This window comes from Hemiscyllium ocellatum, chromosome 28 (assembly GCF_020745735.1).
Source record: "Hemiscyllium ocellatum isolate sHemOce1 chromosome 28, sHemOce1.pat.X.cur, whole genome shotgun sequence".
In the NCBI taxonomy this organism is placed as follows: domain Eukaryota; kingdom Metazoa; phylum Chordata; class Chondrichthyes; order Orectolobiformes; family Hemiscylliidae; genus Hemiscyllium; species Hemiscyllium ocellatum.
Genome location: NC_083428.1, coordinates 4,262,879 through 4,397,831, shown reverse-complemented (window position 1 = coordinate 4,397,831; position 134,953 = coordinate 4,262,879). Strand labels below are relative to the sequence as shown.

The following is a 134,953-nucleotide window of genomic DNA, read 5'->3' as shown; positions in this document are numbered from 1 at the left end:
AGGGTGGGGGGGACCTTACACAAATGGTCACGGGATTCTTGCAGCATACTTAAGGCTAAGATTTTAACGAATATAGAAGGTTTTTTTAAGAAATAGTTTTAAGCTAAGAAATAACTTTGAAGTGTTGTAGCTGACCACAAAAGAAACAGTAGGGGCATTTCGCAATAAGCTTATGGTATGAAAAGGGGGGAACTGAATAAAATAACAAGAAAGCTCCATAACAAACAAGTACAAGGACAGCAGGATAGCAGATAAGGAAAAATTAGAGAAAAATAAATGAGGTAACTGGCTTATGATAGGATGAGACGAGACTAATGGGAAAAAGGGAGGCATGATTCCGTAACTTGCAAACTGAATAAAAATGCTGACATGCTTTGTAGTGCCTGCTTGCTTGCGCAGGCGCCCGTTCTTGCAAGACTGTACAGAATAAAATATTCTTATTTCCAAGGTTTTGTCTCAGACTGAATTATGAGTGAGTTTTGTTTCTCACAATACAAACGTCAACTCTACTGCTCCTCGGACGCTGCCTGACATTTGTGTGTTTTCCACTTGGTTTGCATAATTTATTTCCAATAAAATTCACAAGTCAAGTGCTGTCAACTTTTCTATTTCAGGCCACATGAGACAGGAGCAGAAGCTGCCCATTCAGTCAATTAAGGAAGAGAAGGCGAGGACTGCAGATGCAGAGTGGACTCGATGGGCCGAACGGCCTTACTTCCACTCCTATGTCTTATGGTCTAAGGAGATCAGAGTCGAGAGTGTGTTGCTGGTAAAGCACAGCCGGTCAGGCAGCATCTGAGGAGCAGGAGAATAGACGTTTTGGGCATAAACCCTTAATCAGGAACACACCTTTCCAGCAACACACTCCCGATTCAGTCCATCAAGTCTGCTATGTCATTCAGTGAGATCGTAGTTGATCTGATAATCCTCAACTGTAATTTCTTGATAACTCTTGATTCCCTTCCTGATTAAAAATCTGTCAATCACAGCCTTAAATATTCATAATGACCCAGTCTCAACAGCAGTCTGGGATAAAGGATTCACCACCTTCTGAGAGAAGAAATTCCTCCTCATCTCTGTCAAATTGGGCAACCCCTTATTGTGAGATTATGCCCACTCATTCCAGGCTGTTCCACAGGGGAAACAACTTCTCCAGATCTACCCGTTCAAACCCTGAATATTTTACATATTTCAATAAGGTGACCTCTGATTCATCTAAATACTGTGTAAAAGTCCAACATGCTCAAACTCTCCAAATAAAAACAAAGCCCCTCCACAGCTGAGTCGACTTTGTGAGCCTTGATTCAGAATTACAGATTTCTTCAATCAAACTGCTCAGAAATATTATGACACCGATGAAGCATATGGGCCTTGCCTTCTGGTCCAGAGGTTGCAATACTACCGCTGCAGCACAACAGCCCTCAAAAAGTGCTATGCACTGAATCACAGTTGATATCTTAAATAGGAATTATACAATGAAGTTATGAAAGCCATAATAGAATTTAAGATATTTGTCCCCATGTGGACAACGCACTCCAGCTTTCTGGAGCCCACCAGTCACGTGAACCTGTTGATGGAGCGTACTCCCTCCCAAGGGATCCTGGGACACAGACACAACAGAAGAGGGCAGTCTGTCATCCCAAGCAAGCTCTGCTGACCTTCATAATGCATTTCCTGTTCTTTCAGTCTCTGATTGTACAAAAGGACGAAGAAATCCATCAGTGCCGGAAGAGGAAGAATTTGTAATAATGTAAGTGAGGACTTCAGGAGGGATGTGCCTTGCAGCAAATTACATATTTCAAAAATATGTGATCATTGCTATAATGAAGGAAATTAGGGGCAGACAATTTGTGCAATATACGATCTCAGAAATTGCAAAGAGGTAAGTTGATTATTCTGTTTGTGCCATTGGTTAGGGGATAAATATTGTCCCAGGGAGAATTTTTTGAATAGTTTATATTCACTTGAGAAGGGAGACAAACTGTGTTTAACACTTCATTCAACGTGGGCGGCACGGTGGCACAGTGGTTAGCACTGCTGCCTCACAGCGCCTGAGACCCAGGTTCAGTTCCCGACTCAGGCGACTGACTGTGTGGAGTTTGCACGTTCTCCCTGTGTCTGCGTGGGTTTCCTCCGGGTGCTCCGGTTTTCTCCCACAGTCCAAAGATGTGCGGGTCAGGTGAATTGGCCATGCTAAATTGCCCGTAGTGTTAGGTAAGGGGTAAATGTAGGGGTATGGGTGGGTTTCGCTTCGGCGGGTCGGTGTGGACTTGTTGGGCCGAAGGGCCTGTTTCCACACTGTAAGTCTAATCTAATCAGTCAACGCAGCATGTTCTCAGTAATGGTTCAGAAGCAACAATGGAGGTTAGGGTGTCACAACAGTGGAGTGGGGCTGAATTCAGAAAAGATTGATGAGGGCAGAGTGGTAATGTTGTTTACTTGGGCTTTAGTAAAGCTTTGACAAGGTCTGCATGGCAGACTGATTAGTAAAATTAGATCACATGGGATTGAGGATGAGCTCCTCTAGCTTATCTCTCCACGCTTCAGGCTCACTGTCTTTATTCCTGATGAAGGGCTTTTGCCCGAAACGTCGATTTCGCTGCACATTGGATGCTGCCTGAACTGCTGTGCTCTTCCAGCACCACTAATCCAGAATCTGGTTTCCAGCATCTGCAGTCATTGTTTTTACCACCTTGAGGGTGAGCTTGCCAATTGAATACAAAATTGGCTTGATAGTAGGAAACAGAGAGTGATGGTGGGTTGTTTTTCAGACAAGTCTGTGACCAGAGGTGTTCCACAGGGATTGATGCTGGGTCCACTTTTGTTTGTCTTTTATAGAAACGATTTGGATGAGATATTAGGAAACATGGTTAGTAACTTTGTGAATGACACCAATATTAGTGGTATAATGAACAATGAAGAAAGGTTATCTAAGATTATAAAGTTGGGTCAATGGGCTGAGAAGTGGCAGATGGAGTTTAATTTGGATAAACACAAGGTGTTGCATTCTGGTGAAACAAACAGGGGCAGGACTTATATAGTTAATAGGAGACCTCAGGTAGTGTGGTAGAACAGAGAGATCGAGGGCTTCAGGTACATAATTCTTTGAAATTTGTGAACTAGGTAGACAGGGTGCTTAAAACGGTGTTTAGCACACTTGCCTTCATTGATCAGACCTTGGAGTATCGGACTTGGGACAACATGTTGAGGTTGTACAGGACATTGCTTAAACTTCTTCTGGAGTATTGTGTGCAGTTCTCTTTGCCTTGCAATAGGAAGATTATTATTAAATTGGAGAGAATTCAGAAAAGATTAACAGGATATTGCTGGAATTGGAGGGTTGTGTTATAGGATGGGGCTTTTTTGACTGGAGCATAGGAGGCTGAAGGGCGACCTTATGGAAGTTTATAAAATCATGAGAAGAAGAGTTACGGTGCATGGCAGGTGCCTTTTCTTATTCAAGACTAGGGGGCATATTTTAAGGTGAGAGGAGAAAAAGTTATAAAGGACATTTTTTCACACAGAGTGGTTCATGTGTGGAATGAACTGCCAGAGGAAGTGGTGGATGCGGGTGCAATTAGAAAATTTAAAAGGCATTTGAATAGGCATATGGATAGGAAAGATTTGGAGGGATATGGGCCAGGAGCAGGCAGGTGGGGCGTGTTTAGTTTGGCATTGTGGTCGGCATAGGCTGGTTGGACTGAAGGGTGTGTTTCTGTGCTGTATGTATGATTTGATGACGCTATTGAATACTCTTGGACGTTCAATTCCATGCATTCAAATATAGTGCCATTAAGTATATTCAGGGCTGAGATGGATAGGTATTTAATCTGTAAGGGGAATTGAGAGTTATAGGGAAAGGCAGGAAAGTTTATCAGATCAGCCATGATCTCATTGAACAGCAGACCAGACTCAAAGGACTGAATGGCTTTCATGCAAAAGTGAGGACTGCAGATGCTGGAAATCAGAGTCTAGATTAGAGTGGCGCTGGAAAAGCACAGCAGGTCAGGCAACATCTGAGCAGAAGGAAAATTGACATTTCAGGAAAAAGCACTTCATCAGGACTGAAGGCAGGGAGCCTCCAGGGTGGAGAGAGAAATGGGAGGGGGGTTGGGGCTGGGAGAAGGTAGCAAAGAGTACAATAGGTGGATGAAGGTGATAGGTCAGAGAGGAGGGTGGAGTGGGTAGGTGGGAAGGGAGATTGGCAGGTAGGACAGGTCATGAGGGCGGTGCTGAGCTGGAAGGTTGGAGCTGGGGAAAGGTGGGGGAGGGGGAAATGAGGAAACTGGTGAAGTCCACATCGATGCCCTGGGGTTGAAGTGTTCTGAGCCGGAAGATGAGGCGTTCTTCCTCCAGGCGTCGGGTGGTGAGGGAGCGGCGGTGAAGGACGCCCAGGACCTCCATGTCCTCAGCAGAGTGGGAGGGGGAGTTGAAATGTTGGGCCACGGGGCGGTGTGGTTGAATGGTGCAGGTGTCCCAGAGATGTTCCCTAAAGCGCTCTGTTAGGAGGCGTCCAGTCTCCCCAATGTAGAGGAGACCACATCGGGAGCAACAGATACAATAAATTACATTGGTGGATGTGCAGGTAAAACTTTGATGGATCTGGAAGGCTCCTTTGGGGCCTTGGATAGAGGTGAGGGAGGAGTTTTGGGCACAGGTTTTACAGTTCCTGCGGTGGCAGGGGAAAGTGCCAGGACGGGAGGGTGGGTTGTAGCGGGGGGCGTGATAGTCACGGAGGGAACGGTCTTTGCGGAAAGCGGAAAGGGGTGGGGAGGGAAATATATCCCTGGTGGTGGGGTCCATTTGGAGGTGGCAGAAATGTTGGCGGATGATACAGTTTATGCGAAGGTTGGTAGGGTGGAAGGTGAGGACCAGGGGCGTCTGTCCTTGTTACAGTTGGAGGGATGGGGTTTAAGGGTGGAGGCGTGGGATGTGGATGAGATGCATTGGAGGGAAATTGCAGTCTTTAAAGAAGGAGGCCATCTGGTGTGTTCTGTAGTGGATCTGGTCCTCCCGGGAGCAGATCCAGCGGAGGTGGAGGAATTGGGAATCTTCCGCTCCTATGTCTTATGGTCACTGTATGTTCCGTGGATGGATGTTTATATTCAGGATAGTTGTTTATGGTGTGTATTTCACAATAACCAGCCATTCATTTTGAGTGAAGTGAACAGTCAGTGTCATATTCACAGAGAGATCCACAACACCACCCTGTGTCAGTGGTGGGTCAGCTGATGGCATTCTCGCATCTGAACTTCAAAGCTTCAGGCTCAAGTGCCACTGCAACCCAACAATTGAGAGGGGCACTCCGGTACAGTACTGAGGGAATACTTCACTACCTGAGCGGCTGTCTTTGGGGATGAGACATTTAATGAGAACCTCATCTCTTGAAGAGATGGAAAGTAAAATGTCCTGCAGACTCTATTTTGAGGAAGAGCAAAGGGGTTCTCCTTGATATCCTGACCACTGAATACTTACAGTGCTGAAGGAGGCCATTCTACCCATCATGACTGTGCCAGCTTTTTAAATGAGCATCTCATTTAGTTCCAATCTTCTGCCTTCTATCCATACCCTCTGGTTATGAATGTTCTCTCTCACAATAAAGCTGACTCTCTCTGGTCACTATCATATGGCTTTTTGTGAGAGCTTGCTGTGTTAAAAGTTAAAAATCACACAACACCAGATTATAATACAGCAGGATTAATTGGAAGCACGCTAGCTTTCTGTGCGGCCCTCCATCAGGTGGTTGGAGGGAATCGGGGGCCTTGGATGGAGGTGAGGGGGGAGGTGTGGGCGCAGGTTTTGCAATTCCGGCGATGGCAGGGGAAGGTGCCAAGAGGGGAGGGTGGGTTGTTGGGGGGCGTGGACCTGACCAGGTAGTTACAGAGGGAACGGGGTGTGGAGGGAAATATATCCCTGGTGGTGGGGTCCGTTTGGAGGTGGTGGAAGTATTGGCGGATGATACGGTTTATGCGAAGTGAGCACCACCGTATCTGCTCCCAGGAGGACCAGTTTCATCACAGAACATACCAGATGGCCTCCTTCTTTAAAGACTGCAATTTCCCTTCTCATGTGGTAGATGATGTCCTCCAACCACCTGATGAAGGAACAATAACCAGCTAGTGTGCTTCCAATGAAACCTGTTAGACTATAACCTGGTGTTGTGTGATTTTTAACTTTGTGCACCCCAGTCCGACAGCGGCACCTCCAAATCATTGCTGTGTACAGGTTAGCTGTCATGTGACTGCATTTCAAAACGTACTTCACTTTCTGTAAGGCACTTTGAGACATCTCACAGTCGGGAAAATCTCCACACAAATGCAAGTCTTTCCTGTTCACATTTAGTTGAGAAAAGGAAGTTCTTTGTTATTTATTGGATGAGGGCATTGCTGGCTCGGTCAGCATTTGTTGCCCATCCCTAATTGCCCAGAGGGCAGTTGAGAGCAACCACATTGCTGTGGGTCTGGAAGCACATGTAGGCCAGACCAGGTAAAGATGGCAGCTTCCTTCTGTCAACAACATTAGTGAACCAGATGGGTTTTCCAATACTTGACAATGGATTCATAGTCACCATTAGACGCTTAGCTCCAGGTTTTTATTGAAGTCAATTTCCTCCTATGGTAGGGTTTGAACTCTGGATTAACAGTCCAGCAACAATAACACGAGGTCATCACTTCCCCTAAATGTTGCAAATTTTGTTAGTTTAAAATTGAAGAGGGTGTCTGAGTCAATAGCACTTCAGAAACAGAGAGTCTTCAGCTCAGGTTACAAAGTTTACATGAGAAACAGTATATTCAACCCAACCAGTTCCAGCATTTCTTCCCACTCCCCTCATCGATACACCACAAACCTTGTTTACTTTGTACAGTAGGGAGCAGTAAATTTTATTTCTGGTTTGCAAGTGCTGCTTGGGACTTGAGTGTTAGCAGCGTTCCGCAAGGACCACTCCCTTCGTGACTCCCTCGTCAGATCCACACCCCCCACCAACCCAACCTCCACCCCCGGCACCTTCCCCTGCGACCGCAGGAAATGTAAAACTTGCGCCCACACCTCCTCCCTCACTTCCCTCCAAGGCCCCAAGGGATCCTTCCATATCCGCCACAAGTTCACCTGTACCTCCACACACATCATCTATTGCATCCGCTGCACCCGATGTGGCCTCCTCTATATTGGGGAGACGGGCCGCTTACTTGCGGAACGCTTCAGAGAACACCTCTGGGCCGACCGGACCAACCAACCCAACCACCCCGTGGCTCAACACTTTAACTCTCCCTCCCACTCCACCGAGGACATGCAGGTCCTTGGACTCCTCCACCGGCAGAACATAACAACACGACGGCTGGAGGAGGAGCGCCTCATCTTCCGCCTGGGAACCCTCCAACCACAAGGGATGAACTCAGATTTCTCCAGTTTCCTCATTTCCCCTCCCCCCACCTTGTCTCAGTCGGTTCCCTCAACTCAGCACCGCCCTCCTAACCTGCAATCCTCTTCCTGACCTCTCCGCCCCCACCCCACTCCGGCCTATCACCCTCACCTTGACCTCCTTCCACCTATCCCATCTCCATCGCCCCTCCCCCAAGTCCCTCCTCCCTACCTTTTATCTTAGCCTGCTTGGCTATTCTCTCTCATTCCTGATGAAGGGCTTATGCTCGAAACGTCGAATTCTCTATTCCTGAGATGCTGCCTGGCCTGCTGTGCTTTGACCAGCAACACATTTTCAGCTGTGATCTCCAGCATCTGCAGACCTCATTTTTTACTCGAAGATTTCCTGAGTGAGCCACCAGCGAATTTATTCCACATGTATCACAATACGTTGAGGATTCAGTAACATTTCAGAATTTACAGGAACTCTCTGGGAATGTTTCACTAATTACAGAGCCTTTCTGGGAATGTGTTAATGTTTATAGGGAGTTTCAGCAATGATAGGGAATCCTTTGGAATAAGTCATTATTTATAGGGAGTCCAAGGAATATGTAAATAAATACAAGGAGTCCTGGGGATGTGCTAATATTTATAGGAGACCCTGGGATGTGTCAGTATTTACAGAGAGTCCCTGGGATGTGTCAATATTTACAGGGAGTCCATGGGATGTGTTAGCATTTATAGGAAGACCCTGAGATGTGCTAATATTCATAGGGAGGCCCTGGGATGTGTTAGTATTAACAGGGAATCCCTGGGATGTGTTCCTATTTACAGGAGTCCCTGGGATGTGTAAATATTTATAGGGAGTCCCTGGGAAGTGTAAATATTTATAGGGAGTCCCTGGGATGTGTTAATGTTTATAGGGAGTCCCTGGGATCTGCTAATATTTATAGAGAGTCCCTGAGATGTGTGTCCTATTTATAGGGAAACCCTGGGATGTGCTAATATTTATAGGGAGCCCCTGGGATATGCTAATATTTACAGAGAGTCCCTGGGATGTGTTCATATTTATAGGGAGTCCCTGGGATGTGTTAATATTTATAGAGAGTCCCTGGGAAGTGCTAATATTTATAGGGAGTCTCTGGGATGTGTGCCCTATTTATAGGGAGTCCCTGTGATGTGCTAATATTTATAGGGATCCCCGGGATGTGTGTTCTTATTTATAGGGAGTCCTTGTGATGTGCTAATATTTATAGAGAATCCCTGGGATGTGTAAATATTTATAGGGAGTCCCTGGGATGTGCTAATATTTATAGGGAGTCGCCGGGATGTGTAAATATTTATAGGGAGTCCCTGGCATGTGTTAATATTTATAGGAAGTGCCCGTGATGTGCTAATATTTATAGGGATCCCTGGGATGTGTAAATATTTATAGGGAGTCCCTGGGATGTGCTAATATTTATAGAGAATCCCTGGGATGTGTAAATATTTATAGGGAGTCCCTGGGATGTGCTAATGTTTATAGGGAGTTCCCGGGATGTGCTAATATTTATATGGAGTCCCTGGGATGTGCTAATATTTATAGGGAGTTTTTGTGATGTGCTAATATTTATAGGGAATCCCTGCGGTGTGCTAATGTTTATAGGGAGTCTCTGGGATGTGTTAATATTTATAGGGAGTCCCTGGGATGTATTAATATTTATAGGGCGTCCCAGAGATGTGTTAATATTTATAGGGAGTCCCTGGGATGTGATAATATTTATAGGGAATCCCTAGGATGTGCTAATATGTATAAGGAGTCCCCAGGATGTGCTAGTATTTATAGGGGGTCTCTGGGATGTGTTAATATTTATAGAGAGCCCTGAGGTGTGCTAATATTTATAGGGATTCTCTGGGATGTGATAATATTTATAGGGAGTCCCAGAGATGTGTTAATATTTATAGGGAGTCCCTGGGATGTGATAAAATTCATAGGGAATCCCTAGGATGTGCTAATATGAATAAGGAGTCCCCAGGATGTGCTAGTATTTATAGGGGGTCTCTGGGATGTGTTAATATTTATAGAGAGCCCTGAGGTGTGCTAATATTTATAGGGAATCCCTGGTATGTGTTAATATTTATAGGGCGTCCCTGGGATGTGTTAATATTTATAGGGAGTCGCTGGGATGTGCTAATATTTATAGGGAGCCCTGGGATGTGTTAATATTTATAGGACGTCCCTGGGATGTGCTAATATTTATTGGGTGTCCCCGGGATGTGCTAATATTTATAAAGTGTCCCCAGGATGTGCTAATATTTATAGGGAGCCCCTGGACGTGTTAATATTTATAGGGAGTCCCTGGGATGTGCTAATATTTATCGGGAGTCCCTGGGATGTGCTAATATTTATAGGGAGTCCCCGGGATGTGTTAATATTTATAGGGAGTCCCTGAGATGTGCTAATATTTCTAGAGAGTCCCTGGGATGTGCTAATATTTATAGGGAGTCCCAGGGATGTGCTAATATTTATCGGGAGTCCCTGGGGTGTGCTAATATTTATAGGTAGTCGCTGGGATGTGTTAATATTTATAGGGAGCCCTGAGATGTGCTAATATTTCTAGAGAGTCCCTGGGATGTGTTAATATTTATAGGGAGTCCCTGGGATGTGCTAATATTTACGAAGTGTCCCTGGGATGTGTTAATATTTATAGGGAGTCCCTGGGATGTGTTAATATTTATAGGGAGTCCCTGGGATGTGCTAATATTTACGAAGTGTCCCTGGGATGTGCTAATATGTATAGGGAGTCTCTGGGATGCGTGTCCTATTTACAGGGAGTCCCTGGGATCTGCTAATATTTATAGGGAGTCCCTGGGATGTGTTAATATTTATAGGGAGTCGCCGGGATGTGTAAATATTTATGGGGAATCCCTTGGATGAGTTAATATTTATAGGGAGTCCCCGGGATGTGTTAATATTTATAGGAAGTGACCGGGATGTGCTAATATTTATAGGGAGTCCCTGGGATGTGTGTTTTTATTTATAGGGAATTCCTGGGATATGCTAATGTTTATAGGGAGTCCCTGTGATGTGCTAATATTTATAGGGAGTCCCTGGGATGTGCTAATATTTATAGGGATTTCCTGGGATATGCTAATGTTTATAGGGAGTATCTGGGATGTGTGTCTTATTTATAGGGAGTCCCCGGGATGTGCTAATATTTATAGGGTGTCGCCGGGATGTGCTAATATTTATAGGGATCCCTGGGATGTGTTAATATTTATAGGGAGTCCCTGAGATGTGTGTCCTATTTATAGGGAATCCCTGGGATGTGCTAATATTTATAGAGAGTCCCTGGGATGTGTAATATTTATAGGGAGTCCCTGGGATGTGTTAATATTTATAGGGAGTCGCCGGGATTTGTAAATATTTATAGGGAGTCACTGGGATGTGTAATATTTATAGGGAGTCGCCTGGATTTGTAAATATTTATAGACAGTCCCAGGGATGTGTTAATATTTATAGGGAATCCCTGGGATGTGTGTTCTTTATTTATAGGGAATACCTGGGATGTGCTAATATTTATAGGGAATCCCTGGGATGTGCTAATATTTATAGAGAGTCCCTAGGATGTGCTAATATTTATAAGGAGCCCCCTTGATGTGCTAATATTTATAGGGAGTCGCCGGGGTGTGCTAATGTTTATATGGAGTCTCTGGGATGTGTTAATATTTATAGTGAGTCCCTGGAATGTGCTAATATTTATAGGGAGTCCCTGGAATGTGCGTTGTTATTTATAGGGATCCCTGGGATGTGTTAATATTTATAGAGAGTCCCTGGGATGTGCTAATATTTATAGAGAGTCCCTAGGATGTGCTAATATTTACAAAGAGTCCCAGGGATGTGCTAATATTTATAGGGAATCCCTGGGATGTGCTAATATTTATAAGGAGCCCCCGTGATTTGCTAATATTTATCGGGAGTCCCTGGGATGTGTTAATATTTCTAGGGAGTCCCCGGGATGTGCTAATATTTATAGGGTGTCGCCGGGATGTGCTAATATTTATAGGGTGTCCCCGGGGTGTGCTAATATTTATAGGGTGTCCCTGGGATGTCCTAATATTTATAAGGAATCCCCGGGATGTGTTAATATTTATCAGGATTCTGTGGGATGTGTTCATGTTCATAGGGAGTGCCTTGGATATGCTAATATTTATCGGGAGTCCCTGGGACGTGTTAATATTTATAGGGAGTCCCCGGATGTGCTAATATTTATAGGAAGTCCCTGGGATGTGTTATTATTTACAGGGAGTTCCCGGGTGTGTTGATATTTATAGGGAGTTCCTAGGATGTTCTAATATTTACAGGGATTCCCTGGGATGTGTTAATATTTATCGGGAGTCCCAGGGATGTGCTAATATTTATCGGGAGTCCCTGGGATGTGCTAATATTTATAGGGAATCCCTGTGATTTTTTCTTATTTGCAGAGAGTTCCCGGGATGTGTTGATATTTATAGGGAGTTCCTAGGATGTTCTAATATTTATAGGGAGTCCCTGGGATGTGATAAAATTCATAGGGAATCCCTAGGATGTGCTAATATGAATAAGGAGTCCCCAGGATGTGCTAGTATTTATAGGGGGTCTCTGGGATGTGTTAATATTTATAGAGAGCCCTGAGGTGTGCTAATATTTATAGGGAATCCCTGGTATGTGTTAATATTTATAGGGCGTCCCTGGGATGTGTTAATATTTATAGGGAGTCGCTGGGATGTGCTAATATTTATAGGGAGCCCTGGGATGTGTTAATATTTATAGGACGTCCCTGGGATGTGCTAATATTTATTGGGTGTCCCCGGGATGTGCTAATATTTATAAAGTGTCCCCAGGATGTGCTAATATTTATAGGGAGCCCCTGGACGTGTTAATATTTATAGGGAGTCCCTGGGATGTGCTAATATTTATCGGGAGTCCCTGGGATGTGCTAATATTTATAGGGAGTCCCCGGGATGTGTTAATATTTATAGGGAGTCCCTGAGATGTGCTAATATTTCTAGAGAGTCCCTGGGATGTGCTAATATTTATAGGGAGTCCCAGGGATGTGCTAATATTTATCGGGAGTCCCTGGGGTGTGCTAATATTTATAGGTAGTCGCTGGGATGTGTTAATATTTATAGGGAGCCCTGAGATGTGCTAATATTTCTAGAGAGTCCCTGGGATGTGTTAATATTTATAGGGAGTCCCTGGGATGTGCTAATATTTACGAAGTGTCCCTGGGATGTGTTAATATTTATAGGGAGTCCCTGGGATGTGTTAATATTTATAGGGAGTCCCTGGGATGTGCTAATATTTAAAAGTGTCCCTGGGATGTGCTAATATGTATAGGGAGTCTCTGGGATGCGTGTCCTATTTACAGGGAGTCCCTGGGATCTGCTAATATTTATAGGGAGTCCCTGGGATGTGTTAATATTTATAGGGAGTCGCCGGGATGTGTAAATATTTATGGGGAATCCCTTGGATGAGTTAATATTTATAGGGAGTCCCCGGGATGTGTTAATATTTATAGGAAGTGACCGGGATGTGCTAATATTTATAGGGAGTCCCTGGGATGTGTGTTTTTATTTATAGGGAATTCCTGGGATATGCTAATGTTTATAGGGAGTCCCTGTGATGTGCTAATATTTATAGGGAGTCCCTGGGATGTGCTAATATTTATAGGGATTTCCTGGGATATGCTAATGTTTATAGGGAGTATCTGGGATGTGTGTCTTATTTATAGGGAGTCCCCGGGATGTGCTAATATTTATAGGGTGTCGCCGGGATGTGCTAATATTTATAGGGATCCCTGGGATGTGTTAATATTTATAGGGAGTCCCTGAGATGTGTGTCCTATTTATAGGGAATCCCTGGGATGTGCTAATATTTATAGAGAGTCCCTGGGATGTGTAATATTTATAGGGAGTCCCTGGGATGTGTTAATATTTATAGGGAGTCGCCGGGATTTGTAAATATTTATAGGGAGTCACTGGGATGTGTAATATTTATAGGGAGTCGCCTGGATTTGTAAATATTTATAGACAGTCCCAGGGATGTGTTAATATTTATAGGGAATCCCTGGGATGTGTGTTCTTTATTTATAGGGAATACCTGGGATGTGCTAATATTTATAGGGAATCCCTGGGATGTGCTAATATTTATAGAGAGTCCCTAGGATGTGCTAATATTTATAAGGAGCCCCCTTGATGTGCTAATATTTATAGGGAGTCGCCGGGGTGTGCTAATGTTTATATGGAGTCTCTGGGATGTGTTAATATTTATAGGGAGTCCCTGGAATGTGCGTTGTTATTTATAGGGATCCCTGGGATGTGTTAATATTTATAGAGAGTCCCTGGGATGTGCTAATATTTATAGAGAGTCCCTAGGATGTGCTAATATTTACAAAGAGTCCCAGGGATGTGCTAATATTTATAGGGAATCCCTGGGATGTGCTAATATTTATAAGGAGCCCCCGTGATTTGCTAATATTTATCGGGAGTCCCTGGGATGTGTTAATATTTCTAGGGAGTCCCCGGGATGTGCTAATATTTATAGGGTGTCGCCGGGATGTGCTAATATTTATAGGGTGTCCCTGGGATGTCCTAATATTTATAAGGAATCCCCGGGATGTGTTAATATTTATCAGGATTCTGTGGGATGTGTTCATGTTCATAGGGAGTGCCTTGGATATGCTAATATTTATCGGGAGTCCCTGGGACGTGTTAATATTTATAGGGAGTCCCCGGATGTGCTAATATTTATAGGGAATCCCTGGGATGTGCTAATATTTATAAGGAGCCCCCGTGATTTGCTAATATTTATAGGGAGTCCCCGGATGTGCTAATATTTATAGGAAGTCCCTGGGATGTGTTATTATTTACAGGGAGTTCCCGGGTGTGTTGATATTTATAGGGAGTTCCTAGGATGTTCTAATATTTACAGGGATTCCCTGGGATGTGTTAATATTTATCGGGAGTCCCAGGGATGTGCTAATATTTATCGGGAGTCCCTGGGATGTGCTAATATTTATAGGGAATCCCTGTGATTTTTTCTTATTTGCAGAGAGTTCCCGGGATGTGTTGATATTTATAGGGAGTTCCTGGGATGTTCTAATATTTACAGGGATTCCCTGGGATGTGTTTATATCTATAAGGAGTCCCTGGGATGTGTTAATATTTATAGGGAGTCCCAGGGATGTGCTAATATTTATAGGGAGTCGCCGGGATGTGTAAATATTTATGGGGAATCCCTGGGATGAGTTAATATTTATAGGGAGTCCCCGGGATGTGTTAATATTTATAGGAAGTGACCGGGATGTGCTAATATTTATAGGGAGTCCCTGGGGCATGTGTCCTATTTATAGGGAGTCCCTGTGATGTGTGTTCTTATTTACAGGGAGTAGCTGGGATGTGCTAATATTTATAGGGAGTCCCTGGGATGTGCTAATGTTTATAGGGAGTCTCTGGGATGTGTTAATATTTATAAGGAGTCCCTGGGATGTGTGTTCTTATTTATAGGGAGTCCCTGGGATGTGCTAATATTTATAGGGAATTCCTGGGATATTCTAATGTTTATAGGGAGTCTCTGGGATGTGTGTCCTATTTATAGTGAGTCCCTGTGATGTGCTAATATTTATTGGGAGTCACTGGGATGTGTAATATTTATAGGGAGTCCCTGAGATGTGTGTCCTATTTATAGGGAATCCCTGGGATGTGCTAATATTTATAGGGAGTCTCTGTGATGTGCTAATATTTATAGGGAATCCCTGGGATGTGCTAATATTTATAGACAGTCCCTAGGATGTGCTAATATTTATAGGGAGTCCCTGGGATGTGTGTTCTTATTTATAGGGAGACCCTGGGATGTGTTAACATTTATAGGGAGTCGCCGGGATGTGCTAATATTTATAGGGAGTCCCTGGGATGTGCTAATATTTATAGGGAGCCCTGGGATGTGTTAATATTTATAGGACGTCCCTGGGATGTGCTAATATTTATTGGGTGTCCCCGGGATGTGCTAATATTTATAAAGTGTCCCCAGGATGTGCTAATATTTATAGGGAGCCCCTGGACGTGTTAATATTTATAGGGAGTCCCTGGGATGTGCTAATATTTATCGGGAGTCCCCGGGATGTGTTAATATTTATAGGGAGTCCCCGGGATGTGTTAATATTTATAGGGAGTCCCTGAGATGTGCTAATATTTCTAGAGAGTCCCTGGGATGTGCTAATATTTATAGGGAGTCCCAGGGATGTGCTAATATTTATCGGGAGTCCCTGGGGTGTGCTAATATTTATAGGTAGTCGCTGGGATGTGTTAATATTTATAGGGAGCCCTGAGATGTGCTAATATTTCTAGAGAGTCCCTGGGATGTGTTAATATTTATAGGGAGTCCCTGGGATGTGCTAATATTTACGAAGTGTCCCTGGGATGTGTTAATATTTATAGGGAGTCCCTGGGATGTGTTAATATTTATAGGGAGTCCCTGGGATGTGCTAATATTTACGAAGTGTCCCTGGGATGTGCTAATATGTATAGGGAGTCTCTGGGATGCGTGTCCTATTTACAGGGAGTCCCTGGGATCTGCTAATATTTATAGGGAGTCCCTGGGATGTGTTAATATTTATAGGGAGTCGCCGGGATGTGTAAATATTTATGGGGAATCCCTTGGATGAGTTAATATTTATAGGGAGTCCCCGGGATGTGTTAATATTTATAGGAAGTGACCGGGATGTGCTAATATTTATAGGGAGTCCCTGGGATGTGTGTTTTTATTTATAGGGAGTCCCTGGGATGTGTGTTTTTATTTATAGGGAATTCCTGGGATATGCTAATGTTTATAGGGAGTCCCTGTGATGTGCTAATATTTATAGGGAGTCCCTGGGATGTGCTAATATTTATAGGGATTTCCTGGGATATGCTAATGTTTATAGGGAGTATCTGGGATGTGTGTCTTATTTATAGGGAGTCCCCGGGATGTGCTAATATTTATAGGGTGTCGCCGGGATGTGCTAATATTTATAGGGATCCCTGGGATGTGTTAATATTTATAGGGAGTCCCTGAGATGTGTGTCCTATTTATAGGGAATCCCTGGGATGTGCTAATATTTATAGAGAGTCCCTGGGATGTGTAATATTTATAGGGAGTCCCTGGGATGTGTTAATATTTATAGGGAGTCGCCGGGATTTGTAAATATTTATAGGGAGTCACTGGGATGTGTAATATTTATAGGGAGTCGCCTGGATTTGTAAATATTTATAGACAGTCCCAGGGATGTGTTAATATTTATAGGGAATCCCTGGGATGTGTGTTCTTTATTTATAGGGAATACCTGGGATGTGCTAATATTTATAGGGAATCCCTGGGATGTGCTAATATTTATAGAGAGTCCCTAGGATGTGCTAATATTTATAAGGAGCCCCCTTGATGTGCTAATATTTATAGGGAGTCGCCGGGGTGTGCTAATGTTTATATGGAGTCTCTGGGATGTGTTAATATTTATAGTGAGTCCCTGGAATGTGCTAATATTTATAGGGAGTCCCTGGAATGTGCGTTGTTATTTATAGGGATCCCTGGGATGTGTTAATATTTATAGAGAGTCCCTGGGATGTGCTAATATTTATAGAGAGTCCCTAGGATGTGCTAATATTTACAAAGAGTCCCAGGGATGTGCTAATATTTATAGGGAATCCCTGGGATGTGCTAATATTTATAAGGAGCCCCCGTGATTTGCTAATATTTATCGGGAGTCCCTGGGATGTGTTAATATTTCTAGGGAGTCCCCGGGATGTGCTAATATTTATAGGGTGTCGCCGGGATGTGCTAATATTTATAGGGAGTCCCTGGGATGTGTTAATATTTATAGGGAGTCCCTGGGATGTGTTAATATTTATAGGGCGTCCCCGGGATGTGCTAATATTTATAGGGTGTCCCCGGGGTGTGCTAATATTTATAGGGTGTCCCTGAGATGTCCTAATATTTATAAGGAATCCCCGGGATGTGTTAATATTTATCAGGATTCTGTGGGATGTGTTCATGTTCATAGGGAGTGCCTTGGATATGCTAATATTTATCGGGAGTCCCTGGGACGTGTTAATATTTATAGGGAGTCCCCGGATGTGCTAATATTTATAGGGAGTCCCTGGGATGTGTTATTATTTACAGGGAGTTCCCGGGTGTGTTGATGTTTATAGGGAGTTCCTAGGATGTTCTAATATTTACAGGGATTCCCTGGGATGTGTTAATATTTATAGGGAGTCCCAGGGATGTGCTAATATTTATCGGGAGTACCTGGGATGTGCTAATATTTATAGGGAATCCCTGTGATTTTTTCTTATTTGCAGAGAGTTCCCGGGATGTGTTGATATTTATAGGGAGTTCCTAGGATGTTCTAATATTTACAGGGATTCCCTGGGATGTGTTAATATTTATCGGGAGTCCCAGGGATGTGCTAATATTTATCGGGAGTCCCTGGGATGTGCTAATATTTATAGGGAATCCCTGTGATTTTTTCTTATTTGCAGAGAGTTCCCGGGATGTGTTGATATTTATAGGGAGTTCCTAGGATGTTCTAATATTTACAGGGATTCCCTGGGATGTGTTTATATCTATAAGGAGTCCCTGGGATGTGTTAATATTTATAGGGAGTCCCAGGGATGTGCTAATATTTATAGGGAGTCGCCGGGATGTGTAAATATTTATGGGGAATCCCTGGGATGAGTTAATATTTATAGGGAGTCCCCGGGATGTGTTAATATTTATAGGAAGTGACCGGGATGTGCTAATATTTATAGGGAGTCCCTGGGGCATGTGTCCTATTTATAGGGAGTCCCTGTGATGTGTGTTCTTATTTACAGGGAGTAGCCGGGATGTGCTAATATTTATAGGGAGTCCCTGGGATGTGCTAATGTTTATAGGGAGTCTCTGGGATGTGTTAATATTTATAAGGAGTCCCTGGGATGTGTGTTCTTATTTATAGGGAGTCCCTGGGATGTGCTAATATTTATAGGGAATTCCTGGGATATTCTAATGTTTATAGGGAGTCTCTGGGATGTGTGTCCTATTTATAGTGAGTCCCTGTGATGTGCTAATATTTATTGGGAGTCACTGGGATGTGTAATATTTATAGGGAGTCCCTGAGATGTGTGTCCTATTTATAGGGAATCCCTGGGATGTGCTAATATTTATAGGGAGTCTCTGTGATGTGCTAATATTTATAGGGAATCCCTGGGATGTGCTAATATTTATAGACAGTCCCTAGGATGTGCTAATATTTATAGGGAGTCCCTGGGATGTGTTAACATTTATAGGGAGTCGCCGGGATGTGCTAATATTTATAGGGAGTCCCTGGGATGTGCTAATGTTTATATGGAGTCTCTGGGATGTGTTAATATTTATAGTGAGTCCCTGGAATGTGCTAATATTTATAGGGAATCCCTGGGATGTGCTAATATTTATAGGGAGTCCCCGGGATGTGCTAATATTTATAGGGAGTCCCTGAGATGTGTTAATATTTACAGGGAGTCGCTGGGATGTGCTAATATTTATAGGGAGCCCTGGGATGTGCTAATATTTATAGGGCGTCCCCGGGATGTGCTAATATTTATAGGGTGTCCCTGGGATGTCCTAATATTTATAAGGAATCCCCGGGATGTGTTAATATTTATCAGGATTCTGTGGGATGTGTTCATATTCATAGAGAGTGCCTTGGATATGCTAATATTTATCGGGGGTCCCTGGGACGTGTTAATATTTATAGGGAGTTCCCGGGATGTGCTAATATTTATAGGGAATCCCTGGGATGTGCTAATATTTATAGAGAGTCCCTAGGATGTGCTAATATTTATAAGGAGCCCCCTTGATGTGCTAATATTTATCGGGAGTCGCCGGGGTGTGCTAATGTTTATATGGAGTCTCTGGGATGTGTTAATATTTATAGTGAGTCCCTGGAATGTGCTAATATTTATAGGGAGTCCCTGGAATGTGCGTTGTTATTTATAGGGATCCCTGGGATGTGTTAATATTTATAGAGAGTCCCTGGGATGTGCTAATATTTATAGAGAGTCCCTAGGATATGCTAATATTTATAGGGAATACCTGGGATGTGCTAATATTTATAGACAGTCCCTAGGAGGTGCTAATATTTACAAAGAGTCCCAGGGATGTGCTAATATTTATAAGGAGCCCCCTTGATGTGCTAATATTTATCGGGAGTCGCCGGGGTGTGCTAATGTTTATATGGAGTCTCTGGGATGTGTTAATATTTATAGTGAGTCCCTGGAATGTGCTAATATTTATAGGGAGTCCCTGGAATGTGCGTTGTTATTTATAGGGATCCCTGGGATGTGTTAATATTTATAGAGAGTCCCTGGGATGTGCTAATATTTATAGAGAGTCCCTAGGATATGCTAATATTTATAGGGAATACCTGGGATGTGCTAATATTTATAGACAGTCCCTAGGAGGTGCTAATATTTACAAAGAGTCCCAGGGATGTGCTAATATTTATAAGGAGCCCCCGTGATTTGCTAATATTTATCGGGAGTCCCTGGGATGTGTTAATATTTCTAGGGAGTCCCCGGGATGTGCTAATATTTATAGGGTGTCGCCGGGATGTGCTAATATTTATAGGGAGTCCCTGGGATGTGTTAATATTTATAGGGAGTCCCTGGGATGTGTTAATATTTATAGGGCGTCCCCGGGATGTGCTAATATTTATAGGGTGTCCCCGGGGTGTGCTAATATTTATAGGGAATCCCTGGGATGTGTTATTATTTACAGGGAGTTCCCGGGTGTGTTGATGTTTATAGGGAGTTCCTAGGATGTTCTAATATTTACAGGGATTCCCTGGGATGTGTTAATATTTATAGGGAGTCCCAGGGATGTGCTAATATTTATAGGGAGTCCCAGGGATGTGCTAATATTTATCGGGAGTACCTGGGATGTGCTAATATTTATAGGGAATCCCTGTGATTTTTTCTTATTTGCAGAGAGTTCCCGGGATGTGTTGATATTTATAGGGAGTTCCTGGGATGTTCTAATATTTACAGGGATTCCCTGGGATGTGTTAATATTTATCGGGAGTCCCAGGGATGTGCTAATATTTATCGGGAGTCCCTGGGATGTGCTAATATTTATAGGGAATCCCTGTGATTTTTTCTTATTTGCAGAGAGTTCCCGGGATGTGTTGATATTTATAGGGAGTTCCTAGGATGTTCTAATATTTACAGGGATTCCCTGGGATGTGTTTATATCTATAAGGAGTCCCTGGGATGTGTTAATATTTATAGGGAGTCCCAGGGATGTGCTAATATTTATAGGGAGTCGCCGGGATGTGTAAATATTTATGGGGAATCCCTGGGATGAGTTAATATTTATAGGGAGTCCCCGGGATGTGTTAATATTTATAGGAAGTGACCGGGATGTGCTAATATTTATAGGGAGTCCCTGGGGCATGTGTCCTATTTATAGGGAGTCCCTGTGATGTGTGTTCTTATTTACAGGGAGTAGCCGGGATGTGCTAATATTTATAGGGAGTCCCTGGGATGTGCTAATGTTTATAGGGAGTCTCTGGGATGTGTTAATATTTATAAGGAGTCCCTGGGATGTGTGTTCTTATTTATAGGGAGTCCCTGGGATGTGCTAATATTTATAGGGAATTCCTGGGATATTCTAATGTTTATAGGGAGTCTCTGGGATGTGTGTCCTATTTATAGTGAGTCCCTGTGATGTGCTAATATTTATTGGGAGTCACTGGGATGTGTAATATTTATAGGGAGTCCCTGAGATGTGTGTCCTATTTATAGGGAATCCCTGGGATGTGCTAATATTTATAGGGAGTCTCTGTGATGTGCTAATATTTACAAAGAGTCCCAGGGATGTGTTAATATTTATAGGGAGTCCCTGGGCTGTGTGTTCTTTATTTATAGGGAATCCCTGGGATCTGCTAATATTTATAGGGAGTCGCTGGGATATTTGTTCTGATTTATTGGGAATCCCTGGGATGTGCTAATATTTATAGGAGTCCCTGGGATTTGTTAACATTTATAGGGAGTCCCTGGGATGTGCTAATATTTATAGAGAGTCGCTGGGATGTTTGTTCTGATTTATTGGGAATCCCTGGGATGTGTTAATATTTATAGGGAGTCCCTGGGATGAGTTAATATTTATAGGGAATCCCTGGGATGTGCTAATGTTTATAGGGAGTCTCTGGGATGTGTTAATATTTATAGGGAATCCCTGGGATATGCTAATGTTTATAGGGAGTCTCTGGGATGTGTGTCCTATTTATAGTGAGTCCCTGTGATGTGCTAATATTTATAGGGAGTCCCTGGGATGTACTAATATTTACAGTGAGTCCCTGGGATGTGTTAGTATTTATAGGGAATCCCTGGGATGTGTGTTCTTATTTATAGGGAGTCCCTGGGATGTGTTAATATTTATAGGGAGTCCCTGGGTTGTTTGGTCTGATTTATTGGGAATCCCTGGGATGTGTTAACATTTATAGGGAGTCCCTGGGATGTGCTAATATTTATAGGGAGTCGCTGGGATGTTTGTTCTGATTTATTGGGAATCCCTGGGATGTGTTAATATTAATAGGGAGTCCCAGTGATGTGCTAGTATTTATAGGGAGTCCCCGAGATGTGCTAATATTTATAGGGAGTCCCTGGGATTGTTAATATTTATAGGGAATCCCTGGGATGTGTGTTCTTTATTTATAGGGAATCCCTGGGATGTGCTAATATTTATAGGGAATCCCTGGGATGTGTAAATTTTCAACGGGAGTACCTGGGATGTGTATTTATTTACAGGGAGTCCCCGTGATGCCCGAATATTTATAGGGAGTCCCCTGAATGTGTTTATATTTATAGGGTGGCCCCAGGATGTGTTAATATTTATAGCGAGTCCCCGGGATGTGTTAGTATTTATAGGGAGTCCCTGGGATGAGTTAGTATTTATAGGGAGTCCCTGAGATGTGTTAATATTTATAGGGAGTGCCCAGAATGTGCTAATATTTACAAAGAGTCCCTAGGATGTGCTAATATTTGTAGGGAGTCCCCGGGATATGTTAAAATTTATAGTGAGTCCCCAGGTTGTGTTAATATTTATAGGGAGTGCCTGGGATGTGCTGATATTTATAGGGAGTCTCTGGGATGTGTGTCCTATTTATCGGGAGTCCCTGGGATGTGCTAATATTTATAGGGAGTCCCTGGGATGTGCTAATATTTACAGAGTCCCTGGGATGTGTTAATATTTATAGGGAGTCGCTGGGATGTGCTAATATTTATAGGGAGTCCCTGGGCTGTGTGTTCTTTATTTATAGGGAATCCCTGGGACCTGCTAATATTTATAGGGAGTCGCTGGGATATTTGTTCTGATTTATTGGGAATCCCTGGGATGTGCTAATATTTATAGGAGTCCCTGGGATTTGTTAACATTTATAGGGAGTCCCTGGGATGTGCTAATATTTATAGAGAGTCGCTGGGATGTTTGTTCTGATTTATTGGGAATCCCTGGGATGTGTTAATATTTATAGGGAGTCCCTGGGATGAGTTAATATTTATAGGGAATCCCTGGGATGTGCTAATGTTTATAGGGAGTCTCTGGGATGTGTTAATATTTATAGGGAATCCCTGGGATATGCTAATGTTTATCGGGAGTCTCTGGGATGTGTGTCCTATTTATAGTGAGTCCCTGTGATGTGCTAATATTTATAGGGAGTCCCTGGGATGTACTAATATTTACAGTGAGTCCCTGGGATGTGTTAGTATTTATAGGGAATCCCTGGGATGTGTGTTCTTATTTATAGGGAGTCCCTGGGATGTGTTAATATTTATAGGGAGTCCCTGGGTTGTTTGGTCTGATTTATTGGGAATCCCTGGGATGTGTTAACATTTATAGGGAGTCCCTGGGATGTGCTAATATTTATAGGGAGTCGCTGGGATGTTTGTTCTGATTTATTGGGAATCCCTGGGATGTGTTAATATTAATAGGGAGTCCCAGTGATGTGCTAGTATTTATAGGGAGTCCCCGAGATGTGCTAATATTTATAGGGAGTCCCTGGGATTGTTAATATTTATAGGGAATCCCTGGGATGTGTGTTCTTTATTTATAGGGAATCCCTGGGATGTGCTAATATTTATAGGGAATCCCTGGGATGTGTAAATTTTCAACGGGAGTACCTGGGATGTGTATTTATTTACAGGGAGTCCCCGTGATGCCCGAATATTTATAGGGAGTCCCCTGAATGTGTTTATATTTATAGGGTGGCCCCAGGATGTGTTAATATTTATAGCGAGTCCCCGGGATGTGTTAGTATTTATAGGGAGTCCCTGGGATGAGTTAGTATTTATAGGGAGTCCCTGAGATGTGTTAATATTTATAGGGAGTGCCCAGAATGTGCTAATATTTACAAAGAGTCCCTAGGATGTGCTAATATTTGTAGGGAGTCCCCGGGATATGTTAAAATTTATAGTGAGTCCCCAGGTTGTGTTAATATTTATAGGGAGTGCCTGGGATGTGCTAATATTTATAGGGAGTCTCTGGGATGTGTGTCCTATTTATCGGGAGTCCCTGGGATGTGCTAATATTTATAGGGAGTCCCTGGGATGTGCTAATATTTACAGAGTCCCTGGGATGTGCTAATATTTATAGGGAGTCGCTGGGATGTGTGTTCTTATTTATAGGGAATGCCCGCGATGTGCTAATATTTATAGGGAGTCCCTGAGATGTGTTCTTATTTATAGGGAGATCCCGGGATGTGTTAATATTTATAGGGAGTCCCTGGGATGTGTAACTATTTATAGGGAGTCCCTGGGATGAGTTAGAATTTATAGGGAATCCCTGGGATGTGTGTTCTTTTTTGATGGGAATCCCTGGGATGTGTTAATATTTATAGGGAGTCCCAGGGATGTGTTAATATTTATAGGGAGCCGTGGGGTGTGTTAATATTTATAGGGAATCCCTGGCATGTGTGTTCTTATTCATAGGGAATCCCCGGGATGTGTTAATGTTTATAGGGAGTCCCCGGGATGTGTTAATATTTATCGGGAGTCCCTGGGATGTATTAATATTTATATGGTGTCCCCAGGATGTGTTCATATTCATAGGGAGTTCCTGGGATGTGTTAATATTTATAGGGAGTCCCTGGGATTTGTTAACATTTATTCAGGAGTCCCTGGGATGTGCTAATATTTATAGGGAGTCGCTGGGATGTTTGTTCTGATTTATTGGGAATTCCTGGGATGTGCTAATATTTATAGGGAATCCCTGGGCTGTGTGTTCTTTATTTATAGGGAATCTCTGGGATGTGCTAATATTTATAGGGAGTCGCTGGGATATTTGTTCTGATTTATTGGGAATCCCTGGGATGTGCTAATATTTATAGGAGTCCCTGGGATTTGTTAACATTTATAGGGAGTCCCTGGGATGTGCTAATATTTATAGGGAGTCGCTGGGATGTTTGTTCTGATTTATTGGGAATCCCTGGGATGTGCTAATATTTATAGGGAATCCCTGGGATGTGTTAATATTTATAGGGAGTCCCTGGGATGTTTGTTCTGATTTATTGGGAATCCCTGGGATGTGCTAATATTTATAGGGAATCCCTGGGATGTTTGTTCTGATTTATTGGGAATCCCTGGGATGTGCTAATATTTATAGGGAGTCCCTGGGATGTGTGTTCTTATTTATAGGGAATGCCCGCGATGTGCTAATATTTATAGGGAGTCCCTGAGATGTGTTCTTATTTATAGGGAGATCCCGGGATGTGTTAATATTTATAGTGAGTCCATGGGATGTGTTCATATTTATAGGGAGTCCCTGGAATGTGTGTTCTTATTTATAGGGAATGCCCGAGATGTGCTAATATTTATAGGGAGTCCCCAGGATGTATTAATATTTATCGGGAGTCCCTGGGATGTGTTCATATTCATAGGGAGTCCCTGGGATGTGCTAATACTTACAGAGAGTCCCCGGGATGTGTTTTTATTTATAAGGAGTCCCAGGGATGTGTTAATATTTATTGGGTGTCCCTGGGATGTGTTAATATTTATAGGGAGTTCCTGGGATGTGTTAATATTTATAGGGAGTCCCTGGGATGTGTGTTCTTTATTTATAGGGAATCCCTGGGATGTGTTAATATTTATAGGGAGCTGTGGGGTGTGTTAATATTTATAGGGAATCCCTGGGATGTGTGTTCTTATTGATAGGGAATCCCCGGATGTGCTAATAGAATCCCCGGGATGTGTTAATATTTATAGGGAGCCCCTGGGATTTGTTAACATTTATAGGGAGTCCCTGGGATGTGCTAATATTTATAGGGAGTCGCTGGGATGTTTGTTCTGATTTATTGGGAATCCCTGGGATGTGTTAATATTAATAGGGAGTCCCAGTGATGTGCTAGAATTTATAGGGAGTCCCCAGAATGTGTTAATATTTATAGGGAGGCCCTAGGATGTTCTAATGTTTATAGGGAGTCCCCGAGATGTGCTAATATTTATAGGGAGTCCCTGGGATTGTTAATATTTATAGGGAGTCCCTGGGATTGTTAATATTTATAGGGAATCCCTGGGATGTGTGTTCTTTATTTATAGGGAATCCCTGGGATGTGCTAATATTTATAGGAAGTCCCTGGGATGTGTGTTCTTTATTTATAGGGAATCCCTGGGATGTGCTAATATTTATAGGAAGTCCCTGGGATGTGTTAATATTTATATGGTGTCCCCAGGATGTGTTAATATTTATAGGGAGCCCCTGGGATTTGTTAACATTTATAGGGAGTCCCTGGGATGTGCTAATATTTATAGGGAGTCGCTGGGATGTTTGTTCTGATTTATTGGGAATCCCTGGGATGTGTTAATATTAATAGGGAGTCCCTGAGATGTGTTAATATTTATAGGGAGTCCCTGGGATGTTTGGTCTGATATATTGGGAATCTCCGAGATGTGCTCATATTTATAGGGAGTCCCTGGGATTTGTTAACATTTATAGGGAGTCCCCGGGATGTGTTCATATTTATAGGGAGTCCCTGGGATGTGTTAATATTTATCGGGAGTCCCTGGGATGTATTAATATTTATATGGTGTCCCCAGGATGTGCTAATATTTATAGGGAGTCCCTGGTATGTGTTCATATTCATAGGGAGTTCCTGGGATGTGTTAATATTGATAGGGAGTCGCTGGGATGTTTGTTCTGATTTATTGGGAATCCCTGGGATGTGTTAATATTTATCGGGAGTCCCTGGGATGTGTTAATATTTATAGGGATTCCCCGGGATGTGTTAATATTTATAGGAGTCCCTAGGATGTCCTAATATTTATAGGGAGTCCCTGGGATGTTCTAATGTTTATAGGGAGTCCCTGGGATTTGTTAACATTTATAGGGAGTCCCTGGAATGTTTGGTCTGATTTATTGGGAATCCCTGGGATGTGTTAATATTTATAGGGAGTCCCTGGGATGTTTGTTCTGATTTATTGGGAGTCCCTGGGATGTGTTAATATTTATAGGGATTCCCCGGGATGTGTTAATATTTATGGGGAGTCCCAGGCTATGCTAATATTTAAAGGGAGTCACCGGGGCGTGCTAATATTTATAGGGAGCCCCTGGGATGTGTTAATATTTATGGAGTCCCCGGGATGTGTTAATATTTATAGGGATTCCCCGGGATGTGTTAATATTTATAGGGAATCCCTGGGATGTGCTAATATTTATAGGGAATCCCTGGGATGTGTAAATTTTTAACGGGAGAACCTGGGATGTGTTTTTATTTACAGGGAGTCCCCGTGATGCCCGAATATTTATAGGGAGTCCCCTGAATGTGTTTATATTTATAGGGTGGCCCCAGGATGTGCTAATATTTATAGGGAGTCCCTGGGATGTTTGGTCTGATTTATTGGGAATCCCTGGGATGTGCTAATATTTATAGGGAATCCCTGGGATGTGTTAATATTTATAGGGAGTCCCTGGGATGTTTGTTCTGATTTATTGGGAATTCCTGGGATGTGCTAATATTTATAGGGAGTCCCTGGGATTTGTTAACATTTATAGGGAGTCCCTGGAATGTTTGGTCTGATTTATTGGGAATCCCTGGGATGTGTTAATATTTATAGGGAGTCCCAGGCTATGCTAATATTTAAAGGGAGTCACCGGGGCGTGCTAATATTTATAGGGAGTCCCTGGGATGTGTTAATATTTATGGAGTCCCCGGGATGTGTTAATATTTATAGGGAGTCCCCGGGATGTGCTAATATTTATAGGGAGTCCTGGGATGTGTGTTCTTATTTCTAGGGATTCCCTGGGATGTGTTAATATTTATAGGGAGTCTCCGGGATGCCCTAATATTTATAGGGATTCCCTGGGAGCCTGCCAGCAATCAGGGGCAGTTCCACTTCCCTGAAATCCATTGAGTGCAAGGGGGATGTTCTTCAGTGTGTGTGTCTGCGCATTCTGTACTCCCTCTGGTGGATATTTATAGAACAACATTGAAAGAGCAGGAGAAAGTCAACTTGTCCAATAAATCTTATACTACTCAGTAAGTTTGTGGCTATTCTTTGACCTCAGTTTTATGTTCTTGACTGATTCCATGTATTTTGGTTTCTCATAAATATCTGTCCAACTCAGGCTCAAACATACCCAACAGCTGAGTGACACCCAACAACCCTCCATCTGAGGTTACCATGAAGAACTGTCCTTCTCAACCGCTCCCCTCACCTGAAGTGTTGTGACCCTTCGGGTTAAATTCCCACCAGTCAACTCTATCTATCTAATGGGAGAGCAGCCCTATTGCAGGTAATCTAAATTTGCTCACTGGTCTATAATGTCACCCATTCATCTGTGGGTACCTCTCGAACACCACCATGTAAGGGAGCAGCAGCAAGTATCTCTCCACTCATCCCATGTATTTTGTTTTACTGTACAGTGTGGAGTGATCAGTGTGCTTTTTTCCACGATAAACATACAGAAGCTGAAAATAGTGGTTGAGTTGTAGAATCATAGAAACGCAGAATCACAACAGTGCAGACAGAAACAATTCGGTCCATTGCATCTGCAGCAACACACTGATGAGCTTCCCAATCCAGACCACATAGCCCTGCACTTACCATGGCAAGTGCGCTAGCCTGCAAATCCATAGGCACTATGGACAATTTAGTATGGCCAATCAATCTAATCTGCACCTCTTTGAAGTGTGGGTGGGAACCAGAGCACCCATCGGTTAGCAGTAGTTAGTTAGAGAGTCAGGAGTTAATGAATCAGTGTGTGTGTGTGGGACCCATACCTCAGTGAGACTCAGTGTCTGGGTTCTGTACCCCAATGAGAGTCAGTATTAATGGGATCCATACCCCAGTGAGTTTTAGTGTGTGTGGGACCCACACCCCAGTAAGAGTCAGTGTGTGCATGGGAGCCATACCCCAGTTAGAGTCAATGGCCATATGTGGGAGCCCATACCCCAGTGAGAATCAGCATGTTAATGTGGGACCCCTGATCCCCTGTGAGAATCAGTGCATGTGTGTGAGAACCTGTACCCAGTGAGGGTCTATGTGTGTGTGTGTGAGAGAGAGAGAGAGCCTATACCCAGTGAGAGTCAGTGTGTGGGAGCCCATACCCCAGTGAGAGTCTGTGTGTGTGGGGCCCTATACCCCAGTGAGGGTCAGTGTGTGTGTGAGGGGAGCCCGTACCCCAGTGAGTCAGTGTGTGGGGGAGCCTGTATCCCACTGAGAGTCAGTGTATGTGGGACCCGTACCACAGTGAGGATTAGTGTTTGTGTGAGGGGAGCCTGTACCCCAGTGTGTGTGTGGGACCCGTACCCCAGTGAGAGTCAGTGCATGTGTGTGGGACCCATACCCCAGTGAGAGTCAGTGTGTATGTGTGTGACCTGTACCCCAGTGAGAGTCGGTGTGTTTGTGGGACCCGTACCCCAGTGAGAGTCAGTGTGTGTGTGAGACTCAGACCTCAGTGAGTGTCTGTGAATGTGGACGTGTACCACAGTAATAGTCAGTGTGTGTGGGAGCTGTATGTTCCACAGTGAGACTCAACAAATTCAGGAGTGGGTTTGGGGAGGACGATGGATCTACAGAAAAAAGTTCTTCAAAAAGATGTCAGTAAAGACAATGTGCTGACATGTCTGAGCGTCCATTTCCTGACTTGTAAGCAAGAGAACACTGCTCAACTTTGAGAAACTCACATTCAGTCAGCACCACTTTCTGAGTGATTGAAGATGCCTGAGCATCCCTGGTTTGCATGTCCTTTAGTTTGTTACAGGAACTTCAGCAAAGTATGAACAAGTCTTTTCAAAGGAAAGTGGATGTAATTTTTGTTGAGCCTTGAAGAGCAGATAAATTAAGCACAGAATTCCACATTACCTTTACTGGAATACTTGCCATAAAGCAATTATAGCTTTCACAATGACAGGCTAGAATAACTGGACGACAGCCCTGTTGGCGCAGTTCTCTGATTGTTCTCCGCTATCTATTCCTGTCAGCTTCATCCTGTTCCAAATGAATATCAGTCAAATTTCACTGAAATATGTTTTGGTGCCAAGGTTCTCTCTGCATGTAATTCATCTTATAACCTCCCTTCTGATTTTCTCAGCAATCATTCTATATCTGTGACCTCACATTAACAATCTTTCTGACAGTGAGTGGAATTTGGCTTTATCAAAGCATCTTGCTGCCACTGTGGTTATGTGGTGAATCCAGTTCCAATGAATGGTAACCCACAGGATATTGACAGTGGGGGATTCAGTGATGGTAACACCGTTGAATGTCAAGTGACATTAGTTAGATTGTCTCTTATTGGAGATAGTCAGGGCCTGCCATTTGTGTGGTGCCAATGTTACTTGCCATTTGTCAGCCCAAACTTGGAAATTGTCCAGATCCTGTTGCATTTGGACTGCTTCAGTATCCAAGGAATCGCAAATAGTCCTGAACATTGTGCAATCATTAGCAAATATCCTCACTTCTGACTTATGATGGAGGGAAGATAACTGATGGGGCAGCTGAAGATGGTTGGGCCCAGGGTACTACCCTGAGGAACTCCTGCAGAGATGACTAACCTCCAAAAGCCACAACCATATTCCTATGTGCCAGGTATGACTCCAACCAGCTGAGAGTCCCCCCCCCCCCCCCCCCCCCCCCGATACCCATCGATTCCAGTTTTGCTAGGGCTCCTTGACTGTACCTTTAATATCAAGGGCTGTCACCCTACGCTCACTTTGGGAATGTGGCTGTTTAGTCTGTGACTAAATCCAGGCTGGAATGAGTCCCGGAGCTGAGTGGTTCTCTGCAACTCCACCAAGGCTTTGACAATCATCACAAAGTGCGGTGCCCAGAAATGAGGATGGTACTCCAGCCTGGACCTAAACATTCACCACCACTGGCTTTATTTTTTTGCATTTCATTACCTTTTATTAAATTTGGCCGTTTTTAACGTTGGGAACTACTTTCTGCAATACACAAAGATATTGGATATCCACCAAACATGACATGTTGCCAACAGGCAGAAAGAATATTGAGCTGTTTTTGGGATGAAGCTGATCGTGAGCTATTCTTGTCGAGATTGCTATAACTGCATGGGCTGAGGATCACAGCCATTGTTCACAGATTTCTTTACGCAAAGATAATTAGCTCCTCCATTATTCAGTGTTTGCCCTTTTAATTTCAATTACACAGTTGAGTCCAATGCCAGGAACATTAATGGCTGTCTTTGGCAGCTACATCTTCATTGCAGGCGGTGATTATAAGTGTTAATCAATCAGTAAGAGGTTGCATTACTCAGCAACTTAATTATCAGAGAAGTAATGAAATGTCAAATTAGCTTTTCATATTTTTTTAAAAAACTTTTTCTTTGCAGCTCCACTTCCTGATCCTACTTCCATTTACACTAGGACAGAGTTCATACACACCAACTCTCAATGGAGAACACTCCTCCACACACTGACTCTCACTGGGGTACAATCCCACTCACGCACTGACTCACTGGGTTACAGAGTCAAGAGTGTGGTGCTGGAAAAGCACAGCAGGTCAGGCAGCGTCCAAGAAGCAGGGGAATCAACGTTTCTAGCATAAGCCCTTCATCAGGCTTACACCTGAAATGTCAATTCTCCTGCTCCTCAGAAGCTGCCTGACCTGCTGTGCTTTTCCAGCACCATATGCTCGACTCTGATGGCCAGCATCTACAGGCCTCACTTTCTCACTGGGGTACAATCCCACACACACACTAACTCTCACTGGGGTATAGGTCTCTCACACACACACACACACACACACTGACTCTCACTAGGGTACGAACTCCCATGCACACACTGACTCTCACTGGGGTACGGGCTCCCACACACACACTGACTCTCACTGGGGTACAGATCCCTCACACACACACTGACTCTCATTGGGGTATGGGCTCCCCCCCCCCCCCCCCCCACACACACACACACACACACACAGACCCTTGCTGGGGTACGGCTCCCACACACACGGACTCTCACTGGGGTACGTGCCCCATACACACACACCAACTCTCACCAGGTTACAATCCCACACACACACACTGACTCTCACTGGGGTACAAGGTCCCACACACACACTGACTCTCACTGGGGTACAGGGTCCCACACACACACACTGACTCTCACTGGGGTACAGGTCCCACACGCACTGACTCTCACTGGGGTACAGGTCCCACACACACCGACTCTCACTGGGGTACGTGTCCCATACACACACACACCAACTCACAGTCAGATATACCCAGCTGTGAGGATTGCAACAAAGGTTCACTGTATTGATTCCTGGAATAAGTGGCTTGTCTAATGAGAAAAGATTGTATGGAATGGGTCTATTCTGTCTGACATGTCGAAGAATGAGTGACAATCTCATTGAAAGGACTTGACAGGGTCAATTGTTATGGACCATGCCAAACACCCTCAAAATATATTAACAAGATTCTCTAGACCCTAAATTTTTCTCATTTTCAAGTAAGTGTAATTCTAGATGCAATTTGATTGGTCAAATCACTTGACTTTAAGCAAAACACACTTTATTTTTACACTATAGTTAAAATACAGACAAAATAAAAATGAAACAGAAAAATTGGCTTAACTGTAACTATCAAAATGCTTAACAAGATAATACATTAACTAATATTAATAAACTGCTCCAGTAATAGTAACATCCCATTAACATGTCCTTGACAAAGGCAAAGTTAAAAACCACACAATACCAGGTTATGGTTCTGTTCACCGAGCTGGGAATTTGTGTTGCAGACGCTTCGTCCCCTGTCTAGGTGACATCCTCAGTGCTTGGGAGCCTCCTGTGAAGCGCTTCTGTGATCTTTCCTCCGGCATTTGTAGTGGTTTGAATCTGCCGCTTCCAGTTGTCAGTTCCAGCTGTCCGCTGCAGTGTTCGGTATATTGGGTCCAGGTCGATGTGCTTATTGATTGAATCTGTGGATGAGTGCCATGCCTCTAGGAATTCCCTGGCTGTTCTCTGTTTGGCTTGTCCTATAATAGTAGTGTTATCCCAGTCGAATTCATGTTGTTTGGCATCTGCGTGTGTGGCTTCTAAGGATAGCTAGTCGTGTCGATTCGTGGCTAGTTGGTGTTCATGGATGCGGATCGTTAGCTGTCTTCCTCTGTGTCCTATGTAGTGTTTTGTGCAGTCTTTGCATGGGATTTTGAACACTACATTGGTTTTGCTCATGCTGGGTATCGGGTCCTTTGTCCTGGTGAGTTGTTGGCTGAGAGTGGCTGTTGGTTTGTGTGCTGTTATGAGTCCTAGTGGTCGCAGTAGTCTGGCTGTCAGTTCGGAAATGCTCCTGATGTATGGTAGTGTGGCTAGTCCTTTGGGTTGCGGCATGTCCTCGTTCCGTTGTCTTTCCCTCAGGCATCTGTTGATGAAATTGCGTGGGAATCCGTTTTTGGCATTAGAAATTGTGAGGGCATCCGTATTAGAACAAACAGTCTTACTGCAAATTTAAGCTGAAAATGTGTTGCTGGTTAAAGCACAGCAGGTCAGGCAGCATCAAAGGAACAGGAAATTCGACGTTTCGGGCAAAAGCCCTTCATCATTTCCTGATGAAGGGCTTTTGCCCGAAACGTCGAATTTCCTGTACCTTGGACGCTGCCTGACCTGCTGTGCTTTAACCAGCAACACATTTTCAGCTCTGATCTCCAGCATCTGCAGACCTCACTTTTTACTGCAAATTTAAGCCAAACTCTGGGTCAGATATGTGGATGACATCTTGTAATCATTAAAAACACAGAAATAGAGAACACACACTGGATCATCAACACCACACTCACAGGAATCCGATTCACGAGAGAGGAAGAAAAGGACAACCAGCTCCCATTCCTAGACGTGATGGTACAGAGAACACCGAACGGAGAATTCACCACGAAGGTATACAGGAAAGCCCCACACACAGAGATCAAGTCCTGAACTACGAAAGCAACCACCCCAACACACACAAAAGAAGTTGCATCGAGACACTGTTCCAAAGGGCCACAACACACTGCAGTACACCAGAACTGCAAAAAGAGGAAGAAGAACACCTATATAATGTATTCGCCAAAAACAGATACCCCCGCAATTTCATCAACAGATGCCTGAGGGAAAGACAACGGAACGAGGACATGCCGCAACCCAAAGGACTAGCCACACTACCATACATCAGGAGCATTTCCGAACTGACAGCCAGACTACTGCGACCACTAAGACTCATAACAGCACACAAACCAACAGCCACTCTCAGACAACAACTCACCAGAACAAAGGACCCGGTACCCAGCATGAGCAAAACCAATGTAGTGTACAAAATCCCATGCAAAGACTGCACAAAACACTACATAGGACAAACAGGAAGACAGCTAACGATCCGCATCCATGAACACCAACTAGCCACGAAACGACACGACCCACTATCCTTAGTAGCCACACAAGCAGATGACAAGCAACAAGAATTTGACCGGGACAACACTACTATTATCGGACAAGCCAAACAAAGAACAGCCAGGGAATTCCTAGAGGCATGGCGCTCATCCACAGATTCAATCAATAAGCACATCGACCTGGACCCAATATACCGGCCACTTCAGTGGACAGCTGGAACTGACAACCGGAAGCGGCAGAGATAAACCACTACAAATGCCGGAGGAAAGATCACAGAAGCGCTTCACAGGAGGCTCCCAAGCACTGAGGATGTCATCTAGACAGGGGACGAAATGTCTGCAACACAAATTCCCAGCTCGGCGAACAGAACCACAACAACGAGCACCCGAGCTACAAATCTTCTCACAAACTTTGAACCAGGTTATAGTCCAACAGGTTTATTTGGAAGCACTAGCTTTCAGAGCGCTGCTCCTTCATCAAGTTACCTGAAAAGCTACTGCTTCCAAATAAACTTGTTGGACTATAACTTGGCATTGTGTGATTTTTTTAACTTTGTCCATCCCAGTCCGACACCAGCAGTTCCAAATCTTGGCAAAGGCAAAGTCAGTAAATTAGATTGTCTCACATGCAATTGTAACAGCAGCTTTTCGCTGTAACAGAGACAGGAGTGAGGGTTTCCACATCCAGCTTCAAGACCCCAACAACTGCATAAAGCTAAAACTAAAAATCCTGGTTCTGTGGAAGCATGATCCCACCCACTCAGGCTGCTTCTATTGTTCCAACTTAAACTAATTCCAAAGCATTCTAAGTTATTTACTTTATTGTCTTTGAGCAGACCACTCTTCCCCTCTGTTTCAACCTTTCTTCATGAAAAAATGACAAAATCGACTTCTCATCCCACCTTCCCCCCCTTAAAAAAGAATGAACCATCAATATATAAAGATGGCTACATTTATAAAAACTTTTAGCCTTCTGCTATTCTTCTTAGACGATAGTATGGGAAACTCTGCAATAATCTCGTTTTCACATCTTGTGGGGCTGTTTGTCCATGTCCAATATTTTGGCATAGGAATGTGACTTGGACTTTGGTGAATTCATTTTTAGCCAGGTTTATCACAAAGCCCGCCTCCTACAGTATTCAAACAATTCCAATAGATGCTGCAAATGTTCCTTCCATGTATGACTAATTGACCCAATCAGACTGTTTCGACTGTTCCAACTGAATAAAAACCTCAAGACCTCACAAGCTGTTTACTTTATTGGCTTTGAGCATGTTGCTCGACACCTCTGCTGCAACCTCTCTTCATAAAAGAAATGATAAAGTACACCTCTGAAAGCCATAGCATCATCACACAGTGCTGAGGGTCAGTTAGCCCTGGCTGGAGAACCAGGTCAGGGTATCAAGACAATTCAAATGAAAATTAGAATAGATTTTTTACCATCAAGAAGGTTGTGAATAACTAGGAGGTCTCTACCTCAGAGATATGTGGGTGCACTGTCATTTTCTAAACAGGATTGATACCTAAATTATCCAATCATCTCATTGATAACTAGGAACAATAGTGTCACTATTCATAAAGTAAGAACAAACGATATTTGAGGAAGACGGTGGAATTGTGTGAGGAGCTAGTTTACGATTGTTACTTTACAGATACGGTATTTTGTTAGACTGCTGAATGGCCTTTTAAATTTCAAAAGTAATGTTGATCTTCCTGTGCAGCCATAACTTTATGTGCCTTGCTCTGATTAATCACCTTCTGGTCTGCATGTCCTTGAATGTTATGATCTGCCTGTACTGAACACAAAACAAAAATTTGTACTGTACTTAGGTACATGTGACAACAATAAATCAAATCAAATCAATTAGTATCTGCTTCAGTACGTTAGGCTTACCAATCTTCATTCAGCTCATCCATGTCATACAGTCATAGAGATGTACAGTATGGAAACAGACCATTCGGTCCAATCTGTCCATGCCGACCAGACATCCCAACCAAACTAGTCCCATCTGCCAGCACCCAGCCCATATCCCTCGAAACCCTTCCTATTCATATACCCATCCAAATGCCTCTTAACTGTTGCAAGTGTACCAGCCTCCACCACATCCTCTGGCAGCTCATTCCATACAAGTACCACCCTCTGCATGAAAAAGTTGCCCCTTCGGTCTCTTTTATATCTTTCCCCTCTCACCCTAAACCTATGCCCTCTAGTTCTGGACTCCCCGATCCCAGGAAAAAGACTTTGCCTATTTGTCCTATCCATGCCCCTCAACATTTTGTAAATCTCTATAAGGTCACCCCTTAGCCTCCGACACTCCAGGGAAAACAGCCCCAGCCTATTCAGCCTCTCCCTGTAGCTCAGATCCGCCAACCCTGGCAACATCTTTGTAGACCTTTTCTGAACCCTTTCAAGTTTCACAACATCTTTCCGATAGAAAGGAGACCAGAATTGCACACAATATTCCAGCAGTGGCCTAACCAATGTCCTGTACAGCCGCAACATGACCTCCCAACTCCTGTACTCAATACTCTGACCAATAAAGGAAAGCATACCAAATGCCTTCTTCACTATCCTATCTACCTGCGACTCCACTTTCAAGGAGCTATGAACCTGCACTCCAAGGTCTCTTTGTTCAGCAACACTCCCTAGGACCTTACTATTAAGTGTATAAGTGCTGCTAAGATTTGCTTTCCCAAAATGCAGCACCTCGCATTTATCTGAATTAAACTCCATCTGCCACTTCTCAGCCCTTTGGCCCATCTGGTCCAGATCCTGTTGTAATCCGAGGTAACCCTCTTCACTGTCCACCACACCTCCAATTTTGGTGTCATCTGCAAACTTACTAATTGTACCTCTTATGCTTGCATCCAAATTATTTATGTAAATGACAAAAAGTAGAGGGCCCAGCACCAATCCTTGTGGTACTCCACTGGTCACAGGCCTCCAGTCTGAAAAACAACCCTCCACCACAACCTTCCGTCTTCTACCTTTGAGCCAGTTCTGTATCCAAATGGCTAGTTCTCCCTGTATTCAGTGAGATCTAACCTTGTTAATCAGTCTCCCATGGGGAACCTTGTCGAACGCCTTACTGAAGTCCATATAGATCACATCTACTGCTCTGCCCTCATCAATCCTCTTTGTTACTTCTTCAAAAAACTCAATCAAGTTTGTGAGACATGATTTCCTACGCACAAAGCCATGTTGGCTATCCCGAATCAGTCCTTGACTTTCCAAATACATGTATATCCTGTCCCTTAAGATTCCCTCCAACAACTTGCCCACCACTGAGGTCAGGCTCACCGGTCTATAGTTCCCTGGCTTGACTTTACCACCCTTCTTAAACAGTGGCACCACGTTAGCCAACCTCCAGTCTTCCAGTACCTCACCTGTTACTATAGATGATACAAATATCTCAGCAAGAGGGCCAACAATCACTTCTCTAACTTCCCACAGAGGTCTTGGGTACACTTGATCAGATCCTGGGGATTTATCCACTTTTAACCATTTCAAAACATCCAGCACTTCCTTCTCTGTAACCTGGACATTTTGCAAGATGTCTTCTCCAACTGGTCAATCACCAAGAAAGCAAATAATTCCAATCATACTTAACCCAGCCTGTTTCAAAATCCCTCCAAATCCTTTTCATTCCATCCACCTTTACAATCAAATCTTGGCCCTGTTTCTCATTAATGTTGGAAGTGTGTAGCAGATAGCCTCACAACTGTCCCTCTGTTCACTGGTTTCTCTTGCTTTTTGATCCTCGGACTTTAATATTTAACCTTGTAGCTAAGACCTCTCATTCTCAACCCCTTAACAATCAGAAAGCTGCTTGCTTTGATCTTTTTCATGGTGTGCTTCCGGTCGTAGCATGGGGCCTATTGTACCAGCGCTCAAATTCTGGACAAGATTGGTGAACAAAGAACAATACAGCACAGGAACAGGCTTCAAGCCTGTGCCAACACAAGTGTTCTTTCAATCTAAAACTGAAGTGATGCCACAAGGCATATGGCAAAAGGGAGCTTTGGTCTTCCATTCTTCAGTTCTGTCAGACAAGGTTGATTGAGAAAGGTGTCTTATGTAGACACTTTAAGAGTTCCTGAGGGATCAGCATACACTTGTATAAGTTGCCACTGCTCATGAGATATCAGAGACAGAATATAATCGTTTTAGATCATTTAGGCTTAGCAAACAGAGCCAAAGAAATACCAACTGGTACAATCGATGGCCTCCACTTTGTGACGTGTACAGGTTTGCCAAATTTTATTGTTTCATACAGTGTGTGTATGTGTGTGTGTGGTTCATGCCAAAGTCCTCTGCTGCAAATGTGTTGCTGGTTAAAGCACAGCAGGCCAGGCAGCATCTCAGGAATAGAGAATTCGACGTTTCGAGCATAAGCCCTTCATCAGGAATAAGAGAGAGAGAGCCAAGCAGGCTAAGATAAAAGGTAGGGAGGAGGGACTAGGGGGAGGGGCGATGGAGGTGGGATAGGTGGAAGGAGGTCAAGGTGAGGGTGATAGGTCGGAGTGGGGTGGGGGCGGAGAGGTCAGGAAGAGGATTGCAGGTTAGGAGGGCGGTGCTGAGTTGAGGGAACCGACTGAGACAAGGTGGGGGGAGGGGAAATGAGGAAACTGGAGAAATCTGAATTCATACCTTGTGGTTGGAGGGTTCCCAGGCGGAAGATGAGGCGCTCCTCCTCCAGCCGTCGTGTAGTTGTGTTCTGCCGGTGGAGGAGTCCAAGGACCTGCATGTCCTCGGTGGAGTGGGAGGGAGAGTTAAAGTGTTGAGCCACGGGGTGATTGGGTTGGTTGGTTCGGGCGGCCCGGAAGTGTTCTCTGAAGCGTTCCGCAAGTAAGCGGCCTGTCTCACCAATATAGAGGAGGCCACATCGGGTGCAGCGGATGCAATAGATGATGTGTGTGGAGGTACAGGTGAACTTGTGGCGGATATGGAAGGATCCCTTGGGGCCTTGGAGGGAAGTGAGTGTGGAGGTGTGGGCGCAAGTTTTACATTTCCTGCGGTTGCAGGGGAAGGTGCCGGGGTGGAGGTTGGGTTGGTGGGGGGTGTGGATCTGACGAGGGAGTCACGAAGGGAGTGGTCCTTGCAGAACGCTGATAGGGGAGGGGAGGGAAATATATCCTTGGTGGTGGGGTCCGTTTGGAGGTGGCGGAAATGGCGGCGGATGATACGTTGTATGCGGAGGTTGGTGGGGTGGTAGGTGAGAACCAGTGAGGTTCTGTCTTGGTGGCGGTTGGAGGAGCGGGGCTCAAGGGCGGAGGAGCGGGAAGTGGAGGAGATGCGGTGGAGGGCATCGTCGATCACGTCTGGGGGGAATCTGCGGTCCTTGAAGAAGGAGGCCATCTGGGCTGTACGGTGTTGGAATTGGTCCTCCTGGGAGCAGATGCGGCGGAGACGAAGGAATTGGGAATATGGGATGGCGTTTTTACAGGGGGCAGGGTGGGAGGAGGTGTAGTCCAGGTAGCTGTGGGAGTCAGTCGGTTTATAATAGATGTCTGTGTTGAGTCGGTCGCCCGAGATAGAAATGGAAAGGTCTAGGAAGGGGAGGGAGGAGTCTGAGACAGTCCAGGTGAATTTCAGGTCGGGATGGAAGGTGTTAGTAAAGTTGATGAACTGTTCAACCTCCTCGTGGGAGCACGAGGCAGCGCCAATACAGTCATCGATGTAACGGAGGAAAAGGTGGGGGGTGGTGCCAGTGTAGTTGCGGAAGATGGACTGTTCCACATATCCTACGAAGAGGCAGGCATAGCTGGGGCCCATGCGGGTGCCCATGGCAACTCCTTTAGTTTGGAGGAAGTGAGAGGATTGAAAAGAGAAGTTATTCAGGGTGAGGACCAGTTCAGTCAGTCGAAGGAGGGTGTCAGTGGAAGGGTACTGGTTGGTGCGGCGGGAAAGGAAGAAGCGGAGGGCTTTGAGTCCTTCGTGATGGGGGATGGAGGTGTACAGGGACTGGATGTCCATAGTGAAAATAAGGCGTTGAGGACCGGGGAAGCGAAAATCCTGGAGGAGGTGGAGGGCGTGGGTGGTGTCCCGAACGTACGTGGGGAGTTCTTGGACTAAAGGGGACAGGACCGTGTCGAGGTATTGGGAGATGAGTTCGGTGGGGCAGGAGCAGGCTGAGACAATGGGTCGGCCAGGGCAGGCAGGTTTGTGGATTTTGGGCAGGAGGTAGAAACGGGCGGTGCGGGGTTGTGGGACTGTGAGGTTGGAGGCGGTGGATGGGAGATCCCCTGAGGTGATGAGGTCCTGGATGGTCTGGGAGATGATGGTTTGGTGGTGGGAGGTGGGGTCGTGGTCAAGGGGGCGATAAGAGGAGGCGTCTGCGAGCTGGCGTTTGGCTTCAGCGGTATACAGGTCAGTGCGCCAAACTACCACCGCGCCTCCCTTGTCTGCGGGTTTGATGGTGAGGTTGGGATTGGAGCGGAGGGAGTGGAGGGCTGCACGTTCTGAGGGTGAGAGGTTGGAGTGGGTGAGAGGGGTGTTCTGAGGGTGAGAGGTTGGAGTGGGTGAGAGGGGTGTTCTGAGGGTGAGAGGTTGGAGTGGGTGAGAGGGGTGTTCTGAGGGTGAGAGGTTGGAGTGGGTGAGAGGGGTGTTCTGAGGGTGAGAGGTTGGAGTGGGTGAGAGGGGTGTTCTGAGGGTGAGAGGTTGGAGTGGGTGAGAGGGGTGTCTGAGGGTGAGAGGTTGGAGTGGGTGAAATTTTATTGTTTCATACAGTGTGTGTATGTGTGTGTGTGGTTCAAGCCAAAGATGTAAGGGTTGCATAGAATCAAACAGCATAGAAAGAGGCTACACAGCCCTTGATTTTTGTGTTTACTGGTCTTTGAAGGAGATAGTTAATCATTCGTCCCATCAGATATAAAAGGAGCCATAACACTAGTGACATAGAAAGGTCCTAAAAAGGACTTGCACAGTAAGCCACAATTAACAACGTGATAATGACCAAGTGACCTGTGTTTAAGTGAGGAATTTGAGTGATAGTCATTGAGGACACCTCAGATGTCATAGAGTCATCAAGATGTACAGCATGGAAACAGACTCTTCGATCCAACTCATCCATGCCGACCAGATATTCCAACCCAAACTAGTCCCACCTAGCAGCACCGGGCACATATCCCTCCAAATTCTTCCCATTCATACACCCATCCAAATGCGTTTTGAATGTTGCAATTGCACCAGCCTCCACCACTTCCTCTAGCAACTCATTTCACACACGTACCACCCACTGCATGAAAAAAATGCCCCTTAGGTCCCTTTTAAATCTTTCCCCTCGCACCCTAAACCTATGCCCTCTAGTTCTGGACTCCCCGACCCCAGGGAAAAGACTTTGTCTATTTATCCTATCCATGCCCCTCATGATTTTGTAAACCTCTAAAAGATCACTCCTCAGCCTCCAACACTCCAGAGAAAACAGCTCCAGCCTATTCAATCTCTTCCAATACCTTAAATCCTCCATCCCTGGCAATATCCTTGTAAATCTTTTCTGAACCCTTTCAAGTTTCACAACATCTTTCCGATAGAAAGAAGACCAGAACTGCATGCTATATTCCAACAGTGGCTTAACCAATGTCCCATACAGCTGCAACATGATCTCTCAACTCCTGCACTCAGTACTCTGATCAATAAAGGAAAGCATACCAAATGCCTTCTTCATTATCCTATCTACCTGCAACTCCACTTTCAAGGAGCTATGAACCTGCACTCTTTGTTCAGCTCCCCAGGACTTTACCATTAAGTGTATAAGTCCTGTTCAGATTTGCGTTCCCAAAATGCAGCACCTCAACATTTATCTAAATTAAACTGCATCTGCCACTCCTCCGCCCATTGGTCCATCTGGTCAAGATCCTGTTGTAATCTGAGGTAACCCTCTTCGCTGTCCACTACACGTCCAATTTTGGTATAACCTTTGCTTCGTAAACGTGGCTGTGGAATCTTTCAGATGGAGACTGGGCATCATTTTCTTGTCTCTAACAAAGGACAGCACTTTGACAGGATAGTACTCTCTCAGGACAGCACTGGAATGTAAATTTAGATTTTGCATTGAAGTATATGGGTTGGGGCCTTCCCTAAAGGACATTAGAGGACCAGGTAGATTTTCCCAACAATCAATGAACTCTTAATTTACTGAATTCAAATTTCACCATCTGCCGTCATGACAGGAATTGAACCTGCATCCCAGAACATTAGACGAGTGTCTGGCTTAATAGGAGAAAGTGAGTACTGCAGTTGCTGGAGATCAGAGCTTAAAAATGTGTTGCTGGAAAAGCGCAGCAGGTCAGGCAGCGCAGAGTGATGGCTTAATAGCCAAACAATAACACCACAAGGTCATGCCACCCCCTGCAGATGGAAGTAATGTTGATTATATTGGGTATAAAATGGATACGGAAGAAGGGCTCATGCCCGAAACGTCGATTCTCTTGCTTCTCGGATGCTGCCTGACCTGCTGCGCTTTTCCAGCAACACTTTTTCAGCTATAAAATGGATACATTTGCATTGTCATTCATGTAATTTTGGTGGAGAGTGTGGTGCTGGATAAACACAGCTAGTCAGGAGGCATCCCAGGAGCAGGAGAATCCTTCATCAAGAAGGAATTATGCCCAACTCCTATTGCACACCCTCTTACCAAAATGCTGACTGGGACCAGGCACAAGCACTTTCCTTTACCAAACTGGCGGCATAGCCCGCCTCATGTCCTGTCCATTACTAAGATGGCGAAGCAGCCCATCGCGGGAATACTCCATTACCAAAATGGCCGCCTCACAAACCACGGGAACTTTCCTTTACCCAATGAATGCATGACGTCATACAGCGATCACATGTGACCTCGCCGCACATGCACCAATCAGGGAGTGACGAACGTGTTCTCAGTGATTGATGTCTCCTTTCACCAATTGCAATCTGGATAACTGGGCCAGGCCGTGACAACGTCACGATAACGACCAGTGGTTGTGCAGGAGGGCGGGGCTAATGCGGCTGACCAGCAAGTTAGGTTGTAGCACGCACGCCGGGTCGGGCGGGTTGTGTAACGCTTCCTGATTGGACAGTAGGCCGAGCTTGGTTGAGGTGCCGGCGGTGGTCTGCGGGAAATGGCGGCCGGGGTGCTGGGTGGCCGTCAGCTCCGGCCGTTTCTATGGCGATGAGGCGGGTCGGGCCGGTTCAGGCCGCGTGAAGGAGACATGACCCAGGGCAAGAAGAAGAAGCGGCTGAACCGCAGTGTCCTGCTGGCCAAGAAAATCATTATCAAGGACGGAGGCACGGTAAGGATCAGGCTGAGGAGGGGCGGTGACCCTGGGGGGAGGGGATATGGGATGGGGGGGGAGGGGATATGGGATGGGGGGGAGGGGATATGGGATGGGGGGGGAGGGGATATGGGATGGGGGGGGAGGGGATATGGGATGGGGGGGAGGGGATATGGGAGGGGGGGGGAGGGGATATGGGATGGGGGGGAGGGGGAGGGGATATGGGATGGGGGGGAGGGGTTGGGATATGGGATGGGGGGGAGGGGATATAGGGAGAGGTGGGGGGGGGAATACCCGAGTGGGGAGGATGGCTATGGAGAGGAGGAGGGGGCGGGGTAGATGGCTTGAGGGGAGGGGAAGCAGAGCTTTGGTGTGCTGGTGAAGGTGGGTTTTGGGGTGGGGGTGGGGGTGGGGATGGGGAGTGGGGAGAGGACAGTTTTGGTGAAGGGAGTTGTGGGGTGGGGCTATAGGGAGGGCTGAGACTAGGGGCATAGTGTTTTGGAGAATTGCCATCTTGTAGGTTGAGTAATAGTGAGTGGTTCCTTTGGGTGGTGATTTGAAGAGAATGGGACATATAGGAGGGAGTTGAGGTGGATATGTTGTGGAGTAATGTGAGCTGCAGAGTGGTGTATTTTGTTTGGATAAGCTGAGCTAAGGGGGCTGTGAGGGAGAGTATGGTGGAGGAGTTGTAATGATGGTATTTAGATTAGATTAGATTACTTGCAGTGTGAAAATAGGCCTTTCGGGCCAACGAGTCCACACCGACCCTCTGAAGAGCAACCCACACAGATCCATTCCGCTACATTTACCCCTTCACCTAACATTATGGGCAATTTAGCATGGCCAATTCACCTAACCTGCATATTGTTTGGATTGTGGGAGGAAACTGGAGCACCTGGAAGAAACCCACGCAGACACGGGGAGAATGTGCAAACTCCACACACAGTTGCCTGAGGTGGGAATGGAACCTGGGTCTCTGGCGCTGTGAGGCAGCAGTGCTAACTACCATGCTGCCCATATTTGTAGAAGGTCCGAGAACTTTAATATTTTGAGTCCAATATCACCCTTCAATTTGAAGAATAATAATGTTGGACTCAAAGGTTAACTCTTTCTTCAAAGATACTGTCAGATTTGCTGAGTTCCTCCAGTACTTTCTATTTTTATTTCTATGTCCAGCATCCACAGTACTTCTGTTTTGTGAATTAATTTTATGGAGTCTGAAATTTCTGGGTTTTGGAATATGTTTGTGGTGGCTCTGGTTGGTGATGAAGGGATTCTACACGGTGATGGAGGAGGTGGGATATATTTGAACCTATGTAGAGAATGGGATATTTTGATGTTTTTTTTAAAAATGAGATGCAAGGGTCTTATTTGGAGGTTTGACATATGTGTAGGATGGTGGGGGAGGGGAGGGTGTTTGGTGGTGGTGCTAAGCATGGAATTTTTAATTCATTCATGGCATGTTGGAGTTACTGCCAGCATTTATTGCCCATCTCTAATTGCTCTTGAGAAGGTGATGGTGAGCAGCTACGTTGATCTGCAGGCCACTTGATGTAAGCATGTCTGCAGTGCTGTTAGGGAGACAGATTGCACCCCCTTCACTAACACAACTATCGGTGCCAGGTTGAGTGTGGGTAGTTGGTGCTGTGAGCTACCATGACTAATAAAGTTGAGTTGTAGCAGCCAGCGCTGAAGTTGTGGTTGAGGCGATGGATTAGAATAGGTCAATCAGTGAAAACAGCAGGAATGGAAATGAGTAACAGTGGTCAAAGAGCATGGAAGTCATGAGAGAAGCAGAGGAAACTGGAGCAGCACAATGACGGTGCTCAAAAGATAATGTATGAAAAGGAATCGAGGTGGCACAAAGAACACAGTAAAGATGGTTTTTGGAGATGATAGGTAGCAAGGAGGAAGAAGGCTGCCTAAACAGTAGCAGGTAACAGAATACCGCAGAAGACTAAAATGAATAAAGAAACTGAGGGGTGCCAGTATATCCTTCCTTTGAGATAAGGCCTCCTCCTACTCTTTCAAGCCTGCTCCAATACTGATTATGATCTGAGTTGGATGATCAGCTGCTTTCCCCCCATATTCATTCCTTCATTTAGCTCCAAGTGCTATATCCAACTCCTTGAAATCACAATGTCTTGGCCTTCACTGTTTTCTGTGGTCATGAATTCCACAGGCTCGCCCCTCTCTGGGTGAAGGAGCTTCTCCTTATCTCCGTCCTAAATAGTTTATATTGTATCCTTAGACTGATCCCTAGTTCTGGGTTCCCCCACAATCAGCATTATCATTCCTGCATCTATCCTATGTGGTCCTGTTAGAATTTTATAGGTTTATTTGAGATTCCCTTCCTTCTGAACTCTGCCATATATAAAGGTCTAATTGATTCAGCCTCTCTTCATGTCAGCCTTTCTACCCTGGAATCAGCCTGGTCAACTTTTGCTGCATTCCATCTGCAGTAAGAACATCCTGTCTCTGATAAGGAGACGAAAACTGCATACAATATTCTCGGTGTTGTCTCACCAAAGCATTGCACAATGCAGCAAGACATTTTTGCTCCAGTACTCGAATCCTCTTGTTATGAGGCTAAAAGTGATTTGCTGCCTTGACTGTCTCCTGCACGTGCATGCTAACATTAAGCAACTGGTGTCTGAGGACACTCAGGATTCATTGCACCATCCCATTCCCTCAATTTGTAGCCATTTGGAAAATTTGCTGCTTGTTTTGACTATTTATCCAAATTAGACTGCATCTGCCATGCACTTACCCACTCACTCAGCCTGTTCAAATCACACTGAAGCATCTGTGCAACATCCCCACAGCTCATCCTTCCATCTGTAGACTTGATGGCATTACTTTTTGTTACCTCATATATGTCTTGGGTTAGTAAATTTAGTAAATAAATTTACACTTGTGGATAATGTTGAAGAATGTTGTAGGTCACAGGGGGACATAGGTAAGTTGCAGAGCTGGGCTATGAGGTGGCAAATGGAGTTTAATGCAGAAAAGTGTGAGGTGATTCACTTTGGAAGGAGTGACAGGAATGCAGAGTACTGGGCAAATAGTAAGATTCTTGGTAGTGTGGATGAGCTGAGAGATCTCGGTGTCCATGATCATAGATCTCTCAAAGTTGCCACCCAGATTGATAGGGCTGTTAAGAATGCGTACGCTGTGTTAGTTTTTATCAGAGGGATCGAGTTTCGGAACGGAGGTCAAGCTGCAACTGTACAAAACTCTGGTGTGGCTGCACTTGGAGTGCAATTCTGGTCACCGTATTAGTGGAGGGATGTGGACGCTTTGGAAAGAGTTCAGGAGAGACTTTGTAGGCAGTTGCTTGGTATGGAGAGAAAGTCTTAGGAGGAAAGGTTGAGGGGCTTGAGGCTGTTTTTGTTACAGAGAAGAAAGTTGAGAGGTGACTTAATTGAGACATACAAGATAAGCAGAGGGTTAGATCAGGTGGATAGTGCGAGCCCTTCTAGGATTGTGATGGCTAGCACGAGGGGGCATAGCTTCAAATTGAGGGGTGATCGATATAGACAGATGTCAAAGGTAGTTTCTTTACTCAAGAGTAGCAGCAGTTTGAAATGCACTGCCTGCAAGAGTTGTAGACTTGCCAGCTTTATGAGCATTTAAATGATCATTGAATAGGCATATGGATGAGAATGGAATAGTGTAGGTTAGTTAGGCTTCGGATTGGATTCATGGAGCGGCGCAACAGGGTCTGTACTGCACTGTAATATTCTATGTTCTATACAAATCATTAATAAATATTTTGAATAGCTAGGGTCCTAATACTGATTCCTGCATTACATTGCTAGTTACTGTCCACCATTTAGAAAAAGACCATTGTTTCATCTGTGGTAAGACAAGTGTCATGCATATTATCAGTAAAACCCCTCCCCACTTTTGTATTCCCTTTTGGAATATAGGTCAGCCTTCCAGTTGCCCAATGAATTTGAATGCTGGCATTTTTTTGATTCATGGATAAGAACATCCAAATTCTTGTTCTGTTCTTTCTTCAGTCATTTAATAATATTCCTTTCCTGTACCATTTGAAGTGCATAACCTCACATTTTCCCACGTGAAAGTCTTTGGAATTCTTTTTGTGGTACTGGCAGCAATAGATGTTTTGTGGAATCCCTGTAGTATGGAAGTAGGCCATTTGGTCCAGCAAGTCCACATTAACCCTCTGAAGAGCATCCAAACCAGACCTCCATAGCCTTGCACTTCCCGTGCCAAACCTCCCAGCCTGCACGTCCTCAGACAAAATGTGTAATTTACTATGGCCAATCTACCCACATGTTTGGACAGTCAGAGGAAACCCATGCAGATACGGGGAGAATGTGTGAACTCTTCTATGAGAAAGTGAGGACTGTAGATGCTAGAGATCAGAGCTGAAAATGTGTTGTTGGAAAAGCGCAGCAGGTCAAGCAGCATTCAAGGAGCAGGAGAATCGACGTTTCGGGCATGAGCCCTTCTTCAGGAATCGAGGAATCATGCTTATGCCCAAAATGTCAATTTTCCTGCTTCTTGGATGCTGCCTGACCTGCTGCGCTTTTCCAGCAACACATTTTCAGAATGTGTGAACTGCACACATTCGCCTGAGGCTTGATTTGAATCTGGTGTTGTGAAGCAGCAGTGCTAAGCACTGAGCCGCTGTGCTGTCTACATGCCACATGGATGTGGTTTTGAGTTTATAATACAGTCAGTGTCCCACGTAACTACAGATTGCTGTGGTTCACGGACTCCTAGCTCAACTCTTTATTTTGTGGAGATGTTGAATCTGTGGACCTGTGCATATTGGTTGTGGCGATTGCAATGCCTTTTCACTTACTTGGGTAATCGTTTGCTGTTCCATTTGGTTGCACTTCAGTCCTGTGTCCTGATCTTTGGATGGAGGCGAGTCAGAGGACCTCCTATGGATCTGCTCCTAGGCTTGGCAATTAGCAAGTCCGTGCAGTGAGCTGTGGAGAGCCTCATAGCTCTGGATGTAAGTTTGCTAGCTGAGCTGAAAGGTTTGTTTTTGGCCATTTTGTCACCATAATAGGTAACATCATCAGTGAGCCTCCAGTGAAGCACTGGTGTTAGTGACCCACTTTGTATCTGTGTTTAGGTTTCCTTGGGTTGGTCTTGTCATTTCCTGTGGTGATATTATTTCCTATTTTTCACAGAGGGTGGTAAATAATGTCCAAGTCAATGTGTTTGTTGATAGAGTTCTGGCTGGAATGCTATGCTTCTGGGTGTTCTCGTGGGTGTCTCTGTTTGGCTTGTCCTCTGGACGTGTTGTCCCAGTCGAAGTGGTGTCCTTTCTCATCTGTATGTAAGGGTGCTAGTGAGAGAGGGTCATGTCTGTTTGTGGCCAGTTGATGTTTCATGTATGCTGGTGGCTAATTTTCTGCCTGTTTGTGTTTGTTACAATTCTTGAAAGTTTTTTTTGTAAATGACATTTGTTTTGCTTTTTGTCTGTATAGGGTCTTTTAAATTCATTAGCTGCTGTTTCAGTGTGTTGGTGGGTTTATGGGCTACCATGATGCCAAGAGGTCTGAATAGTCTAGCAGTAATTTGCGATGCCTTTGATGTAAGGGAGAGTGGCTAGGGTTTCTGGATGCGTTTTGTCTGCTTGTTTGGGTTTGTTGCTGAGAAATCGGCAGATTGTTCTTTTTGAATACGCTGTATTGGTGATATTTCTCTGCTGTTCATAGTTTCTCTGCAGTATGTGGTGGCTCATTAAAATAATGTCCTAATGCATCTTTTGTGGGTTAAAAATCACACAGTGCCAGGTTTATTTGGAAGCACTAGCTTTTGGAGCACTGCTCTTTCATCAAGACCACCTGATGAAGGAGCAGCGCTCCGAAAGCAAGTGCTTCCAAATAAACCTATTGGACTATAACCTGGTGTTGTGATTTTTAACTTTGTACACCCTGGTCCAAGACTGGCACCTACAAATCTTTTGTGGGTGTTGGGATGATTGCTTCTGTAGTTCAGTATTTGGTCTGTGTATGGTGTTTTCCTGTAGACACTGGTTCAAAGTTCCCCATTGGCTGTTCACTGTACTGTGACATCTAGGAATGGCAGTTTGTTTTTATTTTCTCTCCTTTTTTTTGTGAATTTTATGCCTGTAAAGATATTATTGATGGTCTTGAAGGTTTCCTTTAATTTGTTTTATTTAGTGTTGACAAAGGTGTCATCCACATAGCGGACCCAAAATTTGGGTTACCAGCTTCTAGCTCGGCAAGCAAACTTGCATCCAGAACCTCAACCTGAGCGACAAACCTTCTCAAAACGCGCTCAGATCAGAGCTGCTGACTGTCTGCCCCTCTTTGTGCCAAAGCGTCCTTGGAAAGGGAACATATGGTGTCCACCAATACCTCCGTCTCTAGAGAGAGATGGGCATTGCAAGGGGTAGATGTTTTTATCTCACCTTCCAATTCCATTTTGATTTGGTTCCTCTCCCTCACTTTTGGGCTGCGTTGCCCTTAATGTGCTTTGCATGTAAATTAATTGGAAAACATGCATAATTTACTGGTAATAGTTAATAGGTGTAAAAGCACCACATGATTTGATGTGGGGGAGAAAAGTGTTCAGTTGTGTAAGATTACGCCGACTATTAAAAAAAGCAATTGGATCAGTCGTAACTATATTGAATGATAGCAAGCTTGAAGGGCTAAGTGATCTACTCTTGCTCTTAATTCATGTGTTTAACTCATTTCACCACTATACTTTAGAGGGTTGCTCAAAATGCTTAGGATAAGGGCATGACAGAGAGCTAACAATATTCTGTTTCATTCAAGATTACTTTCCATCCATGATTTCTAGTACACTAGTGTCAAACTGACTTCACTGATTCTTGACAATGCATAACATTCCTTAATACTCAAGTCATATTCTTGCCTAGTTTGTTGCTTAATATTTCCTTGAAATGTATCCCTCAAACTGACTAGATTTAGTTCCTAACTTTGCGCTTTGCAAATTCCTTGCTTCTGGTCTACAATGAGGATAACGCTTATGAGAGTTTCAGGCCATGTAGAATATTCTTCAGATTATTAGGAAAATGTGCCTACAAAAGGTTGACTCCTACCATTTGAAATGTCATGATCCAAAGAAGAATGATTTGCATTTATATTGTACGTTTCAAAACCAGAGGGTATCCCAAAGTACTTCACAGCCAATATTACTGTTGTATTATAGAAAACGCAGATTGTTTTGTACAATACATGCTCCCACAGATTGTAGTAACCTGGTAATGATGATGTTTGACTCATTAAATATTGAACTGGACACTTAATGAAAATTTCCCTGCTCTTAAAATGGTGCCATATGAAGTTTTACTTCCAGTTTAATGCCATGTCTAAAGGGAATGTTATAAAGTGAGTTATGATTTGGGAAGACCTGCCTGAAAGGATGGTGGATGCATATTCATTCAGTGATAATTTTCAAGAGACTTGGATAAATACAGAATTATGTTTTTGTCATTTACTCACGTGAATACAGTTTACTTGTGTGAGAAAGAAAAATTTGCAAAGTTGCCGCTTGGGGTGCCAACTTGGGAGTAAAGGCACTTGGGTACGGATTCTTAGGAATAAATAAGAAATTTCAAGAAATAAAAGGTCTGGCATTACAGACCTACACAGCATCTTAGGTATGAAAGTTATCTAAGTACGAAATCTTAAGAATAAATTAGAGTAAAGAAATAAAAAGTTCAGAATTGTAGTCCTTCCAAGCAGAGAAGATGTAGATAAGTTTGCATTGAAGAGGATAGATGGGGAAAGCTGGAGAGAGAGAGAGAGATAACTGGGTAGCTTTGTTGAAGAGTCAGCATACGAACAATGATTTGAATGGCTGCCTCCTATACTGCGGTAGACAAGTAGAAGGCTGGAGGAACACAGCAAGCCAGGCAGCATCAGGAGGTGAAGGAGTCCTGAAGAAGGGTTACACCTGAAATGTTGACTTCTCCTCTATCTAATGCTGTCTGGCTTGCTATGTTCTTCCAGCCTCTTGCTTGTTTATCTTGGATGCCAGCATCTGCAGTTTTTTTGCCTCCTCTGGTGTATCATTCTCTAGTATTACATTAGTTAGGAACCTTCATTGGTTGTGTTGTTTTGCTTGCGAACTGGAAAATGTGACTAACTGATCTACTGCAAGAGCTACCAGCTTTGGTTACACTTCTTTGAAAGAGGAGTAGCACATAATGATTAGATGGGAGGAAACTTGCATGTGAATGTGGAGCACGCACAGTGGCCTTGCCTGGTTGGTCCCAATGGCCTGTTTTCTGTGCTGTACACACTACATATTACATATCTGATCTGGAGTGTATATTTAAATGAACTAATGAGGTTAAGAAGTACTGAAACTAGACTTAGAAAATGCTGGCAGCACCTAGATGAAACAATGTCAAAACATATTTATTTGTAACAGCACTGTTTATAATTGGGTAGAGGGAATACTATTTCAGGAATATTTTTCATTTCTCTATGCCCAGAAAGGTATCTTTCAACACTGGCATGATTTGAAGTTTCATTGAAGATTTTACAGTATTTTCCTGTGGCATTCATTCTCTGTAATAACTAAAGAACTTGGGAAAGTACCAACTGGTAGAAAATGTAGTGGAAATGTTATCCCTTTTATTTTGCAACCGAGCAGCCTTTTTCATGGTGTTGAAGATAGGTTCAGTCACTGAATGTTCAAGAAACTTGGGCTGGCTGCTGATAGCAAGGAATCCCAGCAAACTAGATCCACTTCGAGATCCATCTGTCTGAATGCATTGCAAAGGTTTTCTTACTGTTTCTCCCCCTTCCAGAATTCAGAACCGGTCAAGTTCCTATTGAGAATCCAACCCGAGTGATGACTTATAGAGTCATAGAGATGCACAGCATGGAAACAGAGCCTTCAGTCCATGCCGACCAGATATCCCGACATAATCTATTCCCACCTGCCAACACCTAGCCTGTATCCCTTCAAACCCCCCAATATTCATATACCCATCCAAATTCCTTTTAAATATTGTAATTGTACCAACCTCCACCACTTCCTCTGGCTGCTCATTTCATGCACATACTGCCCTCTGTGTGGAAAAAGTTGCCCTTTAGGGGTCTCTTATATCTTTCCCCTCTCGCCCTAAGCCTATGCCCTCTAGTTCTGGACTCCCCGACCCCAGGGAAAAGACCTTGTCTATTTATCCTATCCACTTGTTGGCTCCCCTTAAAGATCAAACAATTGAAGGGAATTTTGATGAATGTTAATAGCCTTTGTTCTTCTGGGTTGTTTTGAATATTGGGTACACAAAGATTAATATCAGCATAGATGAGGTCATGCATGTCATGTTTTTCTTAAATTATTAAAAGACACTCAATAAATTATGACAGGAAAAAGTTGTGATTTAAAATCGTAAAAGTTGGATTGGTGTCTAAAGGTCAAATTGCAAAGATTCACTTTGTATGGTTAGTCAGGAAATTCAGTATTTTAGTTGCTTCATTTGCACCTACATCCAGTTTATTTTGGTGGAGTGGGGAATGTCAAGTGGGATGCCAAGAATGGTGTTCACTCTGGAACAAACCAGATGCATTGCCAGCAAATCACGGCCTTTTGCTGTTGCACAGTGTGGAACACCTTGCCATGGATGTAGTGGAAAATGGACTAATTGTAGCAGATACTTCACTCTAGCAGTTAGTTCAGAATTCAAGTTTAGCTTAACAATTTGAAGTTTATTTAAAATATATGTTCACTTATGGGATGTGGGGAAAATCCAATTTGCCTCTTAATTTGATTTTTCCAAATTCGACTTGGAGGTGATGTTCCAATGCACCTCTGCCCTCATTGTCTCTGTTGATTGAAGGTGTTAATTTGGAAGATGTCTTTTCAGATTATTTGGTCTGGAATTCTCTTAATATTTAAACAGTGACCTGATTGTGCTTCACTGACTATGGATGGTACACTGCAAAGCCAAGGGTATCACGTTAAAATGTCACAAGTTTCCATATTTACATTGGACATAACCTGACTCAGCAGTGTCTTTGTGCTCCAGTTTGTTTGACCTCCAGGCACAGATGAGAGGAAGTTTCTTACAGCAAAATATTAGGAAGATAGACTAATGTCTCAATACTTTTTGCAAGTTTAGAACTCTTTCTGCCTCCCCTGCCATTGAGGTTGACACTGACTGCTTACAACCATGTGCTTCTGTATTACTTTGAACTAAGTGTCTGTTGTTGCCCACTTGGATTTAAACTGTAAATCTGGTTTGAAAGAAAAGGAAGTATATTTAAGGATGAAACTCAGCATGGAGTGAGCATATCTCCAGTTGACTTAAGTGTGGTAAATGTTTGCAACTATCCAAAAAAGCAAGAATTCCTTTGTAAATCTGTCTTAACTCTGAAAGCTGAGTAGTCTTGAAACACAGTTCTTATGATAGAAATCAATGGAAGGTGCCCATATCCATACCATCCTTGTACTTGATACAGTTAAGTCACTTTAAGATTCTTACTCTGCTTTTCAAATTCTTCTCTGACCTCACCCTTTCTTATCTTAATCGCTTCCAGCCCTATAATAATAAGGGATTTCCATAGTCATTTAATTCTTGCTTCGTGGACATCCTTTCTCGATCATGCCTTGAGCTGCATGGGCCTGAAACTGTAGAATTTTCTCTAACTCTTTCTACTTCCCTTTTAGAGCCCCCTTTTAGGATGGTTTTTAAGTTTTTGTCACCCATCTGACTATTTCCTTACATAGCTCCATCTCACATTTTGTTTAATAGTATTGTGAGGCATTTGAAATTTATTTCATGTTAAATGCACAACATAAATATCTTTTGTATTGAGCCTTGGAAAATTAAAAGCTGTTGACATGATCATGTAATCTCTGCAGGGATATTTACTTACACCCAACTGTACCTTAAATGGTCACAAAAGAATTATTTATCTGTTGAGCCAACTTAGACTGTCTGCTTTAGTAGATTTCCTGGTATTATATTCCAATAGTTTTCCTGGCATGTTTTTATTCCAAATTCCCAAGCTTTGTGTTTTGAAATAAAACTTTTCTACTCCATGAGAAACATCCTGGCTTGCTCTACTTTATCAATTTACTGCCTAATTGTGAAAATCTTAGCTCACCTCAAAATTTCCCTTTTTGCAAGGAAAAGGTAATTTAGTTTTGATTCCTGGAATTGTTCTTACTTGCTCCATGATTTCTGAAAACAGTGACCTCTTTCCTACTAGATTACTGGAATTGCTTGTGGAATGTTTGGTTAGGGATCCTCTCATTCCAAGTGATCACACCAGGTGCTAAAGTGTATAAAGATCCAAGCCTGATTTCTCAACTGAGAGAGAGACTGCTGTGACTTGAATTGACATCCGCTGAAGTGGCTAGGTCAGGAATGAAGTGTGCTGAAGTTGAACCCATGCTCCCTTGCTCAGTGTTACTATGTAACTTCTGTTGTTTTTCTCCAATCTACAGTGTTTATTTGTATGTTGAACAGCCTTGAACCTGGCCCTTAAAACAAGTCATTTTTCAAAAATATTTGCACTGCTCCATTTTTTTGCTTACTCATTGGTGAATTAGCATCGGAGTTCTTAGCTATTCTGCCCACTAAGGTTTAATCTTTAAACAAGGTTTGAAAGAAAAGAACATATATTCAAGCATGAGACTCAGTTAACTGGACATAAGCTTATCCTTGCTAAGGTGTGATAAACATTTGCAACTATCCAAAGGAGCAAGGATTTTGTTAAAAATCACTTAATTCTGAATGCTGGGTAATCTTGAAACACAGTTCATATGATCAAAATCAAATGGAAAGTGCCTTAACATTATGGATATTACAGTCTTGTCTCTGTACAATAAATAGCTCCATTTCAACCAAACTAATACCATGCCAAAAATTGAATAACTTACCACAGAGATGTTATATATGCACAATGAATAAGAGTACAGTATACTAAATGTAAATAAATTGATAAGCAGGATTAACATTCCAATTAGCTGTGAATTATATAGTTGTCTTGCCAAATGCAGGCAGACACTACACTTTAAGTGTTTGGAGAATTTGGCTTTTGCATAACATAATATTCTTCCAATTGAACATTGAACTGCCTCACAGCACCAGGGTCCCAAGTTTGATTCCAGCCTCAGGTGACTCTGTGTGGAGTTTGCACGTTCTCCCCTGTGTCTGTGTGGGTTTCCTCCAGATGCTCTAGTTTCCTCCCACAGTCCAAAGATGTGCTAGTCAGATGAATTGGCCATGCTAAATTGCCCATAGTGCTAGGTGCATAAGCCAGAGGGAAATGGGTCTGGGTGGGTTACTCTTTGGAGGGTCACGGTGGACTTGTTGGGCCGAAGGGCCTGATTTCACACGGTAAGGACTCGAATCTAATCTCATGAAAACTAAAGCACCATCTCAGCTTGATTGGTGATCTGTTAATGATCCCATGACACTATTTAAAGAGTATGGAATTTTTCTGGTGTACTGGTTATCGAGTCATCGAGATGTACAGCATGGAAACAGACCCTTTGGTCCAACCCATCCATGACGACCAGATATCCCAACCCAATCTAGTCCCACCTGCCAGCCCCTGGCCCATATCCCTCCAAACCCTTCCTATTCATATACCCATCCAAATGCTTCTTAAATGTTGCAATTGTACCAGCCTCCACCACTTCCTCTGGCAGCTCATTCCATACATGTCCCACCCTCTGCGTGATTAAGTTGCCCCTTAGGTATCTTTTATCTTTTTTCCCCTCACCCTAAACCTATGCCCTCTATTTCTGGATACCCTATCTATGCCCATCATAATTTTGTAAACCTCTATAAGGTCACCCCCTCAGCCTCCGACGCGACAGGGAGAACAGCCCCAGCCTGTTCAGCCTCTCCCTTATAGCTCAAATCCTCCAATCGATGTTACTACTTTTGCTAATCTGACACCCCTCAAAAAAGACGCATTAACCAGTTATTAATTTCTTGCTGTAATGGGACCTTCCATGTTTAGCAATTCAAACAACAATGCAGCAACCACCTGATGAAGGAGCAGCGTTCCAAAAGCTAGTGCTTCCAAATAAACCTGTTGGACTATAACCTCGTATTGTGATTTTTAACTTTGTACACCCCAGTCCAACACCGACCTCTCCTAATCGTTACTATGCCGTAACAATCATTGAGCACTCTTTCATGTTCTGCCTTGATAGATCCTTTATGTAGGCAATTCTTCAACCACTTACGAGGGCAGAGTTATTTCTCTTTACTTGGTTCATGATTCTTGCCTTGTTTACTTTCTCCCATGTTAATTATAGCCAGCGATGAAGAATCCAGCTTCACAATGAGACAGGGCACCCTTATTTGTATGTTGTTTAGTTTGCATAAGATATTACATTGCTAAGCACAGACCCAAAGGAGGTTTTGCCCCTCTGGCTTATGTAGACTGGTTTCCAGGGTACTTGTTAATTTTAAAATTAACATTTCAGTTGTTTGAAAGTCTTCAGATTGTTTTTATTTATAAAGCATTGATTTGAGTCTAAGATTGTAAACCAAAATGCAGCAGTTTCCTCGACTTAGATTGCAGGCTGACTGTTGAGCAATTTTCCAGTTCAGTTAAGTGTTTTAACTGCTGAACCAGCTGAAGTCAAGAGGCAATTCATGTGATAAAGCTATTTTTACAATGAAGTCTAGTTCATAGAAAGCACAGTTTAACTATTTTGTAAGCCCCAGAGTAATAATCAATGTCTGGCAATCCCTTTGTTACAATCAATGGTTCCTGAAATGGTTGGATAGGAGGTTCTGGTGGTTGCTAATTGACTGAATGCAACTGGATGCAGTCTGTTGCAATGCTGGCTGACCAAAGCACAATATCTTGTACAACTGGGTAATATGGCTAATGGTCATTGGCACCTTCTGGGTGAAACTTTACAGATTATTCTTCAGAATTGATCTTGAGTTTTTAATCTTCTGTTGAACATCTCCAAGAAAGTGGCTGTTAGTGTCTGATAGATTGACCCTGGAAAAAAAGCAGTTTTGATTGGCTAGATGATCTTTCCTAGGCTTTGTTTCATACATATCCTTCACTCAAAAAGATGTCGCACTCAGTCCCCTCAATTCCCTGCCTTCATTTCCCAACCTTCATTTTGAATTGGGAGATGATGTTATTGGGGCATGAAAAATGAATGTGACAACAGGAAATCTCAACACCAATTAAAGAAGAAAATAAGTTGATTATATATTGAAACTTAAATAGCATAATGTGTTAACCAGCTCAAATGTTAAATGAAGCTTGGAATTCTGTTTCAAACTGCGTTTCCCTTGACAATCTGGAGATATTGAACATTATTTCTGTCTTTTCCTTTTTCTATGAAAAAATTTGTACTTTGACAACTTCCATGAAAGTTATGAATGTCAAGTTGTCATGTAATTATACATCTGGATAGACTGTGCCAGTAGTTGTCTTTTATAACGTGATGGTTGTGTTCTTGTGCAGTCCTGCATTATAGAAAAAGCACGCTTTAGAAACAGCGCATAGTGTTGGCAATGTAATCACGTTATAGCTAATAAGTTTTAAAAGTTTGTGCTTTAGAAACATCATCTCCAATTCCTCATTCGTATTACAGCAAATTCGCATTCACAAAACGCACCTGTACCACCAATAGGAGAGCACCATTCTACAGTAAGAAATTTACTCGGCATTTTCCATTATATATATTCCTACAACAGTCAAGAAAATATAAAATGCAGTCAGCATGTATTATTTTGAAATGGGATCTAAATTGTGGCTATGACCCTGCTTCACTATCCCTCAGAAAAATTTGCTTCATCTGAAGCTGGCAGCTTGATTTTGCTGCTCCTCAGAAATCAACTGGCGCTTCATAAATCGTTTCTGCATTATTTGCATGGTTTTCACTATTTGCCCAGGTACAATTCTTCTAAGCTGTGTACGAGGTCTTAATACTCCCCATTGTTCAAATATAGGATGCTGATTACATTATAGTTATCTTTCGATATGTGGTACACTTCAGAAAATGAGATCCAAATGACTGGCTTCCCATCCTTGTGAGCAGTTTACAATCTCGTGCAATCTGTATTTTATTGATTGGGAGTTATTCTTTTCTAGATTTACTGTCATTGAGAAGCATTAGTCTGTATTTTGGTGCTTTGAAACTGTAAAAATCATGTCTTGCAACTAGTTAATAGCAGTTAAGTGAATGTGCTGATAGTAAGTGTAAAGTTTGTGAAGAAATTGTGAGATTAGGCCACTTTCCACTGTAGCATAGTTAACACTTTCTGCCATTTTGTATGAACAGAAATTGAAGTATCAGGAAGTGTATCCAAGGATGTGTCTGATTTCCAGACAAACAAACTTTGGTTTATAACTATCATTTGAACCTGCAGATTGGCTTGCACCTCTCTAATTTCTCGAAGTATTTAATTTTAGAATGCTTTTAGATTCTACTGCAAATGCTGTATAACCACTTACATTAAATACTTAGATTTAGTTTTGGCAGTAGAAAATTTTAGCTCTAATTGCATGGAGTCATGTTCATTGAACGATGCTAACCAAAATACTTAAATGCAATGGATGATGAAAGTTCATCGACCTGAAAGGTTATGTCTGTTTATTTCTTCATGTATACTGCAGAACCTGTTTGCAATATCCAGAACCTGCAGTAAGGCTTTACTTTACGACCATGAGATCTAGGAGCAGAATTATGCCATTTGGTCTATTCCTCAGCTCCATTATCCTGCCTTCTCGCCATAGCCTTTGATCCCCTTACTAATCAGTCTTTGTCTTGGTAACCTTCTTGTGCTTGTATTACTGTACCCTTACCTTCCTCTGATTGTAAAACACAGTTAAATATGAAGTTTGTGCATTGGCAGGAAAAAGAAAAAAAGCAGTATTACTTAAATAGATAACAAGTGCAGGATGTAAAATTTCAGAGGCACTTTGATGTTGTAGTGCGTGAGTCGCAAAGTTACTACGCAAGTACAGCAATTAAGGAGGCTAATTCATGCTTTCATTTATTACGAGAGGAACTGGACATGGGTATGGGCATCTGTGAGACTAAAATTTGAATACTCTGCAGTTTTCGCCTCCCTATTTAAGGAAGGCTGAAAATGCATTGGAGGTGGTCTGGGGAAGTTTAGTAAATTCAAACGATGTACAGATGTTTCTTTTTAATCCCACAACACTGCATAATGATTTGGAATTGAAAACTTTGATAATTTTTCATCCTTCCAGAGTTGTTTAGTCTAATTGAGCATTCCTACACACCTTGAATGGTAGAATCTAATCAAGCATTGAACAGTAATCCAAGTTGGGAGTTTTCTGATACTTAAGTCTCTGTTACTTAGTGAAAACGGGTATTTTTAGACAATAGACAAGAGGTGCAGGAGTAGGCCATTCAGCCTTTCGAGCCTGCACCGCCATTCAATATGATCATGGCTGATCATTCCTAATCAGTATCCGCTTCCTGCCTTATCTCCATAACCCTTGATTCCACTATCCTTGAGAGCTCTATCCAACTCTTTCTTAAATGAATCCAGAGACTGGGCCTCCACTGTCCTCTGGGGCAGAGCATTCCACACAGCCACCACTCTCTGGGTAAAGAAATTTCTCCTCATCTCTGTCCTAAATGGTCTACCCCGTATTTTTAAGCTGTGTCCTCTGGTTCGGCACTCACCCATCAGCGGAAACATGTTTCCTGCTGCCAGAGTGTCCAATCCTTTCATAATCTTATACGTCTCAATCAGATCCCCTCTCAGTCTTCTAAACTCGAGGGTATACAAGCCCAGTCGCTTCAGTCTTTCAGTGTAAGGTAATCCCTCCATTCCAGGAATTGACCTCGTGAGCCTATGCTGCACTCTCTCAATAGCCAGAATGTCTTTCCTCAAATTTGGCGACCAGAACTGCACACAGTCCTCCAGGTGTGGTCTCACCAGGGCCCTTTACAGCTGCAGAAGCACCTCTTAGCTTCTATACTCAATCCCTCTTGTTATGAAGGCCAGCATGCTATTAGCCTTCTTCACTACCTGCTTGCCTTCATTGGCTGGTGTACAAGAACACCCAGATCTCTCTGTACTGCCCCTTTACTTAAATTAATTCCATTGAGGTAGTAATCTGTCTTCCTGTTCTTGCCACCAAAGAGGATAACCATACATTTATCCACATTAAACTGCATCTGCCCACTCACCTAACTTGTCCAGGTCACCCTGTAATCTCCTAACATCCTCATCATATTTCACCCTGCCACCCAGCTTTGTATCATCAGCAAATTTGCTAATGTTATTGCTGATACAATATATGTTAATGATATAGAAGATGGTAAAAAGCTGCGGTCCCAGCACGGATCCCTGCGGTACCCCACTGGTCACTGCCTGCCATTCTGAAATGGAGCCGTTTATCACTACCCTTTGTTTCCTATCAGCCAACCAATTTTCAATCAAATCTAGTACTTTGCCCCCAATACCATGCGCCCTAAGTTTACTCACTAACCTCCTATGTGGAACTTTATCAAAAGCTTTCTGAAAGTCCAGGTACACTACATCTACTGGATCTCCCTCGTCCATCTTCAGAGTTACATCCTCACAAAAATCCAGAAGATTAGTCAAGCACGATTTCCCCTTCACAAATCCATGCTGACTGTCCTATCCTGTTACTACTTTACAGGTGTGCCGTAATCTCATCCTTTATAATAGACTCCAGCATCTTTCCCACCACTGAGGTCAGACTAACTGGTGTATAATTTCCTGCTTTCTCTCTCCCACCTTTCTTAAAAAGTGGTATAACATTAGCCACTCTCCAATCCTCAGGTACCGATCCCGAATCTATCGAATTCTGGAAAATCATCACCAACGCATCCAAGATTTCCCGAGCCACCTCCTTCAGTACCCTGGGATGTAGACCATTAGGCCCCGGGGACTTATTAACCTTTAGACCTAACAGTCTCTCCAACACCAAATCCTGGCAAATACAGATTCCCTTAAGTTCAGGTCCTTCAGCCACTGTTACCTCAGGGAGATTGCTTGTGTCTTCCCCAGTGAACACAGATCTGAAGTACCCATTTAATTCTTCTGCCATTTCTTTGTTCCCTGTAATATATTCCCCTGTTTCTTTCTTCAAGGGCCCAATTTTAGTCCTAACCATTTTTTGGCCTTGCACATACTTGAAAAAGCTTTTACTATCCTCCTTTATATTATTGGCCAGTTACCTTTGTACCTCATTTTTCCTCTGCGTATTTCATTCTTAGTAATCCTCTGTTGCTCTTTAAAAGCTTCCCAGTCTTCTGTTTTCGCACTTATCTTTGCTATGTTATACTTTTTCTCTTTTAACTTTATATGTTTCTTAACTTCCCTCATCAGCCACGGCTGCCCATGCCTCCTCCTGGGATCTTTCTTCCTTTAGGAATGAACTGATCCTGCAACTTCTGCATTATACACAGAAATACCCGCCATTGTTCCTCCACGGTCATCCCTGCTTAGGTATCGCACCATTGAACTTTGGCCAGCTTCTCCCTCATAGCTCCATAGTTCCCTATTGTTCAACAGAAGTACTGTCACTTCCAACTGTACCCTCTCCCTCTCAAATTGCAAGTTGAAACTTGTTGTATTATGATCACTACTTCCCAATGGCTCCCTCGCTTCGAGGTCTCTGACTAATTCTGGTTCATTACACAATACTAGATCCAGAATTGCCTTCTCCTTGGTCGGCTCCAGCACCAGCTGCTCTAAGAATCCATCTCTGAGGCACTCCACAAAGTCTCTTTCTTGAGGTCCAATACGATCCTGATTCTCCCAGTCTACCTGCATGTTAAAATCCCCCATAACAACTGTAGTGACATCTTTACCACAGGCCAATTTCAGCTTCTGATTTAACTTGCATCCGACATCCAGACTGCTGTTTGGGGGCCTGTAGATGACTCCCAAGAGGGTCTTTTTACCCTTAGTATTTCGCAGCTCTATCCACACTGACTCTACATCCCCTGACTCTAGGTCCGCCGTGCAAAGGACTGAATATCCTCCCTTACCAACAAGGCCACTCCACCCCCTCTGCCCGTCAGTCTGTCCTTATGATAGCACGTGTAGCCTTGATGATTCATTTCCCAGGCCCTGTCCACTTGAAGCCATGTCTCAGTTATCCCCACAATATCGTATCTGTCAATTTCCAAAAGAGCCTCAAGCTCATCCATCTTATTTCTAATGCTTCGTGCGTTCATATACCATATTTTTAATTTGTTACTGCTCTCACCCTTCCCATCGACCCCTATTCCACTCAACCTTACAGCATGATCCCTTTTCGAATTTTCTGCCTCACTGATACAGTTGTCTTTCTTGACTTCTCTTGTTCTAACTTTCCCTTCAACTTCCTTTTTATACATCCAGTTTGTCCCCCTCCCCCCTTTCTGTTTCAGTTGAGAATATAAATGGAACTTTATATGATGCTGTATTGATGACGTGAAGTAGAAGGTGATAGATCAGACTCTGTAGCTTTCACTGTGCACTTCTCATCTTTGCTCCTTTCCATAACTGCTTGACCAATCTAAGTGGAGGCAGGTTTGGTTGGAGGCAGTTGGTGCTCCTAGAGTCTGGAGTCAGTTCAGACTGGGATTTAGGAATGTGACTTTTCCCATTCTCAGCTGCAGGTAATGTGTATTGACAAGATCAAATCAAAGGGAATTTAGAGATGCAGAAAAATAGGATTGTTTTTGAACTGGATGGGGGGTCTTTAGCAGATTTTTTTCACATCACTTTCAGGCAGAAGACTTGCATTTGTTTTGTGCTGTTCATGGCTTGAATATTCCTGGGGAGTGTGCGTTAAATGGTGCTGCTGATGAATATCTGTTATACTGTTGAAATGTAGGAGATAAGGCAGGCAATTTGTACCCTGAACCCCAAAACAGCTATGAACATGACCACGATCCTTCCAGGGAGATTGTTCGAGAGATAAGTGTTGGCCAGGATACCATGAAGAATCTCTTGTTCTTTGAAATTGTGGCTGTGGAACCTTTTTGAATCATTTAAGCATGGGAACAGACCCTTTGGTTGAACTAGTTCAGGCCTACCATGCTCGCAACCAAACCAGTCCCACTTGCATGCATTTGGCCCATATTCCTCCAAATCTTTCCTATGTGTGTATTTGTCCAAATGTATTTTAAATGTAACTGTACCTGCATTCACCACTTCCTCTGGCAATTCATTCCATATTCAAACCACTCCTTTGGGGGGGGGGGGGGTCGGGGAATGGAAAAAATGCCTCTTGTCCTTTTTAAATCTTTTTCCTCTTACCTTAAAGATATGCTCTTACTTTTGAACTTTCCCACCCTATGGAAAAGATTCTTGCTTTTCACCTTATCTATATCCCTCGTGATTGTATAAACTTCTGTGCGGACACCCCTCAACCTCCAATGCTCCAGTGAAAAAAGTTCCAGCCTACATCTGTAACTCAAACCTTCCATTCCTGGCAACATCGTGGTAAATCTATTTTGAATCCCCTCCAATTTAATAATATCCATCCTATAGCAGGGTGACTAGAACTATACACAATACTCCAGAAGAGGCCTCACCAATGTGCTGTACAATCTCAACAAGATGCCTTAACCCCTATGCTGGAAAGTTTGTCCTGTTTGTTTTACCAAAATGCAACATATCGCATTTATCAAATTAAACTCCTTCTGCCACTCCTCAGCCCATTGACCAATCGATAAGATCTCTCTGTAATCTTAGGTAACCTTCACTTTCCACTATACCACCGATTTTGGTGTCATCTACAAACTTACCGTGCCTCCTAAATTCTCATCCAAATCAGTTATATAAACGACCAGATAAAAGCAGACCCAGTGGATCCCTGTGGAGTGCTGCTGGTCACAGGCTTCCAGTCTGAAAAACAGCCCTCCACCACCCACCCTCTGTATTCTACTATCAACATTTTTTGTCTCCAGGTGGCAAACTCTGCTTGAATTCCATATGATCTAACTTTACTAATTAGTCTACCATGTGGAACCTTGTCAAGACTTTCTAAAGTCCACGTCTACCATTCCGCCGCCCTCAATCTTTTTGCTTATTTTCTCCAACAACTTCATCAAGTTTGAGACACTTCTAACTGAGCGAATAGATGGTGAATCTCGGATGTCTCTTCCAAAAGATGTAATTCCGAACAAATGACTCTATAAATGTTCCTTATTTATTGCTTATTATATTGCATTTTCTAGATGTTATTTCAGAGATAATTATGAAAATTCAAGAATAGACAAGACTTGCTTTGAGATTTAGAAAGGAAGGAAAAGGAGTGGGAGGAAGTTTTTAAAATCCAGAAATTAATTAGAGAACATATTTCAAAACAAAACTCAGAATGGAAACTCACAGACAACAGCTACCAATACACTACTACTATGGAACCAAGGTAACATGAAGCAATGCATCTCAAACTTGCTTATATAGTTTTGAAACTCAGGACACAATTTACTAGAGGATTTTATACGTATTAATAATTCACCTGTGAAGTTGTCTAATTTTCCTCTCTAGATTTAAGTTGTGGTTCTCTCCACGTTTGGAATTGGTGTCTTATCTCTTATTGTTTAGTGATCATACTATCTTCAATTGTAGCTCACTCAGAATGTGAAACTCTGTAGCACCCTACATCTTCCCATCCTTCTGCAGACTTTTAAAGCCTACACCTGCATTATTTAATCACTGCTTTTGATTTACCTTACCCATGACGTTTTGTCATCCCATTATAATCGTGTGGTAAATTACTTTTGAAGTGCAATAACTTATTCAGACATGTTTCATGTGCCTGATTTCAATCTCCCCTGTTCTTAGTGGCTGTACCTTTGACTGCCTAAACCCTGAAAGACTGGAATTCCAACTCTAAATGTTACATGACATTTCAGACAGTGCAACACTGTCCATGTTAGATACTGTAGTCTGTGATATCAATAAATCCATAAGCTTTGGACCCAAAGGTTGAAAGCTGCCTCGAGCTGAGAATCTTTATCACGAGCATGTAATTTTCAAAGAGTCTTAAATCATTTAAATTTTTGTACTGTGGACTATGCTTCCATGATGGTCAGGGACCTGTTTCCTACAACTTGCAAATCACGGTTTATGATGGGTGATTAGATATGCAGGAGGGGCTTGTGCTGCCCTTTCTTCCTGGCTTACAATGCACCAGGACAGAACCTTACAGCACATCACGAGTTATGTCTTTTCAATCAGAAATAGACCCATCAGCCTGACTGTGTCTGCAATATACCAATTTTCAATTCGTGCAGGCACTTCAGTGTGGTACTGAGGGTGTTCTTCACTGTTTTTTTTATAGATATTTTTATTGGGAATTTAACATTTTGACAAATTTATAAAAATAAGCAGAATTTTCAAGCACAAACATTAATATAAAAATAGATCTTAAATATATAATCATCAAAATTCAACTAATCCACAATCATCCAGAGTGTATAGTTGAGTCGTTTACATCCTTCAAATAAGAGAAAATGTTCTCTAATACACTCATAACAGTATGATAAAAAGGAAGCTATTTCCAAACAATAAGAACAAAAAAAAATTAAACATGTTTGAATGGAGATCCTCCCCCTTGTTCTCAGGGGGCCTTACTACCTTTCCAATGTTCCACCATATCCTCTCCCAAACAGTGTCCCACCCTCAACCCGGGCGCTCCTTAATAGGATTTAGATATAATACCGACCTAGAGTTAACAGTGAGCGCCGCACCCCCACCCCTCCCCACCCATACCTGAGTATATCTGCTAGCATCAATGCCACGTACAAACACACATAACTATAAAATTACAACTCCAACAGATTACAGTTAAGTATAATAACATAGCAAGGAAGACAACCCCGCTCCCAGAGGCAAAAGTAAAGTAGAATAAAGTATCCATTTCTCCCCACGGAGTGTGGGAGAGGCAAGCCAACATAAATTGTCTCTTACGATTTATTTAACCGAGTCTAAAAGTTTCTTGGCCTCTTCCGATGATCTAAAATTATACTCGGATCCTTCGTGGGTAAAGCATAACGTCGCTGGGTGGCGTAAGGTGTATTGAATATTTAAGTTCCTTAGACATTTCTTCACCTCATCAAACGCCTTCCTCCTTCGTGCCAAAGCCGGGGAGAAGTCCTGAAATAACATAATCTTGGATCCTTCATGAATCATAGCTTTAGGATCCTTTCCAAGCTTTCTGGAGGCATCCAGGAGTATCTGCCTCTCCCTATAACTCTGCAGCCGGAACAGGACTGGGCGTGGGCGCTGGTTTGGGCCAGATCCGCGTGCTGCGACCCGGTAGGCCCACTCCACCCTTACCCGGTCAGTTTCAGCCCCCAGGTTTAAAAGCTGGGGCAGCCATCGCTCCAGAAATGCTGCTAACTGTCCTTTCCCTTCTTGTTCTTGAAGGCCCAGTAACCGAATATTTTTTCTCCGATTTCTGTTGTCAATATCATCCATGTAGATTTCAAAGGCCCGGACTCTCTGCTCCAGAGCTCGCACCTGTTCTGCAGCTGTTTGTGCTGCAGCCTCGGAGGTCGTGGCCTTTAGTTCCGCCCCCTCCACTCGGCCCTGTAATTCTCCAATAGAGTGATTCTGTTTCTGCAGCTTTTCTTCGAATGCATTCCACCTCTGTCGGGATTCTGCGATGAAATTGACGAGTGTCGTTTCCAGCCTGGCAATCATCTCTTCAAGGCCTGTTTTTACATCAGCTGCAGCCGGAGGAGGAGAGGAGGGTGGGAGAGGGGTCTTTGTTTTCTGAGAGCTGCGGGGTCCCTTTGATTTACTCATTATCCACTCAGTATTAGACTGTTTAAATATAATATTCAGCAGCTAATTAAGATTAAAGAAATTTTTTGGGTGGTTTGGCAAGTGTGGTGGGGGCAGGAAACCCACTTTTCCCAGGTTTTGGGAAGGGCTCTGTAGACTCAGACTTGCTGAGTCGTCGCCATCTTGGATCTAGTGTTCTTCACTGTTAAAGATGCTATTTTTGACTACATGGAATTCCCAACCTGGTCTCTGAGGTAGATATTAAGGATTTCATGGTACAATGAAGAGCGGGGGGATTAATTTGCAAAGTCTTTCGCATTCAACAACAACATAATAAAAGCAGGTGATCTGAACAATATAATTGACTCTAAAGTGCTTTGAGAAAGTGAGGACTGCAGATGTTGGAGATCAGAGTCAAAGTGTAGCGTCCGAGGAGCAGGAGAATCAACATTTCGCACATAAGCCCTTCATCAGGGACGTAGAAGGGGGAGCTGAGAGATAAATGGGGTGGGGGAGCTGGGGGAAGATAGCTGGGGAAAGCAACAAGTAGTTGCAGGGGTTGGTGATGTTAATAGGTTGGAGTGGATAGATGGGAAGGAAGATGGACAGGTAGGACATTTCAAGAGGGCGATGCCAGTTGGAGGGTTGGATCTGGGATGAGGTGGGGGGGAGGGGAGATGTGAAAACTGGTGAAATTGACATTGCTGCAAGGTTGAAGGGGCCCAAAGTGGAAGATGAGGTGTTTTTTCTTCACACTTCAGGTGTCTAAGATTTGGTGATGGAGGTGGCCCAGGACTTGCATGTCCTTGGCAGAGTGGGAGGGGGAATTGAAGTGGTCAGCCACAGGACGGAAGGATTGTTTGATGCGTGTCCCAGAGATAAGGCACTTTAAGAAATCCAATGGTCATGAAAAGTACAGGGTAATGTATTTCATTTAGTTATTAGTAACTTTGGATATTTCTAGAAATTTTAAACCCTGCATTGGTAATCGTAGTGGCATCTGTGGCTTTTGCAGTTTTGACCATGGAGTCATTGATGGTAAACAGCTTAAAGTAACAATCATCCAGGAGTGAAATGTCTCCCAGCCACCCATGGGTAATTATATATTTGGTGACTAAGTCTGTTCCCTGTTTACTGTCTGCAAATACGTCAGTCTTCAGTGGAATGAACGTTATAATGAATCGCATATTTTTTCTTTTGGGCATGATTTTTTTAAAAAATACTTCCTCCTTTTCGTGAGCTTGAGTGGAATGCTGGTTGCATTCAGCTAGCTATGAATTAACTAAAATTTGCACTAACTATATTTTGAATATGTCACTCAGTGTCATACTACACACAGGATTGTTTTGCTGCTGAGTCAAGCTGGTATGAATTACCAAAGAGGTCAAAACACTTTGCCCACAGAAATGAGAGCTTTTGTATAAAACGATCTTTCAGGAATAAGAGTCTGAAGCTGCATTGACGTTAGTTATTAGCGGGAAAGTGTTAGGGTGGTTTAAAGGTAAATCACAGCCTGAATGTGTTTTTAATTGATTGATTTTTATGTTTTCTGGGCTCATGATTCTGTCTGATCTTCCCAATAATTAATTGGGACATGGGGACAGTTTTGTATTAGATTCCCTACAGAGTGGAAACAGGCCCTTTGGCCTTTATTGCTGAGGTGTTTCGTCAGAAGGATTAAAACTCTCCAATGTACCAGGTAAAATTAAAAACTGTTCAGCCTTCTGGCTTAACAAGCTATGCCTATTTTGCAAATGTTAGTTTTTTAAAATTCCTTGTTGAACATATAAACTGATATATGTAGACTGGGATTTCACTGAAGTGGAACAGTACAAAATTTCACATGCCTACTTTGCAGCTGTGTAAAATTTAATAATGGATTCAATTTCCCTACACTTGCATTGTTACTGAAAGAATATTCCCCTCTTTACCATAATAGAGTTGAAGTGCTAGTTGCTCTGGGTCTGTTACCAGCAATCAGAGTATTTTTAGGTGATTATTGATAAGGTCACCAACACCATCGACTTTCTAAACTTGAAAATTCATGAACATGAGCTCAATCAAAACACTGCTGTACAAATACTAAGTCTTGGAAATCCTAGTCAGGCGTCATGCCTCCTGATCTGTGTTGCCTCACTGTCCAGCGATACATCGATTTAAAAATTCTCACATTTTTGTGTTCAGAGACAGGAAAAGTCAAAACAATGGGGGAATGTGAAGTCTGGCAATCCTCTGAAATCTTGTCTCTCAGAATAATAGGCTGTTCATATTGCAGGAGGAGGCTGCTTGGGCCTAGAGTGTCCATGTTGGCTGTCAAGTAGAGCTCAGATCCCATGCCTTTTCCTGAAAAGCCCTTGAATTTTCTGAATGCATATCTATCCAGTCCCTTTTTTTAAAAACTATGAAGGAACCTGCCTTCTCCTCTGTATTTCAGATCCTAACCACTTGCTGCATACAAAAGGTTTCCTCAGTCTTTGTTGATTTTCTTGTCAATTGATTAAAATTGGTTCCATTGTTTCTTAAACTTGCCCTGGCAGGAGCAGTTTCTCCTGCTCTATTTTGTCTGGACAGCTATGATCTCCAATCAACCTTTTGTTCCATAATGCGAATGGGGAGCAAAGGGGATTCATCATCCTGCATCAGTCTGTCCAGCCCTGTCAGAATGTTATATATTTCATTGAGATCCCCCACATTCCTCAAAACTCAAGTGAATACAAACCAAGTGAACCCCATCTTCTTTCATAAATGACAGAATTAACTGGTGAACGTTAGCTAATTCCCTCGATGGCAAAAATATCTTGGCCATGAAGCCAAAACTGCACATACTACTCCAGGTATGGTTTTATCAAGGCCTTGTACAGCTACATCAATACATTTGTGCTGCTATACTCATCCTCTTGCAATGAAGGGCAACATATTATTTGCTATCTTAACCGTTTGCTACATCTGCATGCTTGCTTGCAGTGACTGGTGTGCAATTTAACTCGGTACATTTTTTCCATCAACATTTCCCAAATTATGAACATTTCAATAATACGTCTTTGTTTTTCCTACCAAAATGAATAGCTTCAGACTTAACCACCTTACACTGCATTTGCCATATTTTTGCTCACCCACTTTCAACTTGTTCAAAACACCTCTTTGTCACCACTCTGAGTTCCACATAGTTTTATTGTCAGCAAACTTGGAAGTAATACTTTAGGATTCCTTCATCCAAATCATTCATCTATGTTGTGAACAGCTGGGGCTCAAGCACTTATCTGTGGTACTGTCTTCTCCAAAAGACCCACCACTGCTTATTGCTTTGTGTCTACCAATCAATTCTCAATGCATGCCATGTTATGACCCTCAATCCTACATTCTTTAATTTTGTACATGACCTTGTCATGTAGGACTTCATCAACAGCTATCTGAAAATCTAAGTAAACTTTCTCCCTTTTAAGTTAGCAGTTAAAAAAAAAACTCCAGTAGGCTTTCAAGTATGATTTCCCTTTCATAAATTCATGTTGAATTTGTCTATATGTATTGATATTTTCTAAATGTCCTGTATTGCGTGTTTTATCGTGGACCGTAGTTTTCTTTCACCTGCTGCTGATATTAAGTGAACTAGTCTGCAATCTAATTTTTTTACACTCCTTTTTGAAATATATAGATGTATTTGCCACCTTCCAATCTGCCAGGAGGGTTCTGGAATCTATAGAATTTTGAATGATGACAACCAATACATTTGCAATTGCTGTCTCTTCCACCTTTAGGGTAACCTAGAGTGGAGGTTACCAGGGTCTTGACTTATCAGCTTTCAATCCCATTAATTTCGCTTAACTTTTTTTAAACTAGTACTAACTTCCTTTGATTCTTCCTTCCCAAAAGGCCTAGGCATTTCTGGGAAGTAACTTTATTGATCTGTTCTCAATGGTTGAACTTCCACACTTCTCTGGGTTAGGGAATGATGTGCACTTGCTCTGGTAGGGTGTTTTAATCAGGTAGCAATGCTTGTGCTTTTTCCAGTAAATCAAGCTGGGCATGGTTATCATGGTATTGAAGAACCCAGTAGATATTGTTGCGGCTAGCTATTCTGTATAAAAGTTGTGACTTAGGGATACAAGTATCTGACATAACATTAAGGTATAAGTTGACAACAGAGGAGCATGTTTATAAATAGTGTTAAACTTCATGATCTGATCTTTGCGTAGGTTGTGTTTTTATTTTTTGTCCTTGTTGATTCTACTTTCATTATCACTTTACAATTTGTGCCTTACCAAGACTTTAAGATTCCCTTTTATGTAAGCTACCATTGTCGACTTATGCTTTCACTTAGCCTCTGATTTCCTTTTTTCACACTTTCTTTTCAGCTTAGGTCTCTCTGGCAAACACCTTTTCTCTGCTTCATCTTGCTTTCTACAGGACTGAGTCCTGAAGAAGGGTCATACCCAAAACATTGACTTATCCACCACTTGATGCTGCCTGGCCTGCTGTGTTCCTCCAGATTCCTGCTTGTCTTCTTTTGGATTCCAGCATCTTCAGTTTTTATTGTCTCGTCTTGCTTTCTGGGTCTCTAAATATTGTGGCTCCAAGTGCTGGTCAAAGGCTGGGAACTCTGCAGCGAGTAATTAACCACCTGATTCTCTAAAGTCTGTCAACCATCTAGGTACAGTCAGGTTCATGATGAAATGCGGGTACTTAGATCGATGATGTTGTTGGAGCTGTATTCAAAACTCAACACTATCCAGGACAAAGTAGTGTGCTGGATTGACACATCTATCCATCTCCTTCAATATTCACTCCCTTTATGATTGATACATGGTTGCAGCAGTGTACTTCCTAAACCTGGTGCAGTGCAGCAATTCAACTTCTATAGTTGCACCACCATGACTACTCCATCTCGAAGGACAAGAGGACCAGATTATTGGAACACCCCTTGCAGTCTTCTGTCCTAGCCCCACACCATTCTGACTTGAAACCCCTGGTGATTCTTGACTGTTACTGGATCAAAGTTCTCTAAGTCTCCTCTTAACAACACTGTGGGTGTACCTCCATCCCATGACTTGCAGTGATTCAAGAAGGCTGCTTGCCACCACTTTTAAGGGTTAAAGAACTAGGTGGGTAATTTGAGTTGAGGTACAAGTAAGTCATGATTTGACTGATAACAAGCTATGCTGAGTGAACAGAAAGACAGAAAGTACTGTCACTGAGCCTGTACATCGGACTAATTTGAAAATTAGAAGTGAATTGTTCTCTTGTGGCATAGTATCAAATTGAACAAGTTGGAAATATGACTACCAAATTGGGTTCTTAGCAGATATCAGTTGTCCTTTTTTCAAAGGAACATTGATTATGTCCTCATTGCACCAAATTTTATGGCATCTCCATTTTAATGAGTAGTGACTTTTACTGTTATTTTTAGTTTATTTTTTGTTCCAGAATTTTATTAAACCTGTTTATCTCTGGTTTCACCAGAACTGACTAAACATAATTCATATAAAGTAAATAATAAATGCTGAAGAGGTTTACTTCTGTGGCCTTTTTGGTTTGTTATATTCTCATCAAGCAATAAGCTAAGTTTTAAAGAAAAATTAACTGGATTTCTTTGAACTGAATGGAAGGTTCTGACTTTTAAAAAAAATTGATGTTGTGTTCTTCAGTCCAGTGCACCTTTGCTGGTACATGTGGGAATCCATTAAAGTGCTTTTGTGAATCCCTGTTTTGATTTTTTTTACTCTTGTAAAGACTTGCCAGCTGCATGTTGTGATTTATTAATGTTTCATGTTTTGAAAGGACAGTAAGCACTCTAGCATTATACTATACTACAGAAGTAAAAGATGTTAGACGTGATTAAGTGTAGATGTTTCACCACTGAACTGTCTTCTATGTTTGGTGTTGCAGGAATGGCGAAGTCTCCACTCTGTCCCTCAAGCACCACCTTTGTGGTGATTGATTTGTGCAGTTTAATCCATTTCCCATTGGAATTGATTCACTGCACAAAAATTGCATTCTGAAATTGCAGAATGTTAATCTTGGAAATGCTAACTCGAGCTTTCAATGTGTTCATTTAAGATAGAGAGGTTTCAACTTAGGATCATGGTCTCAGGATAAGTAATGGGCCAATTAGGACAAAGAAGAAATTTTTTCACTCCAAGCTTTGTGAATTTTTAAAAACTTCTACTTAGCTGTTGGTAGTCATTCATGTAAGTAAATACAAGCGAATTTTTGTTGAGTACTTGCAAGAAGGGCATTTCTATTAGCTTTCCTAATTACTTGCTGTAACTGTGAACTAACTTTTATGATGCCTGCATCAGGGGACCCAGATCCTCTATCAATCTTTCCATTTGGGTATTAGCTTTTTTTTCTTTACATCGCGTTTTCCTTCAGGATACTGCATTTGCTGGACCTTTGCCCACGTTTTTGACCTTTTTATATATTTCAACCAGTTTATTTAGTATTAACGGGATATAATTGTCAGTGACATTGCTGTCTTTTTAAAGCATCCCTTGTTGCTCTTCAGGTTTGTTTTTCTTTTCTCCCCTCACTCTCTCAATTTTGAAAATTAATCTAGTCTAATTATCTCGCTAACTTTGTTGTTTATTTCTCAATTAAGCCTTTATAGTTGTTGTGGTCACTGCTGTCAGTTTGCCCATCAGCGCGATTTGAGTTCATATGTTGTGAATGCATCTATTCATGCTTCTGTCACGTAAGCTGGCAAACATACATGCGGAACGATTCTCGTATATGCGTTAGAAATTTCTCTTTGCAGTTCCACCTCTATCTGACTGGCTATTTAAAATCTCCAGAACTTATCATTCCTTTATTTTTGTCTCTCCTATTTGTTACTATTTTTCCCATTTAAATTCTCAAAATTCTTTCTTCACTGCTCGCTAGTCTTGGTTATATTGTCTGAAGCCCAAATATTTTAGCACTTTCCAAATTCACCTTTTTTCCCAGGACATTAACATTCTTTCTCTCCAATCCTTTGCAGAACAACATCTACCTTTCCCAGATCTGGTGTTAATGCTCAGTGAAGTGACATCCCTCTTCCTGATAGCACATCTTGAGTCAGGCACTATTTTTATCCAATTTTCTTTTCTAGCTAATGGCCAGGGATCTAATTCTGAAATTTTCAGCAATGCAGTCCTATCACTTCTGAAACATGAGTTTTTGGTTCATTGTGGCCAGCAAAGACCTATCCAATTTAGTCCTACTTTCCACCTTTAAGTCTACAGCCTGTAGGCTACAATACTTCAAGTATGTATCCAAGTTTTTTTTAAAATAAGAGTTTGTCTCAGCCCGGACCCTGCTATTATCAGCCCCATTGAAAAGATTAACTCCCCACTCCCTTCTAATCCTCCTGTCAGTTTGAATCTGTGATCCATAGTTATTGATCCTTCTGTTATGGAAATGAGGCCTTCCTATCAACCCAACTCAGGCATAACATGATTTTATATATCACAATTAAATCCCATAACAATCTCATCTGCCCAGCTGACAAAGACCAGCAAAGACCATTTTTCCTCAGTGCTAAAAATTCTTTGTCTGGTGTACTATTCGCAAGATTCCTCTGTACCATCTCTCAGGCAATCATTTCCTTCCTGTAATGTGATGACAGAACTGTATGAATACTGTAGCTGTGACCTAATTAATGTTTCATGTCATTCTAGAAAAAGTACTGTGCTTCAGCCAAAAAAGGTAATCTTCTATAGGTTGTTTTTAGCCATCTGGTTTACTTGTCCTCCTTTGTGGTATCTGTGAACATTCACTCCAAAGCCACTTTGCTCCTCTATACTTTTCTCTAACTGAGAAGGAGTTCAATGCAATGAAGTTACAAAATATAAACAAAATACTGGAAATGCTCAGGCCAGGCATCAACTGCTGAGAGAGAGAGACACGCGCAGGGCTAACTCTTCAAAAGTTCGCTTTTTCTGTTGCTAAGATGCTGATTTAACTGGAATATTTCCAGAATCTGCACAATTAACCTCAAGGTTGGGAAGTGAAGTCTAATGAGGAACCAGGATAATTGTCTATGGTTTCAGTTGTTACGTGCAAATGTTTAGAGAAAGTATTTAGATAAGACTGAGGTGCTTTGAAAATTGAGATAGGATCCTAAATTGTGTGCGCACAGGAACAGGCAGCCACTGAAGTTTGGGTGGTGACCGTTGGTCTTTGAGAAATGGAATCTGGAGGCATGTAATTAAATAAGTATTAACATTTTTAGTTTGGTGCGGTATTCTGGTGCTATTTTGTACCATTTGTTGAAAGAGGGAGGTTTTTGGTTTTATTTTGCAATAAACTGTTTATGATACAACTGTTTTGCAGGCTCTGTTGTGTCGATCTGGTTGCATGTCTGAAATTGTTCCAGATATTGAAGTAGCTTTTGAATAGATTTAGTCTTTCAGTATCACTGCATTCAAGTTGAAAACTGACGAAGCTATTGCACTGAGGAAAACTCAAATCTTACCAAGTCTGCATGGGTTAATTTGCAATGAATTCAGTCCCGTGTGAATTATGTACAGCCACAATGATTCAAGCTAATGAACAGAGAATAACTTTGTGATCAAGTCAGCTGCTAAGTGCGTGTGCCATTATAGCAGACATATTTGAATTCATTGTCTGCACCCTGTTTAGCAGCAAGATTTTGAATTTATTGTATTGACAAAGCTTTTTTGGCAAACGTTCTCAATAGTTAATTTCTTAATACTAAATGTGTTCCCTACTGAAAATAAGCCTGAGTCTACTTGGGTCACTACTTCGTCAAACAGCTATTACTAACAATGGAGTACATTTAACACTCGTGAATGGCATTGGGGAGTTCACTTTGTTTTAATGCAGCTATGGAATTTGTGGTTAACAGCAGGTTTGAGACACCAAAAATGAACCAGTGTGACACTTTGTTGAGGATGGAACCTTCGTCAACTCCATCTGTGTTCAAGAATTCTGCAGATTCACTACAATTCATTACTCTTTTGATGAAGAAAAGTCCCACAGATCAAAGATGTGCATGTTGGGTGAATTGGCCATGCTAAATTACCCATTGTGTCCAGGGATGTGTATGCTAGATGGGTTAGCCAGGGATTGTAGGATAGGGTAGGGGTATGGGCATGAATGGGATGCTCTTGGGAAGGTGAGTGTGGCTGTGTTGGACTCGAATGGCCTTTCCTTACACAGGGGATTCTATTCTTCTGCACTGAATTAATCTGGCCCTTTTAAAACTATGCATTTCAGAAAGACTTCCTCTCATCCTTGTCGAGAGTGTGGTGCTAGAAAAGCACAGCAAGTCAGGCAGCATCTGAGGAGCAGGAGAATCGACATTTTTGAGCAGAACCCCTTCTTCAATCGATGCCCAAAACATCGATTGTCCTGCTCCTCGGATGCTGCCTGACTTGCTGTGCTTTTCCAGCACCACCCTCTCGATTCTGATCTCCAGCATCTGCAGTCCTCACGTTCTCCTAAATCACCTTGCAGCCTGTTCACAGCTTTGTTATGCCCAGTTTTGTATCATCAGTAAATTCAGATATGTTGCATTTAGTTCCCTGGTCCAGATCGCTTATATAAATCATGAATATTTACACATTCCACTCGTCAGTGCTCACGTATTGGAAAATGGTCTGTCCATTACCACTGTGGTTCCTGTCTGCCAACCAATTCTCAGTCTTTAGCAATATTTTTCTCCTGTCCCATGTTTCCCACTAAACTCTTGAGGGAGTTTGAGATGCGCTCTGAAAATCCAAATATACCACATCTATTGGTTCTCCCTTCTCTGTTCTACTAGTTTTATCTTCAGAAACTCCAGTAAATTTATTAAGCATGATTTGCCTTTCATAAACCCCTCTAACTTTGTTCAATCCCGTTTATGCTTTCCAAATGTTATCACCGTTTATAATAAACTCTACCATATTCCCCATTGATGATAACTAATCTGTAATTCTGTTTTCTGTCCTTAACTTTTAAAAAGTGGGGCTAGATTTGCTCCTTTTAATCTATAGGAGCCACACTGCTGTTTGAAGAATTTGGCAGAAAGCCACCAATGCATTCAGTATTTCCTGAGGCCATTTCCTTTAGTGTTCTGAGATATAAATGATCAGGCCCTGGTAATTTGAGTTGATACAGGGTATAACAATGGAATTACATATGTTTCAGTGTTGTTGAGCTGAAACTGGTTGTAAACATAGTGTTGATGCATTATTAATGTCCAGTTGAGTACAGCAAGAGTCCTTAGAAAAAGCTCTTGATGCAAACTCAATTTAAAGAGAAGCATGAAAAAGTTTACCATCTGTGAAAGGTGAGAAGTTAATTTAACTTGTAAGACAAACAATAATCATTGTCCATATTTTCAAAAGTTCAGTAACTACTTAGAACAGACAGCTACTCAGCCCTGAAACCTGTTCCCTGATCTGTTTCTTCAGCTAACCCACCCTGTTTGTTTATTCATTCACAGGATATGGGTGCTGCTGACTGGATCAGCTTTATTGCCCTCCCCTAGTTATCCTTAACAAGGTGCCTTCTCGATCAGTTGTATGAAAAATCTTTCCCTTGTGTGAGCTGTTTCACATGTGAGATGTTTTTGTGTGAGTAGTGTTGTAATGCTGAGGTTTGTAAAATGTAAAATGGGAACAAGACCATACACAGCATCAGAAACAGAATAGAACATATTTTGGTATCTGTCTGCCATAGGTAAACCTCCAATGCCAATAGGGAGTGAGTTGGAGTGAATTCCTTACTACTTGCTCTTATGTAATAAAAATGTAATTTCTATTTTGAAACTTTCTGTTGATTTCCAGTTTCTTCTGATTTTTCCTTTTGAGCTGAGAGTTCCAGATTTCCACATCCCTTTCTGTGAAGGAGTTCTTCCTGACATTCTCTGTCTCTGAATGGTGTGTCTTTATTGTTAACATTCTCTGCACTTGTCCTTGAATCTCCTACCAGAAGAAATAGTTTCTCTCAATCACCTGAAGCAATTGCTTTGAAAATCTTAAACCCATTTGTTCCATCATCCTTAATCTGAAATACTCCATGACATGCAAGCCAGATTCTCCTCCAGATAATGCTGTTGGACTGATGATTCAGTCCAGCTCAGATTCTATATACTACCAGGGGCCATCAGTTCTCAGGAAGCCTGGAGTTGGGAAGGAGTAGTTATGTTCTGAAGGGACCAGAGAATTTTTTTTATTAAGCTGTTCACCTTAGCACGTTTTTGTACTTCAAACAGATTCTGTTCATGCTACAATGAAGTGCATGTATGCAAATGGCATCTAAAAATAAACAGTTATATGAAAAACCTGTCTTAAGTATGAACCATTTTTGCATATGAGAGAGTATCGTTTAGGTGGTGTCAGAAACATTGGGAAAATATAAGCAACAAATACAATGGAAAAGCAGGGAGAGACAAATAGCTTTTTGTGGGAGGAGATTGTATCAAAAACCAAGAACTTCCTGAGGAAGTGGATGTGGGCACAGTTGCACCATTTAAGAGACCTGGATAAGTCCATGAATATGAAAGATTTGGAGGAATATGGGCCAGGAGCGGGCAGGTGAGGATTGTTGTTGGCATGGGCTCGTTGGACCACAGGATCTGTTTCTGTGCTGTATGATTTTAAAAGCTGTAACTGTACAGGTTTATAAGACAAAGGAGGCATTCAACCCATTGCATCAATGCTATTTTTTTTAGAATAATTCAAAAGTAATCTTGCTGTCCTACCTTTTCCTACTTGCTCTGCTTCAAATATTCCTTAAAGTCTCTTCCTTGACAACTCTGTTGCAGAGGACTGCTGAAAATGAAAGTGCTTTGCCAGAGTTGTACTGAAGAGTGCTTGGAGGACATTATTGACATTTTTAACTTGATAACCATTCATTACTGACTTGTAATTTGAAGAAATGGCCAAGCCATATTCATTCATAGTTTTAAAATAAACTCCATTAAATCTTTTCGGTTTCTGAGTTGGTTTAACTAGCAAGTATCTTGAGGTGCTCCTTAACTTCAATGTCTCTTCCTAGAGAAATTTGCATTCCTACCATGGGCATTCCAAAATTTCAACAAATCCACTGTGACTAAATCAGTGTTTTGTTGAACTGTCTTAGTCTTCACTGTTGTATTGTTAATAAAATGCAGCTGCCTTTTTTAATAAATAAATTTAGCTCTATCCTCTTTGAGGGAAACATCTGGTGCCTGTTGTCGTCGTCATCATCATCTCCACCTTTCACTGATTTTCTGTAGAGAATCCTGACCTGTTTTAGTTTCTCATCCATCTCACATTGTCTCTCTGATTCTTCTTGCCTTACACCAACCATAACCTCTGGAATTCAGTTTCTAATTCACAAGGTCAAATTGTCTCTAAGCTGAGAACAAAACTGGGCACACAACATGCAATCCTGGTCCAATCCAGACAGCTGCAATTTACTCAAAGTGTTAAATTCCTGTCTGTTAACTTGTTTATATCATATAGCTGCATTACTACTTATGCCATGTGTCTGTATTCTTTGAACAAGCTTCTTGAGATCTCCTATCTAAAGCGCTCTTTTTGAAAAAGACTTAACTTGTACAGCTGGAGTTCGTGTGGTGAAGGTGCTCCCACAATGTGGTTGGGGTGCTAGACGGTGAAAATTTGCAGACTGAAATCTCAAACTCATATGCACATCGTGATTATGTTAACCAGCATTTGAAGAACCAAAGATGGAGAATAACTTGGCCAAAATTCTGCAACACTCTCCCTGACAGCATTGTCGGTCTTTCTGCGCCAAATGGACTGTGAATGGTACAAGACACAGCTCACTACCATCTTCTCAAGGGTAACTAGAGATGGGGAATAAATGCTGGCTGAGCCAGTGGTGCCCATATCCTGGAAATGGTTTCTCTCTCTCGTTGCTGAAACCCCGTTGATGTGACTGCAGGATGATGAGAGATGCTGAGTGCATCCTCCAGGAGACAGCACCATCACATTACCCCTGCCTACACCCACACAGTAACACAGCAACACCACTGGAACAAAAGGCAGTGAAGCCAAAGGAGGACTTAGATATAGTTCTTCGAGGTAAAGTCATGAAAGGGGATTGGAACACAGCAGGAACAGGAGACTGAGCTGGATGGTCAGCTGTTTCCCATTGAATGGTGGAGCAGGATTGAAAGGCTGAATGGTCTCCTCCTGCTGCTATCTCCCAGGTATGTATATAGCCATAGAGCCTGGGTAGGGAGAAGTGGGCAGGGCAGGGATTCTGCAGGCGAATGCACTTCCACATCAGTTTTCAGTGAGGGACGGTTTGATGGATTTTATTTAACATTTATCTTTAACACAAGGTTTGTGAATTTGGTTTTAAAATGTTGTAGCTGTTTATTCCACAATAAATAAAACTAAAAGAAATCAAATGAAAAAAATAATTATTTGTGGGCGGCACGGTGGCGCAGTGGTTAGCACTGCTGCCTCACAAGCGCCAGAGACCCGGATTCAATTCCCGACTCAGGCGACTGACTGTGTGGAGTTTGTACATTCTCCCTGTGTCTGCGTGGGTTTCCTCCGGGTGCTCCGGTTTCCTCCCACAGTCCAAAGATGTGCAGGTCAGGTGAATTGACCATGCTAAATTGCCTATAGTGTTAGGTAAAGGGGTAAATGTAGGGGTATGGATGGGTTGCGCTTCAGCGGGTCGGTGTGGACTTGTTGGGCCGAAGGGCCTGTTTCCGCACTAAGTAATCTAATCTAATCTAATCAGTACGAGCTTGTTTTTTGCAATTGCCTTTTCCTCAGATTCTCCTCGTTTAAAAGTGTAACCTGCTTGTGACTGAGCAGGTTTGCAAATATTGAATAACCCATACATTATGTTCTAATTTTCCCTTGAATGATGGATTCTAAGAGTTTGCCCACATCACAGCTGATATTGGACTTGGTGATCTGTCGTTCTCCCCTTCATCTTTGCCTTTAATAAGCATGATACTGCAACTATTGTCCAATTCATCAGTGCAATTTGTAGATTTACGGAAGATAACAGACAGACTGAGCATAAATTTTCTACCTTCTCTTTGATTTCTTTCAGCAACTTGTCTGCTCCTTGTTTTTATCAGAAGGTGACACCAGGACTATTTTATGTTTTCAGTAATTTAACCAGGTAATTCACATCCAACCAGTTAGCTTGGTTGGTTAGAGTATGCCAATTGATGGCTATGTCTATAACATTCTTGTCTGCTCCACTTGTGATAGCATGGTATCACTGAGCCTTGATTAGCAAACCTAGGATAATGAGAACTTTACATGAAAGTGTTCAGATTCCTCAACCCCAGTATAAGGGCCTTTCATCAATGTCATCATACACCTCCTCCTCCTCCTGCACTGGGTTTGTTTATAATCTGTCACTGAGAGGCCCTTTATTCCAAGCAATTTATGAACAAAGCTGAGGTTCCAATCCATGAAAATTGTGGTGTTTCTTTGGATTGATTGGTGTCTCTTCTGTTTTCAGCCTCAAGGGATAGGTGAACCGAGTGTTTATCATGCCGTGATCGTCATCTTTTTAGAGTTCTTCGCTTGGGGATTGCTGACAACTCCTATGCTAACTGTGAGTACATCGCATGCACAGACTGACGTATTTAAAATGAGTGTTTGATTCATTAATCAATGTCTTGATGATATGGCATAATCCAGTGGTAATGTCACTGGAATAGTCATTAAGAGTTGAGGAAGATAAAACAATATTCTGGGAGCATGTGTTCAAGTGCCACTGGGACAGCTGGTAGACTTTAAATTCAGCTAAGTTCTGGAATATAGATAAGTGGTATCTCAGTATGGCAACTGTGAAATTATAATAAATTATTACATGCATGTGTATCTTGTTAGGGAAGAAATCTGTCCCTACCTTATCTAGGTGGCATACAACTCTGCTCAATAATGTTGTTGACTCTTAATTGCTGTCTGAAATGCCCAATGAGTAATTTGGTTCAAGGGTAATTGGGGATGGATACTAAATGTTGGCCTTGCCAGTAACACGAAGACCTGCCCATTGGGCAAGTTGCATTGTTGGTTTCTCAGCTGAATTGGTTAGCTCTTCACTTTCCGGAGAAATCATGTCACTGATTGCTGTGCATTACTAATATGCACAAGTAGCCAGCTAGCGTTCACTGACCAGATTCTAATAGGATGATCACCGATAGGCAATCGGTGCCTTGCCAATATGTGACTGCATTGTTCCAGTGCATTTGCACATATTCGGATGTCAAGTATTTTAAATTCCTCAATGCAATGAGCCAGGCTCTTGTCTACTGGCAGAGCAATAAAGCCTGTAACTCAACATGCTTCCACTCCTGCTCACACATCAGTGATCTCTGCTGGAAAGTGCATTGTGAATATTGTTCAGGACCAGGAGACAAGCTGTTGAGATAGACCTCAGGATTTTATTTTGGCAAACTACTTTCAAGTTATCACTTTGAAGGTTTTGAAGAAAGGTAGATACAGGAAAATTTTACAGAGGAAGTGAGTGCTTGAGGTTTTATTTTTAATGTCGATATTTTGCCTTGATTTGTGCTGCACCCCCAGAATCAGTGCATTCAAATTGTAGGATAAAATCTCAATAATAGGAGCTGCTGTATTATTCTCTTCTGTTACGAGCGAATTACAAAAGTGCTGCTTCTGCTTCCAATAAGAGTGGTGTGCAATTAGTAGTAACACCAACGCAAGCTGATGGCATTAGTCAATCCACCAAGGATACTTTAATTTTATGGAATCTGGTTGCAGGACTTTGTATGTTGTTAGCTTGATATAAAAGTGGTTTAACAAAGGATTATCCTTCTGTACACCTGCATTATAAATTCATGGGATAACATGTAGTATTTCCCTTAGGTTTTGCATCAGACATTTCCTCAGCACACCTTTCTAATGAATGGACTTATTCATGGGGTGAAGGTAAGAAAATACAATTGCTGAACTTGTCCTGGGATTAAAATACGTTGCAGTTCTAGTTAACTTAAATGGTCAATTCTAAGCCTGTCTTGTTGCTGATTTGAAAACAACGGTAGCAGCAGTTTTTATTGGCTTATGTGGGAGATTCCAAGACTCTTGAAAGTAGCAAAGAGAATCTGGGAAATGAAAGATAAACCAAATTGTGCAATCTGCTGAGTTCTTTCACTATGTGGAAGAAAACGTGATTTTATTATTTAAGTCTGCTTTTTTTTTCAAGTTGTCTGTCTTACATTCTGCCTTTTCAGTGGTTCGTTTTGGCCTGTAAAAGTATAAATTACTACACTCCAGCTAGGTGGAGTAACCACTTGTAATGTGCTGAACATATTTGATTTGATTTACATGTGGAACAGTCAACCACTTCAAACAGCATTGTCCTCCCACCCCCTCGTTATCATATAAAATAGCCAGGTGACTTGTATCAGTCCATTTGAGGGCGAGTGACACTTCGCTTTCTTAATCTCCATGCTGTCAGTCAATGCAATGCACTGCATTGTGAAGCCTTCTCCTGAGCCCCCCGATCCCTTCACTCAACAACAGCCTATCATCACCATCATCTCAAGGAGCAGTGGTAATAAATGCTGACTTTGCAGCAACACCCATATCCTGACCAAGTTATAATATATTTATTCAGTGAGGAAGGGGAGAAATCAATGTGGTAGCTCAAAACTTTCAGTTAAACGCAGTGGTGACAACCTGCAAGAAGGATTTTCAGAAAAAGCATATTGTTTACATAATGTTATTCAGGATTCTGCTTGAATACATAGACAAACTTAATGAACTGAGGTGCAGCAACTGCCCTCAGGCACTTTCAGCATTTATGTCATTACAAATATTCAAATTTCCCTGACATAGGTCAGTAAATCTTTTCCCAGTCTATGACTCTTGGGACATGTACAGCAGGGCAGGCTAAAAGTGAAAGATGTGTAACTGCCTTGAATAGTGAAGGGTTTTCTGGTTTTGCTCCATTCAGTTGCCAGAAGGGCTAATGTGTGCTCCCTGCACGCTTGTTTTATTAAGTTGCAAATTTCCAGCGTTGATTCTGTTTTCTATTGGCAATTTAAAAAGACCTTCTCTGATAAAATTATGGTATGTTAGATCAAGTCATGTTTTTGTTGCTTCTGATTAACTTGTTTTCATCTGCAGGGAATACTATCATTTCTCAGCGCTCCTCTGATTGGAGCGTTGTCAGACGTTTGGGGCAGGAAATCCTTTCTCCTGCTAACTGTGTTCTTCACCTGTGCCCCAATTCCTCTCATGAGAATAAGCCCCTGGTGAGTGTTTTGCTGTATTAAATATCTTGGAGTCAAAACAAGCTAGTATCTGAGACACTTAAGCATGTTTGTAAGCCGTAATGTGACAGTGAATTTAGTGATTAGATTTCATTTAATAGAAAATAAAAATAAACTAGTTTTGCTTCTTAATATTTACTTTTTGAATCGTTGAGGATGAAAACTAAACTCATGCATCAAATTGTAGTGAGAAACGTGCATATGCTTGAGATTTTACTGTAGCAAGTTTCTGACTTTGGCTGTCATCAGAGCTTGAACTTTGGCTAGCTACTTAAGACAAGATCATTGTGGACAATAAGAGCTTAATTTACAAGGAAAACCAATAGTATTGGATTGCTTTAGAGAAGACGTTGAGTCGATCTCATCAAAATTTTCAAAATTGTGAAGAGAATTGCCAAATTGAATCAAGTAAAATTACTGTCTCATGACATATGTTTACATCAGTTGGATGACCTTTCTTTTTTTTTTGACTGAAATTCAGTGTCTACATTCTCCCTCTCTCACCGAGCACCTGAAGGAGGAGCGAGGCTCCAAAAGCTTGTGTTTTCAAATAAGCAGGTTGGACTAAACTTAGTGTCATGTGATTTTTTGACCTTGTCCAACCCAGTCCAACACCGGCAGATCCACCTCATGATATAAGCACGAGTAGTAAGTAGTGGAAGGCTTTCTGGCTAGTTGGAGGGGCTTTATCACCAAACACAACTCTGCTCCACCACTACTATGCCTGTCCCAACCCCCCACCCACCCACCCCAAAAAAAAGGGCACATGTTCTCAGGAGGGCTCCATGGAGAGGGATTAGGAGTAATACCTGCCTCAGATTAGCTCTAATGCATTTTGTTTTGGTTATTCCACATATGGTGTTGTTTGCAACAGTAAATTTGCAGCCTATCTTTTTGATATGAACACCCTTCACTTCTAGCGTGCCAGCTTTTCTTACTCTTTGGAACCTTGAATACAAAACATTTGAAAATTAGATGTTTCTGTTTGTGTTTTGCCCTTCAGGTGGTATTTTGCAGTGATTTCTATGTCTGGAGTATTTGCAGTCACATTTTCAGTGATCTTCGCCTACGTAGCAGATATAACTCAGGAGCATGAGAGGAGCACAGCTTATGGACTTGTAAGTCTCAATGTAGCGAGACAGAAAATCTTTGTCCTTTCTGGGGACTTTTCCACAGTTTAAATCACCAAAGGTCCATGGCTGATTAAAACTGGAGTTTCACTTGTACGCCATAAGTGAGTGTTCGAGGGCGGTCATTCTACCTGCTGCCATTGAGTCATGATGTGTAAGTTCATGAACTCTTAGAAATCTGCAGTTTGAAAGAGCGCATTTGACATCTCATGGTAATGTTCTCGTTTGAACAAATATTGTTTCCTCCCATTATCTGCCATCCTGTAAGAGCTTCATCCTCCACGAACTGCCAATTCTCTCCTTTAAAATTGTTTGTGGAATCAACTTCCATCACTTTCAGGTAAGTCATTCCTAATTCCAACAGAGTGGCAATATTTATAAACACCTCCCATCCAATTTTTTTTATTGCTAATAATTTTAATTGATGGCCCTCAAGCTCTTGATTGACTCACTGGGTGGAATACTTTTTCTCCATGGATTGAAACCTCGCCTTCTGAAAATTTCATATGGGTTTTGAAACTGAGGAACAGGCCCAATGTGACTGCTTCTCAGAACTGAAGTCCCATAACAGGCCTTGAGTTCATAATTGATGTCAGCCATCCAAAGTAGTATTGCAGGAAAATTTCAGTTTCTGATATGGTAACCTTCAGATGAGATGGTAAGACTCAATTTCCTATCTCCAGCCCCCACCTTCTCCTGAGTAGGAGTTAATGATTCCATTACATTACGGAGCAGCTTTCTCCCCAGTGTCCTGGCCAGTATTCATCCATCAACCAACGGATGCAAAATGATTACTGCTGTCTACTGCTTGGGAAACAGTTCACCTCGTCAACTGTGAAGAATATGAGACATTCAAAATGATCAAGAATTGTATAAAATTAAGTATTTGTTACTGATCTAATGAGATATGAAAGTTGTAAATGTTGATCTTCAGAGAACCTTGGGTGTACTTATGAGACTGCTAAAAGTTATCATTCAGGCACAGGAAACAGACATGAATAGGAGTAAAAGAATAAGAAGTCTTGTTACAATAACATAGAGCTTTGGTGAGGTAGCACCTGGAATACTGCCCGTTTTTGGTCTCCATTAAGAAAGGTCAGGTTTGCATTGTAGGTCGTGCAAAGAGGTTTATTGGAATGGTTTCTGGGATAGAGTCTGTTGATGAAAGACTGAGTAAATTGGGTTCTTGAGTTCATAAAAACAAGTTTGACCTCTGTGAAATGTGCAAGATTTTGAAGAAGCTTGACAGGACTGATACTGAGAGACATCAGTCATGGTGTGAAGCATTTGAGATGTTGGTATATAGTTCCTTGAAAGTGGCGTCACCATTACATAGGGTGGTGAAGCAGGCATTTGGCACTCTTGCATTCATCGGACAGAGTATAAATTGGTATGTCATGTTGCAGTTGTACAAGACATTGTACAAAGTGAGGCCACTTTTGGAGTACTGTGTACAATTCTGTAGCCCTGCGATAGAAAGGATGTTGTTAAACTGAAAGTGCAGAAAAGATTTACAAGGATGTTACCACAGCTGGAAGGTTTGAACTACAGGGATAGGCTGGGATATTTTTCCCTGGAGTGTAGGAGGCTGAGAGGTGACCTTTGGAGGTTTATAAAGTCATGAAAGGCACAGATAAGGCAAATAGCCAAAGTCTTTGTCCGAGGGTATGGGAGTCCAAACTTAGAGGAGAGAGGGGAAAGATTTAAAAAGAACCTGAAGGCAATTTTTACATAGTAGTTCATATATGGAATGAACTGCCACAGGAAGTTGTAGATGCAGGTACAGTTGCAACATTTAAAAAACCATTTTGACAGGTGCATAAAGAGGAAAGGTTATCAGGATATGGGCCAAACACAGGCAAATGGGATTATTGTTTATTTTAGGAAATCTGGTCTGTATGAATGAGTTGAATCGAAGGTTGGTTTCCATGCTGCATGACTCTGACTCTACGCTATAGGAAAGAAGCTTATTAATAGCTTAATAGTTTTCATATCCTAGCAAGTAGCACGGAAGCTTACACTTTCTCCCTTTTTTTGAGCAGCTAGTGGCAATTCACTCTGTCCTTGCTACCTCACTTTTTCCTTGCGGTATACTGAATCTTAGTTTCCTTTTCATTAATTGGGCAAACAACCTCCAATCTTGAGTCTCGGCTGATGCAGCTGCACTTAAGGTATTGGAAGGTGTCCTGTATGCACGCTCTTCCTACCCACTTTGTAGAGAAAATTGCTTTCTCTCATTACATGCTTTTTCGTAGATAAGTAGCTTTTGGGGTGGAGTTAATTGGATTTCTGTTGTACTTTGTTGTTCCTTTCTCTGGTTTCCAATTGATGTTAATTTTGTTTGTGCCGAAATGTTGAATACGTTGAGAAATGAAATAGTATACCTGTGTCTAGCAATGGTGTTTTTATTTAGAAAGAATAAGGCACATTGGAAAAAAAGGCATCTGAAATGTTAAATCAACATTGATGTATGTCAGCTTCTCAGTAAGGCAATATTTCAGAATGGGTAGCACTACATAATTTTATTACACACTGATCTTTTGCTCTTGGCTCCCAGTTCAAACTACTGCGGGGCTGATGAGAACTTTTATCCCCCATTTCCCCCTTCTCTCTGAAAAAGGTCAAATTGATAATTGTGAATAGACTAGTGCAGTCAGGAGTGCTTCTCGACAATTGTGATTGGGGCATGTTTCTTGAGCAATAGAAATGGAACTTTATTTGTACTATGCCTAGCAGGTATGGAGTATCTGGCCTGTATTTGTCCTCAACCCAATTTGAAATTGGTGCTGATGCGTTAAGTGGAAAGTATGAACGAGCTGAAACTTTACTGCAAAAAGTCAACTTAAAGAAAATCTCCTCTAATGGAAAGTAATCTACTCTCTGTCCTCTCAATCAAGGTGTCTGCAACGTTTGCTGCTAGTCTTGTGACCAGTCCAGCCATTGGAGCATACTTGGCCAGGGCGTATGGAGACAATCTTGTGGTAGTTCTGGCCACTGCTATTGCCTTGCTGGATATCTGTTTCATACTTGTGGCTGTGCCAGAGTCTTTACCTGAGAAGATGAGGCCTGCTTCCTGGGGTGCACCAATTTCATGGGAACAAGCAGACCCTTTTGCAGTAAGGAACTGAATCAATTCAGCAAACTGTCTTCCTATATTGTGTTCTTTATGCTACTTTTTTTGTTTGTAAATATATTTATTAGCAATTTTTTTAACTTTACAAACATATGTATTTTTCAATAAGTTTAATCAATAACAAATATCAGTATCTTTATACTACTTTTAATAGACTACTTAAATTATAGTTCCAGACTTGCATTGTTGGCATTCTGTCCCAAACTGAATTGTGCTGATCTGTTCTACGACTAGCTGTCTGCCTTCTTTTGCATTGATTCAGAACATCATCCACACATTCATTCATTGCTGTGCTGTAACCCCCTCTGGTACTACATGAACGTAGAATTTTTTTTCCTGAACTCTTCCATCCTGTCATGTCTTTACCCACCTTCAAAGGCCTTGGTTTTACTCTTAAACATGTTTTCAGGAATTAGAACACAATCAGCCAGTTTCAGTAAAATACTTAGAGAAATTTTGGTCTCTAAGGTTGTCAACAAAATGATAACTATTCTCTACTGCTTGGATTTATAACTTGGCACAAATGAGGAAGGCTGTGGTTATTAAAGGTCAGGCATCTTGATTCTAGGGCATTTCTGCAGAGGTTCCTCAGGGTAGTGTCCTAGACCCAACCCTTTTCAACTGCTTCACCAATGACCTTCGCTCCATCGTAAGGTCAGAAGTAGGGCTGTTCACTGTTGGTACTTAACATTTGTGCGATTGATGACTCCTCAAAAACTGGAGCAATCTGTTTAAATGCAGCAAGACCTGGATAATATCCAGACTTGGGCTAGCAAATGGTAAGTAACATTGAGATAGTTATTGCCTAGCACTCGTGGATATCAAACTAGAGAGAATCTTGATTTTCATTGGCATTACCATTTCTATGTAATGGTATGCAATCCCCACTATCAACATCAAGGGGATTACCATTGACCAGAAACACTCTGTGACTCTCCATATAAATACTGTGGCTACAAGAACAGATCAGAGACTGAAAATCCTGAAGCAAGTATCTCAGCACCTGATTCCACAGTATTCACCATCCACAAAGCACAAGAGAGACACATAATGGAATATTCCTCATTTGTCTAGTTGAGTGCAGCTCCAAAAAACATTCAAATCTTGACACTATTCAGGACAGAGCAACCCACTTGATTGATGCCACATCCACAAACTTTCACTCCCTTCACCATCAACGCTTAGTAACAGCAGTGTGTACCATCTACAAGATACACGAAGGCTCATCTTGAACTCATTGCTACTACTATCTAGAAGGATAACAGATGGGGGGCGACACCACCTGCATATTCCCCACCTGAGCCACTCCTTATCCTGATTTGGGAATACATTGTCATTCCTTCAGTGTGGCTACATCAAAATCCTGGAATCTAACAGAACTCTGCCTGTGTGTACATCAGATGGATTGTGGTGGTTCAAGAACCAACTAATCACTTTCCCAAAAGCACATGAAGATGAGCTACATTTGCTAACACAGCCACCAATGCCCACACCCCATGATTTTTAAAAAGAAAGTAATGTTTGGATGCTGATATTCTTTCAGTGAAATTGAGGTATGCAATCCTTTTGTTTCTGCATTTTTAAAATGTTCAGCAGTTGTGCATAGGATGCTCGTTGAATCAACTGGACTCGGTTTGCATTTTCATAACTTTTTTAAAAATCCTGTTTTGTTTCAGTCTTTGAAGAAAGTGGGTCAGGATTCAACAGTTCTGCTGATCTGTATCACAGTGTTTCTCTCGTACCTGCCTGAAGCAGGCCAGTATTCCAGCTTCTTTCTTTATCTCAGACAGGTAAAGTGGCCCAGTTTTAAAAAAAAATTAAAACCAATCATTACCTCTGGAATGAATGCTAATAGTTTCCTGTTTGTTTAATTCCCACATGTCTTGCTCACCATCCCCTGGGTGGTCTGTAAAGGAATATTGTATTCTTTCATCTTGAGGCATGCTATCAGCACTTCGTTGATAGCTGAGTGTGTAACTTGAGTTTAATTCCGGTGGTGTGCTGAGTTAGCAGATCACTGGTTGGTGCAGCAAGGGTGTGGCATTTGGCCTTGTTGACTCAAGTTTAAACGTTACGTGTAAAATTCCTAGGTTTTAATTTTGAGTCCCCAGTGTAGAAACTTCACCACCTTCAAATTGGCTGGAGTGCCTGAGCCCAAAAACATTGTAACTCTCGATTTAACAATCATAATAATTGTTATGAATTCTGCATCACAACATTACTTGCCATCGGTGATGGTTGAACACTGCGTTCCCTTCCTAGTTTGATTCCTGATCGCATCTTTTCTACTATTCTGTAAAGGATGTGATTAAATGTGATGCTTGCATGTGCACAGGCATGTGGGAGATAGCATTCATGTGTTGGTGAATAAGTTCCCTATTATGCATGAGAATCAACACTAAATGGTGGTGTTAGATGGGGAAAGGTGAGAGGAGGCATGTCGAGCATAACCTCTTGTTGGACTGGCTTGTTTTTGACCTGTAAACATGGACATTTTTCATCTGTTTTCTTATTTGTTGGGTGCTTTTGTTTTCTCTAGGTAATTGGATTTTCTTCAGAGACTGTAGCTGCCTTTATTGCAGTTGTGGGAATCCTTTCCATTTTAGCACAAGTGAGTGCTTTCTGACTAAAGGAGGAACACTTTAAGCACAATATGCATATAGAGAGTCCAACATATTTTTTAATTTGGCTTTTGCTGATCACATATTAATTTCACTTGTATTTGTTTCACAGACTGTAGTCCTTGGTATTCTGATGAGGTCCATAGGGCATAAGAATACTATACTTCTGGGTCTTGGCTTCCAGATTCTTCAGCTAGCTTGGTATGGCTTTGGGTCTCAGCCCTGGTATGTATGAGTTTCCTTTGAATAATCAAACAAGCATAAGAAATAAGAGAATGTGAAGTTTATTGAGGCCCTTAATTCTCCTCCATCATTCAAAAAGATGTTGAATGATCTTGGAAATATATCGCTGTTCCTTCACTGTCACTGGGCTGGAATCCTGAAATTCTCTCCGAGGGCATTGTTTGTCAACATACAGCACATGGACTGCAGCAGCTCATCCTCACCTTCTCGGGGAAATATGGATGAGCACTAAATGCTGGCCAGCCAGCGATATCCATATCCCATGAGTGAATATTAAAAAAAAAATTCATTCCCGATCCTAACTAACTGGAAAGATAAGTCTATACTGTTTGTTTCTTGATCCTATCAGCAACAAGAACAGTTTTTCCATATTCAATCAGGTGGACCCCTCATGATTTTGTAATACTTCTACGGAATATCTTTTCAACCACCTTTTCTCCAAGGAGAGTGGTTGCAATTCAAGTTCTTCATACCTGGAACTGCACTCCTGAATCATTTGTGCACCCTCTTGATACCTTTGCATCTTTCTAAGGTGAGCCCAGAGCAGATGCAAACAGTCAAGGCCAAACCAGGGTTTCGTACAATTTCGACATAACTTCCTTGCTTTTGAACACTCTGCCTCTTTTTTTTTGTTCATTTTATTAAACACACTCTTGCTGTTGAAGGTGGCTGAGAGATCGTGTTCTGCTCCTGCATCCACTTTAGAATTGTACCACTTTATTTTGTATTGTCTCTCTGCATTCTTCCTACTGAAATTAATCATGCCACACTTCTTTGCACTGAATGTATCTCTTGCCTGCCCATTCCACCTGCCTGTCCGTTGAGTTCTGCATTATCCTTACATTGCATACTGCAGTTTTGTATTATCTGCAGATTTTGAACTTACTTTATTCTGCACATCAGTGTCCAAGTCATTAATATATCGGGGAGGCTAACTTCTGAAACCAACCTTTTGTGGATTGCATGGCCATATTCTTGAATGAATCTAATTTTGCCCCGAAATGTTATAATTCTTAAGTGTAACATCTATCAAACACCACCTACTTAACAATTTTAACCCTTCAAATGTCTGAATGAACTCTTCTGTTTTCATGACTTAAACATCCTTATTGGTGAAAAGAGATGCTAGGTATTTATTTTGTACCTCAGTGTTATGTTTCCTTTCTAGTATCTCTTACTAACCTTCTGTTTAGGTGCTCTCGAAGACTCTTCGGTTCTTTTTTTGTTAGTAGCCCACGTCATATAGTAGAGGCTACTTAAAATTATGTAAGGTTTTGACAGTGTATTTAAGGAAAAGGATTTCCGCTGGTAGTACAGGGCAGTTAAAAGTTTTACTTCTATGCAGCAAATTGTTACTGTCAGGATTGTGTGGCCTAACTGGAAAATGTTTAGGGTTAAGAGGAAAAAGCAATTGATTGCACCTAGTTGGATAATTTTTATGAAAAAACTGGCACATGTACAGTGCGCTGAATGTTCACCCTCTGCATATGTAAAATTAGTGAGAAAAACATTTATTACAGGTATATCCCTAGCAAGAGTGAATTTCTGATGTTGAGCACAGGCCCAAAGAATGAGCCACACAGACTGGGAAGAGCTTTGTTTTAATATCTGCTTATCAGTTTGCTGATCTTCCAAGGGAAAATTACACTGGATTTTGGTGAATTTTTGTTGAACCAGATTTCTGCTCCTGAATGATATTCTGTGACTCCTGTTAGTGTTTGTGTGAGCGAGAGAAACTAATCAGCTGAGGCTGTGCTTGTTTGTGCTTGCTGTTGAACAGCATGCTCCGACTCCATGCCTGTGCTTTGTAGTCTCTTCAGAGAGATACAATAGGGTGAGCAGTATTTTGAGGTAAGCAGTACCACAAATATTCAAAAATCACTGTCAAACAAGAGGTAGCCCTGCAGAGGCACAAAACACGTTGACCGGAAGAAATGCTAAAACACTCTGGACTGTTTTTGCTTCACTGTCTTCTTCTGACTCCAGCACCACTCAATAAACCAGATTCAAGCATGCTGGGGGATATGGTTTTCTGGTAAACCATTTCATCATTTCCTCAATTGATATTGGCACCAATGAATCACAAACAATGTTAAATAATAGCCACTATATTGCAATGCTGTGTTCAGACTGACAGCGAGACCCAGCTGTCTTGCCAGGAACAGGCTTTAAGTGTAAGGAAAATGAGAGTAAATAGCTGCACAACTGATTCACATTGCTTTTCTCTGGATGTTCTTTGTGCAACTGCGTGCAGCGTTTTCTTTTTGGGGGATAGAGAATTACACTTTTGCCCATTGCAAACAGCCAGTGGTAGTGCAATAATTTCAAATATATTTCAGCAACTTATTAAGAAAAGTCCAACAGAGTAACACTCACTCCACACTACCCCATCCCTGCTCTGAGGTTCAGCAGCATTCCAGATCCCAGGATCTGTGAGCCTGCACTAATTCTTATTTCCAACAGCTGACCAAATGTGGTTGTCATATTCTTGCTGTACTTTGGGTGAAGAGGTTTATCCTGAATTAAGTTTCTTAGCAGTTATTTTATGTCAGTTGGCAGTCAAGAAGGCAAATGTAATGTTAGCCTTTATTTTGACAGCGCTAGAATACAAGAGCAGGGATTTACTGCTGAGGCTAATTCAGAGTATTGTCTGATTATATTTGGAATATTGAGAGCAGGTTTTGGGCCCTGTATCTAAGGAAGGATATGCTGGCCTTGGAGGGGGTCCAGAGAAGGCTTAGAAAAATGCTTTTGGCAATGAAGGGCTTGTCATTATGAGGAGCAGTTGAGGACTCTGGGTCTGTACTCAATGGATGAGGGGGAGCACATTGAAACTTACAGAACACTGAGAACTGGATAGAGTGGATGTGGAGAAAATGCCTCCAGTAGTAGGAGAGACTAGGACACAAGGGCACAGCCTCAGAGTGAAGGGATGCCCATTTAGAACTGAGATGAAGAGGAATTTGTTTCAGCTGGGGGCAGTGACACTGTGGAACTCATTGCTGCAGAAGACTGTGGAGGCCAAGTCATTGAGACTGTGAGGGGTTTGTGATTAGTAAGGGGACCTAACATCAGAAGGAGCAGGCAGAAGATAGGATTGAGAAACATCAGCCATGATTGAATGGTGGAGCATACTCGTTAGGCTGAAAGGATTTAGGAGCAGAAGTAAACCAATGATCTTAATGATTCGTGTTGCTTTGAGTGGACCATTGAATGTGTTTATTTGCCGATGGTTTTTAGTTTGTGCCATCCCTTTTCTTTTTATCACTACCCCAATCCTGGCCCATTATTGCGAAAGTGTTTCATACTCAGCCTTTTCCAAAATGATAGGATACCAAATCCAAACATATATTCAACAGCCTGCTGACTAGCCTCCAGGCTATTGGAATTGCAGTGTACCATTTCTTCCTCAGACAGCTCAACCTGCTTTATCTCCTTTCATGGTTGACTTGTTGGCTTTACTGGAACCACCTGCTCTGTATTCTTTAGAGGCCAAAGGACATGATGAAGTAAAACTGCCCAAGAATGTTTACCATGACAATCTAAAAATCTCAAGGTCTTACTAGGTATTAGATTAGATTAGATTACTTAGTGTGGAAACAAGTCTGCACTGACCCGCCGAAGCACAATCCACCCAGACCCATTCCTCTACTTTACCCCTTCACCTAACACTACAGGCGATTTAGCATGGCCAATTCACCTAACCTGCACATTTTTGGATTATGGGAAGAAACTGGAGCACCCGGAGGAAACCTTTAGTCACAGCTGGTTCAGCTGTCTGCAGTCCTAGCTGCTGAAGTGAGGAGGTATAGCTTGTCGAGCAAGAAGTAGCTAGAACAAAGGAGCACCTAAATCTGTCGTCCTCTGTGCAGAGCAGCTGATTTTAGGAAAAACAGTTTTATTTGCACTGTCAGTAACAGAAACCTTTCAGAGATCTGTAAATGTTTTGATTTTTAAACAGTGTCTTTCAAAAGAAATGAGCTTTAAACAAAAAAAAATGAAGTTGTCATTTGTAGTCAGCGATTATGTAACAAAACTGACAGATGCTGCTGTCTTTTAAAGTTGACTGCCAGAGTTTGCTTTTATACTGACTGTCTCTCATGGTTTGAACCATATGTACATTTAATGGGCATAGATACCTGCATAATCGTTTCACTTCATTCTGGGATGGTACTGTTCATGGGGGTGTATTCACAGGTGCACTGTGCTCACCTTTCAGAAATCAGCTTCTTTGTTTCCATGGTGTACCTGCATTTTCAAGGGTACTCCATGTTGCTGTCTGGACTGTTAGGTGATTGAATTAAAGAGCGTGGTTGGGAGAACTGGTCTCTGCTCTTGACATGTTTACCTAGAATGTTTATGTTTTATGTTCATTTTGCAGGATGATGTGGGCCGCAGGAGCTGTGGCTGCCATGTCCAGCATCACCTTCCCAGCAGTCAGTGCTCTAGTTTCTAGGAATGCCGATCCAGATCAGCAAGGTAGGCTATTTCCTTCTCCTCCTTGACCTGTGCAATGTATAGCAGGGACGAAAATGCTTTAATGCATGCTAGATTCTCTTCCTAACGGCACTGAGAGTATCCAACATCAAATTGACTGCATCAGTTCAAGAAGGTAGCTCACCATCACCTTCTCAAGGCCAGTTCAGAATGGGCAGTAAATGCTAAGTGAGCCAGCAAAGCCCATAACCTCTGAATGAACTGAAAAGAGAATTGCCATCATTTTTTTAAAAAAAAATGTGAGCCATTGTTGGAACTTCTACGCATAGGGGGTGAATATGATGTTTCTATCTTGAAAATACCCAGATGATTGTGAAATGCCATTTCCTGCAGGGTTTCTGTTTGGAGGTTTACTTAGGCAATGAAAGCCACACGTTATGTCTCCTAGTCATGTGTCAATATTACTTTAAGCAACATGTTCATGATATCACTGTTATTGTGTGTAGATGTCAGTTAGCTGGTTTGTGATGCAGAGTGAGATAGCAGTATGGATTCAATTTCCACACCAGCTGAGGTTACCATGAAGGTCACTCCTCCTCAACCTCTCCCCTCAGCTGAGACATGGTAACCATCAGGTTAAACTGCCACCTGTTACGTCTCTCTAATGAGAGAACAGCTCTATTATCCTTGAGGACCATGACAACTTCCTTATTTAAGCAATCTAATGGTATGCAGTTCAAAGACTCCATCTTAATTGGGGTCACTTGAAGTATGGCACCCTCCTATTCTTCGTAATTGAATAACTTAATAACCCGAAGATACATGCCTGTGAAGGTAATGTTTATATCTGTCTGAGATCTGTAGTAAACATCGGTTGGTTTCTTCAATGTCCTGTTGCCCATGTCTTAGTTTCTAATGTTATGATGGATAACATAAGCAATGGCAAATCAGATGCCCTCCTGGAAGCAAAAATGCATATGAATATGCAACAACAGGTGGGTGTCTGATTGAATGCTTTACTCCTTAAGGTGATCTCAGAGTTACTACAGTTAATCTCTATGTCCTTGGAGGATTTTTTTTATTCACTCATGGGGTGTGAGCATCATTGGCTTGGCTAGTGTTTATTGCTCACCTGGAGTTGCCCTTGAGACCAGTGGTGGTGAGCTGCCACCTTGAATTGCCGCAGTCAATGCTCTGTAGATAGACCCATAATGCTGGTAGGAAGGTAACTCTGGGATTTTGATGGAGCAGCACTAAAGGAGTGGCGACGTATTTTAAATTACATGGTGCATGGCTTGAAAGGAAACTTCCAGGTGGTGGTGGTGGTCCCATGTATCTGCTGCCCTTGTCCTTCTAGATGGTAGAGGTTCTAGGTTTGGATGGCACTCTGTAAGGGCCATTGGTGAATTTCTGCAGGAATGATTGAGGAGAAAATAATCGGTCACTGGTTTCAAATCACCATCAGGTAACTATCGTATCTATGAGCTGTGATGCCATACAGTCTGTCAAAAGCAAAACGCTTCTTCAAAAGCTGGTAATCAGAAAATGCAGAAATCGTGTGCATCTATAAAGAGGAAAACGGACTTCATGTTTCACATTAATGACTTTTCATCAGGTCTGGAATATGTTAATATTGTAATAGGTTCTCTTCAAACAGAGGCTGAAGGTGATGTGGTACGACTTAGAGGGAAGTACTGATCTGAAGTAGGACAGGAGTGACTAAATAACAAGCAGTGATGGTGCAAGACAAAAGTAGATGATAGTGGGACAGGACAAATGATGAGTCTTGAGCAACTGTAACTGACAACATCCTGTCACGAATTTCCCACACTTGTACTTTGTGGTAATGTAGGATTACTAGACCTCAGAACCAGGATTCACAGGGTGAGTGGAGGGGACAACAGATTAGTACTTGCAATTCAAAACAATTTTTTTATTTTTTTCAGTTTGCAATTCATTTTAGCTTGAGCACAAGTAAATTCGTCTATCCATTCAATACTTACGTTGAAACGTGAAGAGTTCAGTAGAGCAGAGTCCACGGGCTGAATGGCCTACTTCTGCGCCTATGTCTTATGGTCTTAAAAGGATTTGTATATGAGATGGTCTTTCCCTTCCCTTACAGGAGTTGTGCAAGGAATGATCACTGGAATCAGAGGATTGTGTAATGGCCTTGGTCCGGCACTGTATGGATTTGTATTTTACCTTTTCCATGTGGAATTAAATGAAATGGGAGATGTTGATAACCCAGGCAAAGTTCCAAAAGGAAACATGCAAAATCCAACTGATGAGGTAAAGTTAGCTTAAGGCAGCAATGCCCACAACTGATGAATGAGTTTTTTTTAAAGAAAATTAAATCTGTGTCAGAAAGTGGGAGATCTCCTTGGCTTTGAGTAGAGACAATAAATACAAAAGTCAAGGAAATTATGCTATACAATTATAGAGCACTAGTTAGAACCCAGAGGGAATATCATGTTCAATTCTGGCCACCATATTTCGGAAAAGAAAAACTGATTGCACTGTCTGATTGACAGATAAAGGAGCTGAAAATGTGTTGCTGAAAAAGCGCAGCAGGTCAGGCAGCATCCAAGGAGCAGGAGAATCAACGTTTCGGACATGAGCCCTCCTTCAGGAATGAGGAAAGTGGGTCTAGCAGGCTAAGATGAAATGTAGGGAGGGGGGACTTAGGGGAGGGGCGTTGGAAATGCGATAGGTAGAAGGAGGTCAAGGTGAGGGTGATAGGCCAGAGTAGGGGTGGGGGCGGAGAGGTCGGGAAGAAGATTGCAGGTTAGGAAGGCGGTGCTGAGTTCAAGGGATTTGACTGAGACAAGGTGGGGGGAGAGGAAATGAGGAAACTGGAGAAATCTGAGTTCATCCCTTGTGGTTGGAGGGTTCCTAGGCGGAAGATGAGGCGCTCTTCCTCCAGCCGTCGTGTTGCTATGGTCTGGCGATGGAGGAGTCCAAGGACCTGCATGTCCTTGGTGGAGTGGGAGGGGGAGTTGAAGTGTTGAGCCACAGGGTGGTTGGGTTGGTTGGTCCGGGTGTCCCAGAGGTGTTCTCTGAAACGTTCCGCAAGTGGGTGGCCTGTCTCCCCGTTATAGAGGAGGCCACATCGGGTGCAGCGGATGCAGTAAATGATGTATGTGGAGGTGCAGATGAATTTGTGGCGGATATGGAAGGATCCCTTGGGGCCTTGGAGGGAAGTAAGGGGAGAGGTGTGGGCACAAGTTTTGCATTTCTTGCGGTTGCAGGGGAAGGTGCCGGGAGTGGAGGTTGCGTTAGTGGGGTGTGTGGACCTGACGAGGGAGTCACGGAGGGAGTAGTCTTTTCGGAACGCTGATAGGGGAGGGAAGGTAATTATATCTCTGGTGATGGGGTCTGTTTGGAGGTGGCGGAAATGACGATGCATGATACGATGTATATGGAGATTGGTGGGGTGGTAGGTGAGGACCAGTGGGGTTCTGTCCTGGTGGCGATTGGAGGGGTGGGGCTCAAGGGCGGAGGAACAGGAAGTGGAGGAAATGTGGTGGAGGGAATCGTCGATCACGTCTGGGGAGAAATTGCAGTCTTTGAAGAAGGAGGCCATCTGGGTTCTACGGAATTGGAACTGGTCCTCCTGGGAGCAGATGCGGTGGAGACAAAGGAATTAGGAATATGGGATGGCGTTTTTACAGGGGCAGGGTGGGAGGAGGTGTAGTCTAGGTAGCTGTGGGAGTCGGTCAGTTTATAGTAAATATCCGTGTTGATTCGGTCGCCTGAGATAGAAGTGGAGAGGTCTAGGAAGGGGAGGAAGGAGTCTGAGACGGTCCAGGTAAATTTGAGGTCGGGGTGGAAGGTGTTGGTAAAGTGGATGAACTGTTCAACCTCCTCGGAGCACGTGGCAGCTCCAATACAGTCATCGATGTAGCGGAGGAAAAGATGGGGGGTGGTGCCAGTGTAGTTGCGGAAGATGGACTGTTCCACATATCCTACGAAGAGGCAGGCATAGCTGGGACCCATGCAGGTGCCCATGGCTACTCCTTTGATTTGGTTCTGGCTACACCTTTTCCCCACTTTTTTCCTCCGCTACATCGATGACTGTATTGGCGCTGCCTCATGCTCCCACGAGGAGGTTGAACAGTTCATCCACTTTACCAACACCTTCCACCCCAACCTCAAATTTACCTGGACCATTTCAGACTCCTCCCTCCCCTTCCTAGACCCCTCCATTTCTGTCTTGGGCGACCGAATCAACACGGACATTTACTATAAACCGACTGACTCCCACAACTACCTAGACTGCATCTCCTCCCACTCTGCCCCCTGTAAAATCGCCATCCCATACTCCCAATTCCTTCATCTCCGCCTCCCAGGAGGACCAGTTCCAATACTGTACAACCCAGATGGCCTCCTTCTTCAAAGACCGCAATTTCCCCCCAGATGCCCTCCACCGCATCTCCTCCACTTCCTGTTCCTCCGCCCTTGAGCCCCACCCCTCCAATCGCCACCAGGACAGAACCCCACTGGTCCTCACCTACCACCCCACCAACCTCCACATACATCGTATCATCTGTCGTCATTTCCGCTACCTCCAAACGGACCCCACCACCAGAGATATAATTACCTCCCCTCCCCATCAGCATTCCGAAAAGACCACTCCCTCCGTGACTCCCTCGTCAGGTCCACACCCCCCAACAACGCAACCTCCACTCCCGGCACCTTCCCCTGCAACTGCAAGAAATGCAAAACTTGCGCCCACCCCTTCCCCCCCCCCCCCCCCCCCCCCTTACTTCCCTCCAAGGTCCCAAGGGATCCTCCCATGTCCGCCACAAATTCACCTGCACCTCCACACACATCGTTTACTGCATCCGCTGCACCCGATGTGGCCTCCTCTATATTGGGGAGACAGGCCACTTACTTGTGGAACGTTTCAGAGAACATCTCTGGGACACCCGGACCAACCAACCCAACCACCCCGTGGCTCAACACTTCAACTCTCCCTCCCACTCCACCAAGGACATGCAGGTCCTTGGACTCCTCCATCGCCAGACCATAGCAACACGACGGCTGGTGGAAGAGCGCCTCATCTTCTGCCTAGGAACCCTCCAACCACAAGGGATGAACTCAGATTTCTCCAGTTTCTTCATTCCCCACCTTATCTCAGTCAAATCCCTCGAACTCAGCACCACCCTCCTAACCTGCAATCATCTTCCTGACCTCTCCGCGCCCACCCCCACTCCGGCCTATCACCCTCACCTTGACCTCCTTCCACCTATCGCATTTCCAACCCTCCCCCAAGTCCCCCCTCCCTACCTTTTATCTTAGCCTGCTGGACACACTTTCCTCATTCCTGAAGAAGAGCTCATGCCCAAAACGTCAATTCTCCTGTTCCTCTGATGCTGCCTGATCTGCTGTGCTTTTCCAGCAACACATTTTCAGCTCTGATCTCCAGCACCTGCAGTCCTCACTTTCTCCTGGCAGATAAAGGACACAAATTTAAGGTCTTCAACAAAAGATCTGGATAGCAGCTGAGGATAAATTATATTATTCAGTCAATTTTGATCTAGAATGCATCTCCTGAAAGTCGAGCATCAAATTGATTCGGGAGGAGCTTTTAAAAGGAACTTGCTGGACGCTTGTAAAGGAAACATGTTTAACTGCAAGGAGGGAGCGTGTCTCTTGAGACCAATAGGGCATGTCTTCAAAGAGGTGGCACAGACAAAGATGAGCTGAATGGTCATTTCTGTATGATGCTTATTAGACACCAGTTTGTAACCAGACTATGATAAAGCTGTGTTAGTACACGAACATGTGAAATCTGTGGGATACCACTTCTGTTATGACTTTCAGACATCAAATTAATACCCAAATCAGCTTATTAAAATGGCTATCAAATATTAGAGGGAAAGCAGAAGCAAGAATTTGTGTTAATGCAGTGTCTTTAATGGTGTAAAATGTCCCAGCACGTATTCCAGGGATATAATCAAACCAAAATTGGCACAACTGCATATGAAGATAGTGCAAGAAATGACAGAAAGCTTGGTCCAAGATACAAATTTTGGTAAGTGCCTTAAAGAGGAGGTGTAGAAGTTAGGGGGAGGGAGTGCAGAATGAGCAAACTCCTGATGGTAGGAAGTTCTCAAATAAAATGAAGAACTGAGATTGCTGGAAATCTGAAACAAAAACAAAGTGCTGGAGAACTCAGCAGCTCTGGCAGGATCTGTGGAGAGAACCTGTTATAATGAAGTATCACTGGACATGAAACATTAACTGTCTTCACTCCTCAGATGCTGCTCGACCTGATGAGTTTCTTCAGCGTGTTGTTTTTGTGTATAGGAATTTCTCTTGCTGACTTGACCTCTGTTTGTCCCTAAGCCAGTGACACTAAACATAAATCAAGTGTGTAAGAATGATCTGCAAAGTTTGCTTTCGTGTTTCCATGCTTACGTTGCTATAATTTGGAGAAGCCAGTGTCGGACAAAGTTTAAAAATTACACAACACCAAGTTACAGTCCAATGGGTTTATTTGGAAGCACTAGCTTTCCGAGCACCACTACTTCATCAGGTAGTTGTGGAGCAGGATCGTAAGACACAGAATTTATAGCAAAGGTTTAGTGTCATGCAGCTGAAATATTTTAAACAATCTTAGATTAAGTCTTTCATCTTTTAGAATGGGTTTTCTAGTTTTGGTTCATTAATATGTCAACCCCAGACCTACTTTTAAGTCACATTCTCAAGATAATTCCGGTTTTTCCTACAAAGGGTGTCATCTCAGCTCCGATAATGCATCAAAGGTGTGAGGTTAAAATCTCTTGAGTCCCAATCTTGAGCCAGACTGATTCTATTTCTAAAGTGTGATTTACAGAATCTTACATGGATCGACTGTAGGTTATGCATTGTTTTGTGCAAAATAAGGTATAATTCTGCAAATACAGATTCACTCCAGAAACTTTGTGCAGGAGAGACGGGGAGTGTGTGCTTGTGGGTGTGAGTGCACGTGAGGGTGTGTGTATGTATGTGAAAGATCTTGGTTGTGTGTGTGTGTGTGTGTGTGTGTGTGTGTGTGTGTGTGTGTGTGTGTGTGTGACAGATCAGGTATAAACTTGTGGGAGGGTGCATGCAAGAGACAGCTTGTGTATGAGCGAGGGTCTGTGTTAGTGTGAGTGTATGTAGGACTGTGTGTCTGAGAGAGAGTAAATTGTGTCTCTGTCTCTGTGCCTGTCTGTCTCTCGCACCCCCCACTCTAAAAGATGAAAGACTTGATCTAAGTTTGTTTAATATATTTCATATGCATGACACTGTAACCTTTTGCTATAAATTCTGTCTTGTCCTGCTCCACAGCCACCTGATGAACAAGCAGCGCTCTGAAAGCTAGTGCTTCCAAATAAACCTGTTGGACTATAACCTGGTGGTGTGCTTTTTAACTGTTGCCATAGTTGAACATAACTTTCACATCTGAAGCACATTTGCATGCATATACATCACTTTTTTTCAACTTATTGATGTTCCTCGTTAATGCATGTAAAAGTGGTGAACATCAGTGAAATAAGAACATTGAAAAGATATTTTGAAAAATAATGACAAGCTCCCTTGAGTTAAATTCTTCAAATTGAGAAATAAGTTGTCCTTGATTTAAATTATTTTTTAAAAACTTGCAAAGTTACAACTTCAATAATCCCAGGTTTTTCTTTCCTCTCCTATTTTCTTTTGCTCCTCAGAGTACGATAATCCCAGGACCTCCCTTTCTTTTTGGCGCCTGCTCAGTCTTGCTGTCGCTGCTAGTCGCCTTGTTCATCCCGGAGCACAGTGGCCTCCCTCTGCGTTCTGGCAGCTGGAAGAAACATAATAACGGGTCACAAGGTCACCCCCACAGCCCACAGAGCACGGGTCCCGATGGCAAGGAGCCTCTATTACAAGACAGTTGTGTATGATGGCCAAGTGCTGCCCGCTCTCGGGTAGCTGGAAGTGGAGTTAGAGATCAGGCACGGCTGCGAAGCCAAGGTTTTCATTTTAGGAATACTAACATTCATATTTTTCTTTCTGAATTTTTGGAAGTTTAAAAGTTTGTCTTGTTTTTTTTTTAAATTTAATATGTTGAAAAACAATTCCTATCACCACTTTCTGGTCCACCTGATTGGAGTCTTGATGCTCTTGGGCTGCTAACAGCAGTTGGCACAACCTTGAAGTTCCTTAATTACAGGAAGTCACTCTTCCCTGTTTTGCTGCCTTGTGCAAGACACCAGAAGTCAGTTGCAATCAGTTCATAAATTACTGTGCTACTTCTGACCAAGTTTCGTTTTTAAATTACATTTGTGCTAACATTTCCTGGAGATGTGAGTATCCCTATGGATGACTGCAAGCCAAATATACACACTGCTGGGGTTTGCCAAGGTCATAACATAAATGATCCACAAACAAAAATGTGTATTACAAATGGTTCCTCTGGCAGGTTGCCTTATTTGAATCCTGGTGGTTTTAAATTCAGCTTATAGCTAGCTAGCTCAACACCTGCGATTCTGGGATCTAAAGGCAACGTATTGCAGATGTCTGATTTTATAATGCAGGTTCACTCACAGCTGTGTACAATGAAACCGGTCATTCTAGTCTTGTGGCTAAGCAGCTAACTATTTTCAAAACTGACAAATTAGAATGTGAGCTCCAGTCTTGATCATTCATTCCTGTCCTAAAGTGGTCATAGTGAGTTTTTCTCCTCCTCTACCTCCCATCCTAAACCTTGACATTTTATTGATGGGAAATGGGGTCTTACTGCAATATGCCCTGTGCAGTTTTATCTCTATTGCAAATAGGCTGCTAAAGGTGTTTACCACTTTCACCGAGAATCTGGGGGCCATGAGTACCCTACAAGAGCAATTATTTTATTTGAACAGCACTTTTTTTTTTGTCTCATAGGAATTGGGATAACTCTGCCACCAGATGATAGTCCTTTTTTGCTTTTTGGGGCGAGTCGGTTCAGTAAAGAACAGGAAATGACTTGGAACAACATTAATTTCCTAGCCAAGTACAGCCTGCATGTGGAGAGTCCCAGAATTAGGTCATAAGGGAAGGGAAAATTGAACTCCAAGTCATGAACTGCTCTCTGATCAAGTCCTATTCCTTAACCATGGAAACTGTCTACCTGTCCAAAGTCAGCTGAAAGAAACCCTGTTGTGTTCTATCTTACTTTTTTGTTGTCTCCTTAATACCAATCAGACTCAAAACTCTGGAGAGCTTTGGGCATGGATGTATGTTCTAAACAACCCTGTGTGTTGCAATAATTTGCTGAGGAGTGCATTTCACAAATGCCAGATCACAAAAGGAGTGTTTGTGCTGGCTCCTGTCTGTTCAGACCAAGCTGATCCAACTTTGAAGTGGCTCAATTCACAGCCCTCATGTCTGCAAGCCACTTTGAAGTTTGAAGCTATCTGAAGTACTGGCTGCCTGGTCTTGCTCCTGAAATTAGCGGTAGACTTTAGGGAATAATTTGAATCTGGTTTGCTATGTACTGCCTCCAGCTTCATTCCAACAATTAACTTCGTCTATGGTATTTGAATTTTACAAGCAAGTGCATTTAGTCACCTGGATTTTTACACTCGAGTTTGTGTTTAGCCCTGATAGAAACTGGTTAATGGAACATTCATTGGTAAACCAGTTCCCTGATTGCACCCTGATTTTAATTTGTCATCTTGAGATTTGGTTAAGGGCTCTTCTAAACTGTATGTTATGTATCCCAGAATTCATCTTCAAACTTTGTTGATTGAGTTGAGGTTGCAGAGACTGTTGGATAGGGGAAATCAGCCAGAGCTTCACTCCTGATCACTCAGTACTTACTCCTATTGAACATACATCTGCTGGATGTCAGAACCCACTACTGCTTTGTCCCCATCTGTAGACTCAATGGACATTCGTGCAAATGGTATTATTCTGAAATACAAATAGCATTTGTAAAACATCCAACACTAGAGCCTCTGGGAAAGGAGGGAGGAAAAAAATGTCCTTACTAATGCTGAATTCAAAATTGTTTTCTTAATTTGGCTGTTCATTCAGATTAGAATCTTGCACCCTGTGTTGCCTAGGGCTTGGAGGCAGAGAATTTGTAAACCAGATTACTAACTTCTAAGAAGACTGCATTTTGCATTTTTACAGTTTTCATTTAGGAATGGAAATGGGAGCCAAATGTCTCCCAGAGTGGAATGAGTCTGGGCTAGTCCAGTAATTATCCTCCGTCCTCTTTTGGAAATAATGTATTCAAGACTTTGAAAGTTATTTTTTCACCACCCATGCCCAAATCCTCTATCCACCAGGAATAAAATTCCTGTACCGGTTTCTGCTGGTAGTCCAACTACATAAAGCAAAATGTAGTTCTCATAAAGAAGAAACCTGTCACCAACTGCAAAGTTCTAACTGCCCTTTTGCAAGTGAAAATGAGGATTAAGCCTCCAGTTCCTTTTTTAATGTGCCATATTATTTTACTCTAATATGCCCAGTTTTATTGTGACTGTAAACTTTTCAGCTTTGGTACGTGTGTTGAGAAGTAATGAATTTTTGTATTAAGGAGTGGGGAGGGGAAAAATAGGAATTACCATGGGTGCCTTTTTGTAAAATTGGTGGTCACTTTCCTTGTCGAGGTGTGATCAATCCACTGAGAAAAGACGACAGGGAGATGCTTGAACCTCCACTGTGGTCATTTATTTCCTTTTGACCTTTATGACTTTTAAGTTATACAATGAAAGTGACACACCAACACCATTATCATTGCAATATGATGCCTCATCCAGAGTCCATTGGAATATAGCAATATGCCATTGTCACAATACATCTTTTTGCAATGTGGTTGTGCTGTAGCCAATTACAAATTCTATTATCTCCCCATCTGCCCCACCAAAATTACCAAATAATCTAATCTTTGCCACGAGCCTGTTTTTGGATTAAGTCTTGGCTGCCGCATGTCACGGTTTCCAAGAGACCAAAACGTGGTGATGCCTTAACCTCGTTGCGGTAGTCAGGTCAATAGATGGAAATTGTGTTTTTTAAAAATATTAGCTTGCTTCTTTAAAAGAGGGATCTTTAAATGGAAGGATTTCCTGCTGAATATTTGCCAGCTGAAGCTGATTTGGGACTCTGGTGGAGAGGAGGAAAATGGGTGATACAGCAGCACCCTACTGAAGGTCCAGACACATTCATCTATTTCCCTGTCATGGGGATACAGAGCACTTTGAGAAAAGTGAGTGTAATCAACTTAGCAACTTAGACAAATTATGACTTTTGATTAATATTCATTACCCATATGACGAGTACAATCTGATGGGCTAATAAACTTGGTTGTCGCTCCCATGTGAGCGTGAGAGGCTGTTATAGGCCTCAAAGGATAATAATTGTACTTTTAACCAAGTACACTTAGATTCTACAAGATTGTCTGTTTGTGTAACATTTATTGTAAAAGCTTTATTTGATAGAAATATATATGAAAAAAATCCATATTGCCATTTCTAGCTTTATCTTGACAGTGGGCATCAGTCAACTTGATTTTAAAGTATTCAGCATGTTCAACTTATTCTGCAATTAGCATTACAATGGTAATTTTTTTCAGAGCAATGTTTGCAGCAAAATACAAAGCTTATTGGTTTGGATAAAGTTTCTTGATGGCCAGTGACATTGAACAGTGGGTTATGTTTGTCCAAGCTCCATTGATGAAGGGGAATAATGATTAATGATACTTGTTTTCCCATCAATGCAAAATGGTTACAATAAATTAACAGTAGTGTTGTGCGAGCATCATGAGGCTACATAAGCATTGATAGAATTGACCATGCACCTTGGAAGGTTCCAGGGTCCATTCTTGGGCAACAGCAAATTGACTGCTCAACCAGGTCAGATGTTTGGAGCATCAAGCCTGTAGTTAATTTGAGCGTTGGTCATTGTTCATTTGTCTTCAGTGCTTTGCGCACGTCCTGCTGGGCATGTTAGCATCATAGATTTTAGGGTAAGAAATGAGAACGCTGTGCTCCAGTATCTGATGCTGCCATGTGTTTGTTGACAATCATGGCATCTAGATTCATGGCATGTTGACTTGCCATTTAGGTTGAAGTACTATTGTGACCAGAGAAAGAAACTTTGTGTAGATTTCCAGACTTCCAGTTATCTTTAAATGTAGCCCTGCTGTGAAGTTTTCTAGGTGTTGGCCTGGAAATGCTTTGTCTTCATTAGTAGTTGTGCCTAGTGATTTAGCACTCATCCTAGTGCAGAGCAGAAAGAGTTGTGCTTACAATATGGAGACTGGTGTTAAGATTGAGCTAAGACTTGAAGGAAATTCTAACCAATTCCTCAATGGAAGTGGGGCAATGGAAACTCATTATTCTTGAAATGTGGCAGTGGAGATTGGGAAACTTTAATTCAATCTTTCCTTAACCAGCCGTGTCACGACTCTCTCTGACTGGGTGTTTGTTGACACCACTGTCAGCTAATGAGTTGGAGTGAGGCAAGACTTGCAGCCAACATTTAGCAGTCGGCAGAGTCTGTTTTAAAGCAACCATTATGAACTAATGGGAGTAAAATTGGCCAACAGCATACTGCAGTTTCGCTGGATTAAAAACATGATTTATTTCTCCAGAAATGTGTGGAAGATATTTGCAGAATCCAAATGATGATGTGCATGAAACTAATTCCATTTGCCCAAGTATGGTGCTCTCCAGACATGATTGATGGAAAAATCTTTTAATAATTTCCATTCTGTTGGCATAGCGGTTCCTGTACGCAGCCATCTCCAGGCTAGAAAGGAGGTCTCTGCTGTCAGAACCGTCCCAGAAACAGGAGTTTCACAACTTTGAAAACACTGCCTATCCATGTTGAAGGGAATCAGTTTCTGCTCAAGTCAATGTTTTAGAAAGGAACACCGCATTTTTCATTCCATTCTTCTCTTAGACCCCAAAAAGAAATGTCCCCTCATCGGCTGGGAGAGCAGGATCCAGACATGGAATACCTTTGAATGGTGCTCAGTGATTGGCTGAGGGAAGATGTTCTCCTCAATCACCCCCTTCTGTCTTTTTATAACTAAAGCAAGACGAAAAATGTTAACTTTGCTTTAAAACTGTCTCTCGCAAGCTGCTGAAATCTCACTGCGTTGATTCAATGTGAGAATACTCAGTATTAACTAATCTTCTATCAATAGGTGTACAAAATCAGTGCTGTCTGTTGAGAGTTTTACCCTGCCTGAAGATAACTTTGGGGGAGGGGGAGAGGGAGAGAATGTGATAGAATATTATTGAGTTGGAGGGTAATCTAATCATGCATTTTGTAGCGAAACATTTGTCCCATGGTTAAAAAGCTTTGGTTATGTGGAAGTTATTGCAAGAGCAATTGTTGCATTAAATGTTTGTATGTTAGAGTGCCAGTACTTTTTTTGCTGGGAGAGATCAGTGCATTGAAAATAACACTGCTGCCACGGCTTTGTGTCTGTCTGTTAGCGTATGAGATAGTGGTTGACACCCCAATCCTGCAGCAGTTAAGATGCTGCAGTATGAGAAGTGATAACTTTGAGAATAAGCTTTAGCCAAGGTGCCACCTGCACTGCCAGGTAGTTGTCAGTATTAAGACATTATTTTTGAAAAACAGCAGGGGAATACCTTCTGGTGTCCTGTCCAATAATTATCACTCAAGTCATTTAAATAACATTTTAAAATTAAGTCTAGTCACCTCACAATTTATGACGATTTGCTGTGTGCAAGTTCCTTGGTTTCCTTTATTGCAATGTTGGCTATGCTTAATGGGTATTTCATTGGCAGTACCATGTTTTCAGATGTCCTGAAATAGTGACAGGTACTAAGTAATTGTACATTTTTTGTAGATTTTATTTTTAAACGAGGTTTCTTCCTGTCCTGTCATGGGTTCTGTTTACCTTGCTGCATCTGACAGGTCTGTCTTTGCAATCCTGCATGTAAACATGGTTACTGCCCTGACAGGCTTCCATATTGACCAGACATACTGATAATGTCAGACTGTTCGGCTGATCAGCATTGCTCCAGTTGGAGATTGATCTCTGTCAGCCTGCTCCATCTATAATTAGATGCTCCTGAGGTATTGCTCATAGAATTGAAATTTAAAAATGATCCTTCTCCCTGTCCCTCCCTCGCTGCATTAATTTGGCTTTTTTGTGGCTGGTACAAGCCAGTCAGTTCATTTGGTTTGGCACTTATGACACAATCCAAGGCCGTTTGGAGCAGTTCATTGGCAAGCATGCCAATATTGGGTTCCACACATAGGAACAGGAGTAAACCATTTATCCCTCACATTTATCTCATCTCTCACCATAATCTTCGTTTTTTTTGTCTCCTTCCTGTAATCTAGCTTCCTGTTAAATGTGCATTGATAAATGAACATTGCAGGATTGCAATTAAAAGCTTAAGTTTTTTAATTCTCAGTCAGCGGATAGATAAACCAAAGCCTGCTAGGGCCCCATCTAACTGAGTAAAAGGTAAAACAATGACTGCAGATGCTGGAAACCAGAGTCTAGATTAGAGTGGTGCTGGAAAAGCACAGCAGTTCAGGCAGCATCCGAGGAGCAGGAAAATTGACGTTTCGGGCAAAAGCCCTTCATCGGGAACCCCATCTAACTGAGTTAACTGTTAGCTCCCAAACATTTGTAATTCTATTATTTACCCATAGCTGTAAGTTCCTTACCTGAGACTGATTACTGATTGCGTTGTGCCAAACAGAGCAGGACAAAAGGACTAATTTTTGCAGATCTAAGTTAATAAGCTGATCCCTTTCATTTTGAATTGCTGGATATCTGATGGTTTCAATAACTGATCAACGTGCTGAAGGAATGTTTGAACCAGACTATAGAGCTGTGCTGATGCAGGCGCCTTTTGGCTGATTACGGAGTGTGTACTCTTCTGTACATTATCAGAATTTTTCTGAACCATAGTTCAGCAAGAGCGGAGGCCAGGTGTGCATGAGGATAACACTTCAGTCTAACTAGCTGAAACAGTTGGTCATATCACTGAACCAGGTGGCTGCTCAGTGTAGGTTATGAGCATACTGTGGGCCCAGGTTTGACAGGTATGTGGTTTTGCATGTCAGGCAATTATACACATCTGCAATTGTGGATTGTGCTGTTTCCATTTGTTTCAACTGTCTGCAGTTTGCCAAGTCACTTACTCAGATCTCTTGGGCAAACTCTTGATCAGTATGTAAGGTTAAATGAAATGCTCTGGATGCTTAGATCCAATGATACTGTATTGTTTAAACTCAGTTGGTAGGTTATCATGGATCAGTTTAGTAATAGGAAATCTGAAGAAAATTTGGTTGTACCTGATTGTGTGACACAAAAATGAACTGAAGTTGCGAAGGATGTAAAGAGTAGTTACACTGAGGGAATGATGCATTGTTCAGGTACATTTTAACTCGACCATGACATTCCATGAGACAGGAGTGTTTCAGGAGAGTTTCCCTCCAATTGTTTTCATCCCTTCAGTGTTCGGTAGAACTCTCATCCCCTTTATGGTAGATGCATGTTCTTCTTGAGACTTTCCACAGTGCCTGAGACCCTAACGGAATCGGGTTGTGCATCCTGGAGTTGATTGAGCATGACCTTAAGCTTGAATGGTTCTGGTAGGAACTCTCTAAAGAACTCCACTTGGTGTTAGAAGGGTGCATCAGTTTACCTGGCTGTGTAAATCCTCCCACCTCAAATTTGGATCAGGGGTTTAATTCATTTCTGTTCACTGGTCCCTGGAAATTGAGGCTGGTAGTATTATCGCAGTTTGCATCATGGTACAGTCTATGTTCATAACATACAGGTTTATAACCTGTGACATGGTGCTCTTGTTTCATCTTAGGAATTCAAGACCCAAGATTGAATCAAATATTGGAAAAGGACCAGCAATACATATTATTAGGTTTACTAGGTATCATAGGGACACATACATTCTGTGGGGCATTTTCAATCTCCTCCATGGGGCTAATTAACCATTACCATTCAAATATGCCAGAAGTGTGTTTTGGGCAATTGTAAGTATTAAAGATGGTAAATCCGCTAACAAGGTTATTGTACATATGCTTTTTTTTCTAAAGTGAGCAGAGTTGGTTCTGGCTAGAAAGGTAAAAGTTCAGACTCATTGCATTTTGGGAAAGTTGATCTCCCTTTTGAGAATTTTTACTCCAGGGTTGTGAAGACTGGAAACACATTCTCAGAAGGAAGAATAAACAGGGTTTTACTGGCAATTGTTGGGGCCAAGTAACATGTTTCTAGAAAATCCATATTATTTACTGCACACACTGACTATGTACTGTTGGGGTTGAACTGTAAGATTCGTGGTAGGATCTCAGAGGGGCAAGCAAGCATTGGGAAGCGGGGTAAGCTAGTTTAACAGAACCTTATGTGACACACCTTAGGCTTCACAAATCCAGTTACTATATTAACTGGCTGCATCTCCTGTTTCCCCGTCACTTCAGTGAGACCTTTTCAGGTGTGACTTACTCAGTGCCCAGATATAGCTGCAATCCTCAGTTCCTGAATTTTGAGGATGATAGATGTTGCTCTGATATACCAGCATATGAGAGTATGCACCTCTTCAGTGCATTGTAAAGGAAAATATCTGCTTGGTGTAGTATTCACAAGACCACAACAATTCTTCCACGTGACTGTTGCAGAGTTGTTTGGCCAGACTTCTGTACAGTTATGCCATGTTCATGTTTACAACAGAGTACTCTTGCCACCCATCCAACCAAGAACATTTTTTTTCTTTAAATTGGTAATTATGCTATCAGTTTTGTTTAGCTCTGTTTTCCCTTGCCTTTTGCTAATATTGTTCATATTGTCCATCCTCTTGTGGCCCACTGAACAGGCTGAATATCTCCCGGTGCCTCCTATTGGGTGGATCCTGATCGGCTTGATCCCCTGAGTGTTCTAGTGGGGTTCACAAAAGCGGTTAATGTGAAGTAATTGACGATGCATTTGGTGTGCCCTAGGGTACTTTTACTATTGGCATCTCCCTAATCCTCAAAGCATTGAAATACATGTGGATATTTTCAGATTTCAGCTTTGCTTTCATTATTATGTATCCATGCACTCTGAATTATATCCAGATTACTTACTCTCCACTAGCTCAATTGGAATAGTTACTCTCTCTGAGCAGGGAGTGCAAGTGGGTAACTATCAAGAACAGTTGAGGCATTCCGTTGTGAAACCTGTCTCTGGGATGAGTGACCACTTTGACATGAGAGGTAATGGGTGGTGCAGGGGTTCCAGAGGATGCTCAATATCTTTGTGACTCTAGCCTAGAAGTGAGAGAAACTGGGAAGAAAACTATCTTGTCTGTTTTAGCTGACATGTCATTTGGAGTTGTAGTAATAAGACAGTGAATTCATTCTCTGTCCTGATCTGTGCACTTTTACTAATTAGACTTTTTGCTATTATTTTTTCTGAGAATAAGCAATCAATGGATGAGAATTGTTGCTGAGGTTATACTGGTGGCATTTGTTAGCTTTATACAAAAGACCTGCAGTTACCAGGGTATCTATTAACATCAGGACTGGTGAGGAATGGCCCAAATCATTTTCTGTTCTGTTCATTTTAAGTCTGTTCAATTGCCTGAATCTGAAAAGTTCAGTGTGTTGCAACTGCACCAGAACAAAGTGTAAAAAGACATAGACCAGATCTGTCTAATTTTAAATCCTGCTTCAGATGTTGTCTTATCAAAGCACAACTCGTGAATTTCCCACATTTGATTTAATTTTCAGATATGCTTTTATTTCTCAAGCAATGGGAGCACCCATAGAGTACTTAAAAACAAATTCTCCTATATTAACGCGAAGGTAAAGGACTCGTATGCAATGAACTGAGATTAATCATCTTGTTCCCCTTCCCAATCCTAAATTGTAAATAAAAAAAAAACACAAGCTCTGTTGAAAAATCACTAGATTTCCATTGAATTGTAACAACTGGTGAGTGTGTGGTGTCAACTGTGGCTTAATATTAGTTCATTCCACTCTGGAGACTTGAACGTGAAACCGAGGCTGAGGAACTAGTGCAATATCAAGGGAGCGCTGTACACTCAGGAGTGCCATCACTCTGATGTCATGCTGTCTTGCTCCAAAGGATCCCATGAAACTTTTCTCTGTACAGAGTCATTTACCCCAGTGTCCCAGTCAATGTGTCACCCTCAACCAATGCTTGAAACAAATTATCTGGTCACTTAACTCTCTTATTGAGCTTGTGTGCATATTGGCAGCTGCATTTCCTATTTTGCCACAGTGACTACAATTTAAAACACACTTTTTGTTGACTGTAACATGCTTTTAGGATGTTCTGAGGTTGTGAAAGTCGCTATTGAAATGAAAGTTATTTCTTTACCCACTGAAATGGTGAACAATCAGCCGACGGTATTTTGAACAAACAGCGCATCTCCAGATTTGTTATCAGAGGTTTCTGCAGCATGCCTTGCCAAGTGTTTAAAACAAAAAAAAACCCTGCTATCAAACACAGCTTGAAATATTTGCTGTCTAAATTCTCAGACACTGGATTCAGTACAGCTCCTGCAAAAATCGCCAGGTGTAACATTTTAATTTGTTCTTTTGGAGGTTTTGGTTGAAGTTTGTTGCCTCCTTCAGATGTGCCTCTCAAACCTGTACAAACTGTAAATAGGAATTGTCAAAGAAAAGTATTTATTAAAAATGTACATGAAACTGAATGTAATTGGTTGTGACTGAATTTATTTACATCTTCTATTCTAACCCATTACAAAAGAAAATGCTGTAAAGTGACTGAAGGTGTATTTAAAATTATGATGGGGTAGATTTACAGAAGATTTTCTTTTTTCCCCTTATATGCAAGTCTGAAGCTTGCCATCCAGAAAGGTTAGTTACAAATAAAACCAAATGTCAAGTTCAGGAGACACTGCTTTGCCCAGAGCATGTGGAACAGCAAGATGTTCCGAAGGTGAATAGTTTAAAGAGTAACTAGTAAACACAAGCAACAAATAAGATAACAAGAATCCAGAGAAAGTATATTCCTATCAGGGTGAAAGGGAAGGCTGGTAGGTCTAGGGACTGATGGGTGACTAAAGAACTTGAGGGTTTGGTTAAGATTAAATTACTTAGTGTGGAAACAGGCCCTTTGGCCCAACAAGTCCACACCGACCTGCCAAAATGCAACCCACCCATACCCCTACGTTTACCCCTTCACCTAACACTATGGGCAAGTTAGCATGGCCAAACCTAACCTGCACATTTTTTTGGATGTCGGAGGAAACCAGAGCACCCGGAGGAAACCCACGCAAACACAGGGAGAATGCGCAAACTCCACACAGTCACTTGAGGCGGGAATTGAACCCGGGTTTCTGGTGCTGTGAGGCAGCAATGCTAACCACTGTGCCACCGAGCCGCCCGCAAAGAAAAAGAAGGAAACATATGTCAGGAATAGACAGGATAGATCGAGTGAATCCTTAGAATATAAAGAAAGTAGGAGTATACTTGAGAGAAATCAGGAGGGCAAAACAGGGACATGAGAGGTCTGGCAAATAGAGTTAAGGAGAATCCAAAGGGTTTTTATAAATACATTAAGGACAAAAGGGTGAATAGGGCCCCTCAAAGCTTAGCAAGGCGGCCTTTGTGTGGAGCCTCAGAAAATGGGGGAGATACTAAATGAATATTTTGCATCAGTATTTAGTGTGGAAAAGGATATGGAAGATACAGACTGTAGGGAAATAGATGGTGACATCTTGCAAAATGTCCAGATTGTAGAGGAGGAAGTGCTGGATGTCTTGAAACGGTTAAAAGTGGATAAATCCCCAGGACCTGATCAGGTGTACCCGAGAACTCTGTGGGAAGCTAGGGAAGTGATTGCTGGGCCTCTTGCTGAGACACTTGTATCATCAATAGTCACAGGTGAGGTGCTGGAAGACTGGAGGTTGGCAAACGTGGTGCCACTGTTTAAGAAGGGTGGTAAGGACAAGCCAGGGAACTATAGACCAGTGAGCCTGACCTCGGTGGTGGGCAAGATGTTGGAGAGAATCCTGAAGGACAGGATGTACATGTATTTGGAAAGGCAAGGACTGATTCGGGATAGTCAGCATGGCTTTGTGCGTGGGAAATCATGTCTCACAAACTTGATTGAGTTTTTTTTGAAGTAGTAACAAGATTGAGGGCAGAGCAGTAGATGTGATCTATATGGACTTCAGTAAGGCATTCAACACAGTTCCTCATGGGAGACTGATTAGCAAGGTTAGATCTCATGGGAGAACTAGCTATTTGGATACAGAACTGGCTCAAAGGTAGAAGACGCTGGTGGTGGAGGGTTGTTTTTCAGACTGGAGGCCTGTGACCAGTGGAGTGCCACATGGATTGGTGCTGGGCCGTCTACTTTTTGTAATTTACATAAATGATTTGGATGTGAGCATAAGAGGTACAGTCAGTAAGTTTGCAGATGACACCAAAGCTGAAGGTGTAGTGGACAGTGAAGAGGGTTACCTCAGATTACAACAGGATCTTGACCAGATGGGCTAATGGGCTGAGAAGTGGCAGATGGAGTTTAATTCAGATAAATGCGAGGTGCTGCATTTTGGGAAAGCAAATCTTAGCAGGACTTATTCACTTAATGGTAAGGTCCTCGGGAATGTTGCTGAACAAAGAGACCTTGGAGTGCAGGTTCATAGCTCCTTGAAAGTGGAGTCGCAGGTAGATAGGATAGTGAAGAAGGCATTTGGTATGCTTTCCTTTATTGGTCAGAGTATTGAGTAAAGGAGTTGGGAGGTCATGTTGCGGCTGTACAGGACATTGGTTTGGCCACTGTTGGAATATTGCGTGCAATTCTAGTCTCCTTCCTATCGGAAAGATGTGAAAATTGAAAGGGTTCAGAAAAGATTTACAAGGATGTTGCCAGGGTTGGTGGATCTGAGCTACAGGGAAAGGCTGAACAGGCTGGGGCTGTTTTCCCTAGAGTGTCGGAGGCTGAGGGGTGACCTTATAAAGGTTTACAAAATTATGAGGGGTATGGATAGGGTAAACAAAGTCTTTTCCCTGGGGTCGGGGAGTCCAGAACTAGAGGGCATAGGTTTAGGGTGAGAGGGGAAAGACATAAAAGAGACCTAAGGGGCAACTTTTTCACGCAGAGGATGGTACGTGTATGGAATGAGCTGCCAGAAGATGTGGCAAAGGCTGGTACATTTGCAACATTTAAGAGGCATTTGGATAGGTATATGAATTGGAGGGATATGGGTTGGGTGCTGGCAGGTGGGACCAGATTGGGTTGGGATATATGGACGGGTTGGACCGAAGGGTCTGTTTCCATGCTGTACATCTCTATGATTCTATAATTGAAAAGGACATGCTGATTTGAAATATGATAGATAAAGGCTCCTGTGGAGATTACTCAACAGAATGGACTAGTTTGGCCTGTTTGTGAGATACATTCTGCCCATCAGTTGCTCAGTATTTTGTATAAAGATGATTCCATTGAGTGCAATAAAACAGAATACAGAAAATCCCATGTCTCCTATAAACGTGTTCAAAATAAGAATAGCTAGGGCAAGACATTCTGATGCAAAGTCAGCAATTCGAGGTAACTGGCAAAAGCAGCTGTTGGGAGATATTTTAAAACTGCTGTCTGAAAGGGTAGTGAAATGGTTTAAGAAAGTAGCTGACCACTGCCGCCACCACAAGGGCAGTAGGGATGGGTAATGGTGACACTGCCCATATCCCCTGAAGTGAATTTGAATAAACCCAAATGGATCAGGCTTCAAGAATTAATAAAAACTGAGTAAATAATTCAGATAATGGATCAACCCAGAAACCTTCTCATCTGATTGTTCTTACTTAATGCAATGCTGACAGTGCTGCGTTTATCGAGTAAATGCAAAAGATTCTCCTTCAACAAACATCACTGAAACATGATCTGGTCACTATTGCATTGTTGCTTGTAGGAGCTGGTTTTGAGCAGACCGGCTACAATGTTACCTAAATGAAATTGTGACAAGTTTTAAGTGTTTTAGTGTAAGTGCACCTCAAGATTGGTAAAATTATTAAAATATTTTAAAATTTGCTCATGGATTCCCTGGGAGTGGTGGTGGCTGTCTTGAACAACAGCAGTCCATCTGTTAGATTAATGCTAAACCAAAATCCTATTCATGTTCCAATGGCTTTCCATTATAACTATTTGAAGGAAAGCAGAATGTTCTGGTTATATTAACCACTCACTGATTGTGTGCTGTGCCCACTGTGAAGTATGCGGTGTTTTACATAATTGGGCTAAATCTGAGTGTTTTCGAAGTCCGAGCTCATATAGATGTTTTGTCATATTAGAAAGCAGCACTAATCTCTAATCTCAGCGTTAGAGTATTTTTAACCCATAATAACTATCTTGCTTGAGTTATCAGATCTATGCAAACAGTTTTCAAATTATATCTGATCAGTGCCTGTCATGTTTATCTGCAAAAAGCTTTTGCCTTTGGAGTAGTGTCAGTGATGAAGGGACATTACAGATTTAATCTAATCTTTTTCTTTAAAGTAAACGTTCAACAAAAGTCCATTCAAAGAGCATCAATCTATAGCCCAGTTTGGAACCAGATGACTTCTGTCCAAAATATCATTACAATGGCTTAAATGGCTTTAAGATACAAATATACTTTTACGACCTAACTGAGTGAGTTTTTAGACAAAGATCACAGGCAGAGAGCAGTCAAATGAATGCTCAGTTAACCATGCTTTCTAGTGTCATGTGAATGACATATGGCTGAGAAAGTCCCTGATCTTCAAGAAATGCTTGGCAATCTTTCAGCAACTATCTTAATTAGTGATGGGAAATTTGGTTAAGGACTGCACTTTTGAAACCCTGTTGCACTTTTTCAGGACTGCTTGCAATTGACCAAGGAGCAGTCTGGTGTGATATTGCTGAACATTAACTCCGAGATCTAGACCTGATGATATGAGGCCATGAGTTCAAATTCTACCGCCTCAGCTGGAGAATTGAGATTATATTTAACATAACTCAAAAGCTGAAATTGTTGAATTATAATATAAACTCATTTTAGTTCATTAATGTCACCATGGGAAATAAATCTGCCTTTCGTGACTGACCTATAGGTGTTTTAGTTGAAAATGTGTTGCTGGTTAAAGCACAGCAGGTCAGGCAGCATCCAAGGAATAGGAAATTCGACGTTTCGGGCATAAGCCCTTCATCAGGAATCCTTCATTCCTGATGAAGGGCTTATGCCCGAAACGTCGAATTTCCTGCTCCTTGGATGCTGCCTGACCTGCTGTGCTTTAACCAGCAACACATTTTCAACTGTGATCTCCAGCATCTGCAGACGTCACTTTTTACTATAGGTGTTTTAATCAACCTGTTCAGAGATGTCATGCCACACCTTTAGTGGCAGATGGGAGTGGAACCTGGGTCATATAGCCCAGATGTAAGAACGCCACCAAACCGCATGGATGTTTCTTTGTTCCCTGTAACCAACAATTAACTCTGCAAAGTCATGATTTAAAGTCAGGAGTGCAGATGAAATTACTGGATTATATGCTACTCCAGGTCCACAGTAATATGGCTGAGTCTTTACCCTCCTATACCATGGCCATGCAAGCCACTCAGTTATGCTTAAGATGTCTCAACCAATTGGGCATTGGTAGTCATAATTGCAGGCACTACCGCAATCCTGGGAGTGAGTGTAAAACAACAAGTTTGTTCTATCACCATGCTGTTAGTTCATATGAAGCTAGATTACTGTAGGCATCCTTCAGTTGTCCCAGGATGTGTGGTCTTGATCACCATTCTCAATCCCTATCATTCTCAGTCTCTATCTCCTCAAAGGTCGATGGACTAGACTAGGTTGTGAATAGATTTTATCTCCACATCTAAGGAAAGGTGCGGACATTGCAGACACTCCAGAGAGAGTTCACAGAGCTCTCTGGTGTGGAGAGCGTGAGTAAGTTGGGCTTGTGCTCGTTGGGATTTAGAAGAATGTGGGGAGATGTTATTGAAACATACAAGATTCTTAGGGTCTAGACATGGCAGATGTGAAGACATTGCTCTCTATGGGAGAGTCTAGGACCAAAGGCTGATATCTGAATCAGGGGTCACCCAGTTATGATGGGGATAAGGAAAGTGGATCCGGAGAATTCTTTACTGCAGAGGACTGTCAAGGCTGGACATTTGAGTATATTCACAGCTAAGTTAGATTTTTAGTCAGTAAGGGAATTGAACGTTATGGGGAAAGGCAGCAAGTGGTGTTGGGGCTTATCAGCTGAGCCATCTACCCATTGATGAAGTGGACTCAATGAGCCTCTGCTCCTATGTCTGGTTGTGATGCAGTACACACTGTGGTTTAACGTCCTGCTGAAACTCAGCAGTGTTTGTTTAAATTGGAGAGCTTGAATTGCAACTTCATCTAGTTGTTCTCCATTTGCTTCAATATAGGCCTGAGCGTGTGCTGCACTGTGGGAAATGGCATCTTTCAGAGAAGACATCAAAGTAAAACCCCATCTGCTCTATCTGGTGGGGATAAAAGACCACTTTCTGAAGGAGAATGGGAATTCTGTGATCTCCTGCACCAATTTGTCACAAAGTAATTCTCTGGTTATCATATTGCTGGTTGCGAGAGCTTGCTGTGTGCAAACTGGTTATTATGTTTCCTAAATGAAAACAGTGACCACGATTGGCTATAAAGCGCTTAGAGAATTCCTAAGATGCTGTCGAATTTCATGTTTGTTTTTATATTGGTCCGAAACAAAGCATCGATAAGAATGTCAGAACTAGGAGCAGGAGTAGGCCGTCTGGCCCACTGGGCCTACTCCGCCATTCAATAAGACCATGGTTGATCTTTTCATAGACTCAGCTCCAGTTACCCACCCACTCACCATAACCCTTAATTTCTTTACTGTTCAAAGATCCATCTAACTTTACCTTAAAAAAACATTCAATGAGGTAACCTCAAGTGTTTCACTGTGAAGGGAATCCCACATATCAGTATGTGTCCGTATCTCTCCTATAGATGTCTGAAATTGATGTTGGGGACTTCCATGGGCACACCCTCCCAACTATCAACCCCAGTGCTGTTAGCTGTGGGATCTGTCTCACTGGGGCAGGCATACCCAGATATGGCAATGGAGCGGTTTGGGATCTTGGCTGTGGAGTGTTATTTAGTGGGTCATAGAGATGTACAGCATGGAAACAGACCCTTCGGTCCATCCTGTCCATGCCGACCAGATATCCCAACCCAATCTAGTCCCACCTGCCAGCACCTGGCCCATATCCCTCCAAACCCTTCCTATTCATATACCCATCCAAATGCCTTTAGGGCCCAGCACCGATCCTTGTGGCACTCCACTAGTCACAGGCCTCCAGTCTGAAAAAGAACCCTCCACCATCACCCTCTGTCTTCTACCTTTGAGCCAGTTCTGTATCCAAATGGCTAGTTCTCCCTGTATTCCATGAGATCTAACCTTGCTAATCAGTCTCCCATGGGGAACCTTGTCGAATGCAGACTCTGATGGTGGTTTGGAGGATTTGTGGGGGGCGCAGCTTTCAAGGCTGTGCCATTGACGTTTCCATTGAATCTGGTTCCATTCTCAATCTGTATGACTTGTGATGGTTTGATGCAGCTGAGGATTGTGAGGCCCATCGAGGGATAGCCACCGTTGCAGTGGCTTTGTGATCCATTTCAATTCTGTCAATGCCAAGTGACCATTGAGTGTCAGCAACAACAGTCACTTGATCTACAGAGGAAAAGAGAAAGCATCATGTTTCCATAAATCTTGCATTTGTGGAAATTGTCACATAACAGGATGTCATGTTGAATGTCCCCGCTTCATGTTTGAAAAGCTTTTCAAAACACTGGCCAAAGGTTAACGACAGGGAAGTTGATCATTGTCAAGTAAGGGTCGTGGTGTTAACCAACTATTGTTCGTACCCTCAATATTTAAAAAAAGAATGTTTTTCTTCTTGCGAAATTGAAAAGCAAAAGGATGTAGTTAAGGGGAATTTTTAACTATGGACAAAAGAAATGTTTGTATTTTACCGTAAGTACATTTCTAACTTAGCTATCCAGTCTTCAGCTGACTTAATTGTTTTTCCTTCTCCTCTCTGTATCTGATTTTTATCATTTCCTGCCTCTGACCTCTCTGTAAATGATGCTGTCTTCATCTCCATGCTGCATACGCCACATTACACTGTCAGGGGAGGCTTCTGGGTGGCACAATTCCATCTACTGAAAGCTTCTTTCATTAATGCACAGGACCCTGTCCTTCGCCATTGGCAAGCACACACTGTGCCTGTCTCATGGAGTCAGAGTCATAGAGATGTACAGCACAGAAACAGACCCTTCGGTCCAACTCATCCATGCTGACCAGATATCCCAACCCAATCTAGTCCCACCTGCCAGCACCCGGCCCATATCCCTCCAAACCCTTCCTATTCATATACCCATCCAAATGCCTTTTAAATGTTGCAATTGCACCAGCCTCCACCACGTCCTCTGACAGCTCATTCCATACATGTACTACCCTCTGCGTTTAAATGTTGCCCATTAGGTCTCTTTTATATCTTTCCCCTCTCACCCTAACCCTATGCCCTCTAGTTCCAGACTCCCTGACCCCAGGGATAAGACTTTGTCTATTTACCCTATCCACGCCCCTCATAATTTTGTAAACCTCTATAAGGTCACCCCTTAGCCTCCGACACTCCAGGGAAAACAGTCCCTGCCTGTTCAGCCTCTCCCTATAGCTCAAATCCTCTAACCCTGGCAACATTCTTGTAAATCTTTTTTGAAACCTTTCAAGTTTCACAACATCTTTCCGATAGGAAGGTGACCAGAATTGCACACAATATTCCAACAGTGGCCGAACCAATGTCCTGTACAGCCGCAACATGATCTCCCAACTCCTGTACTCAATACTCTGACGAATAAAGGAAAGCATACCAAACACCTTCTTCACTATCTTATCTACTTGCGACTCCACTTTCAAGGACTTATGAACCTGCACTCCAAGGTCTCTTTGTTCAGCAATACTCCCTAGGACCTGACCATTAAGTGCATAAGTCCTGCTAAGATTTGCTTTCCCAAAATGCAGCACCTCACATTTATCTGAACTAAACTCCATCTGCCACTTCTCAGTCCATTGGCCCATCTGGTCAAGATCCCATTTTAAACTAAGGTAACTTTCTTCGTTGTCCACTAAACGACATCTGCAAACTTACTAACTATATCTCTTATGCACACATCAACATCATTATATAAGTGATGAAAAGTAGTGGACTCAGCACCGATCCTTGTAGAACTCCACTGGTTACAGGCCTTCAGTCTGAAAAACAACCCTCCACCACCACCCTCTGTCTTCTACCTTTGAGCCAATTCTGTATCCAAATGGCGAGTTCTCCCTGTATTCCATGAGATCTAACATTGTTAACCAATCTCCTATGGGGAACCTTGTCAAACACCTTACTGAAGTCCATATAGATCACATCTACTGCTCTGCCCTCATCAATCCTCTTTGTTACTTCTTCCAAAAAATTCTATCAAGTTTGTGAGACATGATTTCCCAAGCGCAAAGACATGTCGACTATCCCTAATCAGTCCTTGCCTTTCCAAATACATGTACATCCTGTCCCTCAGAATTCCCTCCAAACACTTGCCCACCATCGAGTTCAGGCTCACTGGTCTATAGTTCCCTGGCTTATCCTTACTACCCTTCTTAAACAGTGGCACCATGTTAGCCAACCTTCAGTCTTCTGGCACCTCACCTGTGACTATCGATGATACAAATATCTCAGTCAGAGACCCATCAATCACTTCTCTAGCTTCCCACAGAGTTCTCGGGTACACCTGGGGTGCTGGGGATTTATCACTTTTATGTGTCTCAAGACATCCAGCACTTACTCCTGTTTGGTATGGACATTTTTTGAGATGTTACCATCTATTTCCTTACAGTCTAAATCTTCCATGTCCTTTTCCACAGTAAACACTGATGCAAAATACTTGTTTAGTATCTTGCCCATTTTCTGCGGCTCCACACAAAGGCCGCGCTGCTGATCTTTGAAGGGTCCTATTCTCTACCTAGTTACCCTTTGGTCCTTAATGTATTTGTAAAAACCCTTTGGATTCTCCTTAATTCTATTTGCCAAACCTATCTCATGTCCCCTTTTTGCCCTCCCGATTTCCTTCTTAAGTATACTCCTACTGCTTTTATACTCTTCTTAGGATTCACTCGATCTATCCTGTCTATACCTTACATATACTTCCTTCTTTTTCTTAACCAAACCCTCAATTTCTTTAGTCATCCAGCATTCCCTACATCTACCAGCCTTTCCTTTCACCCTGACAGGAATATACTTTCTCTGGACTCTCGCTATCTCATTTTTGAAGGCTGCCCATATTCTAGCTGTCCCTTTACCTGCGAACATCTGCCCCCAGTCAACTTTTGAAAGTTCTTGCCTAAATACCATCAAAATTAGCCTTCCTCCAATTTGAATTTCAACTTTTAGATCTGGTCCCCCCATTTACATCACTATTTTAAAATAAACGAATTATGGTCGCTGGCCCCAAAGTGCTCCCCCACTGACACCTCAGACACCTGCCCTGCCTTATTTCCTATGAGTAGGTCAGGTTTTGCACCTTCTCTAGTAGGTACATCCACATACTGAATCAGAATCAGAAAATTCTCCTGTACATGCTTAACAAATTCCTCTCCATCTAAACCCTTAACACTATGGCAGTCCCAGTCAACGTTTGGTAAGTTAACATCCCCTACCATAACCATTCTTACAGATAACTGAGATCTCCTTACAAATTTGTTTTCCAATTTCCCTCTGACTATTAGGGGATCTATAATACAATCCCAATAAGGTGATCGACCCTTTCTTATTTCTACGTTCAACCCAAATAACGTCCCTGGATATATTTCCAGGAATATTCTCCCTCAGTTCAGCTGTAATGCTATCCCTATCAAAAACGCCACTCCCCCTCCTCTTTTGCCTCTACAATCCTATAGTATTTGTACCCTGGGACATTGAGCTGCCAGTCCTGCCCATCCCTGAGCCATGTTTCTGTAATTGCTATGATATCCCATTCCCATGTTCCTAACCATGCCCTGAGTTCATCTGCCTTCCCTGTTAGGCCTCTTGCATTGAAATAAATGCAGTTTAATTTATTAGTCCTACCTTGTTCTCTGCTTTGTCCCTGCCTGCCCTGGCTGTTTGAGTCGCTTCTGCTTTCAACTGTACCAGTCTCAGATTGATCTCTTTCCTCACTATCTCCCTGGGTCCCACCCCCACATCCCTCCATCTTACAAGTTTAAATCCTTCCGCACAGCTCTGGCAAATCTCCCTGCCAGTATATTAGACCCCTTCCAATTCAGGTGCAATCCATCATTTTTGTACAGATCACTTCTACCACAGAAGAGATTCCAATGATCCAAAAATGTGAATCCTTCTCCCATACACCAGTTCCTCAGCCATGCATTCATCTGCTCTATTCTCCTATTCCTGTCCTCACTAGCTCGTAGCATTGGGAGTAATCCAGATATTACTATCCTCGAGGACCTCCTTTTTAAATTCCTGCCTAACTCTCTCTATTTTCCCTTCAGAATCTCATCCTTTTCCCTTCCAATGTCGTTGGTCCCAATGTGTACACAGACTTACTGCTGGTCCCTCTCTCCCTTGGGAACATTCTGCACTCTCCCTGAGACATCCTTGATCCTGGCACCAGGGAGGCAACACACCATTCTGACTTTTCAATGCTGGCCACAGAAACATTTGCCTGTGCCTCGGACCAAAGAGTCCCCTAACACAATCGATCTCTTGGAACCCAACGTACCCTTCATTGCATTAGAGCCAGTCTCGATACCAGAAACTTGGCTGTTCGTGGTACATTCCCCTCGGAATCCATCACCCCCTACATTTTCCAAAACAGCATACATGTTTCAAATGGGGATAGCCACAGAAGACTCCTGCACTACCTGCCTACCTCTCTTACCTTTTCTGGAGTTAACCCATCTATGTGACTGTATCTGCAACTTTTCTCCCTTTCTATAACTGCCATCCATCACACCTCACTGCTATTGTAAATTCCTCATTGCCTCTTATTGTCTCTCCAACCGGTCCATTCGATCTGATAGGATTCTCATTTATTGCAAATATAATTCTCGTAACACATAAACTCTCCTTAATCTCCCACATCTGACAAGAAGAGCATATCGCTCTACGAAAGGCCATTTTTGCTTCTTTCAATCTACAGACCCAGAAAATAGCACTGCCTTTTTCCACTACAAAACATTGCTCCAGGCTAACTTAATACTTAGGCTTATGTTTTTAAGTTTAATTAAGAGACATATCTCAATAAAACATATAATCAAGAAAGAACCCACTCTACTCACTACTGCAGACTTACTGTAAGGCCACACTTACAAATATTCACTTATCTGTTTCTGTGCTGTGACCTCTCCCAAACAGATTCCTCTAAGATTAGTTGTGAATTTCACTGTTTGTTAATTTTCCCAACCGTGCTCCGATGTCCAGCGATATATGAATTCAAACAGCAAAGGCAGTAACTGCACAGGAACACTGCTGTGTCAGTTAGCAGTGTGGGTCTCTCTCTCTCTCTCTCTGTCTCTCTCTCTCTCTCTGTCTTTCACTCTATCTCTGTCTCCTGCACTGACCTCATCATGCGTTGCCTTTGTCTGTTCCTCTCCCTTTTAAAACTATCTTTGTTTTGACTTTGTTTTGGAACTCTGGATTAAAAGAATGCAACAGCATACAAAACAGTAACTGCTGCTCCTGGAATTTGAGGAAATCACCTTCAACACCTAAAATACCTCAAAAGGAGCAGCCTGTTACAGCCAGAAATTCTGTCCATTTTCCATCTTGGATCAGGCTGGACAAAGCAGGTGATAGCTACTGTAAAATAAAGAGCTGCAGATGCTGGAAACCTGAAACAAAAATGGAAATTGTTGGAACTGCTCAGCAAGGCTGGCAAAGTCGTAAACGTTTCAAGTCCAGTGAGCATTCTTCAGAAGTGATAGTTGCTCAGGACAGATGCTATATGTACTGAAGACGGGGCTTGGGGGGTTTGGGGAAGTGGTGGGGGGGGGTGGGGAGAGTGAGGAGATGGTGAGTAAGCAGATAGATGGAGACAGCCCAGAAAGACAGAGAAAGGGATGGATAATTGTGTACTGGGAGGAAAGGAAAGCTAATAATGGGGTCCTTGAGTGCGTGAAAATGGGTTGGCTGAGTTGCAAGCAGCCCAAGTCTAGGTGGAGGACAAGGATGGTGGTATTTAAATTCTAAAATTACTGAAGGCTGCAAGGACCCCAAGTAGAAAACGAGAGGCTATTCTTGCAGCATATGCTGAGCCTCAGTGGGTCATCGGAGCAGACATTGCTCTCAGAAATGAACCACAGAATGCCTGAGGGACTTGCCTGGTTTAAAATTTAAAACAGATGTGTCAGTTAACTATCAATCGTTATCAAACTGGTGCATTCTCCATGCACTGCTCCAACCAATAAGGGTCCACTTGTGAAACCAATCAGAATTTTTCTAATATACAGTATAAATGTTTTTAGTATGGGGATTCTTGCAAATGTTCCTGATCGGTATAAGACAAAATGCTTTGATAAAGTGTTACTTTTTTAGCAATGTCCAAATGCCATCTACCAAACAAGCAAGTAAAAAATGGTTGCGGTGTCTTAGTCATAGAGATGTACAGCACGGACTGTCACTCTTTCCCGGGAGCTCAAAGCAACCCAGGCCTTGACAGCAGCAGCAATACGTTTATGAGATGTTTTTAACACTGTAAACTGTGCCAAATTGTTACACAGTAAAAAAACATACTGTCCTGTTGTTGCTCAAACTAATATTGAGCTTCACTGAACTACCACAGCCGGCCAAGGTCAGCAAGGTTAGAGTGGGAGCAAAATGGAGAAATAAAACATCAAGCAACTGGAAGCTCAGGGTCATGTCCGTGGTCTGAGCACAGATGATTTCCTCAAAATAATCACCTCGTCTCTATTTGTTCTTCACGAGTAGGGACCACATTCTGTACACGAAAGAGGTAAATGACAGTTTCGTCAGGAGTGAGTGTTCGAGGGACTTGGATGGTGAGAGAGTAAAGGGCCAACTATATAATCCTGCAGTTGCATGGAAAACAGGGAGGGAGGGGTCATGTTGGGGGGTGGGCGTCAGCGGGAAGTGCAGAGGTGTTGGGTTATGCATTGACAATGGCATGGACCAAGAGGTCACAGAGGGAACAAGGAACTGCACCTCCCAGAAAATAAAGGCTGTGTGTTTGGCTGCGACACAATGCTAGACATGGTATAAATGGAGAGGATGATTCATGGAAAATAAAGGCTGGTGAGGGGGGAAGGTGAGGAATGATGGGAACTGCATTGTCCTGTGTACAGCAGAACGCTTAGTAACATCAACATACAAAGGGATCCAGGTGTACAGTCCACAGTCCCCTCAAAGTAGCAGCACAAGTGGATCAGGTGGCCAAGTCGGCTACTACATGCCGTCAGGCAGTAGAGTATAAAAATTGGCAAGTCATGTTACAGCTGTATAGGACTTCAGTTAGACCACATTTGGAATATTAGAACACAGAACAGTACAGCACAGGACCTGGCTGTTCAACCCATGGTGTTGTGCCAGAAATAATGTCAAATTCAACTAATCCCTTCTGCCTGCTCTTGATCCATATCCCTCCATTCCTTGTATATTCAGGTGCTTATCTGAAAGTCCCTTAAATGCCCCTGTTGTATCTGCCTCCACCCTTACCCCAGCAGTGTGTTTCACACTTCTACTATTCTCTGTAAAAACTCTTGCCCCTCACATTTCCTTTGAACTTTGCCCCCTCACCTTAAATACACGCCGCCTACTATTAGACATTTCAACTCTGGGAAGAAAGGTTCTGACCCTCAACCCTAGCTGTTCATCTCATAGTTTTATAGACTTCTATCAAGTCTCCCCTCAGTCTCCACCACTCCAGAGAAAACAACCAGAGTTTTTCTAGCATCTCTTCACAGCTCATACCCTCTAATCCAGGCAGCATCCTGGGAAACCTGTTCTGCACCCTCTCCAAAGCCTCCACATCCTTCCTGTAATGCAGTGACCAGAATTGAACACAATGCTCTAGGTGCGGCCTAACCAATGTCTTATAAAACTGCAGCATGACATCCTGACTCAAATACTCAATTCCCCAAACAATAAAAGCAAGCATGCTATTTGCCTCCTTTACCACCCAACCTACTTTCAAGGAGCTATGGACTTGAACCCCAAGATCCCCCTGTACATCAATGCTGTTCAGAGTCCTGCCATAAACTGGATACTTTTCCTTAACATTTAATCTCCCAAAGTGTAGCACCTCACACTTATCCGGATTAAACTCCATCTGCCATTTCTCCAACCATATCTCCAACTAATCTATATCCTCATTGTCTCCTTTGACAACCTTCTACACTATCCACAACTCCACCAATCTTTGTATCATCCACCAACTTACTAACCCACCCATCTACATTTTCTTCCAAGTCATTTACCTGTATCACAAACCGAGGTCTCAGTACAGATCCCTGCAGAGCACCACTAGTCACAGACTTCCAGCCTGAAAAACACCCTTCCACCACTACCCCCTGCCTCCTATGGGAAAGCCAGTTCTGAATCCATGTGGCCAAGTCACTGTGGATCCCATGCATCTTAATCCTCTGGATGAGGGACCTTGTTGAAAGCCTTACTAAAATCCACATAGACAACATCCATGGCTCTACCTTCATCAATCACCTGGGTCACCTCCTCAAAAAATTCAATCAAGTTAATAAGACATGACCTGCCCCGTATAAAGGCATGCTAACTGTTCCTAATTAGGTCATGCTTTTCCAAACACGTGTAAATTCTATTCCTAAGAATTCTCTCCAATAGATTCTTAAGAATAGATTCCTAACCACCAATGTGAGACTCTGCAGTCTATAGTTTCCTGGATTATCCCTAATCCCCTTCCCTACTTGCCAGTCCTCTGGGACCCCTCCAGTAGCTAGTGAGGATACAAAGATCTAGATCAATCCCTTCTCTTGCCTCTCCTGATAACCTGGCGTAGATACCATCAGGCCCTGGGGACTTATCACTTCAGTGCTCTTCAGGAGACCCAACACCACTTCTTTCTTGATCTCAAAATGCCTTAGCATACAAGAATGCTCCACACTAATCTCACTATCCTCCATATCCTTCTCATGGCACTTCTCTGCAATGCAAAGTATTCAGTTAGGATCTCACCCATCTTCTGCCTCCCCTGCTTTAGCTTTGGTCCTGCCTTCTCCCTAGTTATCATCTTGTTTTTAATGTGTGTATAGAACGCCTTGGCATTGTGTGCAGTTCTGGTCACCACAGTATGTGGAGGATGTGGAGGCTTTGCAGAGGATACACAAGCAGTTTACCAGGATGTTGCCTGGTTTGGAGAATATTAGCTATGAGAAGGGATGGGACAAAGTTAGTATGCTTTCACTTGAATATCGAAGGATTGGGATGGGGAAGGTGGGAGAGCAATGGTCACCTCTTAGAAGTTTACAAAATTGAGAGCTGGATAGAATGGCTAGTCAGAGCCTTTTCCCCAGGGTAGAAACGTCAAGGACAAGGGGCATAGGGTTAAGATAAAAGGAGGTAAGGTTTAAAGGAGATGTGAGAGGTAGTTTTTTTTTAACACAGCAGGTGTAAGTGCCTGGAATGCACAGCCAGAGGAGGCAGATGCAATAGCAATGTTCTAGAGGCATCTTGACAGATACATGAATCGACAGGGAATAAATATACCAATATACCAACCACTACAGCGGACAGCTGAAACTGACACCCGGAAGCGGCAAGGACAGACCACTATAAATACCGGAAGAAACATCAAAGAAGCGCTTCGCAGGAGGCTCCAAAGCACTGATGATGTCGCCTAGCCAGGGGACGAAACGTTTGCAACAAAAACTTCCAGCTCGGCGAACAGAACCACAACAATAAAGGGACAAGAACTGTGTAGAGGTAAAAGGCTTTTAGTTTAGAACGTTGTCATATGCCAGCACAGTGTTGGTGCACCAAAGGGTCTGTCCCTGTGCTGAACTGTTTCTTTGTTTGTTCTGGCAGGGAGGACAAGGGGCAGAAGGCGGAGTCATGGTTATATCACTGGCATCACACTCCAATTGGCCCAACCTCCTGCTCTAGAATAGTGGATTCAAATCCCACCAGAGAAGCTGTTGCAATTTAGATTCAATTAATAAGAAACACTAGCATCAGGAGGGCAGAACTAGTCCTGTGGTGACCACAAAACTGGTTTCCTGAGCTGATGACAATGATGAATGGTTTGTTGTCATATATATCCAGGGAGATGACAGTGAAGTGTTCTGTCACCACAATCTGACACCATTTTGAGGTACAAAAAGAACAAAATGAAAGTGCTTAAGTGGAGTTCATCTTCATCAGCCAGGATCCCAAATACAGCTCCAGAACTTCTGCAAAGCCCCTGCTCTGGGCCTACTACAGCCAGCAGTCTCTGTGCCCCCACCTTCCCTGCAGCTGATGCCCCACCGCTATTGCAGGAGTCCAGGCATCAGGCCTACATGCCAGAGATCACTGTCAACACCACTCTGGTCTCCCTGTGACATCGTTTACTGGCTGTGGTAACTGCCTGACTTGCCATTGCTCGCCTCTTTCTCCTTGTAGAATCATACAGATGTACAGCATGGAAACAGACCCTTCGGTCCAACCTGTCCATGCCAACCAGATATCCCAACCCAATCTAGTCCCACCTGCCAGCACCCGGCCCATATCCCTCCAAACCCTTCCTATTCAAATACCCATCCAAATGCCTCTTAAATGTTGCAATTGTACCAGCCTCCACCACATCCTCTGGCAACTCCATACACGTACCACCCTCTGTGTGAAAACATTGCCCCTTAAGTCTCTTTTATATCTTTCCCCTCTCACCCTAAACCTACGCCCTGTAGTCCTGGACTTCCAACCCCAGGGAAAAGACCTTGTGTATTTATCCTATCCATGCCCCTCATGATTTTATAAACCTCTAAAAGGTCACCTCTCAGCCTCCGACACTCCAGGGAAAACAGCCCCAGCCTGTTCAGCCTCTCCCTGTAGCTCAAATCCTCCAACCCTGGCAACATCCTTGTAAATCTTTTCTGAACCCTTTCAAGTTTCACAACATCTTTCCGATAGGAAGGAGACCAGAATTGCACGCAATATTCCAACAGTGGCCTAACCAATGTCCTGTACAGTCGCAACCTGATCTCCTTGTCTCTAACTGGCCTCCCGGCTGGTGTCCTATTTCTGAAAGTGCCATGTAGGAAGTACTGGTATAAATGGTTGCTTCACCAAACAAAAACTAAAGATACATGCTTTGGGACGTGGAAAGTATTTCATAGATACAAGAACTTCCTTTGTTCAGGAACCTAACTCCTTAAACTCACTCTTTTAGTATTTCAACTTTAACCTTTCCACTGTTTCTCTCAGGTCCCTCATCCTCATTATCTCTGTAATCTAAAATAAAATAAAGAACTGCAGATGCTGGAAATCTGAAAATTTGGAATTGTCATTGGATTTGAAATGTTAACTCTGCTTTCTCTCTCAACCTGTTGAGTTTCTCCAGCAATTTCTCTTTCTCTCTTTGTAGTCTCTTCCACCCCTGATGTGGTCTCTGCACTCTGAGCATCTCAGTTTGAAGGGTTCCACCCTTGGTGCTCTTTTGCATCCTGTGCTCCAGCCCTGGAATCTGCTCCCTCTTCCTTCCTGTCCTTGAGGCATTTCTTAAAATCTATCAGTTTGCATCAACTTTAAGTCATTTTGAAAGCGAACGTTTCCTGATGTGACCGTGTGTCAATGTTAACAGTAGCACATTATGTGATGGATCCTCACTGCAGTCATCCTGATGAAAGGTAAGTCCAAAGAACATTCCTGCTGACCCCAGGGGTTCAGCAATAAAAACAGAATTTGCTGGAGAAACTCACCAGATCTGGCCATACTTGGGGAGAGAGAAACAGGGTTAATGTTTCGAGTGTCCTTCGGTACTCTTCAATACAACACAGTAATGTGTGGGAGAGGGGCACTTGTCTTTGTTGACTTATGTGGCTCAGATGATGCTGACAAACTGTGGTATAGCCCCTGTCCAGGCTATGGTGGATTTGCAATGTGCCTCCTTGTCTCACCCTTGAAGGAGCTTGCTCAGGTCAGACTTGCCTTCAGGCAGGATACCAAAGACGGATGAGTAAAGACAGCTGGGGGTATTGCTGTCCTGTATCCTGGGAGTGTGAAGACTGTATCCTGTTCCTCCTTGAAGTGAAGGGGGTATATAGTGAGTGATTAATAATGCCAATTTATATTTGAATAGTACCTTTTGAATTGTAGTATGTCCCAAGACATTCCCCAGGAATGATTACTGAAAGGAAATTGGCACTGAATTATTAGAAAAGAAATTAAGACAGATTACCAAATGTTGAGGCCATGAAGTAGTTTTTAGAGGGCACAATGAAGGAGAAGAGAGAGAGGTAAAGAGATTTCGAGAGATAATACCAGAGCTTCACATTGAGGCATGGCCATCATAAGAGGAATGGAAATGGGTCTCACCCATTGGATGGGTAGAGGTAGCTCAGAGTGTTATTGGGATGTAGGAGGTTTCAGAAATAGGGAAGTGGTGAAAACAAAGATGGAAATGTTAAAATTAAGATATACTCAGCTGTTAGCCCACGTAGGTCAGAGAGAAAGAAGGTGCAAGTTGTGCTGCAGACACCAGAGTTTCAACTGAATTAATGTTGAGTGGAACATAGGAATAAAAGGTAAAGACACCATAGTCTTACCAGACCATAGGGCTGCTCTCTCATCACGGAGAGAGAAAAGTACATTAAGTTTCGTTTGGATAAATGCAAGGTGTTGCATTTTGGAAAGGCAAAGCAGAACAGAATTCACCTAGTCAATGCTAAGGCCATTGGGGGGTGTTATAGAACAAAGAGAGCTAGGGCTACAGGGGGATTGCCACTTGAGAAAAGAGTCACACCTGGACAGGGCAATAAAGAAGGCAATTAGCATACTAGCTTTCATTGGTCAGAGCATTGAGTATAGGAGACATCTTGTAGCTTCTGTCTAAAATGTTGGTGACAGGCACATTTGAGGTACTGTGCGCAGTTCTGGTTGCCCTACTGTAGAAAGGGTATCATGAAACTAGAAAGATTGCAGAAAAGATTTACTATGATCATACCTGGAGTGGAAGGTTTGTGTTCTAAGGAGAGGTTCGATAGGCTGGGACTTTTTTCCTTGGAATGTAGGAGACTGAGGGGTGACCTTATGGAGGTTTATAACATCATGAGAAACATAGACAGCACACAGCCTCTCCCCACATGAGGAGACTCTAAAACTAGAGGGCATAGGTTTAATGTGAAAGGAAAAAGATATAGAATCTTTTCACACAGAATGTGGCATGTGTCTGGAACAGGTTGCTAGAGGTCGTGAGTAAAATGTTGTCATTTAACAAACATTTACATTATGGAATATGACCAAATTCAGGCAAATGGGACTGGTTTAAATTGTTAAAAACTAAGCAGTGTTGGTAAGTTGGGCCAAAGGGCCTGTTTTCATGCTGTAGACCTCTCTAACTGGTGATGGTTTAATCTGAGGGTCACCATGCCTCATGTGAGGAGAGAGCTTGCAAAGGAGGGTTCTTCAGGGAAACCTCAGCCAATGCAGGAATTAGACCCATGCTGTTGGTGATACACTGCATCACAAATCAGCCATCCAGCCAACTGAGCTAACCAATGCCTGAAGATGGTTGATGGAGGTATTAGAACCACAAAGTCCTGAGGCACCATGGGATGAGGGATATCAGCAGCAGCCGAGTTGAGACAGGATATGTTTGGATAATGTTAGGAAACAATTCCACACACAAAGCATGTTAGACATCTAAAACGTTCCCCCTCCCCACAAAATCTGATGAGGCTGGGGAGAAGGGTGCGGTGCCAAATGACAATT

At 42.6% G+C, this 134,953-nt stretch overlaps 1 protein-coding gene across 1 annotated transcript; it reads left to right on the top strand.

Annotated features, from left to right (window-relative positions):
* The first annotated feature begins 43,308 nt into the window (after positions 1-43,308).
* On the top strand, positions 43,309-114,668 carry LOC132828791 (hippocampus abundant transcript 1 protein-like). The gene is made up of 12 exons (XM_060845886.1): positions 43,309-43,517; positions 81,661-81,756; positions 83,034-83,096; positions 84,297-84,424; positions 85,446-85,560; positions 88,470-88,688; positions 90,382-90,495; positions 91,245-91,316; positions 91,439-91,551; positions 95,951-96,048; positions 98,129-98,295; positions 103,701-114,668. The coding sequence occupies exons 1-12, from the start codon at positions 43,437-43,439 to the stop codon at positions 103,911-103,913; spliced, it is 1,479 nt and encodes a 492-aa protein (XP_060701869.1). The 5' UTR covers positions 43,309-43,436; the 3' UTR covers positions 103,914-114,668.
* Positions 114,669-134,953: the final 20,285 nt, after the last annotated feature.

What these genes read in the sequence shown, in the direction of transcription:
- LOC132828791 (XM_060845886.1), top strand. Translation starts at nt 43,437, where the DNA reads ATGACCCAGGGCAAGAAGAAGAAGCGGCTGAACCGCAGTGTCCTGCTG. An exon ending in GACTTATTCATGGGGTGAAG is followed by an intron (nt 83,097 to 84,296) that starts GTAAGAAAATAC and finishes TTTCATCTGCAG; the next exon opens with GGAATACTATCATTTCTCAG. An exon ending in TGCAAAATCCAACTGATGAG is followed by an intron (nt 98,296 to 103,700) that starts GTAAAGTTAGCT and finishes TTTGCTCCTCAG; the next exon opens with AGTACGATAATCCCAGGACC.